Raw genomic sequence first — 133,843 nt, 5'->3', positions numbered from 1 at the left:
ATTGGCCCCCATCTTCACTCATATTTTCAATAAATCACTAGAGATGTGTTATGTTCCTTCTTGCTTCAAACGCTCTACCATCATCCCAGTGCCGAAGAAGCCCTCCATCAAGGAACTCAATGACTACAGACCAGTTGCTCTAACATCTGTAGTCATGAAAACCTTTGAAAGGCTAATGCTTTCCTACTTGAAAACCATCACGGATCCGCTGTTAGACCCCTTGCAATTTGCATATTGAGCAAACAGATCAACAGATGATGCTGTTAATATGGCTCTGCACTACATCCTACAACATCTTGAGTCTCCAAAGACCTATGCAAGGGTCCTTTTTGTAGACTTTAGTTCAGCATTCAATACCATCATTCCAGACATTCTTCTAACTAAGCTAAACCAGCTACAGGTACCGGAACAGACTTGTAAGTGGATCACAAGCTTCCTAACAAACAGGAAGCAGCAGGTGAAGCTAAGCAAGATCACATCAAATACCTGTACAATTAGCACAGGGGGCCCCCAAGGCTGTGTGCTCTCCCCAGTTCTCTTCTCTCTGTATACCAATGACTGCATCTCCAATGATCCATCCGTTAAGCTACTGAAGTTCGCAGATGACACAACAGTGATTGGTCTCATTCGAGACAATGACGAATCCGCATATAGACGAGAGGTCGAACGACTAGCCTTGTGGTGCAACCAAAACAATCTGGAACTGAACACACTCAAAACCGTAGAAATGGTGGTAGACTTTAGGAGAAACCCTTCCATACTTTCAACTCTCACAAAACTTGACAACACAGTATCAACAGTAGAAATCTTCAAATTTCTAGGTTCTATCATATCGCAAGATCTCAAATGGACAGCTAACATCAAAAACATCATTAAAAAAGGACAACAAAGAATGTTCTTTCTGCGCCAACTCAGTAAGCTCAAACTGCCCAAGGAGCTGCTGATTCAGTTCTACAGAGGAATTATTGAGTCTGTCATTTGCACCTCTATAACTGTCTGGTTCGGTTCTGCAACCCAACAAGAAAAACACAGACTTCAGAGGATAATTAGAACTGCAGAAAAAATAATTGCTACCAACCTGCCTTCCATTGAGGACCTGTATACTGCACGAATCAAGAAGAGGGCCGTGAAAATATTTGCAGATCCCTCGCATCCTGGACATAAACTGTTTCAACTCCTACCCTCAAAACGAAGCTATAGAACACTGCACACCAGAACAACGAGACACAAGAACAGTTTTTTCCCAAAGGCCATCACTCTGCTAAACAAATAATTCCATCAACACTGTCAGACTATTTACTGAATCTGCACTACTATTAATCGTCTCATAGTTCCCATCACCAATCTCTTTCCACTTATGACTGTATGACTATAACTTGTTGCTGGCAATCCTTATGATTTATATTGATATATTGACCATCAATTGTGTTGTATTATTTATTTATTTATTTATTTATTCGTATTTGTATACCGCCCTATCTCCCGAAGGACTCAGAGCGGTTCACAGGCAAATAAAAGACATTTATGTACAAATTAAGATAACCATTAAAAAACTTATTCTAAAAGCCAAATTATTAAAATAATATAAATATTAAAACCAGTTTAAAACCCCTATAAATTTAAAATCTAGTCCAGTCCTGCACAGATGAATAAATGTGTTTTAAGCTCGCGACGGAAGGTTCGGAGGTCCGGAAGTTGACGAAGTCCTGTAAATGTTGTACCTTGATGAACGTATCTTTTCTTTTATGTACACTGAGAGCATATGCACCAAGACAAATTCCTTGTGTGTCCAATCACACTTGGCCAATAAAATTCTATTCTATTCTATTCTATGTGCATGTTGGCATTGTTTTAAACTGCAATGAATCATGAAATAGCTGATATGTATCAGAATAGAGCTTGAAGGGACCTTGGAGGACTTCTAGTCCAGCCTCCTGCTCAAGTAGGAGATCCTATATCATTTCAGACAAATGACTATTCAATCTCTTCTTTAAAAACCTCCAATGATGAAGCACCCACAACTTCTAAAGACAAGCTTTTTCAATGTCCTCATTGTTAGGAAGTTTTTCCATAATTCCAGGTTGATTATCAGAAAAAATGTTGGATGTATAATATATTAATAATCATTATCTGAAGACATCCAACATGATCAATATCTGTGAGAACTGCAGAAGAAATAATTATTGAATGTTTCAGGCCATTTCCACTATAATTCCTTATTATAATTCTTTATAAAGAGATAAGGGAAATATTTTGCTCCAGATAAAATTAACCAAAGCTTTCATGGTAGGCTGAAGCAACAATTCTAGACTTTCACTATGGTTATTTGTCTTACATGAAATGTTGTTTTCTTTAATTTAAAGAGATCAATTTTATTTCCTGCCAAATAACGTATACCTTTCTCATAAAGACAGCCAATGCACAGCTCACCTATCTTGTTTTGTTCATACCTATATCTATCTTCCAGATATTTGTTTGTTATATTAAAAAAAACCCATTAAAAGAAAATCCGAGGCAGTTTATAACTAAAATGTGGAAATACCTTAATTTCCTTCAGGATTCACATGAACACTAAGCTGTGGCTGTAGACAAACTCATTTGGGCTCAAATCTGTAGATAGATTCAAAACTACCCCTATTAATTTAATCTAAAGCAGAATCTTTTAGAAAAAAAGAAAACTAATTTAAGATAGATTGGTCTGGAAATCATGAGTTCAAATAACCACTCAGCCACAAACTTCATTTGGTTGAAATCTGACTTGCAGCCATAATTGCCTTAAATCATTATGTGTTGATTAAATCATAATTGGTTGAATTTATATGATATTCTAATCCATAAAAGTGAAAAACAACAATGGGTGCACACCAAACCTACCTCAAAGGATTGTTGAGAGGATAAAGCTGAAGATGCAGATGGAGTTGGACTACTATATGTGTTTTCTTAAGCTTCTGGAGAAAATATAAAATGCAGATTAATAATATTAATTAAAGCATCTAAGGATGCTTTGCTGGATAGAGGAACAGTGAATATAGAGCTCTAAATGTGAATGGAAAGAAAGTAAAAAGAGCAACATTAGACATTACACAGTATAATAAATATCTAAATTGAGAAAATCTAAATTATAAACACAGGCAGAAATTCACTCAGCAAACACTAAAGACCAAATTCATCAGGAGGCTCCTAATATTTTTGCAGTTAAGGGCATTTGGTAATTTTATTAGATCTACCTATAGATTTACTAGGGACGAGGTGGCTTAGTGGGTAAGATGCTGAGCTCGTTGATTGAAAGGTCAGCAGTTCAGAGGTTCGGCTCCCGTTACTTGTTCCAGCTTCTGTCAACCTAGCAGTTTGAAGGCACATAAAAAATGCAAGTAGAAAAATAGGGACCACCTTTGGTGGGAAGGTAACAGCGTTCCGTGCACCTTTGGCGCTGAGTCATGCCGGCCACATGACCACGGAGATGTCTTGGGACACTGCTGGCTCTTCGGCTTTGAAACTGAGATGAGCACCGCTCCCTAGAGTCAGGAACGACTAGCACATATGTGCGAGGGGAACCTTTACCTTTACCTATAGATTTACTAGGCTTCCTAATACCTCTATAACTGATAGTTTCATCATGGTTTATTGGCTGAGTTTACACAACATGCTAAGGTGGCTTATAAACCGTGGCAGTATTCATACAGCATACTAAGCTATAAAGTTGGTTTGATTGGCTTAATATGAATTGCTACCCATTCGGAGACTACATTCACGGACCATACTAAGTCATGTTATGTTGAATAAATTGGAATTGGCTGGAATATACACCATTTTAGTCACAGCTTACAAACCAGAATAGCTAGATTCATGCAACTAATCCATAAATTATACTTTGTCTTGGAACAATGTATCAGCCCAGCAAATGGTATTTCAAATTCTTTTTTCTTCTTATGCTGTTTTTCTGCTATGTTGGATAAATAGCAACTGGAGACATACCTGCAGCCATAGCAACAACAGTAGCAAAGTGTCCTTTTTCGTATAAGAATTCTGAAGTTTTTACATTTAAATAAATCCAGTGTCTTACCTTGGCCTTTCCGGTATGATCAAGTATAAAGATGAAGGTCTGCCAAGTGTCCAGCTGATCTGTCTGCCACCCACTTAGAAATCTGGTGACCAGACTTCATTCTGGTTATTTTCACTCTCCTTGACTTTTTTCCCCGCTAAACAATTCTGTTGGCAAATAACATGCTTGCAAGATCCCAGTGACAGATACATGGGACAGGCAAACAATCTAGTCAGTTTCTATATTCTCGGCCATTAAAATACCAGGAATTTATTTTTATTTAAAAAGACATACCGAGGTAGTCCTCCACTTACAAAAACAATTGCGCCCGAAATTACTGTTGCTAAGCGAAACATTTGCTAAGTGAATTTTGCCCTATTTTATGACATTTCTTGTCCCAGTTGTTAAGTTAATCACTGTTAAGTGGTTACTAAGTGAATGGCTTCCCCATTGATTTTGTTTGTTGGAAGGTCTCAAAAGGTAAGCAAATTACCTCAGGACACTGCAATTATCATCACTGTCCTAATATTCCTTTTTTACTTACTCTTTTCATGTATCCAAATAATGTTTATAGTTTTACCTGTTATCTTATATATGATTGACAAATAAAATAAAAATGAAATAAATAAATATGAATCAGTTGCCAAGCATCCAAATTTGATCACATGACCATGAGGATACTGCAATGGTTGTAGGCATAAAAACATCCCTTTTTTCAGTGCAATCCTTCAGATCAAGGATTACCTGTATATGGTAATCTTATATATAATAGCCCTGGATAGCTCGCAAGGATGCAATAAAATGTGTATAACCCAAGGGTGTCAAACTCAAGGCCCAGGGACCGAATCTGGCCCATGAGGTACTTAGATCTGTCCTCTGGGTCACCCTGGAAACAGCAAAGGACTCGCCCGCGATGCCTCTGTCAGTGAAAACAGAGCTCAGGAGGGCCGCAGGCGGGTAGTCCTCCCAAGCTCTGTTTTTGCTGGCAGAGGGTTGCAGGAAACCGTCGCAGCTAAAAACGGAGTTCAAGAGCCCGTTTTCGCTGGCAGAGCGCTCGGGCCACCACAGGCGCTCCCAACACCAGTGACATTGAGCTGGCCAGCCCACCCTGGCCCTCCGAGGTCAAACACAACCCTGATGCGGCCTTCAGTGAAATCGAGTTTGACATCCCTGGTGTAACCATATGCAGGGGACCATAATAAAAGATCAACAGCCTCTTAATAAAACAGAAACGAGAGGGGTAAGGGGACAGAGCCATCACTACAGAGGCAGAATGATGCCTGACCAAGTTCAAGTGATAAATCAGAAATATTTGTAAAAAGTGAGACCAAGGAACTATTTTGGGCAGTATTTTGCCATCAAGATAAATAGTTAGGTCAAAGAGACAAAAGAAATTCACCTCACATATTTATGGACAGATTTTTGAGATTTACTACAATGAAATCTGCCACAGCAATGAATGGAGTCCATTAATTCTCTTCCTCAGAGTCTGACTGAATATTTACACCTCAAAAATCTGTAAAAGATGCAGCCTCACACTGAACCTAAGCAGAATGGACTGATTCAGAGACTGATGGATTCCAGGATTGTACCCCTTTAGGTTCTTGATGCAGTTGTGTTTCCCAGATACAGGAACTTGGGCAAAGAGCAAATGAAGACAGCAACTGTCCAGGTTTAGTCTGTGCACCGGTTGTGACCTTATCTGAAGAGGAATTCTTGGAGATGATCACTTATGCCCTAGTTATTGCTTCATTATTTTAAATTATTCTGCCCTCGAAGACCAGGGGCAAACTTCAGCTGGTCCAGAATTCAGCAATGTGCGTTTGTAATGTTGGCCAGGAAAACGCATGTTGCATTTTTGTTTCACAAGCCGCTCTGGTTTTCAGTGAGCCTCAAGATGCTAATTTCTACCTATAAACTCTTATATGTCTGAGGGTTTTTGTATCTTAGAGTTTGTCAGCCCTTCGAGATACACAAACCATGAATATTTACATTACCTTTATCATAGAGTTACAGTAACACAATCTTGGAAGTCTAAAAGCACTTCTCCCCTCCTTTACGTTTTGTTTGCTTGGATTTATTTATTTATTTTTTGTACTTTTGAGCCAGTGTTGCATACCTGGTGGGTATCTGGACTACCCTGTAGTTTTCTCGACAAGGTTTTTTTGGAAGTGGTTTGCCCTTGCCTGCTTCCTAGGGCTGAGGGATAGCGGCTGGCCTAAGGTCAACCAGCTGGCCTATTCTCCTCCAACTTTGCACTTTTGGCTGCCCTCCATCCTGTTTTGTGGGGTGGCAAGCAACCCCCCAATCTGTGAAGCTCTGGGGCTAATTGCCACATTGTGGCCCAGGGCAATTGGTGTGCCACAGCTCTGGAGCTGCATAAAGCTCAAAGCTGCAATGCAGTGGGAATCTACAATCACTCCTGACGATCTCAGCTGGCCCACTCATTTTGGCAAAGCAGGAGGTATGAAATCACAGCTGCCTAGGGGAAACCTCAGTCCACAGCATTGCACAAAGCCCCAGCTGCCTTGGGAAACCGCAGACACCCCGGCCTAGCCCAGCTCAGCCACAGCCATAACCCATCACCAGCCACACTGTGCGTGACTTGGGGAAGAAAGGCTTGTATGGCCAGCAGCTGTCTCATGAAGAGCCAGGCCTTGGTCAGCAGTGGGAAGAAAAAGACAATGGATGTCAACTACAGGTCCTCGACTTATAACAGTTCATTTAGTGACCGTTCAAAGTTATAACGGCACTGAAAAAAGTGACTTACGACTGTTTTTCACATTTATGACCCTTGCAGCAACCTCACGGTCACATGATCAAAATTCAAATGCTTGGCAACTGACTCATATTTATGACGATTAAAGCGTCCCGGGCTCATGTGATCAGCTTTTGCGACCTTCTGACAAGCAAACACAATGGGGAATGCAGATTCACTTAACAACCATGTTACTAACTTAACAAATGCAATGATTCACTTAAGAACTGTGGCAAAAAAGTTGTAAAATGGGGCAAACTCACTAACAAATGTTTCACTTAGCAACATAAATTTTGGGCTCAATCATTTATTTATTTATTTATTTATTATTTAAATTTTTATACCGCCCTTCTCCCGAAGGACTCAGGGCGGTTCACAGCCAGATAAAAAATACACAATAATACAATATAAATACGATTAAAATACAATTAAAAAACTTATTAAATTGGCCAAGATTAAAAATTTAAGATAAAAACCCATTAAAAACCCATAAATTTAAAAACTAACCCAGTCCAGCGCAGATAAATAAGTGAGTTTTAAGCTCGCGACGGAAGGTTCGGAGGTCCGGAAGTTGACGGAGTCCTGGTCGTAACTCGAGGACTACCTGTAGTGTACCAGGGGCTGCATACTGCAGGAGACCAAAAGATCAAAAATAGGGGAAGATAGGTAGATGGGGAGAGTTGGAGGGCCCCTGTGGTTGTATCTGTAGATAGGCCTGCCAAATTCACAGATTTTGATCATGTGACCACAGGAATGCTGCAACCATTGTAACTTTGGGGATTGGTTGTAAGTCCCTTTGTCCAGCACAGCCATAACTGCGAATGTTCATTGAGTATTACTTATATATAAGCAAACAACTCTATCTCTGCTCAGTTTTCTATGGCAACACATTCCATTCTGTAGCTTTTATGTTGAGTTACTGTAGGGGAGGAGAGCTTTGGCCTTTGAAGTTCATCATCCCAAATACTTGTAACAATATTCAATCAAATGATCCCTCCATTGTTCTGAGCATGTGACAGTTTGACAATTCAATAGATTAGCTATGTTTACTTACATCTTCGTTTGCATTTCCTTTTTTAAATAAGTTGCTCCGATTCACTTTCAGATGGATAGCTAGATAGATCGAACGATTAGCACAATCTCACCCTCCAGTGCCGAATGTTATTGTAATGCCATAGCAGAAATTTAAAATACACAAAAGTCAGAATATTTTAAAAATTATGACTCCCAGAGGGCCTGTAGCTTAGCCATGCAGTACATATGTTGAATATTAAAGCAGTGGTTCACAACTTGTTTTTGTTGGAAAGCCCTTTGGGATAGAGTAGCAGGTGGGCCTCCTCCTTCCCTCTCGTTTTGAGCTATCTTTCTGCAGTGAATTAAGGCAAACTGGAAGGCTCAAAAAGCAAAGAGCAGACATGGAGAGGCAAGCAGGCATTTGCATTTGCAAGTTTTTCTTCTCCACCAGGGAGAGCAAGTAGAAGTTCTGTCCCAAAGGTGCTTTTTTAACTGGACTTACTTTCTTTTTCTTTGAAGACATTTCGCTTCTCATCCAAGAAGCTTCTTCAGTTCTGTTAGTCAGCTTAATAGATGAGAAGCAAAGCTTCTTCAAAAAAAAAGAAGAAAGAAAGTCCTGTTGCCTTTTGAAAAAAACACCTTTGGGACAACCATGACCTGGATGACTGAGAGTCTCCATAGATAAGTAGAAGTTAGACAAAGTCAAGACGCTAGAACCAGGGTGTCAAACTGGCAGAGGATTGCAGGAGGCTGTCCCAGCCAAAAACGGAGCTTGGGAGTCTGTTTTCATTAGCAGAGCGCTCGGGTCGCCACAGGTGCCCCTGGCATGAGTGACGTGAAACTGGGCATGCCCACCTCAGCCCCCCGAGGCCAAACACAACCCTGATGTGGCCCTCAATGAAATCGAGTTTGACACCCCTGTGCTAGAGTGAAATAACCTTTGGTGTCTTTCTTATATTCTTATACTGTACATGCTCTAAAACCAGGGGTGAAATGCTACCGGTTTGCTCCGGTTCAGGCAAATCGGTAGTGATAAAAACTACCAGTTCGGGTGAACCGGTAATTAAAAAAAGCTACCGATTCAGGCGAAATGATAGTTTAAAAAGCTACTGGTTCCTCCAAACCAGTATTTCCAACGATCAGCTGTGCCATGGAGTTTAGCTTTGCTAGAAAGCAGGAAATCCTGCTTTCTAGCGAAGCTAAAACATGCAGCTCAGCTGATCCCCCTCTTCGTTGTTCTACTTACCTTCCTAAGTCTCCTGTTGGTGCGTAGTGTGCATGCGCGGCCAGCAAACTGGTAGCAAATCAGTTCAGATTTCACCACTGTCTAAAACCAGTGATATTTTTAGATTTTCAACAACCAGTGAGCACTTTCCCAGTACTGTTGCCTTGGTAATGTTTATCAGGGTTAAAATAATACAAAATCAACCTAAGGTAAGTTCTGACATATACTTAAATGATACTGAAAATATATATATATTAATGAAAACATTGTAATATAGTGTTTTGCACTATCACACTATTTTGTTTAAAAGTATATCCAAACTTTCCTATTAGCTACAGATTTTCTTCATTGATATTTAGCAAATAAACATCTTTCTGAAAACTCTATGCATCTTTAATTGAAAGTACCTGTATCAAATTTTAATCATGTCAACTCATTCCTCCTTATGTGAAATATAGAAAGTTTTTCATATCAAAGTATATCTGTAAGTATCGTCAGATTTCAGGGCTGATGGTTCACAGGTATCTGTGTGTGCCTCTGATTTATGAACCACCACCTCAGAAATGGAACTGAAAGAGATCCATACTTGATTCTAAAGACTAAGTTTGAGCACTGATGGTGAGATAATCGGTCCCAATTATTCCTGAGATTCTGCCTTGAACCAGAAAGTTAAATATCAACCCACAAAGACAGGTCCTGAATCTGGAATGCCAGAAGACAGAAAAAATAAATTAACTGGAAAAAAAATGAACAATTCAGAAGCAACCTGATAGAGTAGAACCTCTGATCACAAACCCTTCTGACCACAATTAAATCAGGTTCCAACCAAGAAATTCACAATTTTTTTTCCCTGAGGCCGATTTCCCCTTCTGCACCATTTTTTTTTTTTTGGTAAATGCCAAATTTCCAAAATTAGGTTTGGGTCACGACCAAATCGGGTTGTGACCGAAGTTATGGAACAAATTATGGTCATGACCAGAGGTTCTACTGTACTCTGAAGTAACATGGTTTCTATAGTCGGAGTTCAGCAGCACAGAATATATATAAGTCTGGAGCCTTCCAATATCTAAGGAGGCAAGCAGGAGGATAATGCTGTAATTTCTGTGACAACTCAATGTTACCTACTCCATGTCCTAAATCAGGGGTGTCAAGCTCGATTTCATTGAGGGCTGCATCAGAGTTGTGTTTGACCTCAGGGGCCACATAGGTGTGGCCAGGGTGGGCATGGCCAGCTTGGCGTCACTCATGCCGGGTGGCCCGAGTGCTCTGCCAACAAAAATGGGCTCCCGAGTTCTGTTTCCGACTGCGATGGCTTCCTACGGCCCTTCTGAGCTCTGTGGCACAAGCACTGGGGGCCGATCCTTCATTGTTTCCAGGGAGACCCCACGGGTCTTGAATTTGACCCCCCTGCCCTACATCAATCTGTATTGATTGCATTTGAGAAATTGTTATTACCTTGCCTTCTCAATCTCAACCATTAGTAAGAAAGTTTTGCTGCTTTTGGATTAGTTTGTTGCTTATTCAATTGAGCTATGAGTACTTCTACCAATTTATAATCCCAGCCAGAATATACTTCCCTATGTATGTTGAACATATTGTAGCCTCTTGAACACATGAAGGATCGGCCATCATGTGTTCATTGGATATCTAGAAAGCAGACTGGTGCTGCTTCAGTGGGTTCCACTAATTTATACACATTTTACCTAAAACTGAAAGGGATACTAAATTTAGAAAAAAAAAAGTTATAAAAAGCTAAATCAATGAATTACATTTAAGAAATGGAATAAGTGACATTAATGTATACTACTTTAGCTGTTAAAACCAAGAATTAAATTGTTGGAGGTCTTACGAGCTGTACTTGAGTCATTTATTTATTTTTTCAGTGAAAAATTGTATATAAAGTAGGCAAAAGATTGTAAAATGAGCCTATAGCGCAGATATTATTAGAAGTGTATATATTAGGAACTGTTGCTATGGCTTAAAAACAGGAAAAAAGTGTCTATTTTTTTAAAACATGGTTAAAAAATGAAGTTGCATACAAAGCAAGCTTGGACAATAGGAGTGTAATATGCCAGGGGTCCCCAATCCTCAGGCCATGACCCACTACCAGGCTTTGCCCATTTGGAACCCAGTGGGCAAATGCACAGCTCCATTTGCGCAAGTGGTGGATGCTCACTCTCGCTCATGAAGCGCCATTTGCATGAGCAGTGGATGCTCACCCTCGTGCATTCAACTCAATTTATGTGAACGCTGGTTAAGTATGCCCGCCGCTCTCACAAATGGTGCTTTGCACACACGCCACCACTTGCTCAGAACCATCCCCTCCCCCCTGTCAGTCTGCCAAGCTGGAAAAGTTGGGGACCACAGTAATATGGCACTCCTTCTTCCACTTAGTTATTCTCAGGATATATTTAGAATCTCCCAACAACTATTAGTTGATAATATCTATCTGTATGCAGTGCTTTTTTCACCTAAAAAGCACTGGACTTCCAGATGCTTCAGTGATGATATAGTGCATGGGACTATTCAGTTCCCATCAAAAACGTTCACTCACGTTTGTCAGCCAATATGATTACAGCAAAAATAAATATGTTCATGAATAAATGGTAGAAAGCCATGGTTTGGGTACTTCTCAGGTCTGTGTGGGAGCACATGGCCACGGACACTAGATTTAATAGGAACAACATCAGTTTTCAGTGGGAGCTGTCCAATGTCCTGAATTGCTTCAGATTGCCTTTGTCCTGCGCCACGCTTTTTACAATTGATTGCTCAATAATTATTCCATCTCAGTTCCCCTATCATCTCTCAAGCCTTTAGCTTAACATCATTATATTATAAACAACTTGTAAAATATTTTAATCTCCTTGCTTTGGTTAACAGTTATGGATTCTGGTGACTGCTATTAAAGTTTAGAGAAAACAATATTTCAGCCCCCATTGTATTGCCAACTACCCGTGTTTCCCTGAAAATAAGACCCTGTCTTATATTTTTTTGAACCCTGAAATAAGTGCTTGGCCTTATTTTCAGAGATGTCATATTATTTTGAGGCGTGTGGAGCAAGATGGGGCTCCTCTTGCCGTCTTACTTGATTTCCAGCTCTGTGTCCCTAACCCTAACCAGAGGAAATGGCGAGGACTGGCAGCGCATGCATTTAAATATTTTTGGGGAGCACTTATTTTTTTGGGGGGGTGTTATTTTAGTGCATGCACACAAAAGCTCGATTGGGATTATTATCAGGGGATGTCTTATTTTAGGGGAAACAGGGTATCAGCTACAGATATACCAGTCACTAATTCTTGATGTAGTAGTGGAAAGAAAAAAGGATTTAGCAGTAAAAAGTAAAATGCTTTTGAATCAAGCTTAACTTCTGGTGCCTTGTATGTTCACATTGATGCAGTTTCCTTGGCAACAATATGGAAGTGATTTTACATTGCCTTCTCCCGGATTTCTCTCCCCTCCCCCAATTTTATAGTTTAGAACCCTGAGATTTCCTAGTTGTCTTACCCAAGTACTAAGACAGGTCAAACCTATTTGATTTTGAAAACCAGCCATGGTCAGCTAGGTGCTGGACAAGGAATTCACAACCTTCTAACAATTACCAGATTCCTCCTTGGAGGTGCAAGAATGTCTATACTGTACTTTCAAAGCTTTCCAATGCTAGGCAATGTCAATCATGCAGAAAAGACTGTTGTCCCAAACATGGTTTTTCAAAAGGCAACTGGACTTTCTTTGTTTTGCTGGAAGACATTTCACTTCTCATCCAAGAAGCTTCTTCACTTCTGACTGAATGATAGAGAATGGAAGGATTTATATTCTTTGCAATATTTATCTGGTTGTTAGCACTCTTTCTGAGAATTGTTGAGAGCACTTAAGAGATTTACCTGTGCCCTCAGGATCATCTGAATCACAATGCATATGTGTTCTTCTTGGAACAGCTGAAAGAACTGTGTTGTAAACAGGAGACAGGTCGTATCCTTTCCCTTCTATAACAATCTAACAACTAAAAACACAAATGGCTAAATTAAAATTTAATTAAAAATTTAATAGAATTCAATCACATAAAGGGTTCAATAAATTAAATGCACAAGCATTTCCAAGTTTTCCACCCACTATTTCAAATATGCTGTACTGGATGTTAGACAAACCTCTCTAGCCAGTGTTTTCCCAAAGTAAGCATGGATCATAGCTTGTGTCTGTTCTTAAGGCATGTGAATCCAAAGAAAAATCTCACAGAATTATCTTAATGATATAGGTTTATATCAGGGGTGAAATCTAAAATTTTCCCCTACCGGTTCTGTGGGCGCGGCTTAATTGGTGGGCGTGGCTTGGTGGTCAGATGGCTTGGTGGGTGTGGCCAATAACAATAAATAATAAAAATAATAAACAAAGTATAAAAAACAATGAGGTACCAAAAACCAACTTTCACACTTTACACACACACAACACAACTGACTCACACACAATGTAAAAGCAGCTGCACTTCACACTTCACATAGCCACAAAAAGGTCAGAAACCAACTTTCACACTTTACACACACACAACACAACACAACTGATTCACACACAATGTAAAAGCAGCTGCACTTCACACTTCACATAGCCACAAAAAGGTCAAAAACCAACTTTCACACTTTATACACACACAACACAACACAACACAACTGACTCACACACAATGTAAAAGCAGCTGCACTTCACACAACACACACACACACACACACAATACGCCACATTTTTACCAGGCAAAATTTGAACTCATGGTCTCCCACTTTCTACCCACCCTCCTGTGTCTTAACCACTATACCAAACTGTACCGTATTGCTGAAATTCAGGTCAAATATTACCAGAATATGACCATTCATAGCTAAAGAAAGAAGTTATCATTATGTTTAATGTCACTAAAAACTGCGTAGTTTGGCCTTGAAATATTATCTATTATATACTGAATATTTCTAATATAATATTTATCAGTTACAAATAGTTTCTAATGTTGTTTCTAATAAGTTAGTTTCTAATATTGATTAGAAAATCAGGGGAAGTCTGACAGCACCTTTTCTGACTAATGAATTTTATCAAAAGACTGTAGCTCACAAAAATTTACGCCTTTTAATAAAATTTGTTATTTAGAAACAGGTCTACCAGACTCCTTTTGATTTTTGCTACCATGGTGCTCCTCCAACGATGTCTACAAGAAGCAGAAGTAATTATTACAATAAGAGGAATTGTAATAGGCTTTCCAGAATCTGGGGTCAGCAATGACATAGCCATAAATCATTATAACATCAAAACAGACAATCTTATTGGAACTTTCCTGTCTGATGTATAATATATGTGGGTTAAAATATTCCCATTGTGATTGTCTTTCACTCTGAGGCCTACAGAACCAAATTTCTGTCACAGGTAATTATTTATCTTCTCTTTTACCCTGCAGGGATGCCTTCCAAAGCGTATCACCATAGTGTTTGGAATAGAAGAAAGCTATGGGGAGGAAAGAGGCGACTTAACTATATAAAACGGAGCAGAAAAAACAGACACATAAAAACCTAATATAGAAAAGTAAAGAAAGAGAAAGATGGGGCTCTATGTAACATCTGTGTGCCACATGTACATGTATATATCAAGTGGGATTTTAAACATTTCTTCCTTCTCCTACATGTTACTCAGGTTTTATAGTACATGACTTTACCCAAAACATTCTTATTTGCCTTAGTTTTAAAGTGATATTTGATCAAGTCTAGAAAAGAACTGCTAGGAACCACTGACTTGAAATATGTGCCTTTCAAAATCAGAGTAGCAATCCATACAGTATTAAACAGAGGTGCTCAAAATGAAACACAACAGAAGTCTTGAGTGAATCCCGGGGCTTTCCAAATTGCAGGTGTTAATGTTGATATCTAGATAGATTCTCAGTCATCCAAGTCATGGCTTTCCCAAAGGTTCTTTTCCAAAAAGCAACTGGACTTTGTTTTTCCTTGAAGACATTTCGCTTCTCATCAAAGAAGCTTCTTCAGTGGAGGATGAAAGGATATTCCTTGTAGTCCTCTGGTCATTAGCCCTCTTTCTGAAGGTTGTTGAGGCCACTTGGATGTTTATCTATGCCCTCAGGGTCATCTGAATAATGCGAAGGAATCTTCTTCGAACTGCTGAAAGGACTGTATTGTAAACAGGAGATAGGTGGTGTTGTATCCCTCCCTCTCTGCTGACAGAGTCTGTTCAATCTTAATATAGATGGCTGTTTCAAGTAGTTTTAATCATAAGTAAAAGAACCCCCAACAAGCCATCATTACAGGTATATATCTACCTAAGAGCACCAGCGTGCCTACCGTTCCTGTCCAAATGTTCCCCTCGATTGTATCCAATTTGTATGGTTATTTCATGCTTATACATATATATACCGTTGTGTTTGACAAAATAACTAAATAAAATAAAAAATAAGACAGGAAACGGAAATACCTGACAGGAGCAGCTGAAGGCAGCTCCTCGAGAGTCAGGGAATACATCTCAAACTAATCCTGCCAAGACTGCAGACATATCCCTTGTAACATCTTCCCTTTTTCATTAATACAACTATCACATTTTAAAACATTACAAAACCCCACTATAAGCATTACATATATGCATTAAAACAATATAAAACATTGTATTACTAAAACACTACAAACACTACAAAACACCATGAAACATACAAAGTTCCAATGCAAGCAACTGTAACAATGGCCTCTTTAACCCCTCTTTCAAACCAGCAGTCCTCTATGTCCAGAATGTGGACTTTGTGTAGTGGCCTCAAAGACTTTCAGAAAAAATGCTAAAATGACTGCAAGATATATAAATCCTTCCATTTTTCACCATTCAGTCAGAACTGAAGAAGCTTCTTGGATGAGAAGCAAAACGTTCTCAAGGAGAAACAAAGTCCAGTTGCCTTTTGAAAAAGCACCTTTGGGACTTAATACGAATAACATATATGGCAAGAAATCATATAAACTTAAGCTTCAGTGGCAAATCAAGTTAGCCAAGCAATTTTGAAAGATGTCATCTTCTGGAGCAAGCCTCAATTACTATGCAGTAAAGATACTGGGACGCAGTGGCTAAGATGCTGAGTTTGTCGATCGAAAGATCAGTTCAGCAGTTCGAATCCCTAGTGCTGCATAACAGGGTGAGCTTCCATTACTTGTCCCAGCTTCTGCCAACCTAGCAGTTCGAAAGCACATTAAAAATGCAAGTAGAAAAATAGGGACCACCTTTGGTGGGAAGGTAACAGCATTCCGTGCGCCTTTGGCATTTAATCATGCTGGCCACATGACCACGGAGACGTCTTCGCACAGCGCTGGTTCTTCAGCTTTGAAACGGAGATGAGCACCGCCCCCTAGAGTCGGGAACGACTAGCACGTATGTGTGAGGAGAATTTTACCTTTTAAAGATACTGAGACTTTGAAACTGAAGATCAAATCAGAAACCAATTTCATGTTGTCTAACTCTGACCTGGACATGAACCTGCATGTCAAGGACCACACTCAGTGATGAAGGAATGGTGGTCATTCTTTCCTACGCACATAGTCTCATAGCTACAATTTTTAAAGGGCAAACAAGAATTAGGATTCTTTTTAAAATAGCGTTCGTGTCACAAACACTTACATGCAATTGTAGAAAAGAAACAAGATGTAAGCATTTAACAACAAATAAATTGCAGTAAATATTCTTTAAGAAACCACAATATATAGGGAGAACACTTTTGCCTGCCCCTCTCAGAACTGAGAGTGTTCTGTTTGTTGATTTATTTGAGGCTTGTTTGTTCGAAGTTTTTCCCTGAAACAATCGTACTTCAGAGAAGTCTGTAAATTTTAAACAGCAGAACTCAGATCTGCTTGCAGATTGTGATACAGTATTGTGCTTTAAATAAATTCTTTTTTAACCCAGAAAGCCAAAGTTCTGAGATTATTCAAAGGTAATATGGAATTTTAATATGGAAAAGAATCTTCCATACTATTGATGGATATTGTTATCTACTAGATTGCATGTAGTAGATTAGCAAAATAATTGTTTGAGTTTTGTTTCTTCTTTTCCCCGACAGTGATTTCTGTGCATCAATAAATTACAGTGTGCTGTGTCCATGGCAAATGGTTTAGGACCTTATTTCTCAACCCAAGCAATTTAATGATGTGTGGCCTTCAATTCCCAGAATTCATCAGCCAGCTATCTTAAAGTTGCCGAGATTGAGAAACACTGTTTGTCCATGTTAAACAAATTTTTTTGAGTGGGATTAAAAAAAAAAAGACCAATTTTCATCCCATTTTAAGAATTTATTTAATTGTAAAATTTATTATCTGCCCATCTTACTGCATGGTACCTCTGGGCGGCTTACAATATTAAAAGACAGACCTATGTAAAACCTAATAATATAGCAATAGCAATAGCACTTATTATATACCACTTCACAGTATTTTACAGCCCCCTCTAAGCGTTTTACAGAGTCAGCATATTGCTCCCAACAATTTGGATCATCATTTTACCTACCTCGGAAGATGGAAGGCTGAGTCAACCTTGAGCCTGGTGAGATTTGAACTGCCAAATTGCAGGCAGCAGAAGTAGCCTGCAGTACTACGGTCTAATCACTGTGCCACCTCGGCTCTTATAAATACAATACTATAAAAATCAACCGAAGAGGTTGTAGAAAAAATGCTTTTAAAAGGTTCTTGTGATCAGGCAACTCAGCTGGGATTGTCAGAACCCTTTAAAAGCTTTTTTTCCTCTGGCAATCCCAGCTAAGTTGCCTGATCATCACAGGCTTTTAAAAGGATTTTTTTACAACCTCTTCAGCAGAAGAGGTTGTAGAAAAAATGCTTTTAAAAGTTAAAAAAAAAGTTCACCACTCCCACCCAGTCACATTACCCCCACCACCACTAAGCCACACTCACAGAACCGGTAGTAACAAATTTTACATTTCAACCCTATTTATTTCCAAGAGCACTGTATGTCAACTCTGAAGCTGACCTGGCCAAAGCCATCTTGGAGCTTCAGTGCTGCCAACCTGGAGCAAGGGATAGGGAGGGGGAGATTAGAGATAGCTGGGGTTGTGTAGTCAAAATAAAATACTTTCCCTTGGGAAACAAGGACTTCTCACACCTGGCTGGAGGAAGGAGGAGTGATGTCACCAGACCAGTGAATGCTGCCTTGATTGTGACTGATAGTTTGGGGTTGAGGGAAAAACTTTCACTTTTAATAAGGTGAAAACCAAGGGGCCCTTCAGAGCTGGTTTTCACCAGATATGTGCCAATTTGATATTTCCAATAAAGTTATTATTTGAGGAATCCACCTGCCTTGGAGTTTTTGCTCGCGATGGATCCATTACTTGGAATCCTGACACCCTACAGTTCTCTCTAATGATCTGAATAAAGATGGAGTGGAGACAGTTGGAGTAGAATTCCTGCGTCCACTTGTGGAGAAGTTGAAAAGCCATGAAACTGTAGCATGACCAATGTACACCCAGAAAGCATGCTTGTCACATAAAGTAGGTATCGGGTCTGAAATCCCACCTGCAAGAGCTGAAAGGCCAAACAACAGCAACAACAAAGTTCAGCAATTTAGACTGTGCCTAGACCTTCACGCAGGAATGGAAACCGAAAGACCTATCAAGTCCCAAATAAAAGCCAGACCTTTATTTTTTTCAGTAATGGAAAACAGCATTTGGCTCCTATGCTGGAATTTAGGGTTATTCACTCTAGTCCAAACCGGAAAAAAGGAATTTCCCTGAAAAAAATAGAAGTGAGAATTAGCTATGTAGCCAGAGTAACTGCAACAACTGAAGAAACTTATCTCAAAATGAATGTGAATTTCAGCATAAGCCCATAGAAGTAAATGGATGCTTCCTATATATATTTCAAATGAACATATAGATCTGTTTTCCCAGATCATCTGTGACATACACACATATATGTATCATATAAAACAATGAATTGTCTTAATCCTAATCCCAGTTTTTAAACATTCAGTAAAAAATTTGTGCATCCATATCTCTAATTTCTTTCTTTCTCTTTCCCCTTTTCTTTAAATGAAGGGAAACATTCTTCAATAAAAGCAAAAACTTTTTTCTCACAATATAAATACAAATCCCAGTAGTATTAAGGTTTGGACCAGATCATAAATTCTTACAAGTCCTGTAAAATACCAGGACTATTCAAACTTTCTAATTTAGAAGAAATATTTAGAGAAATACCAGAGATCATTGGAATAAATCCAAGATGCTCAAGATGAAAAAAAGTTGAGGAAATCAGGAAAGCTTTCCATAGCCTTAAGATTTCTGCTGAATCTAATATACAGAAAAATAACATTCAGATCCTAATTTTATTTATTTCTGCACAGATGTAATTTGGATAACACCTCAGCATTAGTAGAATTAAGTCACCAATTTCAAGGAAACTTTAATATATGCCACCTTTCTCACAAATAAACATCTGATCTCAGTTAGTTTAAGCCCAGTTTCTCCTAGAGACCATGCTTTTGTTTGAAAACCTGTCCGGCTCATATCCATTTTAAAGGTCAAGAACTACAGGTAGACAGAAAGTCATTAACAGTTAGCATCTGGATAGCAAATAAGTTTCATTTATATTTAAATTAGAGCAATGGCCAAATATGTATTAATAAAAACTGTACTTTGTATACAAATTACACTCTCTTTTATTCTCAACTGTTTAAGTCATTGGTATTACAGGGATCAGTGAGTACTTTTTTGTGCGAAGAAAGGCAGCCCTTGTCATCATCATCATCATCATCAGTTCCTTTCATGCAAAATGCATAGGGCAGCAAGCGTCTCCCGATGAATCTATCCACAGCAGCATCTTCAGCATCTTCCCATTTGATGTCTACTGTCCCTAGGTCATATTTTAATGTCTGAAGCCAAGTGTTGTGTGTTCTACCTTGCCTCTGTTTTCTCTCTAGCGGCTCCCGTTGTGCAGCATTTTTGGGGTATCATTATTTTGGCAAGTGAAGAATATGGCCAGCTAGACACATTCAATGTTCCGTCACAATAGTCTGCAACTTCCTGGAACCACTCTCCCTCAAAATTTCCTCATTGGTGGTGACACGGTCGTCCCAAGTGACACCCAGAATTCTCCACAGACAATGTAGGTGGAACCCATTGAGCTTTTGTGCTGTTCATGCTGTTATTACCCTTGTTCCACAGCATATAAGAATAATAATCCACGTGTGCCAATCAGCCAACTTTTTTTTTTACAGACTATGATATGCAAGGCAATCTTGGGTGCCCAAAGGATAGTGCATGTAATGCTTCTGCTGCACAAGCTACATCGCATGCCGATTTGCTTTCAAGTCCAATTCGAAGTGTTGTTATGACCTCTAAACTCTACATGGCATGTGATCTGGTTACCTGTGGAACCTTCTTCATTACATCAGTCTGTCCCACCTTTCAGGCAGGAAGGGTATGCTGTGGATCACGTTACATCATTCCAACTGCTGGGGTCCAGGAAGACAGCCTTCTCTATCTACCATTGGCCTTGCTGCTTAGAACATTCTCTTCCCTATGCACAGTCACTCATGCCCTCGTCACTTCTCGCCTGGATTACTGCAATGCTCTCTACATGGGGCTTCCCTTGAGGAGCACCTGGAGGCTCCAGTTGGTCCAGAATGCAGCTGTGCGGGTGATAGAGGGAGCCACTCGTAGCTCTCATATAACACCTCTCCTGCGCAAGCTGCACTGGCTTCCAGGTGCACTTCAAGGTGCTGGTTACCACCTTTAAAGCGCTCTATGGCTTAGGACCGGGATATTTACGGGACCGCCTTCTGTTACCATTTGCCTCCCACCAACCGGTGCGCTCCCATAGAGAGGGTCTCCTCAGGGTGCCGTCAGCCAAACAGTGTTGGCTGGCGACCCCCAGGGGGAGAGCCTTCTCTGTGGGGGCACCTACCCTCTGGAATGAGCTTCCTCCTGGACTTCGTCAACTTCCTGACCTCCGGACCTTTTGCCGTGAGCTGAAGACGTATTTATTCTTCCGTGCAGGACGGGCATAAAACGGGTTTTAAATTGGGTTTTAAATGGAGTTTTATAATGTATTTTATTTTTTAAATTATTGGCTATATTGAATAAGTTTTTTAATTTTGGTTTTATTGTATTGTATTGTATTGTTATTTTATCTGGCTGTTAACCGCCCTGAGTCCTTCAGGAGAAGGGCAGTATAAAAATTAAATTATTATTATTATTATTATTATTATTATTATTATTATTATTATTATTATTATTATTATTATTATTATTATTATTCCCTCCCCAGAGGTAAGGCAGGCACCCACTCTCGTGGCCTTTCAGAAATGTCTAAAAATCTGCCTCTGCTATTTTGCTTGGGGCTCACAGAAGAGCACCCAGCCATGGTGCTGATTAGTGCCCTGAAGGCCCTTCCTCTGCCTTATAATTAACTTCTAATGTTGAATTTTAACTACCTTTGCCTCTTTTATAAATTTCACATATGGTTTTTAGGTTGTAATATTTTACCTGCGCACAGCTCTGAGTCCCTCTGTGAAGGAGTCGGGCTGTTTCTAATTTGATAAGTGAATAAATTTTGCTACATAAGTAGAAGGGCCTTCTCACACCCATTTTATCCATAGGGTGATTGTTCCAACCTTTATCCTTCTCCCAAAGGACCATAACTAAACATGGAGCTACATGTGTAGTAGAAAAGAAAGGAATGGGATCTTAGGTGATAGGATAAACTGTATCATGTGCTTCAAACTGGAAAAATGAATGCCAACATTTAAATCAAGAACACCTTGCATCAAGGGAGGCGTCAAGGACGTTTCTCCTGATGTACTATTTTGGTATATAATTTCATTCTGCTGCATGAACGGATTTTGCTAAACTCTTATTGCTTACTGAAAAACAGCTGTCACCATTTCACTATCGAGAAGCAATCTTTCAGAATGAGAAGCAGAGTTAGGAGGACCTCATGGTCCTTTCATGAATATATTGTTTACAGTATTACTAAACAGTTGTTTCAATCTAATTTCCAAGATGGCATTCAATCTAACATTAGTTTATCTTTTTTGGGATGGGGAGGGAACTTAGCTTTGGAGAATATACAGCAATGATGATGTACTATGTATATGTATGTATGTATGTATGTATGTATGTATGTATGTATGTATATATATACACACACACACAATAAAAGTTTAACTAAATTTAAGGAAAAAAGATTGCCCCTCTCCCCAAATTCATCATCCTTCAAGAGAGAGAAAAAAAGATTTCAACAGAGACCCCATGACTTTTTTCTTTCTGTAGCTGAAATCTGTTTTAAGTCTGGCAGAACTATCTACTCTTCTCCAAAATTGCAAACATCTTTTTTTTTCTAATGACCCCAGCCATTTGTCTCATCAAGAGGTCACAGTCTTCTGTAGCTCCTGTCTTGAAGCCAAAAGAAATTTAAAATGGGTTCTTTCATCTGACCTTCACCTACACAGGACTGATTAAAGTTGGCTCGGTTATGTTGGGAGTCATAGTTTTGTTCCCGAGAGTCTTTCATTTACAACAAAGCTGTCAATTTGCTAGCTGCAACCAATCCCCTGCTCAGTCCCTTTAGTGAATCACCCAGAACCTGTAACATTTTCACAGGAGGCAAACAATTAACTTTAGACAATTTTCTGTATTTTAAGAAAAGAAATTAGAAAAGAAAAAAGTGAGATAAACTACTAAGTTTGTTTTTTTCATAAAACTTCTGCTTCCATATGAAAATATATTTCAAAAGGAGAGGGAAAAATTCCATCCCCGAGCCCTATCTTTAAAGTACTTATAATAAAAAAAAAATGACTACAGTGGAAAAATGTGTGCCTCCCATCTCCCTGATTTATAGAATGAGTGCACACACTAGGTGTATCCCTCAAAAGCTATTTTGGTGGATATTTTTCCAACTGGCTAGCTAATCATACTGTGATGCAAAACAGATCTCTCCTTTCAGTAGCAACAGGAGGTAGTGAATTAGTTCTCATTGGCCAGTAGATCCATCTCATCCCGACTTGCACTGAACACATAGTTCTCTTCCAGCTACTGTATAATAGCAATCTTTTCAGATTTGCAAGTAAATCATTGAGAAAGGTAGGGTTGGACTAGAAGACCTCCAAGATCCTTTCCAGCTCTATTCTGATTCTGATTCTTAGACCCTTCTGACAACCCTGCTCAAGACAGTTGTAAGGAAGTGTGGGAAGTTTAATATCAAAATATATTTTATTCTTTATACTGCCGAGAATCAGAGCCTCCACTAGGTAATTGACAGTCAAGCTGAAACTAAGCTAATCAAGTTAAAAAAAAACCCAAAGGGGAGATCTTTTGCTCAAACTTCCTCAAAACCCCAGCCCTAATCCACATATCGAAAGAGAAAGTCTGCAAACACAAATAGAGTTCATTAAATTGGTCTCCCAGCAGAACTGCATGTTCACAAGAATACACACCATTCACTCACGCCCCCCCCAAGTGTCGCCCTAGAATCAGCCCGTACATGCTGCCACACCCAGGACAAGCTCCCCTATAAAAGCATCCTGCTGTACCCCACTTCTCTGCAGCTGCTCCCAAAGCAAACCCCTTTGCTTTTATATTAAATAAATATTTCTCCTTTCCTCAGAACTGTCTGGATTTCCTGTTTATTCTTGCGCAACCTCATCTCGAGATGGAACCCCAAATATAAGGGGACGTATATATGGGTATAATTTGTGTTACTGTATTTATGTAAAAGAACAGGCAACTGTTGTGCTTATGTCCACTTCCTCCTGGCTTCAATCCGCATGTGGTTCCCACACCTCCCACAATGACTATGGCCCTTGACCCCCAAAATAGATTATGCCCCATGATTTATGGTGCATAGCAATTGCATGTAGATTCCATGCAGAGTTGGCATTCTGCCCTCCTAGGTCTTGTCGAAAATGATCCGAGGTTGCACAGCAGCCGCCTTGATAAATCATCTCCAGTGATCCTTCCTCCATCATTAAAAGGGATATCAAATGAGCTCAGTGTCTTGAAAAAGAGCAGGCACAACCTGCTACCTGTTATGTATGTTTGTTGCCCAGCATGCAGCATTCTTATATCCTTGAGGATTAGCTTTAATAATTTCCAACTCCAAAAGGACAGCTATAAATAACTTGAAATGAAACACATTATTTGTGCTGCTGCCATCGCATGCACTTGTTTAGGTCTCTTATTGCTAACTAGAAACATATGTTCCTTTAGAAGCTGACTGTTTCATGGCAGCAAGTAGGGTTCCCAGGGTGACTCAAGTGTAGAATGGCAACATTTGACAAGTTTCAGCAGTTGGTTTCTGGGCTTGGGGGAAAGGTACAGTGAAATGGAAAAATTTGGTATCGTGCTTGTTTTTTTTAAAAAGCAGCCATCTGTCTCTAATGAAGTTTATATAATAACACACCACAAGCTACAGCATCATATGGTAATGGGGGATCTTTAATCTCCATTTCCTCTATCTCCAAATCTGATCCAGATCATAGTCACTATGAGGAATTCTAACAGAAGTTAAGTCATTTTGGTGGAGACAAGTGCATCCTAAATCAGCATCAGATCATATGAATAGATGAACAAACACCCAATTCCTTTTCCTGAAATATTTAAAATCAGGTTCATTTAAGCTAACAAGACATGGATCGAGACTGAACTGGAGTCACGTTAACTGGTCAAGAATCACAGAGAAAGGGTGTGCGCATGAGTCACAACTCTTCTTCCTATTTCTTCTGAATTTCTCAAGTACTGAAATGAAACGAGGTACCAGAAATTAATTTTGGAATCATACCGTATATTCCACTGATGGGCATCTGTGGGCTCCAATAAGTCCTCACTACCTTTGGGCTGCTGGGATTTGGATGTGCTTCAGTGGTGCGTTTCAATTTTTTTTACTACCGGTTCTGTGGGTGTGGCTTGGTGGGCGTGGCATGGCTTGGTGGGCGTGGCAGGGAAGGATACTGCAAAATCCCCATTTCCTCCCAATCAGCTGGGATTCAGGAGGCAGAGAATAGATGGGAGCGGGGCCAGTCAGAGGTGGTATTTACCGGTTCTCCAAACTATTTATAATTTACGCTACCAGTTCTCTAGAACTGGTCAGAACCTGCTGAAACCCACCTCTGATGTGCTTCTTCATTCAACTGTAACTTCATTGGCAGGACAACTTTTCTGCCTATTTTAGGATTCATACATTTTTATCTTGAACTGATAACAGTAACTTAGCCTTTCTGCCACTCCTATGGCTAGCTAAAAAGAGAGGAAAGAGTGTGAGGATCTTTGTATTCTGACAATTCATGCAGGTGCAGATTTATAAATGACTAGTGCAGTTAAAATAAAAACACATCTCACAGTATTTGAAATATTGAATATACAGTATTCATGAATATCTGATCCATTTACCTTCCAAGTGTAAATGTGCAACTTCAAGGGTTCTATTACTTTCCTTGATGATGATGTCAACCCTAAAATGAGCCTGGACGAAACCATCTTAGAGGCTCCAGGGTTGCCACACACCATAGTTAGACAGGGTTTTGTAGTCAAAGCAATAAAGTTTTCCTGTGGGAATCAAGGACATTTGCACAGGTGGCTGCCAGAGGAGGAGACATTAACCAAGTGACCAGCCAGCACTTGGATTGGAAAAGGTGACCATTGACTGGGGGGAGGGGGAACCTTTACTTTTAATCAGGTGAAACCCAAGGAAAACTCAGAGTCTGCTTTCACCAGTTTGTGCCAATATGATGTATCCTAAAAATTGTTCTTTGAGGAACTTGCCTCAGAGTTTTGTTTCCTATGGATGCACTACTTGGAACACTGACAGATGATTCTTTATCGCTAAGGGACACAAGCTCTTTATAATGTATGATACATGGCCACTGTATACGAGATAACTTTCCTCCAGAGCATAAGGGATCATACATGCCCTCCTTCTCTCTTCTAATTTCATAACAACACTATGAAATAGGTTCTGGAGAGAGAGAGAGAGAGAGGGAGTGTTGTGTATGCTCCCATTGGTGGGAATTCCGGTGAGAAAACATTCAAATCCTATTGGTTGTCACCTGGCCCCAGGAGTGTATAAAAGAAGAGCATCCTGCCTGTATCTTTGCTGAAGTCTCACTCTAAATAAAAGAGCTGTGGTCACCGGTCTGGTCTCGAGTCTCCTCCATTGCCCAATCTAACGGGGAGGGAGGGAGTGGGAAAGGGAGAGAGGAGAGAGGAGAAAGAGAGAGAAGGTCACTCTAAATCAAGTAGATTCTATGGCTGAATAAAAATTTGAGCCTAGTCTAACATCTTAACCACTACATCGGAACTGCAAAGCACATCCTCTGACAATATTAGACAGACAACGCTTCTCTTCCTAGAATTCACAGAGGAATCTTTCGGTCACACTCTACATTTTTGCGAGAACAGACTCCTATTCCTTATTCAAGAGTCTTAAAACCTCTACTAAACTTTGACAAGTAGACACACTTCCATATTTAGCAATAACCATAGCACTAAGACTTATATACCGCTTTACAGTACTTTACAGCCTTCTCTAAGCGGTTTACAGAGTCAGCATATTGCCCCCAATTTGGGTCCTCATTTTACCCACCTTGGAAGGATGGAAGGCTGAGTCAACCTTGAGCCTGGTGAGATTTGAACTTCTAAATTGCAGTCAGCCAGCAGTTAGCAGAAGTAGCTTGCAGTACTGCACTCTAACCACTGAGCCACCGTGGCTCATTTAACAGTCTGAATCCCTCCTGTCACTAGCAGTTAGTGTTCACCCACTTAAAATTATAGTAAAAGCAAGCCATGCATGCCAATACTGTTGGTCAACTTGCTGTCAAAACAAGAAAGCTGATGCCCTACCAACTCATTGGGTGTTGTTTCTTTTGCTGTCTGAGTCCTCTGGTGGCTAAGAGCTTGGCAGATGCATTTAACAGCTGTTCTGGAGTTTGTTATAGTCAGAACTATATGTTAGATCTGGCAGGGTTGTTTATTGGAAGCTGAAAGAGTGGAAAAAGTTGATCTTGAGGGACTGGTGGATGGGAATAGAATTAATGATGAGCTTGACACTCGGAAAAGAAACCATCAGGGCCAAAAGGCCAGCTAAGCAAACACTACGTGGTTCTCCTGCGATGGCCGGTGTTTTGTATTTAGAACGGGTCTGGATAATGAAAAGAAAGAAAGAAAGGGAAAGAGAAAAAAGGTTGTATGGATAGAAGCATGCCTTGAAAGATAGATGTGGGGAAATATATCACAGTTGATCTGATGTCACTGAATTACTTATCTGTGAAATTGCAGTCCATTTGGTGTCCTATTCATTCCATAATGTCTATCAGTTCTCTATCTAAAATACATCTACATGATGTATGAAGATGTAGTTAAGGTAGAGCAAAGATAAAAGCAAAACCACTGGAAAATACAGGAATTAGAACAGATTTATAAAACTAAATCTCACTGGAAGAGTTAAGTACAGTTAAACAACAATTAGGTTTATTGGCAATGGCTGAATTTCCCAAAAAGATAAAATATGTCAAACAAAATCATTTTGAAAATGCAAACAAACCAGGAAATTTCTGGCATCTCAGATTAGAAAAAAGAAAGAAACAGCAATAGAGAACGAAGACAAACTGTCACAAACTAAATGGGAAATTACAGAGGAGCTTGCAAAAATATTTAAAGACTTATTATCCAGGCACAAAATCGACAAAGGAAATTTGAAAACATATATTAAAAACTCAAGAGTGTAAAGAATTGATAGAAAAAACATAACCAAATATTAAGCAAATTTGTAACAGCTAAAGAAGTAATAAAGAAAATTAAAATTGGTAAGGCACCAAGCCTAAACGGCCTAATGGTCCTATCTTACAAAATGAGCTACAAGAAGAACTAACAGAACCACTATTGAAGACAATGAATGACATTCAGACAACAAATCAATACCCCCAAAACCCAGAAAGAGGTATATATAACTTTTTTTTTTCATTACTCTAAGTAGCTATTATACTAACTATTTACATTACCATAGTAGTAGAGGAAATGCATTTCCAAAATCACACAAACAGATCAGACAAATTACATTTAAAAAAAGATGAGCGGTAATAGCAGATATATCATAAATGCATTTGAACTCTCCAACAATAAGAAAAAAGAAGAGATATATTTCTAGATATGGAAAAAGCCTTTTAAGAATTTGGAAGGAAATTTCACTAGCGGACAGACAAAATGAATTTCAGATAACAGCAGGTACTAGCAAAGATCAGAGTGAATGGATCATTCTCCATAAACTTTTCAGTTAGCAAAGGATCACAGTAACTCTCCCCTGTAGCATTTGTAATTGTAATTGAGTTTTGGTCACCAAGATCTGAAAATATAAATCAGTGGGATCAAAATTTAGGGGGGGGAATACACAATGAAATGTTATACAGATGATTCTAACAATTACGAAACACCAAGCTCAATACAATAATTTGATGGAAATAGCCTCCTTTTAATACACCAGTTGCTACTATATAATATTATGAGCTTTCCATTTTTGTTTTTATCAGTCCACAAATATTTGAACAAATTCTCTGTAAATCCCGCTCCCTCAGTTGCGGTAACCTAACCTCAATAACAATGATACAATACAAACTGTGATTCATATTTAAAAAAGTTTGATTATTAAGTTTGAAATTCAGAGCTGCCAGACCAAATCCTGTAATATATATATTCATTTTTTTATTATAATGTACATATTTTTAACTTGACACACACTTAATATACTATTTTTAATTTTTAACCTCCCAGAGAGGTTGAGAGTTGAGCCAGCACATAAATTTAATAAATATTTTTTGTTATTATTATTATGGTTCAGTGATAATCATGATGATAATGATTGGAATGATTTGGTCAGAAAATTAAGACTTGACCAAATATTCATTTTAACTGCTTCAGTTCTTCCTAACCAAGACAATTTTAAAGTTTTCTGTATTGCAATATTTGAGCTTATATGTTTTTTTCCCAGATATGTGAAGAATTATTTTTAAAGTTCTCATTATTTTATAGTTGTTGCGCAGACAGCCTCATGCTTAAGGTGAATTTTGCATTTTATCTACCTATTAAGTTCTTGCCAAGGACCTAGGATCCACAATGCCTATTACCAATGATACTATCTTTGCTTCCTTTTGACACAATCATTCTACTTCTATTTGCAGGTCTTTGTATTATCTTCTCCAGTTCTTTCTCTCCTGTTCTGCTGTTCTTATTGACAATTGTTAAGCCTAAAGTGTTATGTGGTCTATCTAGGTGCCTATCTGTTTGAATTCTAAAGTCAAAGAGCACTTTAGCGTCTTCATTTTCTATGATTTTCTCTTTTTTTATGGCCCCACCAGTTCTTGCATGCTAGTATTTCTTGCAGATGTTGCAATTATTATGTTTTGTTGCAGTCAGCCAGATGTTCACTGGATTTGACATTTTTATCCATTTATCGAGTCCTACCCACAGACCAGGGAGAGGCAGATATTGATATTATCATAGTTGATGGATGATGGTGATGGTGATGATTACCTTATGACAAAATGAAGGCTTTGGCCAATATATCTGGCAATGTGTTTATTTTCAAAGTTATCAGCAGCATCTTTTTCTCTGCGATATGGCTCCAGTTGACAAGCCCAATGGGTTTTTTTGATGTATTGATTTTTCTGTATCTGCTGCTATATTTTGAACATAGATTTTAATAGATTATTATTTTGAGAGTTTTATAAAAATAATAATTGTGATTATGGTATATTATAACCCTCTAAGGGAAATCTCTGCTTCTAAGGGAAGACTATTTAAAATAAATGCATCCATGATAATATAAAAACAATCTTATGTGCCATGAATTCTTGCATTCTGCCTGTTAAAAACTGTCAACAGAGGTAGCCAATCTTACAGTAATAAATTCCATGGGATAATTATTATGGTTTGTGAAGGAGTCATTCCTTTTATTTATTTTGCAGCTGATACCACTCATCTTCCATAAAAGATCATGGGTTCTATTTTTATAAAGGGTGTTTCTCTCCATCCATCTTCTTAGGCTGTGTAACTTCACAAATGCTTTATTATAAAAGAAGTACATAAATCCTTAGCTTCACAAGATCAATTATTTGTCTTTTACATATTGCCTCTTAGAAATCAGATGTGAAATTGAAGCTAAATAGGCAATTTTATTACCAACTATATTACTATTCCAGAATCAATAATACATATATATTATAAAATGGAAAATTCAGGATTTTATAATTTTCTGCTTAAAATAACATTATACTTTGTACATGAAATATATAAAGTTCTGCCCTGAGACTTCAGTTTTCTTCAATTGGAAACTGGTAGAGTTTAACTTGGAGAAACAACAGTCAATTACAGATTGGGTGGTCCATGTCCTACCGGACACCCAAATATTACATGGTTTCCAGAAAGGCTGTGGTTTAATTGTGGCTATTTCATTTTGGTTCTGAACACTAAACTGTTATTACAGAATATGTATTTACTGGAGAGATAATTGCAACTCTATTAACCACAGCTTGATAGGATTATAATCAATATCATACAGACCACCACTGTAATTGAAAAGATTTTGACATTTGCAATTATCCTTTGCACACTTGTAACTATGCACCTTTATTCCTTTATGGATAAACACCCACATTTAGCCCTCTTTATTAATCATGCCTCACACATTTTCATTATAAGATAAGATTACATGTTAATCTCCTTCCCTACCTAAAAATACTTTTCCGATTACAGCCTAGTCTTTCACTTTCCCAAACAAATCTTTTTCTTTTTAATTATAGGTAGATCTTCTGAACATTTTTAGTTGTCTGATTTATTTTGTTTTTATCGCCATTAAATTTATTAAATTAATAAATTTCTGTTATGAAATATAAATAGATTGCATTTATTCGTTTATTTGGCTTGTTATGCCACTTTCTAAACATGGAGGTCATGGACAAGTGAGTTATGCAAACACAGGCTCTGGGAAATTTATTAGTGGTAGTATAATATGGTACTACAGAAAACACAGTTACATTAAGACGGAAACTCTGGATCTGTAACAAATATTAAAAATGAATTACTGTTGTAAGCGTGTTCAAGGACTCAGAGAAATATTCCTAGTGTGCATATTTCAGAACCTAATTCTGGACCGCAAGCCACACCAATTGTTAATGACTTTCTAGTAACAAATTCAAATATTTTTCCTTGATCCAGTAAAATAATTCAGGCAAATCTAATTGTTGAGAAAATACATCTTACTAACTATCAGGACATTAGCTGTGTAAAAGATCCTTCTTTGTTTCACATTGGTGCCAATAAACGTTGTTTTCCCATCATAATCACTCCACTTTTAAAAAAAAGAAGAAGAGAAGGAAAAAAGTACTATTCATATTTAATATAATCTTGACTTCATGATGTCCTATGAAAAATGTGGTATTTTATTCCTTTAAAAAAAATCTTCAGTTCCAATTCTCTATTTAAGTAGCTCTTAAATATCTTGTAGAGGTTTCGGATATTACTTCATAACATCCACGGCCTCGATTTGGGACCCAAGCATTTCTTGAACTTTTGGTTTTTCCCATGAAAACATTGAAGCTGGGCTCAAGTCAATTTAATTAAAAGGATAGAGAATACAGATCACAAAATTACCAGTTTATCCCATCTGCAGGAATTGTCCATGAAAGGGCAGGGGGGGGGGGAGGAAGCTCTGTTGAAAGGAAAAAAGATGAGGCCCAGAGAGGTAATTAAGCAGAAGCTTGCCAGATCATTAAAAAAAAGGAGAAAAAAAGGGGATCCTGCTGATTGGTGGGTTTTCTCCCATTTTTTCTCTCTCCCCCCCCCCCAAAGCCTCAATTGAGCCTGATTACTTCTATTTCTGAATATTCGGCATCTTGTTTCCAGGAGAAATATTCCTGCAGAAAGCAAGGTCATGTCAGTCGGTCAGCATCTCAAAAGAACAGAGGGCACATTTGTTGTTGTTAGTTGTGAAGTCATGTCCGACCCATCATGATCCCATGGACAATGTTCCTCCAGGCCTTCCTGTCCTCTACCATCCTCTGGAGTCCATTTAAGCTCATGCCTACTGATTCAGTGACTCCATCCAGTCACCTTGTTCTCTGTCATCCCGTTCTTCTTTTACCCTCAATCTTTCCCAGCATTAGCTCTTCTCCAGTGAGTCCTTCCTTCTCATTAGGTGGCCAAAATATTTTAGTTTCATCTTCAGGATCTGGCCTTCTAAAGCAGGGGTCTCCAACCTTGGTCCCTTTAAGACTTGTGGACTTCAATTCCCAGAGTTCCTCAGCCAGCTTTGCTGGCTGAGGAACTCTGGGAGTTGAAGTCCACAAGTCTTAAAGGGACCAAGGTTGGAGACCCCTGTTCTAAAGAGCAGTCAGGGTTGATCTCCTCTAGGACTGACTGGTTTGATCGCCTTGCAGTCCAAGGGACTCGCAGGAGTCTTCTCCAGCACCATATTGAGCAGGGGTGGGTTCTACTTACCTTTACTACCGGTTTGCAGTGGGATCACGCGTGCTTACTTCTGCGTACGCACAGAAGCTTCCTGATGACTTGGGGGTGGGTGGGCGGAGCTTCCCTCCAGTTTTACTACCAGTTCGCAAGAACCGGTCCGAACCGGGGGCAACCCACCACTGATATTGAGATGTTAATAGAACTTCCCATTTAAGCCAGTTAAATATCTGTTTTCACTGAACCATGTGGTTCCAAATGACAAAACCAGGCACATCCCTAAAGAAACTGAAAAAGACTCTAAAACACCAGGCAGAAGAATTTTTTAAAAAAGATTAGGGAGCCTTTCTGTCAAAGGACATTGTCCAGAAAGACAGAGAACAGTGGATATTATGAGCTGGTCCTTTTATGGTATCCAAGATAAGAGAGTTTGGATGTATTTCCAAGATGAGGGACTCCTGGCAAAAGATGAGCTACACTTCCCAAGCACTGGAAAGAACAAGACAGAAATTGGTCTGGCAAATGTGATCCAAGAGAGTCTGAACCTTGTGTCTGACAATTTGGGTTTCTAATGAATCTCAGTGTAGTTTAATTTTTTGTTTTGTTTTAGGGTAATCCTTCATTTTTGTTTGTTTGCCGCAGAGAGATTATTGGATAAATATAGGTAGCAATGCAAATTAAATGAATGAATAATTAAAATCCTTTGAGGGAAGGAGAAGAGTTCAGAACATATTGTGTGAGATGGAAGACAGCGACTGGCATGGGGTCGGATATGTAGGATGAAGAAGGCAATGGAGAGAACTTACTTGGCAAATATTGCTGACTTGTGTTTTACCGCTGACCATTATGAAGATAAAATATGCTTTCCTGGCTTGAAAGCAATGTCACAATATACAATTTGCAGTGTGTATCTTTATGCCTGTATTAAAAGAGACAAGAAAAGAGATCAGACCTCAGATTGCAACTGAAGTGTGATTATTTTCATTTGGGGGGGGTTGTTTCGGTTTTATTTGCAGATTGCCCAATAAATTAACAAAATTTTGTTTATGGGTAAAACATCTTCTACTAAGGCCACTTGCTCAAAATAATGTCTTTAAAGAATTATTCCAAATGCAACAGCTTTTTGAGGTATAATATTGTTGCCAAAGGGCCTAGTTAAATATGTTACTGGAACTTGTGCTGGATACTTCCAGATGATGCCAGTGGTTCCTGCCACTTCTAATATACATGACAACTCTGAACTAAGCGTTCTCAGCTGTTGGTGACATAAACACGTACAGCATTTGGATTTCAACTAAAGATTCCACGATCCCCAGAATCATATATATTATAATCCTAACAATGGTTTATTCGTTGCATATTAGGCAACCGAGAAAGATAATATTGCTATTCTGGATTTTGAGTATGTGTGTGGTCTGTAGTTTTGTTATTTTGCAGTATTTTCTATAGTATTGCCTTAAAATCATTCAAGAAAACATCTGTATCATTCGGGGCTGAATTATTTGAGTCTACATCTGTTGTTTTCCAGACACAGCCTCCTTTCCTTGGAGATGCTAGACTTTGTTCTATGCCTATTTAAATAAGCCTTGATATCTTAAGCACACCAGGCATGTCTCTGTTAAAAATAATGACATATTTCTCAAGACAAAATAAGAATGCTCATAACTAGCCCGAAACATGGTTTTCAACAATCTCTTTTCTGTTTTTAATTTGCAGCCTAAATAAAATAGCATTCTGCTTGCAATTAAACATGCCAGCAGAAATCAGAACCGGAGTTTTATCAACACTAGGATCCAATCCAGAAACAGTCAATTGAGCCAAATTTCACTTGAGTTTATGAGCTGAGTTCTTCTTCTTTTTTTAAGGAAATATAAAGAGTATTATGACTTCATCTTTATAACGTTCCTATAAGATTGTAGAATAACAATTTTGCAGGACCCTACAGTTTCACAAAAGATCATGATTGAAAAAGACATCATTTTTTTTGCAAATGTGAGCATTTGCAATGGAGGGAATTTTTATTGTGATTCAGTTGATTGTGAATTCAGTTGACAGCCTACCCCCATTTCTGTTGCTGTAAAATATGGATTGTGTAGGTTAGAAGTGAATGGTGATGTGAAGTTTTCATATTTTTTGCTATTTTTATGCAGAGCATAATTGAAAAAAAATGCAATTACCATGATATCTGGTAATTTTCCGAAGAGTTCCTTCATTGTGAAGGCTGCTGTAGGTAATAATATAGATATAAGGGGAGATATAAAATTTCTATTAAAATTTGCATTGATCTTAGATTCCTGGAAGTCAAATAGGATATAAATTTAAGTAATAACAATAAGAAGGATCACATGATAGACAGACACCATTATGAGTAATAATGGTCATTTAGTACAGGTGGTCTTCAAGTTATAACAGTTCATTTAGTGAGCATTCAAAGTTACAACGGCGCTAAAAAAAGTGACATGCTTATCTTCCCAAACTGGTGAATGCCATTTTTAGGAAGCTTTGCTCATAATCTTCCTTTTCAGCTAGGCCTTCCTCTTTGAATTGATTAATAATGATTAAATATTTTAATCAACTATGTATATTTGACCTTTTATTTTTAGCTCCTTGGAAGTCGCTTACTACAAAATACATTTCATTATAAAAAGTAACAAACCTTGCTCGTTAATATAAACATTGTTTATATTAATAATACTATTACTTATACTAATAAATATTAATATTTGTTGATCAACAAAACTGTCCAACAACATGTCTCTGTAAGGCATCCACATCCCAGATTAATGATGTTATTTCATCATGGATTTATTCAAATGTTGTAGTTTATTTATTTTCTGTGGACATGTTTATAAACATCTGCTCTAGATCACTGGCTTTTTTTCTCCACAACTGATAAATGCAACACACATTTGGGGGGAAAAATCACACTACTAAGGAGTAACAGTTACTGCACATTATAAAACAAAGATATTTTTTTTTACAGAAAAATTACTAGCAAATTCATTAATAGGAATTAATAGGATTTTCATATATTGTCTCTATGATCTAGGAGCTTCCTTGAAATATACAATTGTAAATGTCTGAGGATTTCCTTTGATTTTTGGACAAATTTTAGTCACTCAGCAGAATCCAACTAAAATCAATCTCTGTTGCCTCACTAGGCTTTATGTAAGCAAGGGAAAAGAGGGACTTTAATTATGATGGAAGCAGCCAATATACAAGAGGTCACAAGTTGATTATCTCTTTAAACTATGATTTGAGTTAGGGAGGTATATGTGTGTATATTTTAAAATACACAGAAGAAGCACAAAATGGCTGTGATTCCAGGTTTTAAAAAACCCACATTAAGCCCATAAAACAAAACAATGACCAGTTTTATATTGGCATGCTGCCACTACGGTTAGTAAGAGGTTGGGTATATCTAAACACAAATCTAGGCAATTGTGGCTAATTAAAATAGCTAAACAAAGTATGACTTAGGAAATAAAGTCATCTAGTAGATAAATCAAATTATGATTTCACACATCTTTTCCTTTCTCTCCTTGCTACTAGTTTGTAGCTGAATAATGCAAAAATATCAATGATCCAATACTTAACTGTGCTCAACTGTGACTTTAGTATTACTGAAAAGAATGCAGAGTTTTGAGAGTTATGAATTCTATGGTTTCATTTGGATTCTCTGAAATAAAAAGGAAATGAAAACTAGTTAGTTCAGTTATAACCCAGTTCCTTTCCCTATTAAAGTAGCAATTTTTGAATTGCTCAGAATCTGATAATTCCAATGACCCTCTAAACACGAGGCCATTGATCATCAGCTTTTATTTCTGACCAGAAAGCAAAAAACTGGGCAACCCTTTTTAGTCTCCCACCTTAACAGCCGGCAGAGAGAAAAGCAGGTGCGTGCAAAAAAAACCCTTTTTCCAAACTTCTTATAGTCTTACACAGCTTGCATGACCGTGATTGCTACAGAAACATAATTTCGTATCACGCAAACTTTGTAATTTTTCTCAGCACTCTGAAAACAACAGACCTTAGAAGAGGAAAGAAATACGTTTTCTGGCATATAACTCTGTTAGCATTATTATCTCTTATATTAGGTTGCTGAGAATGTGCATTTTAAGTTACAAGCAAGGCTACTTGGCAGAATCCACATTTTACTTTTACTTTTAATTGGTAGACCAATTCTTGAATACAGCTCATCTGTCTGGAACCCACACTGCATATCAGACATAAATACAATCAAGAGAGTCCAGAGATATTTCACAAGAAGAGTCCTCCACTCCTCTGCTCGCAATAAAATACCTTATGCCACCAGACTCCAAATTTTGGCCTTAGACAACTTAGAACTATGCAGACTTCAGTCTGACCTAAGCATAGTACATAAAATTATCTCCCACAATGTCCTACCTGTCAATGACTACTTCAGCTTCAACCACAACAATACACAAGCAAATGATAGATACAAACTAGAGATAAACCGCTCCAAACTCGATTGCAGAAAATATGACTTCAGTAACAGAGTGGTCAATGCCTGGAATGCACTACCTAACTCTGTAGTTTCTTCCCCAAACATCCAAAACTTTAAGCTTAAACTGTCTACTGTTGACCTCACCCCATTCCTAAGAGGTCTGTAAGGGGCGAAAATGCACCTGCATGCCTACCATCCCTGTCCTAATATTCCTTTTTACTCTTTTCATGTATCCAAATTATGTTTATACTTTTATCTGTTATCTTATATATGATTGACAGATAAATAAAATAAATAAAAACAAGAAGTTACTTTAGCTACTTGACAATTCATCTAGAGGCCTTATCTACACAGTTGGCACGTTAGGTTACAATGGAGCTTCTCTCAACAGCAATTAACAAAAGCTGAATTAGGTTACACTCTGCATATGCTCTAAACCAGGAGTCACCAACCTTTCAGACCTCAGGGACCACTAAATTCATAATTTTAAAACCCTTGGATCACTAATATGATCTGCCTAATGACCAGCTGAGTGGATGTGGCTAGGTGGTCATGTGACTGGGTGGACGTGGCCAACTCAATGTCACTCACATTGAGAGGTACCTTGTTAGCCTCTATTCGCCCCTCCCCTCCCCATCCGGGCTGCTTAGGGCCCCAACAGGAAGCAGGAGCTAAGAGAAAGAGTTGGCAAAACAGCTCAGTTCCAATTGGATCTGACCGAGAAGGAGGCTCAGTAGAAACACCTCACTGAGGACTAGGAGCATAGGCTTCCCAAGCAGAGGGAAGACCTGCAGGAGTGCAAAGCCAGGTACAACGGGCTGGAGATGGTCAGCCAGATGGAGGCTCAGCGGGCTGAGATGGTCAGCCAGTTCCAGGCCATGATGCAGAAGGTCCTCCATCTCTTCGCCACCAGCAGCGCTTCCCTTCAGCCTTCGCCCAAAGCCCCACACCAGGAAGCCAAAGCAGACCCCAAGTCGGAATTTCTGCCCCCCTCTGACCCACACAAAAAGACCCCAAAGGGGAGCCTCTCTGCAGCAACACAAACATTTATTGCATATATCCGCCCCAGGGGCCATAGTTTGAGGACCCCTGATTTAGTGCAATATAAAAAATGCAAATAATTTTTCTGTGGACCATACCATCAAAATTTTCTCGCGGACTACCAGTGGTCCACGGACCACCAGTTGGTGACCACTGCTCTAAGCCAGAGGTCTTCAAACTTGGCAGCTTTAAGACTTGTGGACTTCAACTCAAGCTGTGCTGGCTGGAGAATTCTGGGAGTTGAAGTCCACAAGTCTTAAAGCTGCCAAGTTTGAAGACATTTGCATCAAAGCCTTTCTCTGCCTTTTTAATATTAGCTAAAAATCTCTTGCGGGGGGTGGGGGAAGGGCTTCCCAGTTCCCACGGATGCAATGCCAACTCAAGCAGGTGAGCATCACCAACATAGCCCTGTCTTCCTTCTCAATGAGCACCTCCAGGCGGAGCCCAGCTATAGCCACTGATTGGTTAGCAACACCAGCCAATCGCCTCCCGCCTCTCCTCGACTCACTGAGTGAGCGAGTCCTCCAGGCCATTTCGCAACGCCTAATCTCCTTCTTTCCCGCCCTCCGCGCTCCCAGCCAATCAAAATCGCGTTCGCAAGCCTGCCGGCAAGGGTAGAAGACTGAGGGCGGGGCTCTAGCGGGATCACGTGAGCCGGTCGCTCGGCGAAGGGAGGGGGGGAGGCCGGCAAGATGGCGAAAGTCTCGGAGATGTACGACGTGACTTGGGAAGGTAAACCGGCGACTGGGGAGCGGATGGGAGGGCGGGGTAGACGTAAAGGGCTGGGGTGCTTACGACGTTTCTTTGATTGCGTGAGGGAATTGTTCGCATCTCCGGGAGGTGCGATTGGGGGCTTGTAATTCGCCTCTCGGAAGCCTCGCTCGTCTCCGTCGCTTTCCTCCTCTCGAGGGGAAAAAAAAGTGCGTTGGAAAGCAATTCTCAAAGCTAATTTACGCATAATCCGGAGTAATTAACCCTGTAATCGCCATCGCATCTGGTCATTTGCGTAGTGTATTCAAAGGTGTTCTATATAATAACCCTTCACAGTTCTGTTTAGAGGAGAAAGGAGGAGGAGGATGGTGGAGTCTGATCCACTGGGAAGTTATGAATATAAAATAACAATCCCTAATTTGATCCTCTCCGGAGACACTTGACGACTTCCATCCCAAGAATTCATATCCAGGGAGAAGGAATTATATACTGGAACCTGGAGTGTGAAGGTGAAGTATGTCACGTTTGCCTATGTTGATTCCCACCCCCCTCCAGGTTTCTTTTCAAAGCTGTCAATCTTCTAGAAAGCTTTTGTCAGGTTTTTCATGGTTCCTCGAATGACGGACACTTGCTTGGGTTGGGTTCAAGCTACGCTGTTGCTCAGCATGATGTGTAAACCAAGCATTTTTTATGAATCAAAATTCATTGTAAAAATGTAATACATAATCAAAAGTGTGTTGCATGATCCGTCGTCCCTTATAATCTGTAGTGGAGACTTTTTTTGGCAACAAAAAAATGTCTGGTTTGCTTTCAGTGATGGGATAAGCAGTAGTAAGATAATATAAAAGTAGTGAGATCTTGAGTGTGTAAATTTAGAGTGCCGGGAATGGATGTTAAATGGAATGGTCTGCCTGCCTTTTTTCTTTTTTATATATTAACATGCATACTGAAGCTCAGGAAAAATGATGGAAATGTGGGTATCCTTTCATTTATCAAGCTTTCAGAACAAATACTTTGTGAAATATGAACATAGGTGGGTTATTCAAGTAATGTTCAAACATAAGACTTGAATCTTACATGGAATGCAACTTTGGGATACAAACAATGCTGATATTTATTCAGAAGCCTGGGTATATAGAGAACTGGGCATAGGCCTGCAGACTTGATGTGGGTTGATGTTTTGGTACTTCTGAATTCAGGATAGTTAATAGGTGAATTTATTTATTACCGATGTATTGATTTTAAGCTACTAGTCTCTTAAGATTGAAAAAAAAATAGTTTCAAGTTTAGTTCCTACTCTTTAAAAAATTTCTACAATACTTACAATGGAAATGCCATAGCACTTCCAAAGGAAACACTTGACTTCCGTATTTCTCCAAAGAGCCCATGGTAGCACCTATTATGTTCGCAACAGCCCTTTGAGGTCAATTAAATAAAAATGACTAAATACAATTTGCATAACTGCCCTGTCAGACAGTGGAAGACATTGATAGCAAAATACTTTTGTCTATTTAACTGGAGGTAAACAATGTTTATCCTCTAAAAATATGTGACGATGTAGCTTTAGAGAATTTATTTTGTCTTTTTATTGTGATTTTTGGGCTTGCTTTGGCTTAGGATCATGAATTATGTGAGTTTGTTCTTGGATAATATAGGTGCAGCAGATAGGTGTTTTAACTGTAATTATTAAGTTAAATTTCATTATTATATTGAACCAGATTGGTCTGTTCATCAAAGCACCATGCTGGAAGCCAGGATACTGAATTCTAGGCCTTCCTTTATCATGAAAATTGGTTGGGTGACTTGGGGCCAGTCGCTGTCTCTCAGCCCCACTCGATTCACAGGTTTGCTGTTGTGAGGAAAATAGAAAGAGGAAGGAATATTAGGTATGTTTATTTATTTATTTATTTTATTTATTAATTAGATTTCTAGACCGCCCTTCTCCCGAAGGACTCAGCCTTATTAAAACACATAGGTACACAATAAATTTAAAATACATTTAAAATGAAATATTTAACCGGCCAATTTAAAACTAAAAACGGTCAAACGACCGATATAAAACCCTAAACTATAAAATCACCATTAAAAACCCATAACTTAAAAAACTAACCCAGTCCAGCGCAGATAAATAAGTAAGTTTTGAGCTCGCGGCGAAAGGTTCGGAGGTCCGGAAGTTGACGAAGTCCTGGGGGGAGCTCGTTCCAGAGGGCGGGAGCCCCCACAGAGAAGGCCCTTCCCCTGGGTGTCGCCAGACGACACTGTCGCGCCGACGGCACCCTGAGGAGTCCCTCTCTGTGAGAGCGCACGGGTCGGTGAGAGGTATTCGGTAGCAGCAGGCGGTCCCGTAAGTTTATTGCCTTGAGTTATATTTAAATAATACAGACAGGATAAAAAAAAATGATGTGAAGTAGTAACTTTGAGCTGACCACAAATTAACAAGATTCTTCTACAAATAATTCCCTCAACACTGTCAGACTATTTACTGAATCTGCACTACTATTAATCGTTTCATAGTTCCCATCACCAATCTCTTTCCACTTATGACTGTATGACTGTAACTTGTTGCTGGCAATCCTTATGATTTATATTGATATATTGATCATCAATTGTGTTGTAAATGTTGTACCTTGATGAACGTATCTTTTCTTTTATGTACACTGAGAGCATATGCACCAAGACAAATTCCTTGTGTGTCCAATCACACTTGGCCAATAAAAATTCTATTCTATTCTATTCTACTTTATATTTGTAATGGTATGTGGGAATGACCTTGAGAGATGCTGCTCTGGGAGTGATCATATAAAGAGCAATTGGAGCCTTCAATTTGAATAATCTGCAAAGAAAGAAAATAATACTAATAATCTGCCCTAATTTATCAGGAGGTAAAAAGAGATAGTGTGAGATTTGTATTTTCAGACTTGCAAGATTGCGCTAATGTAGCCTTACAGTAATTTAGAATTAGCTCATGTGGTTGTGTTTCTTGTCAGGTCTACTTAAGGTATATTCTATTCCGCTTACTCAATTTCTTACCATGTTTTCTTAAAGAAATAAAGCAAATTGGAATATTTTGTTTTCCATTCATTTGAGTTAGTAATGTATAAATATTATTTTAAGATTTCTATACATTTTATGTATTGTATTATGTATTTTATGTATTATATATTCCTCTAATTATATATCTGTATATATTAGAACAAGTTGATGTAGTGGTTAAGGCATCAGGCTAGAAACTAGGAGACTGTTTCTAGCCCCGCCTTAGAAATGGAAGCCAGCTGGGTGATTTTAGGCCACCCTAACCCTAACCCAAGCCCAAGCCCCAGGAAGGAGGTAAAGGTAAATCCTTTCTGATGAATCTTGCCAAGTAAACCTCAGAGACTTATCCAAGCGGTCTCCAAGAATCAAACACAATTGAATGGGAAAAAAAGTGTGTGTATGCACATATGCATACATGCATACATGTGTGTGTGCAAGTATAGGTATTGTGAAGCTTGGAAAAATCAGGACATCCAGGCAATTCAAACTCAATATATAGCAAACTCATGCTCTCTACAAGAATCTGAACTACTAACAGTTCAGATAAGAGAGATAGATAAGAGATAATGAAATTCAAAGTAGACTAGACTTAAATCTCTTGTGGGCATGAAGGGACACAAGACTGTTGATGTGTTTGATCTCTTCCTTGCACTCAGCCTGGTCATCTCTTACAAGTATTTATTATTGTTCTACATGTAAATTATACATCAAAAACTATAAAAACGTAGAAGATAGGAAAGGCTAACTAAATCTTTGCTACTAAGATAAATTAACCAACAATTCTGTGTAGATAAACAGAACACCAACTTATATGATCCTTGAACTTTATTAGAATGTTACATATGTAAATGTTTGACCCTATCTTGTGTATGAAGGATAATCCTTCACCTATCCACTTCTGCCTAAATTTAATGGGAGATCAGAGTTTATAGGACACTGTTTAACAGAAAATAGGGGAAGCGGTTTCCATTAAAGATTAAATTCAAGCAGGATTTTAGGCAAGCATATTTTTCACATATGTAAAATGGCAGATAAGATTTTATGCATGTACAGAAGGATATAGGATGTAGATTTTATATTTTGTATCTGAAATCCATTAAATTAAGGTTTATTACAGTCTTATAAAATCACTATATTTACCCCTTCTCCTATTCCAAAAACAAAATGCTTTGATAGAATTGACCTATTTTCAAATTTAGCGCTGTATTTAGTAAGAATTATATCGGGTATATTCAGAACTAGAAACATTTTTGAACTTACTATGACTGACACTGCTTAATATTAATCCAGCTTCCCATTTATTTTTAGCTAAAATATGCCATTCATATATGTGCACAACAAAATGTCATTAAATTAATGAAGGACATGGGATTAATGAATACACATAAGCGGGAGATGCGAGTAAGTGAGTGATTTCATTCGATTGTTGTGTAAGGGCTGCTGCTGCTGCTGTTGTATAAGGGCTGTTGTGTAAGGGCTGAGAAATATCAGTTCTTACCTCACTTCAAATAATCTTAGGAAATCTGGTCCTTCTCAGCCTTGAACTATTTGGATGCCTTAAAATTAACAATTTGCTAAATTCATATATCATGCTAAACCATAAACCATGTTTTACAATTAAAGTGGGTGGATTTATAAACCATATTATGATTTGATGCAATATATGAATCAGCTCTGTAATATTGGGAATAATAATACAGAGTTACGGAACTATAAGAACTGTTGAAGTAAGGTAGCTCATTTGGCTATATTTAGCATGTCTGAACCCAGCTGAACCCAGCATGTCTGAACCCAGCTTCAGAAACCTTAATTAAAACGCAATATAGCAGAGTATAATGTGTTAATCCAACTGAGTTAACTGAGAGAAACCAAAACCACTCTTGCTTATGGGTTATGTCACGACTAATTTCAATTCATGAATGGGGACATAGGAGTAGAATGTCACATTATTTTAAAATTTGAGAGAAAGCTTATACTTTTCTATCCTCATAAAAAAGGTAAGAGAAAATCCAAAAACTGTGCAGCTTTTTCTGATGAACTATGTCATGGTTCAAATTATTACCTGAAGTGAATCCTATTATATAAAGAACAAGTCTTAAACTGTTACACTCATACATCATAAATAAAATACATCATAAGTAAATAAAAATTAAGAAACATTAGATTATCCCAATCTTTAAGATCAGAAAAAAAAGTGAAAGTAATTTTCAAACACACATATATTGTTTTTAGGATTAGGACCTTTCTGAGTGGTGCAGGGAACTTGAAGACAAAAGGAGGCGCTTTTCATAAATGAAATTTACAGAAGGTGTCCCTTTATCTATTTGTAATGACAATGTCCACTTTTTTCAATGACCCTTGAGGGAATATCCAGTATTCATTTGTAGCTGGGTATAAAAGAATATTTAGCTTTCCTTAGCCTTCATTTTTCTGGAATTTCACGGGTTTTTTTCAGTGTTCATACTTCATATATTTAAAAGAGAGGTATAATCCAAATATAGATGTAAATGAGAACTTGTATAAGGAAGGTACAATTATCAGCTTGAATTTGGTTGTTGGTTGCTATCCTAACATGAATGTTTATTGTGCATTGCTGAATAAGGAGTGAACCATAGTGGAAATGTTAGAATAAAGCTCTGAGAATCTTTCTTTTTAAAAACTTATTTAAATGTGCAGTGAATACAAAAATATAAGAACTAAAAATACTCAGAAATAATGTGTACAGAAAACTATACAGATGGTCTTGAATTCACAACCACACTTGAGCTGAGAATTTTGGTTATAAGGCACTGTGGATATTAAGTGGGTCACCATGTGCTCTGTCTTGATTTTATAATTGTTTTACAATGGCCATAATCATAACTCAAGCCACCATGGTATTTCTGTTCTATCAGGTTATTATAAATTTAAGAGATGCATCAATAGGTGTAATTTTTACAATCAGGTGCTATAACTCTCCTTGTTTCCATTTTTGAGAGAATTAAATGTATTAAACCAATTCTAGCTGTGAAAAAACTGTAACTTTTATCCTGATGGCTTTTTGCATAAATGTAATTAGCTATATGAATTATTCGAAGTATATTGTAATCTGTCTTTTAAAAGCAATTCTTAATATGTTCAATAATTTTGAAAGACTCAGAACAATAATGAGCATTGAATCTAATTTGGTAATAGAGAGCCATCTACAGTGGAAAACATTTCTTCCTCTTCTCCTTCTCTATATATCTTAAAAGCTGGTCCTTTAGCTTATCTGTCATGCTGCTGAGAATAATGCTTTTTGAAGAATGTAGTTTTCTTTTATGGGAAGAATTCAGTGGGCAGACACTTCAAGTTACTTGTGTTCTTTAAAAAAATAATTATCAGATGACAAAACTTTTTTTAGTATTTGAAATCCTGTAGCATACTCTGATATAGAATCTTTTTTTTTTTTGTATTGGAATTAGTCTTACATAGATGTTCTACCAGTGGTGAAGTAAATTCACAGTAAAAACACAGTTTTTAATATTTTAATCTCTTAGTCTCGGTATTAGATATAATATTCACTCAGGTTGCTTATGTCCATATTTTAATTTCCAGGGATCGTCTTGAGTCAGGAACCATTTAGCTCTACTCAGGCATATGAAACATTAATATACAGTGGTTTTGTTGACTTTTAGAATAAAATGCAGTATGTTTCCAACATACTGAGATTTTTTTTTATGTGGGGGTGGAATAGGAACAGATTGTAGAAAGAAGTTTATTGAATCCAAAACTGACAATTTTGTTGAATTTGCACATCTTGTAATAAAAGAAAAGCTAACTAATGCAGAGGTATATATTTCATATTAAATATCAGGTAAAAGTGTTCTGCAACGCTTTTTCTTTTATTAATAATAATAATAGCACCAGTAACAAAGAAAACTCATGAATATCTGATGTTTTCTTTGGTAAATGCTGATTTTTTTTTAACCATATAAAATTGCTAGACTTAAAACAAATCTTCAGAGGACTCTGCAGTGCACTGTGATTTTAAAAACCTGTGGAAAGATTTCATGATCTAATATGAGGTTTTTAAGCTTTAAAGTTTTATATTACTTAGCTGTATATTTGACATCCATGATATTATTCTTGACATTTACTTTTTATTATAGCCACATCTATGATAACCGTAATACTTTCAAAAAATAAGTGAATTGTAGAAAGAAGTACTGTTGTTCCTTTTCATGTATTGGTGGATACTTTATTAATTAATAAAATTAATATTTTAAATATATAAAGTGTACACATATATATTGCTGCATTAATTTTATTAGTAATATTTTTCTCCTTTACTTCTATTTTGATTTAGGAAATAATAAGAAATATATCTGTGTGAGTTAACTTTTATAAGTTTTATTAAAATAAGAAAATTATATGAGAACCATTTAATAATGTATGCTTTAGAGACTGCTAAAAACAACCTGAGAATTCTCAGAGGAAGTTATAAATGGGATGTGTGATAGTATTATCTTTTATCTATAAGTGGATATTGTCATTTTAAAATAAAACCAACGTTCAAAATAAGCTCATTTTACATTTGCAGTAAGAAATGATTCCCAGAATAATTATAAATTGCAACAAATATTCCTTGGAGAATTCAAAGAACAATAGTCTTAAAATACCAATCAGATGGTTTCTAAACAGTAAGATAATATTTAGAAATTTACAGTTTCAGTTCTATAAGATGTTTTTGTAGTACTATGTATTTTTGGCACCAAGAGGGGTAGTAATTCAAAATCAGTTCGGAGTTTTATACTCTGTATAAGATTAGTCATTCCCAAAAAATAGAAGTATGCTGAACTACAGCAGTAAGTTTCCAATTTTAAATTTTGTTGAAAGGCTATATGAGCATAATACGAGAAATAGAATTATACACATATGACAGCCGTGATCTCAGCAAGGATTATTTGTTTAAATTGGATATCATTAGAAATGTTGGACACTCTTGTTATTCTATTCTAATTGTCATTTTGTTTCTTTCAGAGATGCGAGACAAAATGAGAAAATGGAGGGAAGAGAACTATCGGAACAGTGAGCAAATAGTTGAAGTTGGAGAAGAGTTAATTAATGAATATGCAGCTAAGCTTGGTGATGACAGTAGGTTAAAACTGTTTTACTTCTCTTTATTAGCTAGCCCTTCTGATGTGCTGGTTTTAGGTTTTATTAGTATCCAGTTAAAATTTGCATATTTTGTAATAAAGGCCAACAAAGCCAGACATATGTATTTATATTAATATCAGATAAAATAATTAGTATACAGGATCCAATGGTTACAATTAGAATACAATTTATATCTCCATCATGCCATCTATTTTAGTTAATTTTTTGGTGCCATGTTGATGCACAATATATCCATAAACTTTGTATGCTTAAAATCAACCAGTATTCCTAGACTTCTGATTTTTACAAGTATAGCATGTGGCTAGGGAGCTTGTAGCTACAACAGATTAAGTTACTCTCTATTCATAGAGATACTTTGGGAAGTATCTTCCCCTACCGCTCCCAGAAAACTTTAAACAAATTTCAACTAGTCAAATGTTTAGGGATTGAAATAGGGAAGTTTATTCCTGAAAAATTAAAGAAAAGTCAGTGATGTGAAATCAGTATGAAGGTTACTTTTATGATACAGTTGGGCAGGAGAGTGTAGGGTATGTCTGGATTTTCATTAGATGCAGTATCATTTGGGGAGAAAGGATTCATAGGTTCACAATACAAATTCTTCCCAGAAAGAAACTTGCCATTCCGTATTTTATATCAAAAGGGAATAGTTGAAGAAAAAGTTTTAAAGGAGCAATGAATGCATTGCAGGGTAAAGCATCTGAATGTACAGGATTTATTAAGATTCCTATGTAGGCAGGAAGGGAGTGAAAAAAGATTTGATTTTAATTAGTTTATTTTATCTTCATTTTTATAACTCAGTTAGCCTAATTCATACAGTATGAGCATTTTATTTTTGGCAGAGGTCTCAAAGATCTGAACTAGAATGTTCTTTATTTAATTTTAGGAAGTTTTGATCTTAGTAATACTTAAATTCAACAAGATACAGTTTTTCTGAAACGGATTTATTAAATGCTAGGATATTGCCAGAAGTAACCATGAGTAGTGAAATCCACTTTTGTTTCAGAAGAATAAATGAATAGTAAACTTGTGTGGAACTGATTTCTATTTTGAACCAAAATAAATTATGTTGGAAAGAGTGACTGTCTTATCAGAACAGTTGGATATAATCATTGACCATTTTGGGGTGAATTACTCTATGAATTTATAGTAACAACTTAATAACATCCATGAATTTAGATAACACATTACTTTGATTGTTTGTTGATGTACAAACAACAATATTTTGTTCCAGTTCATTTGTGGTAAATGTCATTGTTCCAGAGAGTTGCAGTAAATGAACTGTCATTTCCTGCTGTCATGTCTTTTACTCGTCTTTACTGGTCTGCATTAACCATGTAGCTTATACTTTAGTACTCAGAAAGCATTTTTATTTTGCTTAAGAAGTTCATCTATTCTCAGAATCCTTTCAGATTTTACACAAGACAAATCTAAAAGCTATTGCAGATATGTACACACTTGCCTATGATTATTTTTATCTTAATGGAAGCTGAACACCCTAGATTTGCATGGGAGTTGAAAGAAGTTCAGTTTATCAGACTGGGTTATTTTAATCAAGGGTATAATCTGAATAGTAAATATATGAAAAAGAATGCAGTATTAAGATGGATTTAAATTAGCTTTGTGCCTAAGGTTGAATAATTATATGACTGATAGCATTTTTAAATTCTTTAGACTAAGATTTCTCCTTGGAACTTCTTCCATGAATTCTATTTTAGAATTTAATAAATACAGCAATTTAGGGATTTTACAAAAACATTATTTAAAGGGAAAGAAAAGGAGAACACTGCACCTATATCATCAAAGGTTTTTCTGAAAACTATTATTTGCCAAAACCACAGTTTTTTAAAAATTTGGTGACCTCTGAATCATTCCATAGTTGATTTGATATCCTATGTTGTTTTCCAATTCAGCTTTTAAGATGAACCACTGTATAAAAATATATGAGCAATGAAGTTAAAATATGTTTAGCAAAATGCTTATACTTTATTTATTTATTATACTTTATTTATTTGAGCAAGTGTGGTTAAATACACAAGGAATTTGTCTAAATATTCAAGTTTAGCATTAGTGTGATGGGTTTCCGTAAGATTAAGTATATGCATGTTATAAAAGGCAACATTTCCTACAATTTGCTATGAGCTAATTAGCAGGTTTGTGGGGGGGGAAGTCTGTGTTTCATGATATTTTGTATTATCTAGTTTGGATAATATTTGAGCAAGTGATGATCGCCGCGTTGGATTGCAACCGAGATGACTTGGCATCAGTAAGTATTCCAACATACTTCTTATGCAAATCCAGTAAATCTAATCTTTGCTAACACAATAGGTAGACATTCTCCTTATTTTCCTCTGCAGTCCATTACTAGAGTATATTTCTGCAGTCTACTTTTAGGGCTATGTAAATCTTGTGAAATACACTAGTTTTCCTTTTAAATCTTTGAAACATCCATGTCTTTTCTGAGACTCACATGCCTGATTTGGAAAGTTTCTGTACAACGACATATTTCCTAGGTGTCCAAGAGCAACATTCAAAAGTTTTAAATGTATTCGCTATGGCTTCCTGAAACTCCCTATGGAAGAAGGAATCCTGTGAAATAGCATATTATATCAAATAAGAAACTGCACTGGGAAAGAGAAGTGATTAAAAACTATGAACTTTTCAATTTTTAAGATACTATTTTGAAATGTTACCCAATTTATTCTGGACAGTTAATAAAACAATGTGATTTTGTAGGATAGCCAGGCATCCATTTTTGATGAAGGACTTTATATTGAAATATTTGGAATTTAAAATAGAATATATTTATTACAAGATTACAATTGCATTTTTATTTTTTTGACTTTCCAGGTTGCAAGTTTTTTAAAAATTGAGGGGACCTCTTAATGCTCTAGGCATATTAGTTCAATAGCTTAAATTTTCACAGTGTTTTCAACCCATAATTTTGAATAGCTTAATAGTGGACTCATTTTTGTCTTTTATGTATTCTTGGGCTTGTTCTTGGGCACTGCATTAAAAGTTATGTATTTTTTATTGTTTCATTATAAAATAATGAATAGTGCTTATACTGTCATAGTTTATGTTTAAGTGAAGCCTAATATCTTTAAAATAAACCTACCACTGTAATTAGAGAAATTAAGCATATTTTACACAGTGAAAGTAAGGAAGATTATACATACTGCTCATTGTTTCATTTGCTGAATCACATTGTATTGGCCTTCAGTGGTAATTCTTTCAAAGTTCTTTTTAAATAAACTAGAATTCTATATATATTTGTAAGATGAATTCAGGATGGCTTGTGGTGGTAATTAAAATAGTATTTTTCACTGAAACCCCCAATTAGCTAAAATAAAACAGCTGTATAAACTAGGTTTCCAAAGTTCAAAGCAAACTTTGTATAATTAGAAACAAGGAATAAAATCATGCTAAATGATCTCTGATTATATTAGGCCAAAACCACCAGGCACAAGGCCAGGTATAATAGTATTCCCAAAGTGTAAACCTTAACTTTTCAACACCACTTGTTCATTATTGAGAACCTCTGTATATTGACTGAATTTTACCACATTTAGCCCTGTCCAATCCATACTCATTGCAGGCAATGATTTAAACTAGATAAAAATCGGAACCAAATATTCTTTCTCTCCTCTCCCTCCAAGATATACATTATGATTTAAGTATGTACAGCATCAGTTTGTTTTTTACAGGAATGGTCAAACAACTACATTTTAAAATAGTCAGCATTTGCACTGTAATATACTTACAGTTTCTAGAATCGTAAAGAAAACTTTAGGTTTTTACTGAATGACACCCTTAAAATTCAACAACAGAGATCCAAATTGGGAAAAAATGTTTGCCATCATTTCCAGATGAAATATGTTGCGCTTGTATTTTGACCTTCTAACATTGTTTCTTCCAAATTGTAACATCTCCCATAACTAGGGGTCTTTGCGTTCTTTTCCCTTATGTCTCTCAGGTGACCCTATTGCCCATATTTGCATGTACCATCACAGATATAGTGAGACCACCTATTTTTTAAAAGCCACCAATCATATATTTGCATTCTGGATTTTATTTATTTATTTTATTTAATTAATTAATTTCTATCGCTGACATCTCAAACAAGTGAATCTGGGCTGCAAATAATCATAAAATTAATCTAGGTATCAATAAAGGAGAATATTCGTAGTTAGGGGTTGAAATGAGGGACCGTTGGTGCTCTCTGGGCTTGGTTGTTTTCTTGCAGATGTTTCATTACCCAAACTACCACTGACGATCTTACCTACGGTAGTTTGAATAATGAAATGTCTGCAAGAAAACAACCAAGCTCAGAGAGCACCAAGGACCCTTCAAATCTAGGTATTCCTTGAATTGGCTATTAGAAACATGGGGAACAGAAAAAAATCTAGTGATCGATCAAGTCTCACCATTGAGATGTTTTTTGTTTCCTTTTTAATTTATGTATTATTTTTAATTATTTTTATATTTTATCAATTTTTATTTATTTTTAGTTTTTGTCAGATAATGGACAAGTGTTTATCCCAAGAATATTTAAACTCAGTTACTGATGCTTCACCCACTACCTCCACTGGAAGTTGGTTCCAAGCTTCCACTATTTCTGTGAAGTAATACTTTCTAACATGACTTTTGAATTTCCCTCCTGTCAGTATGAATTTATACCCCCGGGATTGTGACTTCAATGTGCTTTTTAGATGTGGGCCTTTTGTTAAAGAGCGGAATTTAACTGTTCTTTTCACCTTCCTTTGTGTCTGTAAACCCTCATTCAGTCTTTCAAAGTCAGTTCTAGTCTTAATTAACACTTGTGTGAGGTCTTACCTTTACTATCACTTTTATTCCTTATGATCACTTGTCTTGTCAAATATCTTTTCTGTGGTAGTTTCTAGATTTAGACCCTCCAGCTACAAAACGTTTAATCTCTTTAGTCTATAAAGTTTAGTTCATGTTTTATTATTTTTGATAGCTTCTAATCATGTCTCCAAGCACTGATTCCCTGAAGTAGTTGAATTTGGAATTCGTTTCTGTCTAACAGGGTATATTAGATTTGCATTTAATAGCTGTTAATGATTTAGGTGAAATAGTAATAGTTGTTTTCATTTTAAATAATAGATTTATTACAGTAAATACAAATTAAATATGATTTATCTTTTATGTAAAATTGTGCACAAAGAGATTTTTGCATGCACTTCCCATTATTGAATTCTGCTAGCAGTGCAAGTTGCATTGTATGTTTGAAAAGGAAAAAAAACCTGATCTTACTAATCAGTTATATGTTCCTTTAGGTTTTTTTAAAAACTGTGTTTTGAATATGCTTGAAGTCTTGGATCTATCTATATACTGGTTTCTTTCAAATATTGTTGAAGTGTTAATTTGATATTTTGGTTGTGCTGGGATGGGTTGCCAGATGAATCTTTTAGTTACTGCATTCAAATAAACATTACTGAAGCATTTGAAAATTATTTTCCTTACCTACTCATTTTTCTTCATGTTTTGAATTTATAGTATTGCCTTCAAGAACTAAGACGGCAATTCCCTGGGAGCCATAGAGTTAAACGGTTAACTGGTATGAAATTTGAAGCCATGGAGAGGTAACTGAATTCTAAAGAATATTTTCCAGATGCAGCTTTAAAAGACATCTCCCAGAATATATAAATAAAAAAGCTATGAAGGAATAAATTATGTAGTTGAGAGTAAGGTATGAAAATTATAATTAAAGATGAATTAGAATGGAAACATATTAAGAAAATGTAATAGAAATATATATTAAAAATTAAGGTTATGCAACTTCTTAAATTTAACAATCTTTTAGAGACAGTAGCATGGTCCAATTGATTTGACATTGTTCTGTATTATAGAATGCTTTGTTCAAGAGTTCTGTGCTTAACTCATAATCAACTATATAAACTAGAATGTTCACAGTTTGTTTCCTTAAAGAAAAATAAATACTACTAGTTCTGAAGGAACTTAATTCTTTTCCTGACATCTTTCAAATTTGAAACAAATGGAACAATGGTCTAATTCATATTCTGTTTCTAATTATTTAAGGAACCTTTTTGAATATAAATTGATTAGATGTGAGCCTATTAAGTATTAAATTAAGTATTTAACATTTCTGGTGAAAAGAATGACATGGGATAGATAATCTTACATTTCTGACCATCATAGTGGTCATGTGATCATTAGAATTGGAATTCTTTATTTGCCAAGTGTGATTGAACACACAAGGAATTTGTCTCCAGTGCATAAGCTATACAAGCAACAAATGATAAATGATATTATAATCATAAAATACATTCATCATAAATCATAAGATACAACCCTCAGTGATAGTCATAGGATACTAAATAAACAATCAACATAAATCATCCAAGGATACTAAATAAAACAATTAATATAAATTGTAAGATACAACCACAAAGTTATAGTTATAAGAAGATGAGATAGATAATAGAAAAGATGAGAAGGATAATAGTAATATAGCTTTACTAGGTAGTTTTTGGCAGTGTTGTTGGAATTAGATATTTAGAAGAGTGATGGCATTCAGGAAAAACTGTCCTTGTGTCTAGTTGTTTTGGTGTACAATGCCCTATTGCGTCATCTTGTGGGAAGAAGTTGAAACAGTTTATGTCCAGAATGTGCGATATTTTCACAGCCCTCTTTTCTGCTGGTGCAGTATACAAGTCCTCAATGGAAGGCTGGGTGGTAGCAGTCGTTTTTTTTCTGCAGTTCTAATTATCCTCTGAAGTCTGTGTCTGTCTTGTTTGGTTGCAGTGCCAACCCAGACAGTTATAGAGATGCAAATGACAGACTCAATAATTCCCTTGTAGAACTGTAACAGCAGCTCCTTCGGCAGTCTGAGCTTTCTGAGTTGGCGTAAGAAGAACACTTTGTTGTACTTTTTCAATGACATTTTTTATATTATATCTCGCATATCTTTCTCTGTGTGGGGGGAGGGGCAGAGGGATGGGGTCAGTTGTAGAAGGCTTGGCTGCTGTTAGTATATCTGAGATGGAGATGGTGGCGATAGTTGACTGTGGTTTCCTCTCAAGCCTACGTTGTTCATGCATTTATGACTGTTGCAGCATCTTGCAGAGATACATTTGCAATTTGCATTTCTCAACTGGCTTCTGACTAGCATAGTCAATGGAGAAGTCAACAGTAAAAGCTCAAATTTGGTTACTTGATGTCACGCTAGCAACCCTGGTGACTCAAGCAATGTCTAAATGGAAAGTAATATTGTAAGTCTGTTGCAGTTATGTGATGTTTCACTTAGAGATGGCGTTGCTTGTCCCAATTAAGATTGCCAAGCAAGAACTACCTGTAACAGAATATGTCTTACATGGCTTGCTTTCTTGAGAGTGAGAAGCCATTGTCTTGAGATGTCACTATAAGTTGAAATAAACAGCTGAAAATGTTTTAATCTGTTTCTGAAAAAGCTATGTGAAGTGAGAAGAGCCTACAGTAGGTATGAAGAAAATTAGATTAATATAAAAAATACCATATTTCAGTATTAACATAAATTCTATGTTGACAACTTTAGCTTAGAGTCTTAGCATCTCCATGAGTAAATCTGCTGAAATCCAATACAGGTAGTTCTCGACTTACAACAGTTCACTTAGTGACTTAGTGACAATGGCACTGAAAAAAAGTGATTTATGAACATTGCAGCATTCCCATGATCACGTGATTTACATTTGGATGCTTGACAACTGACTCACATTTATGACAGTTGCAATGTCCTGGGGTCAGCGGTGAAATGTAAAATTTGTTATTACCAGTTCTATGGGCATGGCTTGGTGGTGGTGGTGGTGGGTAATGTGACTGGGTGGGCATGGCCTACTTTTTTTTCTACTTTTAAAAGCATTTTTTCTACAACCTCTTCGGCCAAAGAGGTTGTAAAAAAATGCTTTTAAAAGCCTCTGATGATCAGGCAACTCAGCTGGGATTGCCAAAGAAGCCTTTTAAAAGCACTTTTTCTACAACCTCTTTGGCCAGAGAAGAAATGCTTTTAAAGGGTTCTGACGATCCCAGCTGAGCCACGCGATCATCAGAGGCTTTTTTTTTTTTTACTTTTAAAAGCATTTTTTCGGCCAAATAAAAAATGCTTTTAAAAGTAAAAAAAAAATCCTCTGATGATTGCTCAGCTGGGCATGGACGGGGGGGGGGGGAGGGATTTTTGCTATCGGTTCTCCGAACCACTTGGCCGCCATCGCTACCTGATCGGGAAATCCGTTCCGAACCGAGAGCATTTCACCCCTGCCTGGGGTCATGTGTTCACCTTTTGCAACCTTCTGATAAGCAAAATCATTGGGGAAACCAGATTCACTTAACAACCATGTTGCTAATTTAACAACTGCAGTAATTTACTTAAGTGTGGCAAGAAAAATGGGGCAAAAAGTAACAAATTTCTCACTTAGCAACATACATTTTGGGCTCAATTGCAGTCGTAAGTTGAGGACTACCTGTAATGCAATAAAATGTATAAACTTTTTACTAAATGATCCTCCAGGCAAATGATCCTCCAGGCAAATTACAACAATTTATTAATCAAGATAAAAAGTCTGCCTACACATGGTAACAAAAATGTTGAGTCCGGTTAAAATTGTACTTAAGTGCTGTAGTGTCTGCACTGCAGATAATGGCTTCAAATGCACCTAAAAACAATTCAACAGCTACTTCAATGACATCAGAAGAACAACATTATGCATATTCATGTCCATATCCAGATGTTATTTTCCAGCAGGTTTGCACATCTTACTGGGTTAGGATGAATGGCTTTAAGTTTATAGAGATGTTAGAACACTGTTAAATTTACCTGCAGGTGTTTTCTGTTCATATTTGCAGCTATGATGATGCAATACAGTTATATGACAGGATTTTACAAGAGGACTCAACAAACACTGTAAGTTAAATAGAAAACTAAGCATTCCCTTTTTTTTTCTTTGTCTTTATATTGTAATACTTTCCCTCTGGTTAATAGTTTGTGTTAAAATTCCAGCATAAAAAATCACCAAATTTAATAAATTTAATAGCCTGGTATATTTAGAAACTTTAATGAAATTTGTAAAAGTCAGTCCATACTTTTAAATAGTTGTGAGAGACAAGTACCTGCAAGTTTGAATATTATTGCTATACTGACAATTTAAAATGATAAATGCTGCACATATGGTGAAGGTTAAAATCTGGAAAATCTTGAACTGGTTCCAGTGAATTAATTGAAGTGAATTGGGAATAAGGGAGGCCAAGGTCACACCCACATACTCCCTTTTCCTTGCAATATATTAATACTGACTGGGAAATTGGTTTGCAAATATTAACATATATAGCTAATGTTGCAGCTCACCCACACGTCTACTCCTGATCATGGGAGATTGCATATTCTAAACAGTTTTTGACACCAGAATTTAGTGTCTAAATCAGCCTGATACTTATATCAATTCCCAAAATCAGGAGAAACTTATCTTTAGTTTGATTTAATGCTTTCTCCATAATTGTCCTGGAAGGAAAATATAGGAAAACCGAGATGAAACCTGATATTGCCATGGAACACAGGTGCCATAGAAACTATGGCTTTCACTATTGTCAGCTTTACAGGGATATTTGTCATCAGTTGATTATTCCTCTTGGATTTAAATTTCCAGGGCATTCTTGTAATTTTTATTTGCATTATCCATTAAACAACCAAGATAATTTTTATTTCTCTAAAAGTAGAAAAATTCTGCTACATTATGTATAAGCTTTGCCTGCAAATGGTTGCTGATAATTGTTACTGTGAGGGAATATTTTGTTTTATTTCTTCTCTTGAATGTATTTTTATTGGTCAATGACCGAATAATAAGTAACATTTCTGGAACCAAGATTGGCATGGACAAGAACAAATAAACAGAAATGTAATATTGCTTGGATTCTTTTGGGTTGGGAAAATCATTCACCTAATAAAAGTGTGTGTCAGTTTTCAAGTTACTCTTCCTCTGAAGAATCAAGTAAGCAAGTTGGATTTGCTTCAGCACTTTTAAAGGAGCAGCAACTAAATAGAATAGAATAGAATAGAATTTTATTGGCCAAGTGTGATTGGACACACAAGGAATTTGTCTTGGTGCATATGCTCTCAGTGTACATAAAAGAAAAGATACGTTCATCAAGGTACAACATTTACAACACAATTGATGATCAATATATCAATATAAATCATAAGGATTGCCAGCAACAAGTTATAGTCATACAGTCATAAGTGGAAAGAGATTGGTGATGGGAACTATGAAACGATTAATAGTAGTGCAGATTCAGTAAATAGTCTGACAGTGTTGAGGGAATTATTTGTTTAGCAGAGTGATGGCCTTCGGGAAAAAACTGTTCTTGTGTCTAGTTGTTCTGGTGTGCAGTGCTCTATAGCGTCGTTTTGAGGGTAGGAGTTGAAACAGTTTATGTCCAGGATGCGAGGGATCTGCAATATTTTCACGGCTCTCTTCTTGATTCGTGCAGTATACAGGTCCTCAATGGAAGGCAAGTTGGTAGCAATTATTTTTTCTGCAGTTCTAATTATCCTCTGAAGTCTGTGTTTTTCTTGTTGGGTTGCAGAACCGAACCAGACAGTTATAGAGGTGCAAATGACAGACTCAATAATTCCTCTGTAGAACTGGATCAGCAGCTCCTTGGGCAGTTTGAGCTTACTGAGTTGGCGCAGAAAGAACATTCTTTGTTGTCCTTTTTTAATGATGTTTTTGATGTTAGCTGTCCATTTGAGATCTTGCGATATGATAGAACCCAGAAATTTGAAGGTTTCTACTGTTGATACTGTGTTGTCAAGTTCAGGAGTTGTGTTAACAACTTAGTTGTCTCTGTTGTCCAACTGAAGAAAAGTTAACCTCCCCACAATACCACCAGAGTGAGTTACTGCAATGTATTTTTTTTATGGGCCAAATTTAAGAACCGTTCATAAATTTCACTCAGTGTGTAATATAGTTGTAGGAACAGTGGGAGAGGCTAAGGCTTTGTGTCATGTTACATCAGTTCAGAGAGCAGCCTACATTTTTGGTTGTGGTTTTCAAGTCCTGAACAGTTTTAACATGATATTATGTAAGGAATAATCTATAGCAATATAAATCTGTGCAAGTGTACACTCAGTGTGGAATTCCTGCTTGTTGGTCTAACAGTAAGAGAATATTGCACTAATATGTAGTACAACAAATCGGGCTTCACATCTTTGGAACTCTTTACCTCAGATATGCACGCGCCCTTTTCATTTTAATTTGCTGGTGCTTATTATTTTCATTTCATGCAAGAAAAATGATTATTGGTATGGTGTTTTTTAAAATATTTGATTCAAAAAGCTTTACTGATTAGAGTGAGAATGATACGCAAGTAATTCTGAGAATTGAAAATAAGGAATTATTCTGCAATATTTTGGTAATCATATTTTTTAAAAATAATCTTGAAAATTGTGAGAATCAAAAGTATTAATTTGTTTTTCCTTTTAGATAAATAGCTATTGTGTTAGATACAAGAATAAACTGGTCAGATAATTTATTAAAAAGTGGATATAACTTAGTTGCTTTGAAGCGACTGCTTTTAAAATTAATATGAAATATAAGAAATATTCAGTTGGAGACACTGAAGTTCCATAAACTGTTTGGATTTACAGTTAAACCTGAATGAAATAATGAGAGATTAAATTAACTGGAAGACATTTTCAAAATTGCAATATTGGTGCTGTTAACATTTCTGCTTGCTTTTGTGCAGGAATCGAGTTTCTGTTATTTCCAATTCAGAACATTGTAGCAAAGCTTCTTAAAATTGCCAGATCATTAATCTGAAAAGTATACTATTATTTTTCTTACATTACTATAATATTGTAAATATTAGTCCCGAGTACCTTGTCTTACTTAAATGTATTAATCTTGACTATTGAACAAATGCTCTTTTTTTTTTTTTTTGATCATGTATGGGTACTTTGATTTTGTGTGCAGAAGAATGAAGGTTAAGTAAAAAGTTTTGATAAATTTTCAGGTATTGGAGTTGTTTATATGTCATCTACCTGTTAATTATTTCCATGTGCACATATGGCTGCTGTAGGAAAAGAAATGCTTCATGGTTTTAAACTGAAACTATTCCTGAGTTTGTCTTGGCACTAACCTGAGCTTAAAGCAGTCTCTTATGGTGTGCTGACACATGGAGTTGCTTAGATATATTAAACATTTTCTGTTGTTTGGCAAGTGATTCATCAGCTTTCGTTCACATAAGTCATGTAAAGATCACGCATTGCAGGAGCTGACAGTTTGAGACAGGAAAGATAGGGGCTGCATAAGGATAAAAAACAATTTTACTACCCTACAGTTTTTTCCATTAGAGTACAGAGGGTTGTAAACTTTTCCTTATATAATGGAAAAGTACCTCTTAAAGCCAGTCATTGTTGTATTGCAGTTATGAAATGAGAATAGGAATAAATATGTAACTATTTCAAAAGACGTGTTAAAATAAAATTTCTGTACTAATATATTATATAATATAATTATTATATTATATTATATTATATTATATTTAGTACTATATTAATACTAAAAATGAAAGTCTTAACCCATGGCACTTTCTTGATGGGAGTTGAAAAAGCACTTTAAGCACTTTCTTGATGGGAGTTGAAAAACAGTTCTGAGCAATATAATTTACGTAAGGCCAAGTTTTGTTACAGTCCATTAGCTTCAACTAAGGAATCCTTGGGTAGGAATTAATCTCTCTGTCCAACTTCTGATGTGTCTGATACGTTTCCACTCTGGAACTTTACTGCTTTTAGAGCATTCCTAAAAAACATTTCTGTATTTGTGGAAGGAAGCAGAGAGATTTGGGGTATGAACGTAAATCATTCATGGGAAAGTAAGTGAGAATGTATGATTTATTGCATTTGTTCACAAATGACAGTGTTGTACCATTGTGAGTTTCTGTCCCGTCATCTTAAATATTCTACCTGTAATTCTGGACTTAAAGCACAGTTAGACTGGAATTTTTATGGCTGATCAATATGGTCATTAAGCGAATCATCACATGACCAAAACAATTTTATGACCTTTTTAAAACCATAGTTGTAAAGCAAATCACACGATAGTTACGCGAATCATGTGGTTGTTAAGCAAATCCAGCTTTCCCCATCGCTTACCGTAAACCTGGGAAAGTTGCAAATTGCAAGCACATGACTGCAGCACGCTGCAACTGTTGTAAATGAGAGATGGTTACCAAGCACCCAAATTGCAGTCATGTGATCAGGGATGGTGCAGTGGTTGTAACTTCAAGGTCAAGCCATTAGTCACAGTTTCAGTGCAACTGTAACCATTGTTAAACAAATGGTCATAAGTCAAGGACTACCTATATGGTCAATGGACAGGATATGGAATTTTCAGGAAGCCTTTTGATGCTTTCACAAAACTGGAAGGTATAGGCAAGCCAGAGGAAATTGCAAAATCCCAGGCTGCCCAGTGAATAAGTGGCTGCTAAGTATTGGAGAAGGTGCAAAGGGGTCCACAAGAAACACAGGGTGCACAGGACAATTGGAGGGTGTGTAAGGACGTGGCGACAGTCAGGCAGGGTGTGGATGGATGAGGGAGGTCAGGAAGGATGTCTGAAAGTGTGGCATAGATAAAGGAAGTTGTGAGGGAAGTACAGAGAGGGGTGGGGAGGGTGGGGAGGAAAGCATGGGTGGCAATATTGTATGAGTCCAGAAGGGCTGAGGGGAAATGCGCAGGTAGGGGAGACCTACCTAGAGACTTGTGACTTTTCCTGCTGGTTTCCCCACTGACTTTCTTGAGACATTGGCAAATTGCAATCATGTAATTGCTGGATGCTGCAGGCTGGTCATAATTCTGAGCCAGTTTCCAGGTACCAAGATCATGATCATGTGACCACAGAGGTGGTGGGATGGCTGGAACTCTGAGGAACCAGACATAACCATCATCTGCTCAGTGCTATCATAACACAAAGTGAATCAACTTGCAAACAGTGCTTTGATCAGAACATGAAACATTTTGAATGAAAAGGAGGGGGGAAATTATCTCAAGATAGTTCTTGGAATTTTTTTCTAATTTCAAATACTTATACAAATACATTCTAGAATAATGTCCGTGCATATCAATATACAGACCCAAAATTGGTAAATTTATTAATGAGTATCCTATATTTATTATTTTTATAAGCAATTCAAGGTGGAAAACATACCTAATATTCCTCCTTCCTATTTTCCCCATAACAATAACAATGTGAGGTGGATTGGGATAAGAGAGACTAGACTGCCTTGACATGACAGCTGGTTTTCATTCCTAAAGTGGGACTAGAACTCACAGTCTCCCAGTTTCTAAGTCAGCATCCTAATCCCTATACCGTATTGCAGGGGTGAAATGCTCCCGGTTCGGACTGACTCGCCTGATCGGGTAGCGATGGCGGTGGGTGGTTTGGAGAACCGGTAGCAAAAATCCCTGGCCCGGCCCCCTGCCTCTGCTGAGCAGCACCATCATCAGAGGGTTTTTTTACTTTTAAAAGCAGTTTTGCTACAGCCGAAAAAATGCCTTTAAAAGTAAAAAAAAAAGCCTTTGACGATTCCGCGGCTCAGCTGGGATCGTCAGAACCCTTTAAATTCTTTTTTTTAACAACCTCTTCGGCCGAAGAGGTTGTTAAAAATAAGGTTATAAAAGGCTCCTCTGGCTGAGTTCCTCATCATCAGAACCTTAAAAAACATGCTTTCTACAAGCTTTTCAGCCGAAGAGTTTGTAGAAAACCTCCTTTTAAGAGGTTCTGGGCTGCGATGAGGCACTTATCTAATTACTGCTCCTTTCCGGCTGGCAAAGCCATGCTTTTTACATCAGTTGCAGCAGCTAGCAACTGAATCTGCCTGCCTGCAATCCATTTCCTCAGTGAGCAACTCAATCTGCCGCTTTGCTGGCTGAGAAACTCTGGGAATTGAAGTCCACAAACCTTAAAGTTACTAAGGTTGGAGACTCCTGATCTAAAAAATATAAATAAAATAAAATAATAAAATAAAATATTTGTGCAGCTTTCTGAGATTTGGTGTGTTTCTGTAGTGTTTCACTCTAACTACAAACAAAATCTCACAAAGCTGTATGTGGCATTTTGTGTATGTGTGTGAATCAGTTGTGTTGTGTGTGTGTGTAAAGTGTGAAAGTTGGGTTTTGAGCTTTTTGTGGCTGTGTGAGGTTCCTGCTTGTTGCAGGGGCCATTTTGGATGAAGTGCAGCTGCTTTTACATTGTGTGTGTGTCAGTTGTGTTGTGTTGTGTGTGTGTAAAGTGTGAAAGTTGGTTTTTGAGCTTTTTGTGGCTGTGTGAGGTTCCTGCTTGTTGCAGGGGCCATTTTGGGTGAAGTGCAGCTGCTTTTACATTGTGTGTGAGTCAATCGTGTTGTGTGTGTATAAAGTGTGAAAGTTGGTTTTGGTACCTCTTATTGTTTTGTATACTTTATTATTTTTATTATATATTGTTATTGGCCGCGCCCACCCAGTCATCTGATCACCAAGCCACACCCACCAATTAAGCTACGCCCCAGAACCGGTAGGGAAAATTTTTAGATTTCACCCCTGCCATATTGGCTCTCTTGGTTGCTAGCTGAAGAGAGATAGATCTTTTTCTGATTTCTCTAATGTATTCCTTGCTTTGTGTTTAATATGGCAAGTATGGAAAAATTGTGTGGTGGGACCAAAAGAACACGTGTAGGTTTAACTCCAGAAGTGTCTCTGAAGTCTATATAGTCAGTGCAATGCAGCATTCACTTGGTTTGAAAAATGTCCTGCCAGTAAAAAATTATTTTTATTATTAAATGTACTGTGTATGCTTCCCATCTCACTATCCAAAGCAACTTTGATAAATGAACATATTGCAGTGAATGAATGGATTTGAAGGGTTAAAGTTGCCAATTCCTGTTTATACCAGTGCTTCTTCAACTATAAGAGCCCAATCAATTTTTACATCTGTTGGGATTTGGGGAGTAGTGACTTCTATAGGGTTGAAATAATGGGTTCTATAGGCTGAAATAATGATGCCATATATTTGGAAAACATAGGATTTATAAGTGTGTTGCTCTTATAGTTCTAGATTTTTTTAAAGCTGACAGTTGAAACATTGTACGGGAGAAAAGATTGGTTAGAATTTGGCCAGAGTGCTAATGGGATGTCAGTTTATTAAGTACAGATACACAGTTATTAATTTTCCAAGTTTAAGATTCCAATTTCACATTAAATAGTCGTCATCGTAAAATTTGCCAGATTATTGCTTTCTTTTAAGATTATACTACTCGGGAGAACTTGAAAGTCTGCAACTGAAGAAAGTTGTTTGGCTACTTGTAGTACAAGGAATTTCATGCCCTGTTTAATGCAGGCGATCTTAGAACAAGATATCACACACACTTCACCAACTCCGTCGTCTTCTGATGTGATCAAATGTCCTTTAGTAGTGCAAGATAAAGATCAGTTTCTACGCGCATGCTAGAAAAGAATATAATGTTTCCACTGGTAGGAAGCTTAGGAGTCTGAATAGCTTCTCTTGTGTGGGAATACCGGGGCTAACAAATACAGCAGGAGTGACTAGAAAGTCTTAATTCCAGATCATTTGAGGAGGCCCTGCCTTTTTGAAGGAAGATCATTTAGAGGTAAAAATAAAGAACCTGTTGTGTCTTGCCCGCCCTCAGAGCAGCCGGGGCCTTCTTATCTGCTCCCGAACACGGAGGAATGTATGCCTCCCGGCCCCAGTCCTGGCTCCATGCCCAGACAAACTGCAGAAGAAGGAGCACCTCCCGGCCCCAGCCCTGACTCCATGCCCAGGCAAACGGAGCAGTTAGACCCCTCCCCCTCCTCCACAGCATGTGAGCCTGAGGAGGGTTTATTACCAACAGCTGATTGGAGTGACCCTCGCATCAGAAGATTGGATAGGCGGAGGCAACAGAAGGAAGGGAGGGGCAGGCCTTAATGAGTGCTGAGTCATGGAGCCACACCCCATGGCCTATATAAAGGATCAGCTTTCTGGCAGTCTCTGAGTCAGGCAAAAGTCGAACTTATCTTGCTGAAGTCACTTACTGGTCTGCCTGCCTGCTCTGAGGACTTTGCTAGGACTTTGGGCAGAGCTGCAGAGGCAAGCCTGATTCAGATTTCCCTGACCCGACCGTCAGCGGAGGAGTGGGACACGACATCTTGCCTGACTCCTCACACATCTACAAGATGGATCAGCAACAGCTGGCGCTGATTGTGCAGCAGCTACAAGCAGATAACCAGCAACTGCAACAGCAAGTCGCCCAGCTGACGGCTCAACTGGCTGCTGGGAATGCCCCAGCAGTCCAACCTCCTCCTCCTCCTCAGCGCCACAGCCTGGTACCGGTGCCGGAGAAGTTCTCAGGACGGATGGAGATGTTCCCGGCCTTCATGGCCCAGTGCCAGACCTATATGGCAATGCAGCCGGGGGACTTTCCAGATGACCGGGCCAGGGTGGCCTTCATGATGAACCTGTTGTCTGGCCAGGCTGTGCAGTGGGCCACGCCCTTGGTGCTCAGGGACAGCCCCTTGCTGGCGGACTACCAGGGGTTCTGGGGGCAACTGCGCCTGATGTATGAAGACCCTGTGCGGGCCCAGACGGCTGCCTGGCGCCTCGGAGAGATCCAACAAGGGCCCCGCCCCCTCCGGGAGTACATCGCGGAATTCCGGTTGCTGTGCCATGATTCGGACTGGAACGACACGGCACTAGCGGACGCGTTCAAGAGGGGCCTTTCGGAAGAGCTCCAGGACGAGCTGGCTCGGGTGGAGGCGCCGCGGACCCTCGTTGACCTGGTGCCCCTCTGCCTGCGCCTCGACACCCGTCTCCAGCAACGCCCGTCCTGTCGCCGCCAGCAACCGTCAAAGACCGTCGCCCTCCCTCGACCCATGCCGACCCCGTCCCGGGCCACCTCGCGCTTCGTGGCCGCCGCCGTAAAAAAGAAGACGGGGGATTTGTGCCTGTGTTGCGACTACCGCCGGCTGAACGCCATCACGGTGCGGAATCGCTAACCCCTGCCGCTCATCCCGGAGCTGATGGACCGGCTGCGGGAGGCCTCCATCTTTACCAAGCTCGACCTCCGGGGGGCCTACAACCTGGTGCGGATGCGTGAAGGGGACGAGTGGAAGACGGCGTTCAGCACCCGGTAAGGACACTACGAGTACACGGTCATGCCGTTCGGGCTGACCAACGCCCCCGCCGTCTTCCAACATTTTATGAACGATGTGTTCCGGGACATGTTGGATCGGTTCGTGGTGATCTACCTGGACGACATCCTGGTCTACTCCCGGTCCAGGGAAAGTCACCTCCAGCACCTCCGCCTGGTCCTGCAGCGCCTGCGGGAGCACCAGCTCTACGCCAAGCTGGAGAAGTGCTTTTTCCTCCGGTCGTCCATCGAGTTCCTCGGGCACATCCTCTCACCCGAGGGGATCGCCATGGACCCGCGCAAGGTGGAGGCCCTGAGCAGCTGGGAAGCCCCGCGTCGGGTGAAGGATGTCCAGCGGCTGCTGGGCTTCGCCAATTACTATCGGACCTTCATCCCGGGCTTCGCCATGCGATGGCTCCGCTCCTCCAGAAGAAGGTCCCGTTCCGGTGGGGTCCCCCGCAGGAGGAAGCCTTCACGGCTCTCAAGAAGGCTTTCGTCACGGAGCCCATCCTGCGACATCCCGACCCGCACCGGCCTTTCGTGGTGGAGACGGACGCCTCCAACGTCGCCCTCGGAGCGGTGCTGCTACAGGCCCCGGCGGATGGCGGCACTCTTTTTCCCTGCGCGTACTACTCGCGGAAGCTCAACCCTTCCGAGCGCAACTATACCATCTGGGAAAAGGAGTTGCTGGCTATCAAGGCCGCGTTCGAGGCGTGGCGGCACCACCTGGAGGGGGCCCGGCATCAGGTGGAGGTCCGAACGGACCATCGGAACCTCGAACATCTCACCACAGCTCGGAAGTTGAACCAGCGGCAGATCCGGTGGTCGCTGTTCTTCACCCGGTTCAACTTCCGTGTCACCTATATCCCCAGCGGCCACAACCGGAGGGCGGACGCCCTGTCCCGTAAGCTGAAGTACCTGAGCGCCCAAGACCCTCTTCCTCCATGGACCGTACTGCCGGCGGAAGCCTTGGCCGCTGCCCGGGAACCGGTAGACTTACGGGCCCGGGTGCGAGAGGCGCAGCGCCAAGACACCTGGTCTCAGCAGCGGCGAGCAGAGGCGGGCCCCACGTCTCCGTGGACATTGGAAGACAACGTACTCAAGTTCCGGGGGCGGTTGTATGTGCCCACGGGGCCGCTCCGGTCCCTCGTCCTGACCCAGTGCCACGACAACCCTGCCGCGGGCCATTTCGGGTTTTTCAAGACTCTCAACCTGGTAACGCGGACCTTCTGGTGGCCCCGGGTGCGGCATGATGTCCATGCCTATGTGACGTCCTGTGTGCCGTGCCGGCAAGCCAAGGCCGCCACGGGGGTCCCTCCCGGTCTCCTCCAGCCCTTGCCGACTCCTGACAGACCCTGGGGGGCGATTTCCATGGACTTCCTGACGGACCTGCCGCCGTCCTCGGGGTTCACCACGGTGCTGGTGGTGGTGGACATGCTCACCAAGATGGCACACTTCATCCCGTGCCGCGGGCTGCCCACCGCCACCAAGACGGCCCGTCTCTTCTTGCAGCACGTCTTCCGCCTCCACGGTCTGCCGGACAGGGTGGTGTCGGACCGTGGGGTGCAGTTCACGGCTCGCTTTTGGAAGAGCCTGATGGCCGCATTGGAGGTGCAGGTGTGCCTGTCGTCAGCGCACCATCCGGAGACCGACGGCGGGACGGAGAAGGTCATCGGCGTCCTGGAACAGTACCTCCGGTGCTTCGTGAACCAACAGCAGGACAACTGGGCCGATTACCTGTCCCTGGCGGAGTTCGCATTCAACAACTCCCAACACACCTCCACCCAGACCACCCCGTTCCAGGCCAACTTAGGGTACCATCCGCGGCTCTTCCCTCTGGCGCCCCCGGACTCCCCGGTTCCCGAGACACAGTCCTTTCTCTCCAAGTTGCACGCGGTCCAGCAGATGGTGCGTCGGCAGCTGAATCGGGCGAAGGAGGACTACAAGCGGGTCGCCGATCGTTCCCGACGGGCAACACCCCCGCTGGTGGTCGGAGACCGCGTGTGGCTCTCCACAAAGCATCTCCCGTCCGACCGGCCAGCGAAGAAACTGGACCACCGGTTCATCGGTCCGTTCCCCGTCGAGGCGGTCATCAATCCGGTGGCCTACCGGCTGACCCTGCCGCGTTCCATGCGGATCCATCCCGTCTTCCATCGGTCCTTGCTGGTCCCTGAGGCCCCGCCGTCTCCCCTCCGGCGCCCGGCGCCACCCGTCGCTGTCGACGAGGACGGGGTGGAGGAGTACGAGGTGCACAGCATACGCGACTCCCGCTGGCTGAAGGGGCGCTTCCAATACCTGGTTGCGTGGCAAGGGTACGGGACCGAGTTCACCTGGGTCAACGCCTCCGACATCCACGCCCCGGACCTGGTGCGGGCCTTCCACGAGCAGAACCCGGCCTGACCGCATCCCGATCGTCAGCCCCGGGGGAAGGGCCCTGCGGTGAGGGATAGTGTTGTGTCTTGCCCGCCCTCAGAGCAGCCGGGGCCTTCTTATCTGCTCCCGAATACGGAGGAATGTATGCCTCCCCCAGTCCTGGCTCCATGCCCAGACAAACTGCAGAAGAAGGAGCACCTCCCAGCCCCAGCCCTGACTCCATGCCCAGGCAAACGGAGCAGCTAGACCCCTCCCCCTCCTCCACAGCATGTGAGCCTGAGGAGGGTTTATTACCAACAGCTGATTGGAGTGACCCTTGCATCAGAAGATTGGATAGGCGGAGGCAACAGAAGGAAGGGAGGGGCAGGCCTTAATGAGTGCTGAGTCATGGAGCCACACCCCATGGCCTATATAAAGGATCTGCTTTCTGGCAGTCTCTGAGTCAGGCAAAAGTCGAACTTATCTTGCTGAAGTCACTTACTGGTCTGCCTGCCTGCTCTGAGGACTTTGCTAAGACTTTGGGCAGAGCTGCAGAGGCAAGCCTGATTCGGATTTCCCTGACCTGGCCGTCAGCGGAGGAGTGGGACACGACAGAACCTTTCTCATGGCAGTAAACAGTCTTCTCAGCTGCTACAGATGAAGTTTGTTTTAGAAGAAGGTATAGGGTAGGGGTAGAGAATCAGCAATGGCATGTGCCCCAGATTGCTAAGACATGCCTTTTGTTTACCTGTTATGAAGCTGTTAATTCAATGGAACAGCTGCCAGATAACTTAGAATTTAAGTAGCTGTGATAACAGTTGAAATGTTCTTAGAGTTGTTACATTTCCAGGAATGGTGTGCGTAATATTGGCTACCTTTTTCCTGCGCTTATTGCAATAACTGGAGGCTGCTTCAGCAAATCCAGATTTCTGCTTTGAGATTTATGGAACGTTGCTTCCAAAAGGTTCTTTAGCACAGAAAGACAAGGAGAAATCTTGGAAACCTGAAAGTATAGCTTAGTCATCTCCAGTGACTCAGTGTGAGGCAAAACGCATAAATAGTCGGCTGAACAACTTTGGGGTTCTTCAATGGTTGTAATTATCAGAACCTGGACCATCACTTGTACAATGCATATAGTTTGAGCATATAAATCAAAACATAACGCCAAAGCAAGAAAAGCTATTTAAATCTCTCTGCAGGATGTCATCGTGTATGAATCTGTGTGAAAACTCCTGTCATGCACTTGCTCAGCGATGTAGTTTTTTGGCTATCAAAATAATAATTTGCAGAGCCAAATTACCTGTTTCTCAAAAACCCAAGCACATAATCCTTTGTCAACTTTAACCTACAGGCAGCCCGAAAACGTAAGATTGCCATTCGGAAAGCTCAGGGGAAAAACATTGAAGCCATCCGAGAGCTGAATGAGTATTTGGAACAGTGAGTGTTTTATAAGAATATGCCTTGTGTTTTGTTAATCCTAATCTCTTTTTTAATTAAAAAGGCATTTACATTTGATTTCTTCCTTTGCCTCCTTGCTGTTCATCTTATAGAATCTAATTTTAGCTCTTTTTTCCACTTTCCTTTGTTCAGATTTGTTGGGGACCAGGAAGCCTGGCATGAGTTGGCAGAGCTCTACATCAATGAACATGAGTAAGTTGCTTGCAAAGCCTAATTCATAAAGGGCCGAGAAGGGTTTGTGGGCTGTTGGGTTTTGTTTTGTTTTTTGGCATACAAAAAAGGATTGCTTTCTTAAAGTGATTATTAATTTAATTTTAATTTTATTCCAATAAAATAAATAGCACACATATTATTTTTCCCAGGGGCCATTCTTCCCCCTGTTTTATAAATAGGAAGAAAAGGTTTAAGTTTTTTATTAGAATGCATTTTTATGGACTTGTCAAGCACATTTTATTTAAGCTGATATATTTTTGGTAGCTTGGCTACAGGCATTTAATTAATTTTACCTGATGTAATTACTGATCTGCTAAATTCAGGAAATGGCATTCATGAACTGCATTTAAAATTTTATCACTCTTTGAGACTAGATACAATTTGCAACAGAGACAAATGTTTTCTAAACAATAAATAAATTGACATTAAAATAAGATTGTTGTCTTTTGGATAAATAACAGCTTGCACTCAAGAATGTTGGCACTCTTCTATTGGATCTTGAATGTTGTTGTTCACTTTTTATTGCTTTAGTGACGAGGGAAATCCCAGCATGAGCGGATTAGTGTACAGCTGTAGTTCAGTTTTTTAAAATATATGTCATTAACTCTAACCTTCATTCCAAAAGTAAATTATTGTGTTTCTTTTTTCTCTCTAGTTTTGCTTTTTTAGTCCAAATCTTATGGTGGTGTTGCTTTCCATGCATACTTCAAGGAATAAGAAAGTAATGAGAAAAGCAACTATTTTTATTGAGCTACCAAAAATAACCTTATTTTTTTAAGAACATAGCTTTTGTTGAGTAATCCATAGACCTCAATGGGTAATTTTAGTTTACATTGATTGATTGATTGATCTATTTGTTTATTTATTTATTTTTATTTATTTATTTAAATTTATACTCTGCCCATCTCACTATCAAAGCAACTTATACATTGCTCTCAGTGTATTAACAATATAAGTGCAATATATGTATAATAATTTATAATTAAGGGATTCAGAAACAAAATATTATTGTCCTATTATTAGCATCTTGCGGCGTATTTCATTAACACCTTTATTATGACATACTCTGATATGGAATATATCCTACTTTATCAGAAGCATGGATGAAACTGGCAGGTGACAATTAAAAATACACATTTATATAAATTTAATAGAAGGCATAAACTGGTATATTGATAAAATTAGAGATTAAAAGTATCCAAAAATTTGAAAAAGAAGTCAAATATTTTCACAAAATTCACAAAGAATGCAACTTCTGTGTATTTCCTTTTTGATAAAAACGTTAAAATCAGGTTTAATAAAAGAGATGATAAAAGTTACAGTTACATAAAAACATGATGGTTACATGTATTAAATTACAGATAAAGTGAACAAAAAAGGTAGCGGAAAAGGGATGCATGTGGAATTTTATGGAGGAAATGGGTTGTCAGAATAATTGGTATTCGATAGAGGGAGAATATTTGGAGCTTGGTTGAAATGAGGGGTCTTTGGTGCTTTCTGAACTTGGCTGTTTTGTAGACATTTCACTACTCAAACTAGGGAACATCAGTAGTGCACTGCTGATGTTATCTAATTTGGGTGGTGAAACGTCTGCAAGAAAGCAGCCAAGCTCAGCGAGTACCAAAGATCCCTGGAATCAGTATTTCCCATTTTTCATTGACTCCTCCCCAAACCAGATTACAATAAGTAACACAGAGAAACTTGTGAATTTTTAGGGTTCAGTAAATGCAGCACAAGGGGTTAAGGATGTGTTAAGGTATACAAATGAAATTCAGTTCTGATTACTGTAGATTATAGTTATCAAGTTGCCTTAAACAAGCAAAGGAGGCTTTTTGGTGGGTTTGTTATATTATTACGGCAGTTCCTTTGTTTGCATTTGTTTTTTAGGTGTGGTTTTATGGGATAGACTAAAGTCTGATTTTGTAATAAAAGTTGTGGATTTTGTTCTGTTTCCCCCCATCCCAAAATGTGGGTTTGGAATACATGTTTGGTAGTAAATCTGAAGCAACTAAGCATGGACTCTCTCTTGCTATCATATGTTGGAAGTCAATTGCCACAGATCTTGAAAGCTTGTAGAAGTTGGATCTTTTTTATAAAAAGCATGTGTTTGAAAGATGTCTATTTAAATCTTCAAAATACATGAGTTTACTGACATTATTGATCATATTTAGTTTACATGAATAAAGTACTATAATGAAGCATCACTTAAAACCACATTGTATATGAAAGTACTATATACCAAACAGTACTTTTCATTTTTTTTATAACTTTGAGAATTGAGAAATTTGGTACTTACAAATCTGAAAAATTACTCTTCCTTTTGCTAAACAGAACTTCCAATTGAAATCTACAGTAATATTCTGAACTGCAGATGCTCCAAGAAATAATATTTCTTTTGTGGATAAGATTTAGCGAATCCAATCCAATCTAATCTTATCCAGTTTGCAAAATCTTCCTCACAGAAATTTCTTTGTCATTTAAATTGCATTTAATACTTTCTTCTTTTGCCTGTTCTATAAAAAAATGATCTATTTTTGTTCAAATAATTTTAACATTGTTTTCATCCTGATTCTCTAATAAATACCCAAATCTTTACTTCTCTTTTGTCTTCAGTTATGCAAAGGCTGCCTTTTGTCTGGAGGAACTCATGATGACTAATCCTCACAACCACTTGTATTGCCAACAGTTTGCAGAAGTGAGTATTTTAGAATATTGGGAGCAGTTTATATTTGTCCCAAAGGAATGGTCAGTTGGCACTATCTTCATAACCTGTTTGTTTGTCCTCTCCTGTTTTAATGAGGATATATTTATAAAGTTTTTTTAAAAATAATACATTTAAATTATTTTTTTCAATCTTAAATTTTAATTAAGATTTTAATCTGTTACAATCTGTAAAAGAAAAGCCCATGAAAACATATCTTTCTTGTATATTAAACCAAACTAATATTATATATTTGTATGCAGTACAATAAAACTATTAATAACTGGAGTGAGTTTAATTAATTAAACGTAAAAATAAGAGGCAAAATGAAAACTGGTAAATACAGGTCAAAATTACTAGCTAGGTCTTCAAATGGATCCCCAACAATGCCTGAATTAAATATCTAGCATCAAATGTCTCAACTATCTCACCTGGTAAAAATTTCTTTTTAGGGAGGAAAATTGTGTAACTTTTCCATGTATGTAATAAGTGATAATTACATTGTTTTATCTTTAAAAAGATAAAGGACATCTTTAAAAAGTCTATTAAAAGAAACATTTAATTTACAGGTTAAATATACTCAAGGAGGGCTTGAGAACCTTGAGCTTTCCCGAAAATATTTTGCACAGGCATTGAAACTGAATAACCGAAACATGAGAGCATTGTTTGGTCTTTACATGGTAAGTCCAGAAAGCACTGCATTTTTGTTCAAAAAACAATTTGCCTTGTTATTTAAATTTGGAAAGGGAAGGTAGAAAAGTTGATCTTTCCCAAAGTTACTAATAGAAAAGAAGAAAGATTTTTAAGATCTATTGTGAAAAAGCCTGGATTGGCTCAGTTCTTCTCTACTAATATGTAGATTTACTTAGCATTAGCAGCATTTATATTTTATATGCATTTTGTTATTATTTGGCCAGTATCAGCATTGAACTGTGGTGATGCCGTAATCACACTATAAAATTGTTAATTTATTCTACAATACAGTATATGCAGATTTTCTGATAAATTATCGTATTTTTCGGAGTATAAGACGCACCAGAGTATAAGAGGCACCTTAGTTTTTGGGGAGGAAAATAAGAAAAAAGCTGATTGGCAGGTGGATTGGCCCCCAATCAGCTGTTCCCAGAGGTGGATTTTAGCAACAGGTTCCTTGATTGTGAGCTCTGTGCCTTGCTTTTTTTTTTTTTTTTTTGCTTTTTTTCCCCTGCCTCTGAAACTCCATTTCAGAAAAAACTATTTTCTGCCTCTGAAAACCTCCAAAACAGAACTTCAGAAAAAAAGCCTCTGAATGTCTGTCTGGGAGCTTCTTTTCTGAAGCTCTGTTTGGGGCTTTTTTTCTGAAGCTCTGTCTGGGAGCTTCTTTTCTGAAGCTCTGTTTGGAGGCTTCTTTTCTGAAGCTTCTTTCAGCCTCTGAAACCTCCATTGGAGAAGCTGCATGGTGCTACATTCGGAGTATAAGACGCACCAGATTTTCACCCTCTTTTTTGGGGGGAAAAAGGTGCGTCTTACACTCCAAAAAATACAGTAGTTTGCCTTAAACCAGTGGTAGTCAACCTGGTCCCTACCGCCCACTGATGGGCATTCCAGCTTTCATGGTGGGTGGTAGGGGTTTGGTCAATACTGAAGCACTTTCCTTTTTTTTTAATTTAATTGACTTTTTAAAAAAAAATTCATAGCATTATTTAAAAATATTTTCATTAGGTTTTCATAAAATTCCCCATGACAATTTAAATTTCTGAAAATATACTATTTGTATCGCCTGCGCGTAAGTTTAGTTCACGTTACATAAGTGAAACTAAATGGCGCTATAGTGCGACTGCAAACAAAAAAGCCTCGTCCCGTAATAGCTTCCGCATCTCCCCTCACACTACCCAGCTGTAACAGACAAGCAGAGCTGGTAGCCGCCCGCCCCCAACCCAATCCATAATGCGTGAGAGGCATGCACGGACGACGATACACGACGCATTACTGTGGAACCGGTGGGCAGTTAGAAAATTTTACTACTAACAGAGATACAAAAGTGGGCAGTAGGTATAAAAAGGTAGACTACCCCTGCCTTAAACCAATCTGTTGGAAAGATGACTTTGAATAGCTTTGACTTCCAAATGTCTTTTCAGCTATGAAACAGCTGAAATATTGCATGAATATATCTTTTCTTTAAAAAAAAACCATAAATCCTGTTGCATTGTAGTAATACAGTGGGTATAAACAGTGAAAGAGACGTATACTTGTGAAATAGATGTATAATTGTTTACAGGTTCTCCTTGACTTATCACCATAATTGGGACCGGAAATCAATCATAAATCATGTCGGTCATAAGTCAAAGCACCGATGTGATGCAAAGTAATTCAGTTGATGCTTTTAGCTCTTGTGAACCATTGTGAGTCACTTGGCAAATGAGCAACCATATAATAAATAAATACCTTTGTTTCAGAAGTTGTTCCATGATATGGGAGCTTTTCAAACTACACTGTTTTCAAAATACAAATTCAAAGAAATTCAGAAGCTATTTTTTTGTATTTTGGTCGACAAATGTACCATATCTCTGATTTTTGTCCCAACAGAATCAAAATACTTATTTATTGATTCTGAATTCTGATTTAAAAAGTATTAGTTTTTCAGCATAGATGATAGGACAAGATACCTTTCAATCCATTTGGTTACATAGTTTCACTGTAATGTTTTAACCATTTTCCATTTTAATTGTCAAAAATTGCTTCCTGATTTGTTTCTTGTTGTGCTTCTAGTCTGCCAGCCATATTGCCTCCAATACCAAGGCTAGTGCAAAAGTTAAAAAGGATAATATGAAATATGCTAGTTGGGCTGCAAACCAAATCAATAGAGCTTACCAGGTGAGTGTTTTTGTTAAACTCAATAATTTTTTTAATAATATATTAGTTTTTAAAGCTTGATGGAACAGAAAAGGAAATGATCATAAAAAAAACATTGACATGCATATTTGGGTGATGATCTATATATAATGCAGAGTTTTTAAAAACCATTCTTGCGTAATCATGAATACACAATAGAAATTATTTAATTTCTGAATATGTGAATGTTATTTTGTTACCACAGGACATACTGAAGAGGTACAAAATATCCATCCTACCTGTTTTTTAATTTTTTTCCCCTAGCATTGCATCATTAGAAATTATTTTTCCACATTTCATGAGATACAAAGCTATTTGCTAACTTTTAATGTCCTTTACTAAATGTATCCAATAGGCTTTATTAGTTTATTTGTTACATTATTGTATTTACTGTATTTATCTTTGGTCTTTTGTCTTGGGAGTGTATCCTAATCTTATCTACATCAACTCTGCAGGCAGAGAGACAATGAACTGCTCCAAATTTCACCCAGTGAGCTCCCAGTTCAGTCCATTGCCCTGATGTATTTTTGTCTTAAAGCCCTGACTAGAATCTTTGATTAACTAGATTTGTATATTTGTAAATGGAAAATAATAATTTTCATTATTATTGTGAACAAATACCTAACACTATATTGTGAACAAATACCTAACACTGTGTCCAAGCAATCAAAATAACATTTATGTATATGGAAATCACCAGATGGAGAATATAAAAATCAAATTGCCTTTATTATTGTTAAAAGGAGACAAAGGAGCACAGTTATACTATCAAAGGCATGGCCAGGTGCTGACTGTGGAAAAGATTACAAACTGTTTAGATGCAGTTTCCAAGTTAAGCTAAAGAAGAAAGCCAGTCAGTTTCCACAATATGATCTTGAACATATGCCCACCATTTTCAAGAAGAACATTGGGAATTGCTTTGAAGTCCTGAAGCTCACTAATAGAAAATTGGAGGAATGGTGGAATGAGCTTAAAGAAGCTGTGTGGGATAAACGTGAAAAGAATCTGCCAGTAGGGAAGAAGGAAAAAAAAAAGATGTAAGAACAAACTGTGGAAAATTGCAAAGAAGAGTAGACAAGAAAGACAAAAACCTCAAAAAAGGACTTAAAGAATTTAAAACAGTTCTTAGAAGAGACAAGATCCATTATGATAACAACATCTGTAAAGGCATTGATGATACCGATAAAAGAAAATATTTGAAGATGGAAACAGACCTAGAAAAATAAGGAAAGGCTTTATAAAGAACTCTGAACTCAGAAGGGGGTTGCAACTTGAATTGGTAGGGTAAAGCACACTAATAGATACCGTATTTTTCATAGTATAAGATGCACCTCCCCCCCCCCAAAAAAAAGTGGGTGAACATTTAGGTGTGTCTTATAGACCGAAATTGGGCATTTTTGGCCTCCCAAACCCTCCATGCGTTGCGTTTTTGACCTCCCCAGCACCTGCAGTGCTCCGCATGGCCCGTTTTCGCCAAAAATGTCCCCAATTTTGGGCTCCCAAGACCTCTGTGCATCACATTTTTACCCTCCGAGGCCCCCAGAAGCACTCTACAGTGCTCCACATAGCCTGTTTTTGCCAAAAACGAACTCATTTTTGGGCTCCCAAGCTCTCCCTGTGTTACGTTTTCGCCCTTCCTGGTCCCTAGAAATACTTTGCAGGTCAAAATTGGGCATGTTTTTGGTGAAATCAGGCCCGTTTGGGGTGAAAACGCACCATGTGGAGCACTGCAGGGTGTTTCTGGGGGCCTGGGAGGGCGAAAATCTGATGTGCGGAAGCCAAAAACTATTTTTTTCCTCCTGTGCATCTTATAGTCCAGTGTGTCTTATAGTCTGAAAAATACGGTAGATAGTAACCAATTCAAAGGAGCTCAAATAAAGGTGAAAGCAGTGTACTGTAATACTGTACAGTAGATATGTCAACATCCCAAATATATTAGAAGATGTTCCCTTCTTATAAGAATCTTTGCTACTAGCAGTTAAAGTTAGATCAGCACTGCAGTCATCACCACTACCTTCAGAAATATGGCAAGCAACAGAAGAACCAGTGAAATTTCTAAGCAAGCTATGTTAGCTTATCTGGAGAACAACAAAGTGGCCAATAAATTGAAGAAAGTCAATTTACATTCAAATACCAAAAAACAGAAGACTTAATGGGGTGTGCAAACTATTGTACAATATTTGTAACTTCACAGGCTGGCTAAATAGTGCTTAGTATCATCCAACACAGATTACAGCCTTACATAGAAAAAGATACTAGATATTCAAGCTGATTTTAGAAAAGGTGGAGGAAAACATTGCTGATGCATGTTAGATTGAGAAAGCCAAATGATACCAAAAAGAAGTCATTATGTGTGCTTCATTGATTATCGAAAGGCATTCAACTGTGTAAATCACATCAGTCTATAAAAAGTGATCACAAAAAATGGGAATTCTAGAATATCTCATTGTTCTCATGAGCAATTTATATATAGGCCAGTAAGCCATAGTAAGGACAGAACATGGCAAAACAGCCTGGCTTCAGGTTAGCAAAGGAATATAACAAACCTGTGTACTTTCCCCCTATTTATTCAACCTTTTTTCTGAAAGTATATTAAACAAAACTGGATTGGAAGAAGATGTGGAAATTGGAAAAAGAAACAATAATCTACATCAAGTTCAGTCAGAACGGAAGAAACTTCTAGGATGAGAAGTAAAACACCCAAACAGGCAAAAACAAAGGAAATCCTGTTGCGTTTTAAAAAAGAACCCTTGGAACCACAGACTAGCACTTGATAGAACAGCCATGAGTCATTGGAAAAGATATTTCCAGTGATGTGATGTGTCTACATCTACCAAGATCAGAATTGTTCAAGCTGTGGTATTTTCTGTAACACTCAGTGGAAGTGACGGTTGGACTTTAAAGAAGCAAGATAGGAAGAGTATTGACGCCTTTGAATTTTCATGTTGGAGAGGACTTCTAAGAATTCTGTGAACAGACAAAAATAAATAAATAAAATAAATGGATCATCAAACAAATCAATCCAGAGGTCTCACTCCGGACTCAAATGATCAGGCTCAAATTATCCTACTTTGAAGGCATTATGTGAAGACAAAGTTCTCTGGAGAAGACTCCAATTCTGAGAAAGGGAAAAGAAAGAGAAGAAGAGGACAAACAACAAAATAAATGGATGCAGGTACAGTTTGTCATTGAGAAAATCTTTATAGTAATTGGGAATTGACAACAACTTAATAGCACATAATAAATTGTGAATAATGCATGGAATGCTTGTTTGGTTGATTTGTAATGCCGCCTAGTTGTTGAGTATGTGAAGATGATTACAGTCCAGCATTCTTGGTTTTGAGCATCTTAGTATCAATATTTTGCACCCTGTACACAGTATTTCTTCATATTGAAAAAATATGTGCCGCGGTGGCACAGTGGTTAGAGTCCAGTATTGCAGGCTACTTCTGCTGACTGCCAGCTGCCTGCAATTTGGCAGTTCAAATCTCACCAAGCTCAAGGTTGACTCAACTCAGCTTTCCATCCTTCCGAGGTGGGTAAAATGAGGACCCAAATTGTTGGGGGCAATATGCTGACTCTGTAAACCTTAGAGAGGGCTGTAAAGCACTATAAAGGGGTATATAAGTCTTAGTGCTATTGCTATATTGCTACAAATATCTTCAATGGTTGGCATTAGTTGGAAAGGTAAGAAGATTATCATCGTTTATAAAATAGCCTACTGCTTTGGGCTAATTGGTCCATTCTTAATCATTGACAATGGATGCTCTGATTTTATGTTAATAAAGGTTAAATGCTAAGCACATAATTTCATAAAATGAAAATCAGTTTCCTTAGTGATAAAAGGTATCTTTATGAAACTGACATTAAAATAATATCAGCAATTTGTAAACCTGCTGCTAAAATTCAGTTCTGTAGATACTAAGAGTTCCTTATACTTTTAGTTTATTTCTAAATTAAGCAGTATAAATTATAAAATGCAGTTTATGTTTTCTAACTTTATGGTTCAGTTCCAAAGCTATTGGGAAGTTACGTTGGAAGTGAATCAAAATTATCATTAACTGGCTCCTCTTTCAGTTGATACTTAACAGAACAGTTGCATTGTTACTCAACTAAAACATATTTAAAACAAATGTCAGCATTTCTTTGTGACTTCATGTATTTATGATATATTGCATACTTCAGCTGTATTTTAACTGAAAAGTGACAGATACCATATCTAGCTAAAAACTGCAAGGGGAATTTAAATACGTGGGATAAAATTACATAAATGAGAGATTGGCCTGAATATCAAGTTTACACCCTACCCTTATAAAAGATGCCATAAAAAAAAACCTGCTGAACAAATACCAAACTCTGCTTGACCTGAGTGCACCATGTGATTTGCCTTGTCCATATGTATTTAAAGCTACTAAAAACCTAAAAACCCAGCAAATGGACTGAGAATGTAGGTATTGTTTCTTTGAAACTTCTCTGTTGCTAAAGGTTGCCACCTTGTGAGCAGAACAAAGAAGTGTTCCTGTTTTCCCCCTTTTTTAAGTAAGGAGGATTGAACAAGAACTGAAATTTTAAGGAAGTAAATAAATCTACCGATAATAGGTTAGATTTGAATCATTCATGTATGCACAGAAAAATGGGTGCAGGGATTTTTCCATGCAGCTGCTGCCAGGATTCAAAAATTGACTTGATGACACAAAAAATTGTAAAAGACGAGTCTCGTCATTACATTACAGCAAAAGTTTTATATAATTAAGTGATATTAACATAGCTCAGCGGTTCGAATCCCTAGTGCTGCCGTGTAATGGGGTGAGCTTCTGCCAACCTAGCAGTTTCGAAAGCACGTAAAAATGCAAGTAGAAAAAATAGGGACCATCTTGGTGGGAAGGTAACAGCGTTCCATGCGCCTTTGGCGTTGAGTCATGCTGGCCACATGACCACGGAGACGTCTTCAGACAGTGCTGGCTCTTCGGCTTTGAAACAGAGATGAGCACCGCCCCCTAGAGACGGGAACGACTAGCACATATGTGCGAGAGGAACCTTTCTTTACCTTTACCTTTAACATGGTCATAGCACCACTAAAATAGGATGAGATGTTGAAATATGTAAATCTACAGTGGATTTTTTTGTTTTTATTTTGCTTTCTATAACTACTCTGTGACTTGGTTAACTATACATTTAAATTCCAAGTACATTTTTTATCCTTCACTGTATTAATTTATTAATACATACATTAAAATTTATGTTTAAAAATTTGCATTGCCTTTTTCTGTTGAGCTGGAACCAATTACCGTATTTTTCCATAGAAATATCATTTTGAACAGTGCATGTTTGAATAATCCAATCATTTCATAGGATTCGTTAATTGCACTAATCGGGACCTACCTGTACATTATAAAATATAGGTAGTCTTCAGCTTACAACCAGAATAGGGACTGGAAAATTCACCAGTAAGTAGTACAGACGTTAGGCGAGACATCATGGGACCATATCCAATTTTACTATCCTTTTTCAATTGGCCATGAAGTGAGACCTGCAACCTGAGACCTCCTTCCAGCTTCCTTATTGACTTTACTTGTTGGAAGCTTGCTGGGAAAATCAGAAATGATGTTCCTATTACCACCGGATACTGCAGTTGGCAGAAATCCAGGCTGGTGGCTAAGCACTGGGCTCATGATGTGACCACAGGGACACTGCAATAGTCACAAGTGTGGGGGCCACTTTTAAGTTGCTTCTTTCCAGCACCATCATAACTTCAAACAGTCACTAGACCAGGGGTGTCAAACTCGAGGCTTGGGGGCGGATCCAGCTTGTGGGGTGCTTAGATCTGGCCTGTGGGGCCTCCCTGGAAAAAGTGAAGGATTGGCCCACACCACAACACACGGTGTCTCTGCCAGCAAAAATGGAGCAGTCCTCCCGAGCTCCGTTTTTGCTGTCAGAGGCTTGCAGGAGGCTGTTGCAGCTGAAAATGGAGCCTGGGAGCCCCTTTTCTCCGTATTGGTGAAGACAGCGGCCAGGATGGGTGATGCTCTCCGTTCAGATTGGTGGACTGAGCCTGACAAAGTTGTTAAGTCCCGCCTCTGTTGCCGGGGAACCCAGCTTTTGGCTCAGTCCGTCAGTCTGGACTGACACGTCAAGAGTTTCTCTTCATTCTAACTAATATTTTCACCAATATTCCGGTTTGACTTTGGACTGTATTCGATCTATTCTCTGGACTTGTGATTGTATCTTTGGACTTGTGAGTTTTATTTTTATTTTATTTTTATTTTTTGGTTTGTCAAAGTCCCCGCAGGTGACAATATTTGTTGCCCTGGGCTGGGGCCCCGCAGCTGACAGGAAGGTTCTTTTACTAAAGAACCTTTTCCCATTGTTTTCCCCCTGACAGAAACTGGTGGGAAGCTTAACGATCCAAGGATTAAAGCCGCGGGGGGGCGGTGGAGTTTTCACGCTCCCACGGCCGGAGGGAAGCTGCTTGCCTTTCTTTTAAGTTTTGACAGTTGTGTATTGGCAGCGCAGAGCGGCTAGCACGGTTTCTGCTCGGAGGAGTTTAGCAGAGCTATTTTAGGCTTCCTCGTCTTTTCTAGTGTTGCCTTTCACTGGCAACACTTTCCTCCTTTTTCTGGCCGTGATCGCCGGAATTGGCCAGCAAGCCGGCGCTATTTTCCTTGCAGCTCGCGCTCTTTTCCTTTTCATGGCGCCATTTTCAAACGGCTGCAATTTTCGCGCCTATTTTTTTCACATCGGCTGAGCCAATTTCACAGGAACGCTGAGTTCCGACCTTAGCAGGCATTTTTACTTCACAAGTTGGCTACGTTGTTTATAGCCTGCAATTGCACTCCCCATTATTGTGGCAACAGCCTTTCAGTACTTAGCTGCAATTTACAAATACTTTCAGCTAATTAATTGCCTGGAGTGGGCTGCCTGCTAATAGGAGCGCTGAGCTCCAACCTTTCAAGCATAAGGAGAGGAAAACTTGCCTACTTGCCATTCAAGACTAACCATATATTAAGCTCTTCCTGCCTTAATTACATTGTCCCTTTATTTGGCCATCCTGCTTTATAGTTCAAGCATGCCCAAAGCCTTAAGTAAATCTAGGAGAGCTAATGACTCTGACTCTCCCAGCAGGGAGATACCATCTATGCAGGAGCGTGACCCAGCACTGCCAGCTGACCGCATATACAGCGCCCACTATTAAGCCAAGACCAAGTAAATCTGGTTCGAGGGCTGTCAGTAGACATGAAAACAGCGATCTTGCCCTGCGCAAAATCTGTGATAAGGCAGCATCTAAATCCTCTGCTCAGGTTCGTTCCTCCAATCAGGGTCACGCCCAACTGGTTCCCCCAGCACCGTATCTATTGATCAGGTGTCGTTGCAAGGTGATCTTTTACCAATATCTATTGCTAATCTCTGGGGTGGAGCCTCTAATTTGCCTGCTGAACAGCCAATTAGTGGCGACAATTTACTGGAACCAGAGGCAGTAAGAAGGGAGCTCGATCCAGTGGCTCTTACCACTAACCAAACTGTGGGCATTTCTGCTCCCTCCTCTGGCGACATACAAGCCATGATTGCCCAAGCTATTCAACAAGGCATTCAAGCGGGCCTTCGCCACTCCTCCAGAGTTACCTCAGACCGCTCTGCAGCTTCTAACCGACATCTTGATCAGGGGGAGGATGACTCTCACTCCTATGATGACCCGGATTCCCCCAATGATTCTATTCTTACTGAGCCTTCTGCATTGGAGGAAACTGACCGCCGTGCGATGGACCTCTCTGACGATGAGGGTATGGCCCCTGACCAGCCGGCATTTACAGGCCTTTTTCCGCCTAATTTATTTAAATCTCTGCTCTTCAAGGCCATAAAGGTGACTCAACTTCATGCACCAGCGGCGAGGTATCATCCATTCCATCGCAGGGGCCCGCTGCTTCTCTATTTTCCGAACCTGATCGAGCCTTGGACACTATTCCGCCCCTCGCCTTTTGTGGACGTTGTTAAGAGACAGTGGTCGCTCCAACCTCACCCCCACTCCCTTCGTCAACAGACCGACGTCACTTCAACGTGGCATCTGACTTGGCTTCTTTGATGCAACCACCTACGGTTGACGCCCCAATAGTGGCCTCTTTCGCAGTTTCTGCTATACCTGGACACCCTGAAGAGGCCTTGCGTCCTGATGACCGGCGCACGGATCAAGTGTTACAACGAGCTCACCAAGGGGCCGCTTGGGCCATTCGGTCTGCGGCCACTGCATCCTTTTTCAATAGGGCCACTTTGCTCTGGCTCAAGGAGCTACAAGAGAAATTGCCACCGGACGATATCAGAATCCAACAGGACCTCAACAAGGTCGTGGCAGCCATACAATTCTCAGCGGATGCCACTTTACATTCCGCCAGGTTTGCCTCTCGAACCATGTCGCCTGCAGTTGCTGCTCGCCGCATGATCTGGCTACGAATTGGCAAGCGGACACCCGCCATAAGTGGCGCTGGCATCCACCCCTTTGGGGAAAAGTTGTTCGGGATGGTTTGGAGCCACTGCTAATAGAAACCAAAGACAAAAGAAAGATTTTGCCATCGGTCCAGCGCCGAGGGAGTCTCGATTCACTCCACTTTCTAATCGCCTTCCGCTCGGGATCCGACTGGGGCTGGATATTCCGCTTTCAGGGATCATATGTTTCTAGGCAACGGGGTCACACGACAGGTCCTTTCGCGGTAGACCGATATGAATAGACGGCCCTTTCGAGGGGGAGGAAGCCGTCCTATCCGACGCCGACGTTAACTGCCATAGTAGTTCGCCCATTGGCGGCAGATTAACTCTTTATGCCGACCATTGGGACGAGACTACATCTGACTGCTGGGTCAGGGATACGGTCAGATCTGGTTTATCATTGGAATTTCTTTCTTCTCCCCCACAATTCTTCATTCGCTGCCCGGTTTCTAGAGACGTAACAAAAAAGATCCTCATGGAGGCTGCTATTCAACACCTTCTACTCATAAACGCTATTCAGAAGGTACCACAGGACCAACATGGCCTAGGATTCTATTCTCTTCTGTTTCTTGTTCCCAAATCATCTGGTGGGTGGAGACCTATCCTCGACCTTAAACGCTTTGAACCAATACATAGTCTATAGAAGGTTCAAAATGCAGTCTTTACAATCTATTCTAGACGGCGCCAGGAAGGGCGACTTCCTCACTTCAATAGATATTACTGAGGCGCATTTGCATGTCCCTATTCGCCCGCTCATAGACAGTTTTTACGGTTTTGTTATGCAGGGGTGCATTACCAGTATTCGGCCTTGCCTTTCGGGCTGTCTTCAGCTCCGAGGTGTTTCACTAAACTGCTGGCTGCGTTGGCGGCCTCCCTCCGATCCCAAGCAATTCGTCTTCAGTGTTACCTGGACGACATTCTTATTTTGTCAACCTCGGTTCAGGGGGCCCTTAGGGATTTGCGTATAACACTGCACTGTTTGGCAGATCACGGGTTTACTGTCAATAGAGAAAAGAGTCAGTTGACTCCGGTAACCCGTATACTTCATTTGGGGGCGGTGATTGATTCTATTGAGGGCAGGGTATATCTCTCCCAGGAGCGTCAGAATAGTTTGTGGGAGCTTGCCTGCAAGGTACAACGGGAGCGTAAGGTTTCTCTCTTTCTACTCTCCCAACTCCTAGGGAAGATGATTTCTTCCATTTCTATCACCCCTTGGGCCAGGCTGCACGCTAGGGACCTTCAGTGGTTTCTTTTGCCATTCCAGAAGGCAGACAGAGGGTCATCTTCGACCAAGGTCTGGGTTCCACAGGATGTCCTCAGATCTCTCAACTGGTGGCGGTCGCCGGCTCTGACCAAGAGGGTTCTTTCATGCTCCACAACGCTTGGTGGTAATGACAGATGCCAGTCTCTCTGGCTGGGGAGCCCACTTCGAGTCGGACTTGGCGCAGGGCACGTGGATGGCCCATGATCTACGGCACAACATCAATTGGCTAGAACTTCGAGCCGTGTACCTAGCCCTCCGTCGATTTCAACAAACAGTATCGGGCGAGCATGTGCTCAGAGACAACATTGCCACAAAGGCGCACATAAATCGCCAAGGGGGCACCAAGTCCCGATCCTTAATGAGGGAAGCCATGAGATTGGGTCTTTGGGCAGAACGCCACCTTCAGTCACTAATGGCGGAACACATATCCGAAACTGCCAATGTGCAGGCGGACTGGTTGAGTCGCCAGACCATCGACCCCTCGGAATGGCGTCTACACCCAGCGCTTTTCCGGACCCTGACGGCACGCTTTGGCATTCCGACAGTGGATCTCTTTGCGACTCACTTAAACGCTCAACTCCCGCGCTTTTACACACGGTTTCCATCTCCCCGAGCAGAAGGCGTCGATGCCATTCGCAGCCCGTGGCCGACGGGTCTGCTCTACGCCTTCCCACCCATCCCTCTCCTAGCGAAGGTGGTACGCAAGGTGGTGGACGAACGGGCGGAGATCATCCTTCTAGCACCTCATTGGCCACGGAGGTCATGGTTCGCCGATCTGGTGTCTCTGTCGATAGCTCCTCCCTGGCGGATACCTCCAACCGTCGATTCTCTCAGCCAGGGGGCAGTGGTTCATCCGGATCCACACTGGATACAACTGACCGCTTGGCGATTGAGCGGCGCACTTTGAGACGGGACAACATCTCACTAGGCGCAATCCGAACTATTCAGGCTTCTCATAGACCTTCCACTCAACGGATTTATTCTGCCACTTGGCGGGCTTTCTGCTCTTGGAGTAGCCGTGTTGGAATCCTACCTCTTCGGGCCTCGGTGTCGCATGTTGTGAACTTCTTACAGGATGGTTTGGAATGGGGGCTTTCCCCTAATACTCTACGGAGACAGGTGGCGGCACTCGCTACTGTGTTGACTCCTAAGAATCTCTCTTCCTTGACACAGGAGCGAATCATTCAGCGCTTCTTGAGGGGAGCCACTAACCTGTGCCCTCCTGTATTGCATAGGTATCCCACCTGGGACCTGGCTGTTGTTTTGAATTCGCCACAGGACCACCTTATGAGCCGCTATGGAGACCAGTTTACGCTTGTTGTCTTGTAAAGTTGCCTTCTTGGTTGCGATCACGTCCGCGCAGAATTTCGGAACTGGCGGCTCTTTCTGTCCGGAGCGACCTTTGCGTGTTTCACGTGGACCGTGTTGTCCTGCCTAGATCCGCCTTTGTACCTAAGCTAAACACATCTTTTCACAGAATGCAGGAGGTGGTGTTGCCTGATTTTGTCCACATCCTCGCACCCATCTGAGCGCCGCTGGCATTCGCTGGACGCTCGCCGGGCACTACGTATCTATCTGAAACGGACAGCTGACATTCGTGAGGACGGAGTCTTTGTTTGTCTCCTTTAATCCTCTTTCCTTAGGTACTAAGGTGACGTCTTCGACCATTGGCAGGTGGATACGGCAGACAATCGCTAAGGCCTATGATTTACAATCCCACTCAAGGCCCGACCATGTGACGGCTCATTCAACCCGTAGTGCGGCGACTTGGGCTTGGGCTACGAGGCGCCATTGCAGGAGATCTGCAGGGCGGCTACATGGACTAATCCTTCGTCCTTTGTCAAGCATTACAAGCTGGATAAGTTTGCTTCTTCGGAGGCGGCCTTTGGCCGTAGGGTCCTGCAGCAAGTGGTTATCAGGGGAGAGCCATCAGATCAGCCAGAGACCCACCCGTAGTGGGGACATGGGGACTTTGGTATGTCCCATCTGGCCGCTGTCTTCACCAATACGGAGAAGGGCATTGGTTCTTACCTGAGATGCACCTTCTCGCTCGGTGAAGACGCCGGCCAGTCCCACCCTTTTCCTTGTCTGATCTGTCTCTTGCCTTTCTCCTACTTACCTTTTTTTCTCGACGTGTCGAGTCTGATTCATCGTCTTCGCCAAAAGCTGGGTTCCCCGGCAACAGAGGCGGGACTTAACAACTTTGTCAGGCTCAGTCCACCAATCTGAACGGAGAGCATCACCCATCCTGGCCGCTGTCTTCACCGAACGAGAAGGTGCATCTCAGGTAAGAACCAATGCCCCTTCTCTGGCAGAGTGCTTGGGCCACCATAGGCATCCTCAACATGAATGATGGTGAGCTGGCCAGGCCCACCCTGGCCACGCCTCTCCTCCAAGGTCAAACACAACCCTGATGTGGCCCTCAGTGAAATCGAGTTTGACACCCCTGCCCTAGACGAATGGTTGAACTGAACATACTACCTTTGGTAAGGCAGTATAATCTATTTTACAGTACCAATTGCTGTAAAATGAGCAGGGTGTATCTTTTTACCCTCAAATCTTGCTTCTTGGCCTCTTAAAAATACTTTATTAGCTATTGCATAGTAGAATGTTGGATTCTATAACCCTTGATCAGATTGTACAGGATTACTCTTACACTCATGAAAAGTTGATAATAATGGGCTGTTTTGCCAATGTTTCCTGTAATTTAATGAGATGTCGGAGCATTCTCAGATGTGTCTTTGTAGCCATATGGTATAGATTTAAAGCACACACAAACATCTCACCTAAAGAGCATGCCAAATTACAGAATTTATATAATTTAGAGGCATGTCTTCACCAGCCGTATATACTATTGGTATAGCTGTATGAGAGAAAAAGTATAGTTACAGTGGTGTAATTAAACATAATGTAATAAACTAAAATACAGCTGGGTAAATTATATCGAAGATTTCTGTGTCTGTTTGTGTAGCACCAGAATAAAATGTAGCATATTATTATTTCAATCATGCCAATGCCATTCAATGGACCTTTTTAATACCTTATATTTCTTTTAATGTATTTAAAGATAGAATAAATTAAAGATTTCTGAATGCATTTTGGCAGTCAGCTTTATTTTCCCTTAAACTGATCTAGGATCTAGTCAATTTCTGAAGCGAGTAGAGAGGGCTATTGCAATGTAACCTTTTGGTTTCCTCTTATTTTCTTTGAAATCTTAGGCTATAGAATCAAGATTCCTCAAGTTTAAAAAATATTCAGAAGGTCAAAAGCGGATTAATAGTTTAATTTTGTTTCAAATGTAATATTACCTTTTGTCAATGGTTAATGAGATGTTTAATAAATTAATTACGAGAAAACAAACATACCAATCAGAAAGTCTATTATTCAGGGCAACTTTAATTAAAGAAATACACACACACACACACACACACACACACACACTTATTAACATATGAGAATATATTATATTACACACGCACTTATTAACATATGAGAATATATTACAGTTACATAGATAAAATAAAATTCATCCATTCTCAGAAAATTGGGAGAGTAAAGTATGAATGCTATGATCACAGTCAATTTCTTGCCTGTTTTTTTACTGCCCCACTCCTCACTCTGGTAATCATTTTAAAATGTTTAAACAGTTTTAAATGTAAGTAAAAGGTAAATGTTCCCCTCGCACATATGTGCTAGTCGTTCCCAACTCTAGCAGGCGGTGCTCATCTCCCGTTTCAAAGCCAAAGAGCCAGCGCTGTCCAAAGACATCTCTGTGGTCAAGTGGCCTCCATAACTAAACGCCAAAGGCGCACAAATGCTGTTACCTTCCCACCAAAGGTGGTCCCTATTTTTCAATTTGCATTTTTTATGTGATTTCGAACTGCTTGGTGGGCAGAAGCTGGGACAAGTAATGGGAGCTCACCGTTACAGCACTAGGGATTTGAACCGCTAAACTGCCGACCTTTCGACTGACAAGCTCAGTGTCTTAGCCACTGAGCCACCACATCCCTTTTTAAATGTAGAGCTTAACATTTATTCCTTTATAATCAAATTTTGCTGAAGTATATTTCAAATGAATTTTAAATAAATAACTAAGCTTTTTGTAATTATTGAAACCTGTTGAAACTTTGACTATTGTACTTTATTTGCACGTGTTTTTTAAAATCTACTTTCTTGCTTTTGTTTTGCATAGTATGCTGGCCGTAGTAAGAAAGAGACCAAGTATTCACTGAAAGCTGTAGAAGACATGTTGGAGGCCCTACAGATCACTCAGTCATAAAGCTTAAGAAGGATAATCGATGATGATAGATCTTTTTCTCCAGCTCCATAACTGAAATTTTGTCCTCACAGACTTAAAAGTTAATTTTAAATGCCTCAATTATGTTAACAGTGGTTTCATGTCAGTAAAAGCTGCTACCTTGAATGATATGTTTTATAAAAAATATAAGATTTCTATTTATTGCTTCTATGATGAAAAGTCACTGCAGCTAATAAAGAGTAAATTCAATTGAACATTAGTCTCTTCAGACCTGGTAGAGCAAATGTTTAAGCCATAACTTTATGTAAAAAACAAGTGATAATGCAGGATTATTTATTGCACTTGTGGAAATCTACAAGACTTGTGCAAAACAGGAATCGCCTATGGAACATGAACTATGGATCAGACTTAAAAGTTCACCACAATGATCAAGTAATATTCAGCTGGATATGTTGTATTGCACAATAATATTAATATGACTGCAGCACTGATTCATAAAATAGTAGAAAAATAGTAAGTGAACTTTATGGATTAAGTACCACCTTTAAGTGAAGCCTTATTGGTAGAATTACTTTCATGCTGCTTGATTCTAACCTGTACTTGAAATGGCTCCTCCATTTGTTTAGATAAATGAAGACAATTTTTTTAAAAATATAAAGCTCATTTATTAAGCTTGCATGCCACCCAATTCACAGCAATCAAAAGAAATTACAATAAAATTAATTAAAGATAAAAGATGGCAAGAGGCGAGAACAAAATGGAATTCATGCCAAACTGGCTTTAGTAGGCACTTTGCCTACTTGGGTTCTCTTCAAAATTGACCGGTTCTAGAGATTTTATTATGCTCCTATCTGAAAATATATAGAAAAATATACTCAAGGGGATGGTCAGACATTGAATTTCTTTCATGCCCTTACTAATGGATTCCCACTTTACAGCAAATTGTGTTTATTATTGATTCTGTTGCTGGCCTTTCAGTGTAGAAGGGCTTTAGGGAGAATAAGTAATGCTTTCTTTTCATTTGGAACTTTTCAAATATTGTGAAAAAGCATTTGTTTCCTTTCAGATTTTCTGAATTTGTGCATAACTTAAATATGCTTTCTATGGAGGGAGAAAAAGGGAGTTGTATGCAACGTGCTGGTGTGGAAAAGTAATTACTGCCTTAAATTCATAACTATTTAGCTGCAATAACTACAACCACCCTTTTCCTATAACTTGCTTGCTGCGTAGGAATTTTTGCCCATTCCTCCACAGCAAACAGCTTTACTTCATTTTTTAAAAAATGCCTTTGTGCTTTCTCCACATTCTTTGTCCAAATGCCAATTTCCATGCAATAGGAACGTAGTTCAAAAGAATGACTATCTGAGAATGTCTCAAAATTGAGTTATCTCAAAATTGAGTTAATACACATAATAAGTTCCAAAATGGATCTGTTGTAGGACACTGCAAGCAGCTGTTTAAATGGAATAGTCTCATTGCATCTCTTAACTTGACGATTCTGTCACTCAAGTCTTTCCTGTGTAAATCCAGTGAATATGAAATGCTATTTTTGATTGAATAAATCTAAGATGTATTGAAGTGTTTGATATTGAATACCATCAATCCAGGCAAAGTAGGGATCTCTTAAGTCTTTATTCCATTCAGTCAGTGTGCATATCACATGTATGAACATAATTGATCAAAAGTAATTATGGGATGCTTGATTGTAAAATTCAATAATTACTTGTAGCAAGCTAGGTATTTTCCAAGGATGGAACTGGAACTCAGTTCAAAATACAGTTTTTTAAAAAAGGATTATTGTTTCATAGGGCCATTCAGTCATAAAAAATACTACATTGAACATATCCCAGGGTCTGGGGGTGAATTCTTGTCAAGGTTCAAAAACACACATTTCCAAGTATGTTAAAGGACAACAGTTTTTTTCATCTGTGTCAGATAAAGTTCATTTGCCAAGTTGCATTCAGATTGAAGAGTCAAACTAGTGTTTAAATTACAGTATATTTTATTTTTTTCCCCACCTTTATTTTAGATGTAAACAATTTGGATTAATAATAGATATTAGAGTATGTGTTTTAAACTGTTACGGTATCCATATTTATTTGACTGACAACATTTGATAGGGATCTTTTTTAAATAAAATGGATTAGAAATTAATTTGATATTTAAATTAACACATTAATTTTAATTATTACAAGTATGAAATATAAATTTAAAAAAGTACGACCTCCACAGGTCTAGAGCAAAGGAAAACTGAAATTGTGGCTTCACTTAGAGACCACTTCCCTTAGTTGACGGTCCCAATTGTACTTGCTAAATGAGGATTACCTATTTGTTCTTCAAATGTACTTTTCCAGGATTAATTGATACAGTATAAGTGATGTGCTATTAATAGCTGATTTTAACTGCAAAAATGCATTAAGGCTGTTCCTGTTAACTTAATTTTCTCATAACACCCTTTCTAAATTCTCTTATGTTGAGCTGAGGTTGTTATCACATCAGAACTTGGTACTTGTAGAGGGTAGGGGGGACAGGAAAATTGTTTCAGTAAATTAATCACCAATTAAATGAGTGCATTCTGTATTCCACACCCCATCTCTTTTCCTGTTTAAATCACATAGTTTGGGCATTTTGCTTTTTGAAACATGTTTCACTTGGCCCTGACTTCATGATGAGGGCTAGCTAAGGAAGGGAGAGGACTGTAATGATGCATTGGCAAGATTTTAAGCTATGACATAAATCATTAAAAAGGTATTTTCTGGCACTATAAGGGGCAGGCCAGATTTTCTTGCCTGCAGAGAGAAAGGCTGGGTAGAGGTCTACAGGGTTAATTTTATCCGAGGGATTTGTCCTGCACATAATCAGCGTGCAGCTTGCATGAAGATATATATCAATCAATAAAAATGATTGTTTCTCAGTGTGGAATGGGCATTGTCATTCAGTATGATCTGCCTTTTATACTCTGAAGGTTTTTGAGAAATCTCTCATTGGTTAAGCATTCATTAGTTTGCTTCAACTGCATAAATAAAATATTTTGTTTAGAAAAATTGTAGAAACATAAATTACATAACATAAACATTAATTAGCCAATTAGTGACCAGGTTTTAAAAATTATTTGTGTATTATTGATTCATCAGACCTGATTCTTAATGCAAAGGAAACTGAACTGAACTGAAGAAAACCAATGAGATTAAAAAAAACAAACCCAGACTTGTTTCCCCTTCAATAAACTTCTGCCCATTTTAAAAATGTGGACAAATGCCTCACAAGCAATAGTCCAATTCCCTGCATACATCAAAATAAAAAGGTTCTAGTTCATTAATGTACTTTATAACTAGGCTAATTGTATAAAAGTCTACAAAAGTAGACTTTTATACAATAAAGAAGTTTTACTTATCATTAAATAAAACTCTTGAAATATTTTCTATCTTCCTAGAAATACTTAGTTGAGGTTTTGGGTTCTGATAAAGATATAACGAAGGAAGAATTCACTTAAATAGTGTTCCATCATTTGCACAATCTATCTTTTGGGTGGTAAGCATGGGTGGGCTGCTGGGGGTTTGCAGGGGTTTGGGAGAACCTCTAGCTAGGATTCTGTGCAGTTCTGAGAACTCCCAAATCCCATTCCTGGTTGGCCCCGCCCATCCCGTCCCTCCCAGGAGTCCCCACATGGCCCATTTTGGATGCAGGTAAGTGCAGGGCACGTGCGGAGGTTCGGGGAGGGTGAAAAATGGGCCACCTGGAAGTTCAGCCCATTTCCAGCCTCCAGAGGGCCTCTGAAACCTCCAGAGGCCATTTTTGCCCTCCCGGAGACTTGAGGAAAACATTTAGAGCCCGGGGAAGGCAAAAACGTCCCGTCCCCCCCTGTGATGCAAGAGGCTGACTAGGCCACGCCACCATGGCCATGCCCACCCAGCAACCAGACAGAGAATCCCTTGCTAAAATTTTTGAAGCCCACCTCTGGTGGTAAATTAATTCGATTTTGCTTTTGTTATCTCATATTGCTACAGAGCTTTAAGACATATCATTTTATTTCTCCCTTGGCACAATTGTCTTTGTGACCGCATTCATGTTTGCTGCGCGTTATATTATAAAGTTACATGGGCTTCAGACATTTTACAACGGAAGGACCAAAACCCCTAACTAATTTTCTTTTCTACCGAGAATTCCATTGCTTGCATTTTCCATCCACCCAAGAATATCACTGTGTCCTTTGCCATAAAGTGGTTTATACTGTAAGAGAAGATTTCATAGTAATAAACTGTGTTAGAAATATGGGCTCTACTTCTATTAATGAACCCCTAAAGAACAATTGAATGTTTACCAGCTGCATTGCACTGTTGGCACATGTTTGCCTTGTGCTCAACAGAAACATCCTGAATATTTAACACATCTTACTCTCAAGCCAGGTCTCCCCAGTTCTGTAGTCTCTGAGGTCATGGAACTCGGCAGCAAGTCATCCAATTATTTAAATCCATCTCCTATCAGTCCTGGCCTTTTAATAGTTCCTTCCCAAATAAAATAACACAGAGTGCTGAATGCACTCATTAACCACAGAACGTAGAGTGGGCAATAAATGAATATCCAGGTAATATTGAAGTCCAACTGCCATAATTTATAAGAATATTACTTTTATGAAGAAGCTATTTATTGCAGGGTCCATGTCTGTGTGGTGGTGAATTTTTTTGCCACTTACTCAGGCAAATGTGTGCAAATTTGTAACAGATTCAATAGTAACTATTACAGCTAAAGTACTTTACAACTGCATCTGTTTTCCCATTGTGCTGAGCTAAAGCATGGTTTGGTTGGTTGATCAGCCAGCTGGCTGGCTGTGATGGTTTTGATCAAGCAACAGTATATCTTGTAAATAAAGTGGCATATATCCAGGGGAGGATTGCAAAGAATGGCATACCTTGCAGTTGTCTTCAGATAAGTGAGCATCCTCAGTATCTCACCGTCACTGAAATTCTACAGCTTATATTATTTTAGATTTATCACACTTCCATGGACTTCTTCCTTGCTATTACTCATGTAATGAACAGAGCAATTCACCAAGCAAGGAAATCTCAAGGAAATCTACAAAATATAAATCTACCAGAAAGAAAATTTTAATGCAGGAACACTTGAAAAGCTTTAAAAATTGTTTATGACTTTGGTTAAACTTTAGCATCTCTCTCTCTCTCTCTGTCTCTCTCTTTCTCCTTTTCCCTTTTCCTCTTTGGAGGGGCTGAAATCTCATCGTGGGGTTAAATTTGGATTCATATATTAAACTGGTTTTCAAGTTTTCAAGTCACAAAAGGGCAGTGTCCAATATACTATGATATATTTATGGTAGGAGCTGCCTGCAGCAGAGATGAAATTAGAAACTTCAAAATTTTCTCTCTTACAGTGCTTTTTTTTTTTTAATGTTTTTCCAAGTCTGGAAAGCAAGAGCCATGATTTTTTTTTTAAATTATCATTAAGGCCGCTCTTCCATAATTTATGCTAAGAGGTTTTGGCCTGTTTACATATTTTTGAATTTGGCAAAATTAGTAACGTGATAGTCCATTTTTAGTGAACATATCAAGCAATAAATAATGACACATGCTGTTTAAGGAGAGATCTGTTCTTCAGGGGAGGGCTTGGTGGCCCTGAAATGGCCAGGTTCTTCCAGTCCAAATTTTGTAGCATTCGGCAGTATGTTTTAACTCTGAACTAAAACAGATGCTGATCAGTTCTGTTCTTATTATCAACTTGATGTTGAGATGGTAACCAGACCCTTATTTGCAATCTTAACATTTGGAACAAATTAACAGCAGTTAGGCTGAAATGAGAAACCCCACTTTACTAAAGAGGTTCAGTACATGTAATGCTGTAAAATCAGAAAGCCTGAAGTGTGTTAACTAGAAATAAATAAGTTAACTGTCTGTCATGCGTTCCTCACAAGGGATATGTTGTTTCCACTTTCAATGCCCATTTTTAAAAGGATTTTTTTAAAGCTCTCTTATGAGTGATCAGCCACTATCATCTGGAGGAGTCTGACTCTTCAGTCAATTTCTGTCTCATATTCCCACCATATAGGAAAATGGGGGAAAAGCAACAACATAACCACAGGGTTAGATTACTGTTAGTTTTAACGTAACCACCAAGAGCAACAACAATATATATATCCATAAAACAAGACATTAAAGGTTCTGTCTCTTGCTGGGGGCAAACATCTCCTTTTTATTTTTCTATCTAGAAACGTTTGCAGTGAAGGAATAAAAACGGTTTTGCAAAGTTATTTCCTGGGTTCTGTTGCCTCCCTTGGCATTTTATATTTTCTGAGAATATTTCACCCTTTTGCAGCCTTTAAAAGTTCAAATTAATTTCAGCAATCAGTAAAATTTCTTCCTTCGAAGACAGGAGTGGGCAATCAAAGTCATAGAAATCTATATGGTATGGTTACTATGTATGACCTGGTCACTGAAATAAAGACTAGAGATTAAAAGCCATCAAGACCTGGCAATTTTCACAGGCATTAGGGATCAGAATATTGTGCTTAACAGCACTCACACTCAAATGATCGATGAACAACTCCACTAAACAATGCCTATCACCACTGGCATGTTGCATCCCACTTCTGTGCACTGGTTACATTAGAAGACAACAAGCTCTCATCCAGCTATGGTCAAGGATGCTAAACAACAAGGCCCATCCTATTCAGCAGGATAATGTACAGTCTATCACAAGATTGAAATCCTGTAGGCCAGGATAGAAAACAGCTATTGATTTAACATCTACAGTACTAACTTTAACCCAAGAATGCCTGGAGAGAGGAATGGTCCAAGGTACATTCTTGTCGCCTAACCATTAACAAACCCTCCACCAAATCATCTGGTTTTATTAAATGGCCTTTCTTGGTATGGTCAAAATTGAACAGAATTAGGTGTGATACTGGAAGAAGTGCCTATACTCTATCACAGTGATGGCTAACCCTTTTTTGCCATCGTGTACCAAAAGCGGGGGGAGCGCGGGGGGGTCACACGCATGCATGCCATACCCATAATTCTATGTGCCCAGCTGCCCACGCATGTACACACAACCCCCCCTCGCTTCCCCCGCTTTTGGCACCCGATGGCAGGGTGGGCCCAGTAGGCCCATTTTTTGTTCTCCCAGCAAATGGCAAATGGGCCATTTCTGCCCTCCGGAGGGCCTCCGGGGGGGGGGAAGGCCGTTTTCACCCTCCCCAGGCTCCTAGAAAGGCTCTGGAGCCTGGGGAGAGCGAAAAACGGGCTTCCCCACCCACTCCCCAGGCCGTCTGTTGGCAGGAAACAGCCTGTTTCCCTACTTCCGGAGGGCCCAGAAGGCCCGAAAATCAGCTGGTGGAGCTGAGCTCACGTGCCCACTGATATGGCTCCACATGTCAGCTGTGGCATGCGTGCCATAGGTTTGCCATAACGGCTCTATCAGTTGGGATGGAAAGATTCCTCTTCTGATTGTGATTCTGATATGCAAACTATTACACATATTGTGCAAGATTGCCCACAATTCTCTGGTTCCCTAGAAGATCTGAATGAAGCAATGCCAGAGGCAATTGCTTGGATAGCTGAATTGGCCATCCGGTTATGAGGCCACTGCTGCAACCTGTAAAACCTTTGTATAAAATTATGTGGATTGTGTGTATATGTTTGCTTCTCTTCTATCATGTTGTCATCATACGCTAATAATAGGGATCAGATGAGTGGAGTCACCTTCTGGTTGTTATGTTATGGTGCTTCTTCATTTTATATTTTGGATTTTAATATATTCAATATGTTTTAATGTTACATAGTTTAAAGTATTTTTGCTCATATGTTGTTTGTTTTCATGCTGTACTTTATATTGCACAAATTACATCACTTTGCTTAATCTAGTTAATTAATTATTTATCTAAAATAACAGCTCTGTTTCCATAATTAATTTTAAAATTAATTTTAAAAAATCAATTGGGTGAGAAGAGGAAATTGGGATATCATGGAAACATCAAATATATTTATATATATATATATCAATTGACCTAGTGAATCAAATGCAATGGGGTTAATTTATTCCCAGATAAACTCAACCTTGCTCAGTGTCAGTTTAACTCTGCTTAATCAACTCTATTCCCTACATACTCCTTAATTAAGCATTAAGGATTAAGCATTCTTTTTTATACCAGTGATTATGAAAAAGTGGATTAAAATGGATTTTTAAAAAAGAACAACCTGAAGGACTCTATTTATTCAGGGACATATACAAGTAAAAATCATGGAATTTTACAGGTAAAGAACTAAAAACTTAGTTATAAAAATGATAACAAAATTGAGAGGTTAGTGGTTTTTATGAACTTCCATCAATTCAGTTTCATGAATGTTTGGCCCAATATTCCATCATCAGCCTTTCATTCCAGAGTTTTAGATCAGGCATCTGTTTTGTTCTCCATTGTTTGTTGATATTTTACTTATTCCCCAGTTTTAATCTCTATCCCCTCCCAATCTACTTAATATCCTTCAAATTGGGAAGTTCTCTATTATTAAATTATAGTTTCTTCTAGTCAAGTTCTTATTAAACTGTGGTCACAAAAGAATCCAAAACTATGATGAGTTTTATGATCCCATATTTATTTGCCACTGAAGAGAGCAGAGAATTGTACAATGTAAGATCTAATACTAATAAAAATCAATGCAAGTGGACAAAGCTTGATGGCTGGCAGATCTGAGAAACTACTATCCAAATTTACATCTCTGTAAATTCAGTGCTGTTGAACGTATAAAAGAAATTATTGTAAGTGCAGCCAAGAGCCTTGAACAATTTCCAGACAGGCTTTTTCTACATCTGATATAAAGTCCCTGTCTATTCAATTAATATGGAGTTAACTTTCTGCTAATGCTTACCATGACCCTTGGTCAGATACGTATCATTTTCATTTCAAAGTTATCAAGACACATTTCCAATCAGGCTTCTTTCTCAAAAAGTCTCACTGATCAAGTATGATCCCCTTTGGCTCACTGTTAATCTTCTTGCAGATGTGGCCTTTAAAATCCTACTTTGAGATGCAATACTAAACCAAACTCAGCTACCATCTTGTCTGCTGAGTCTTCTCACAGTTCTGTTGAATGGTTTGAAATTTTACCTCATAAATAGGGTAATCAGGGGAAAAAAATGATTTCACCTTAACTACTTCCCTGTCACATTTTTCTAATTTAGGGTAGGTTTTAGATTACTACTTCTAAAATTGATGTAAACTTCCAATCAGTGATTAACGTTACAAGCTAAAGATTGTTCTATAAAGGCACATCAATAAGAGGATGGAAGGAGTCCATGAACAAGAGTTCTCTTAGTCTGGTTGTGACTTGGGTGATTCAAAACATAACCTTTGGGCAAATTTCCCACAAAAGGCCATGACCTTTGTAACCTTGCTGGAAAGAACTGTATCTTTGTTTGATGGAGAAGAGTGAAGGAAAGCAAGTTAACCAATCTTAAAAAATGGGGGGGATGCTATTTCATAATTTAATGAAGCCAGTGATTGCTATGATTCCTGAACTGAGGGGAATGGAATGGAATAGAATAGAATAGTATAGAATAGAATAGAATAGAATAGAATAGAATAGAATAGAATAGAATAGAATAGAATAGAATAGAATAGAATAGAATAGAATAGAACAGAATAGAATAGAATAGAATTCTTTATTGGTAAAGTGCTATTGGAGACACAAGGAATTTGTCTTCAGTGCATAAGCTCCCAGTGTACATACAGTGTTAAATCATGGTCATAATCATCATCAAATACATTCATCATAAAATATAAGATACAACACTCAGTGATAGCCATAGGATACTAAATAAGCAATCAACATAAATCATACTAGGATACTAAATAAAACAATAAATCGTAAGATACAAGCAACAAAATTATAGTCATAGGAAGATAAGGAAATAGGTAATAGGAAAGGTGAGAAGGATAATAGTAATACAGCCCTATTAAGTAGTTTGACAGTGTTGTGGGAATTAGATGTTTAGCAAAACTAAATGAAAAATAACTGTAAGAGGAGAAGGTTGAAATAATTGGTAGTGAAAGTTACTGAACTTCTGCAAATCATCATTTGAGACTGATGTATTGAGATGCATTTCAGATAGTTTGTATGACAGCATTCATAATCTCTTCCTTTGGGGCCTTTTAAAATCCCAAGAAATCTGGATATCATCAGGTTGTCTGCCCTTTATTAGATAGTGCTTATGGGATGAGACTCTAAAGAATGTACACACTTTCTTGACATACATTTTCAGTCTGTGTAAAGACAGATATAGTCCTCTTCCCCATAGAAATGTTCACATCAAGTAAAACTTAGATATTTGCATATTTCTTTGAGAATTTTGGCTAGTTTAGTCAAAATACTTTTGGCTTCCCTAGAAATGCCTTGGGTATTTTGACAAAGTAGGAACTGTCAAGTTTGCCTGAAATATTGTTTTTGGTGGGATTTAGTGATAGCCACAACTCTTAAAATGAACAAATTTTGTAAGTTTGCCTAAAGCCAATGGAGCTTCAGAGCTTATTGTAAACAAAGCTCCAGTGTGAATACATTTCTTCTCTCTTTCTCCAATAAATGCATAACAGGTTATGAGAACTGTTCCATGAATAATTGGGAATGATCTAAGGTATTTTCTTATAAGGAAATTCAAGAGATAGAAATCTATTCAAGGATATAGTACTGAACTCTGGAAGAAATGAAGCAATAATGGACATTACTCACAGACTGAGGTAGAAGAGCATGGTGGAATCTTGAGTCTTACTAAAGATTTAATGGTGATATTGGAATAGAGTATCTGGGAGAAGTGGCTGGCTGCAATTCTACAAAGAGTTATTTGTTGTTTGCTGCTTAGAAATGGAGATGAGCACTACCCCAGAGCCGGAAATGACTAGCACGCATGTGTGGGGGAATCCCTACCTTACCTTACTGACAACTACTACATGGAATATCCATATACAGAATTGTCTCCCCGACAAATGGAACTGTAAGCTCTTATTTGTCTCATATTGAATTTAAAATTGGTTGCCTGGTTTATGCTTCACTAAGTTGTACAAGAGAGTCAATTTAGTCTTGTTGTTAAGGGATCAAGCTAGGAACTGTGAGACTGAATTATCGACTTTCCCATAAAGCTGGGTGACCTTGGGCCAATCACTTTTTCTCAGTCCTAGGAAACAGATATTGTCAAAACAGTTTTGAACAATCTCAACAAGAAAAAGAACTAATCCAGGCAATCCCCAAGAGTCAAAAACTGACTCAAAGGCTTTAAAAAAGTGTAGCCTGGGTAATTAGTGTATGGTTCAGAATATTGTATGAATCTAAGCAATGGGTTAATTGAATAAACCCTATTAATTATGAATAAACAGCATGCAAACTTTCACATATGTACTGACACACTTTAAATGCACACTAGGACAAAGATGTGTTGGTTTCTAGGTGAAGCTAGTCACTCTCTCTCAGTCCAACCCATCTAATATGGTTGTTGTGGAGAAACAAGAACAGAAAGGAGTATTAGGTATGTTCTTTGCCTTGAGTTATTTGTGTATATAAAAATAGGATATTTATTTATTTAATAGGTATTTATTTATACAGGATATAAATAAAATAAATAAATAAATAAATAAATAAATAAATAAATAAATAAATAAATATGAACAATCCTTTTTGTAATTTATTTACTTCCAACTTCCAAAGTCCTTGTACCCTACTTCAACAAACACAGAAAGAAAATGCATATATTTTAAAAGAAAAAAAATAGTTAATATTCTGATTTTATTCATTTCAGGATGTTTAGGATTATATCTCAGAACCACTGAACTATATCTTTCAAAGATCCTGGAGCACAGAGGAACTGCCAGAGGACTGGAAAAGAGCTGATGTAGTTCCCATCTTCAAAAAAGGGAAAAAAACAGATCCAGGAAACTATAGACCTATCAGCCTGACCTCAATACCAGGGAAGATAATCAAGCAACTAATTACTGAACACCTAGAAGCAAACAAAGTAATAACCAAAAGCCAACATGGGTTTGTCAAAAACAAATCATGCCAGACTAATCTTATTGCATTCTTTGACAAAGTGACAAAATTAATGAATGCTGTCAATATAATTTACTTGGACTTCAGTAAAGCATTTGATAAAGTAGACCATAACCTACTACTAGATAAAGTAGAAAAATGTGGGTTAGACAGCACCACCACCAGATGGATTCATAACTGGCTGAACAACCGCACTCAACGTGTAATTCTCAACGGAACTACATCCACATGGAGGGAAGTATGCAGTGGAATACCCCAAGGCTCTGTTTTAGGCCCAGTACTCTTCAACATCTTCATCAATGACTTGGACGAGGGGATAGATGGGGAACTCATCAAATCTGCAGACGACACCAAGCTGGCAGGAACAGCCAACACTCCAGAAGATAGGCTCAAGATGCAGAAAGATCTTGACAGACTTGAACATTGGGCACTATCTAACAAAATGAAATTCAACAGTGAAAAAAGTAAGGTTGTACATTTAGGCCAAAAAAATAAAATGCAAAGATACCGTTTATGTGGTACCTTGCTCAATAGTAATAACTGTGAGAGGGATCTTGGAGTCCTAGTGGACAACCATTTAGATATGAGCCAGCAGTGTGCAGCAGCTGCCAAAAAAGCCAACACAGTTCTGGGCTGCATAAACAGAGGGATAGAATCAAGATCATGTGAAGTGTTAATACCACTTTATAATGCCTTGGTAAGGCCACACTTGAAATATTGCATTCAGTTTTGGTCGCCACGATGTAAAAAAGATGTTGAGACTCTAGAAAGAGCGCAGAGAAGAGCAACAAAGATGATTAAGGGACTGGAGGCTAAAACATATGAAGAACGGTTGCAGGAACTGGGTATGTCTAGTTTAACGAAAAGAAGGACTAGGGGAGACATGATAGCAGTGTTCCAATATCTCAGGGGTTGTCATAAAGAAGAGGGAGTCAAACTATTCTCCAAAGCACCTGAGGGTAGAACAAGAAGCAATGGGTGGAAACTAATCAAGAAGAGCAGCAACTTAGAACTAAGGAGAAATTTCCTGACAGTTAGAACAATTAATAAGTGGAACGACTTGCCTGTAGAAGTTGTGAATGCTCCAACACTGGAAATTTTTAAGAAAATGTTGGATAACCATTTGTCTGAAATGGTGTAGGGTTTCCTGCCTGGCCAGGAGGTTGGATTAGAAGACCTCCAAGGTCCCTTCCAACCCTGTTGTTGTTGTTGTTGTTGTTGTTGTTGTTGTTGTTGTTATTATTATTATTATTATTATTATTATTATTATTGGCTTTTTTATCCAAAGTTATCTTTCCGCAGCTTTATATAGTTGGCTAAACTGAAAGATGTTAATTTTGGCCTGACTGGTGTCTTGAACCCAAGTCTTTGTCTTGTCACCACTGCTCAGTAAGGAATTGTTATAGGATTGTAAAGCACCAGGATCTTTGTTTTATTTTTGTTTTGAAACTTGAAAACCTTCTGTCAGGTTGGTTGGGTCAAGACTCCTTAGAAAATCCCGCTCTGATTGAAAGCTATTTGGAATTTGATCACTGCTGTTGAGCCAATTTCTCCTTCACTAGAAAGGAAGGAAGGAAGGAAGGAAGGAAGGAAGGAAGGAAGGAAGGAAGGAAGGAAGGAAGGAAGGAAGGAAGGAAGGAAGGAAGGAAGAAAGAAAGAAAGAAAGAAAGAAAGAGACACGTTTGCTTCATATCACATCCCCAAATGGGGTATAAAAATGAGATGTAAAGTGTATGTAATGTGGCTCGTATTTAAGATCAGTAACTCGAGAGCTTGCTTGTTAGATCTGCCAAAATGATAAAGAAGAAAATCTCTTTGTGAAAAGGTAAATGGTGGAAGGAACTGACAGTGATATGTGCTAGCTGGAAAAGGCCCAGCTTTTTTTTTTTAAGCCTTTAAAACCTTGGCATAATTGTATACTTTGGATTTATGCCTCCTGATAACGATACTTTTTGACCCTTATTTTTGGTGTGATTCCAATCTGAAACAAGTTAAAATGCCTTTCCTTGATACAAATATGAGTTCAGCAGGATGTCTGAATTTACAGTACATGGGATGGTGCAATGTGCAATGGGGAGAAACATTTTCACTCGGATAGTAGATGAAATTTCAACATTTGTGTGGCTGGCTGAAATCTCTAAACTTTTTTTTTTTTTAAATCTAATTCTACACATTCTATGGAATGAGATGATGGGAAACTTCACTAGTTTTTATTCAACCTGTCGGTCTCCAAGAAGATTTAAAATATATTTACCAGAATTCCCCGTCAGTCCTAATCCTTCAAATGGATACTATGTGTCAGGCCCCAAGAACCAAGAATGTTATGTAGAGTTACTTCTGAATTGTTTTATGTTATTTGCCAGCAGACAGAATCTTGCCAGACTAAAGCAACTATCTGCATAACTATAGATATACTCTGTGAGCTGCTGGGGTGGGGGGAGAGGCATCTTAATCCTCTTCCTGCCCACAAAATATTCCAAGCTCCATTGTCTCTTTGCCCTCTGGGAAGCTGACCCTTCCTCCTGGAATTCCAGACTACATTTCACCCAGTGGTGGGTTGCTACCAGTTTGCCCCAGATTGGGCAAACCGGTAGCGGCAGTGGCGGGAGGCTCCACCCACCTGCCCAGACATCTCTGTGCGTGTGCAGAAGTGTCACATGCAAGCGTGCCCGCACCCGCGAGCACACCAGTAGCGGCAAAAATTGAAACCCACTACTGATTCCACCACATTAGTTTACACAAGCATCTGCCTTGATTCTTGTATATATTACCAAACCATGTTTTAGGAACAGACTCTCCTGCTTCATGTTTTCCTCTATCAGAGGTAAATCTCAGCACATCATATAAGATAAGATATAATTCATCATATAAGAATGAATGTAGAACAGGGGTGATATGCTCCCAATTTGGACCGGATCAACTGATCTGGTAGCAATGGTGGCGGGTGGTTCAGAGAACCAGTAACAAAAATCCCTGCCCCTCCCCCATGCCCAGCTGAGCCACACAATCATCAGAGCCTTTTTTTTTTACTTTTAAAAGCATTTTTTTAACAATCTATTCGGCCGAAGAGGTTGTAAAAATGCTTTTAAAGGGTTAAAACAAGGCTCTGATGATCCCAGTTGGGGTGCCTGATCGTCAGAGGCTTTTTAAAAAAAATTTAAAAGCATTTTTTAAAAGGTAAAAAAGCTGAAGCCTGCTAGGCAAAAAATGGGGGGTGGGAGGTTCATTAGAGAGAGAGAGAGAAAGGAAGGAAGGAAGGAAGGAGGGAGGGAGGGAGGGAAGGAGGGAAGGAGGAAAAAGGAGAGGAAGGAAGCACTACAAACCTGACACTAGACACAGCTTTAGAGGATAATCCAGGGCTGGAAGGGACCTGCTCCAGCAGGACATTGTTAATGAGTTTCTGTCTTTTGATCCCCAGTCACATAGCCACGCCCACAAGCCAGTAGGAAAGAAATTTAGATTTCACCACTGATGTTGTTGTGGCTCTGCCCCCTGGGCCTGGCCTCCTGGAGCCGGATGACTCGGAGTGTGACGAGGAGGAGCTGACCAAGCCTCCTTCCCCCCCCCCGGAGCTTCCTCCTCCCTGGCACCATCCCAGGTTCCAGCTGCAGGCCAGGAGGAGGAGGAGGAGAAGCTGACAAGGCCTCTTTCCCCTGACCCCTCCTCCTCCCTGGCAACACTCCAAGAACCAGCTGCTGAGGATCAATCTTGGCTAGATGCGAAACAGCGACGCCGAGATAAGTGTGCGCAGCAGAGGAAAAGGTGGGGCAGGCCCAGGGAGTGCTGAGTCATGGAGCCATACCCCACAGGGGATAAAAGCAGGGAGAGTGCTTTGTAGGCCCTTGTGTCGGACAAAATTACGGACTACTGGCTCTTTGACTGCTTTGAACTGAAGGCTGGGATTTCTTGTGAGTACTTTAGATCATCCTGCAGACTCCTGGTTGCCCTGGCAATGGTCTGTCGGCACACTGCTACTTGATAAAGACTTGGCTGGCACATGAAGGAACATTGCCAGAACTTTTCATTGCCAGAAGAAACCCGGCCAAGTGTAAATAAATTGCTGGCAGACGGCCTTGGCTGGCGTATTGTTTTGGGGAGGAAGGGAGGGGACAGAACAGATGTAGAATCATGTATTTCAAACATATTTGGAGAATGTGTGGGGCGGCGCATGGAGAGAACACCAGCCAAAGTATATTTCTGCATTTGAAGATGTCAGATGTTTCAATACTTTTCATTAAAGATAGTATAATGAATAATCTCAAGAAGGAGTTCAATATTTTGAGTTTTCTGACAAAGTTCTGCTCAGTCTCTGATTTAAGCCCATCAGTTTCTGACAAATGCAATTTCATTTGTCCTAAGGAGATATATTTGTATGGTAGCAATTCTCAATGGAAATCTGGACTTGTTAGACGATTTCAATATATTGAAAATGATTTGTAGATAGCAAAATCACCATGTTCTCCGAGTCTTACAAGCCTTTCTTCTGACGTATTCAGTTCACCTGTGCTTATTGGAGTGTTACTCCTTCTGAAACATATTAAATAGGAGAGTTCTTATATGATGGAGAAGCAAATTAAATTTCATTACTTTCTAGTCTAGCAATCTACATCATAAATTCTGGTGCATTCTGAATAATAAACCACCTATCAAGATTCATTCCCTCCTTATGTATGAATTCCAGTTGTGCCAAACATCTATCACCAAGGACTAGTTTAAGGAACCCATTTATTGCATCATGTGACAGATGTTAATATATACTGAGCTATTGCTACATAGGAATGTCCCATGAAACCTAACCCATTTTTTTATTGCTAGTATTGTTTTTTTTTCATTCTAAACATTTATAGTGAGATGGAATCGGGGTGAAATCCAGCAGGTTCTGGTAAACCAGTAGCAAATTTTGAGTAGTTTGGAGAACCAGCAAATACCACCTCTGGATGGCCAAGAGTGGGGTGGGAATGGCAATTTTGCAGTATCCTTCCCCTGCCACCAAGCCATACCACACCCACCAAACCATGCCCACAGAACCGGTAGTAAAAAAAATTGGATTTCACCACTGGTTGGATCCAATGATGGTTTACATTTAAGGAATGAACTTTTCTATAGACAGGATATATCCAGAAGAACTTCAACCAATGAAAATGAAGAAAAGTCTTTATAGCGACCTACAGTTTTCTTTTGGCATCATTAGAGGTTCAAATGAATTGTATCTAAAACTAAGCCAGCAAACACTATAGATCTTTCTATCATGATCTAATATCACATGTTGGTTAGCAACCTTATTGCCACATTTTATGCTAACTATAGCTTCTGTAATTAACACAATCCTCTCATATTGATTGTATTTTTGTAAAAACTCCAAGTTTTCTTGAACCCTTTACAATTAAAAGGACAGATTTTGATTTGTGTTCCTGGTTTTTGTGGTGGTTTCTTATTCGGGTTCTCTTTGTATTTAATCTGATGACAATTTCTGTTTATGCTTATGAACGTTTGGAGCTTTCATTGCAGCAACAGTTGTCAAAAATAATTAAGTCTTCAAAGTCTGGATATTTTGGCTGGACATTCCTTTGTTCCTGGAACTATTTTTCCCCCCTTTTTCTTTCCCTGAATTAGGATTTGTTGCAACAGCTTGTTTGATCTTTCTTTTCTTAAGGAATCTCTATATTTTTTCAAAAGAAAACAGCCTAAGCATTCTAAACTGACTTTCAGTTGTTTTCCTTTAGTCAACAAAGCATTTTGAAAGAGAAAATTGCATGCTCATTGCATTTTGCTTCTTCGGTGATGAAAGGTGAATTTTTAATATTGAAAATTTTCATTGAACAATAGCATTTTTATCTTGCTTATTAGATATGTGAGATGTGTTTGTGCATGAGTATGCATGTAAAAGAACTATTTATTTTTCTTTTTTAAGAGATGATTGACTGATTTAATCAACTTGGTTTGCTAAACACAAGTTCACATTTTGTGCCAGACGATCACGATTTGTTTGGCTTTGATGTAATGCTGCATAATCCCAGCTACTGTGGGTTGTAAACGTTGCCTTATAGTTAAGCTAATTCTACAAGCTCAGCTACTGGTAATTGTGGGTTATTCAATACATAATCATTAAGCAAACAATGACTCACTATAATTGTTGCTGGTGTTGTCATATCACTCATATTTCTAAAAATGTCTGGCATCATACCTAAAACAATAAAAATGAAAAAAATGTAGAAATATCACAGAAAGTAATAGGACTTAACTGTAGAACAGTTAAAACCCATTCTATCATCTCTTTTCACACATATAAAGTCAACTTTAATTTTATCCTAAAGAAGAATCTTGAAAATATAATTTAAGTTGCCATTACAACAAAAAAGGGAAGAAGGAAGGAAGGGAGGAAGAACGGGAGGAAGGAAGGAAGGAAGGAAGGAAGGAAGGAAGGAAGGAAGGAAGGAAGGAAGGAAGGAAGGAGAGGAGGAGGAGGAGGAGGAGGAGGAGGAAGTAGTTAGACTGAGGTACTCAATTTAGACCTCTAAGGCCACACTTAAGTGCTCTTTGGGTTGCATCCACAAGAAATTCTCAGCATAGGTTGATATTTGGGTCAATACTCTTTGAAGTATTCAATACCTTGACAATTTATGGTGAATCAATGTACATGGCATTTTCCCATTTCCCAAACTGGCAATCACACTTTTTACTAGCTGCAGTTTCTGCACTGTCTTTGAATGCAAATTTGGAAATAACAACTATGGCCTAAATAGAAATCCAGCACGTCTCACTGAGATGGTAAAGATTACAGTGCTTCACTGTGCTCTTCTTTTCTTCCATTAACCATCCATTGTTGATTCACAGGACCTCCAGTCCTTTGCCTGCCAACAATATTGCTCTTGAGCTTAACAATACAAACATCAAAAGAGAAGAGTCCTTCAAACCAAGGTTTGACTCAGTGGTGGAATTCAAACTTTTTGTATTACCGCTTCTGTGGGTGTGGCTTGGTGGGAGTGGCATGGCTTGGTGGGCGTGGCAAGGTGGGCGTGGCAGGGGAAGGATACTGTAAAATCTCCATTCCCTCCCCACTCCAGGGGAAGGTTAAAATCCCCATTTCCTCCCAATCAGCTGGGACTCGGGAGGCAGAGAATAGATCGGGGCAGGGCCAGTCAGAGGTGGTATTTACTGGTTCTCCGAACTACTCAAAATTTCCACTACCGGTTCTTCAGAACTGGTCAGAACCTGTTGAATACCATCTCTGGTTTGATTTCTCCAAAGGTGTATACAAAGTTACCTTAGCAATGCAATACGAGACCACATTTTCCTAGGGGGGAAAATTGATACTTCCCATGTTAAATATTAGATCTCTCAATAGATCTGCTATATGAGAGGGCAGATTTAAGTGTTACACATGATCTTAGAACAATGAATACTTCAGCTTCAACCAAAACTATACAAGAGCACATGATAGATACAAACTCATGGTAAACCAATCCAAACTAGATTGCAGAAACTACGACTTCAGTAACAGAGCTGTCAATGCCTGGAATGCACTACCTGACTCTGTGATTTCTTCCCCAAATCCCCAAAACTTTAACCTTAGACTGTCTACTGTAGACCTCACCCCATTCCTAAGAGGTCTGTAAGGGGTGTGCATAAGTTCACCAGTGTGCCTACCGTCCCTGTCCTAATGTTTTCTTCTATTCGTATCCTTTACATGTATTTATAATTATGTTTAGACTTGTATCTGTCATAAAATACATGCTTGTTTAAATAAATAAATAAATATAAATATAAATATAAATAAACAGTCAGACTTGCTACATTTCCTAATGTGGCTCTTTTTATTTGCACCTTAAACTTTTGTGTGGGAAAAGGAGTTTATGTTAACTTCTGTTCACCACAGTTTCAATGATGGTGCTTTTTCTCATTTGTCCTTGTTCCTTAAGTAGAATTCTTATAAAATGTAATAGTTTTTTAATTAGATCATCAGATAGCTGGATATTTTTTCTTTCTTTCATAGTCTTCCTTAATGAGGAGACTGTTTAATAAAAAAACGTTTAGTCACATTTCTAAATTCTTCTGTCTTGATTCTGATCTTTAAAATTTTGAATCTAATTCTGCATTTGCACAATACAATTATTTTTTTCATTCTAGTTACACTTTTGGAGAAGTCAGAGATTGGTTAGATTATGTTTCAGGGTGTTGTGGTTGGGTTCATTCAGCAAACCAAGATTAAAATAATCTATAATTGCATATGAAAGCAACTACAATTGTAGAGACCATGTCCTTCTCTTTGCTATCTCAGATGTCCCAGAAATGCTTTGGTGGTGGTACTTCCGAAAACCACCATTTTTCCCTGGATATTTAAGTTGCTTTCTGTTATATTTCTTTTAAAGTGCAAAACTCTTCTGCCTTAGGTATTACTGCACTTGCCACTCAATAAAACACTGTGTTTGTGTGTGTTTCTGCCATTGTTAATTGTATTTAATTCTGTTGGATTGCCATTCTCTTAGATTGCTTTTATGTGTTTCTTTTACGGGCTGCTATGCCATGAATATACATTTTTTACACTTTGTGCTCATACTGGAGTAAAAGTGTTTTAATAAAGATGCACACTTATATACATACGTGACATGTACATGATTTATAAATAAAGAAGTCAGGACTGTGCCAAAATTCATTCAAATATGACATGTTTGGCTTGGCCATCCCTTGAATTGGACTCAATTAAAAACTAGAGTTGAAATGTTTTATTTATAAAATGACAAACCATCACCTCTTAAAGATAAGAATCTTTTCAAGGCTTCACAATTGCTTCTCTAGGCCTTCTGAAGAACTCTCAACATTCCTGCAAAATCATTAGCACCAGAAATGCCAAATTGATGGCAGCCGTAACATATATAAAAAATGAAGTGAACCTGATTTATAAGCTTCATAATTCCATATTTTTAAAAAGGGCTTTGATCTCAAAATCTGTGAAAACAAAGCACACACCTTTAAGATTATCAATGCAGATAAAACCCTTTCAACTTTATTTCTTGTTTCAAGTTAGGTATTTAGAAAGAAAACAATATCAGGGCAACAGAGAGACCCAAAACTACCCATCTCACCAATTCTCTCATTTTTAAAAAAGGAAAAACATCAACAAAGCAAAAAAAAAAAAATTAAGTATCCAAAATATTAAATATCCAAATGAAAATTCAACTTTGCTGTTTATTAAAATCCAGTCACGCACAAACGTGCCTACCGTTCCTGTCCTATTGTTTCCTTTCATTATATCCAATTAATATAGTTATTACATACTTACGCTTATATATATGCTTATATATTATATAGTTACTTTCATGCTTATGCTTATATATACTGTTGTGACAATAAATAAATAAAATAAAATGTTGTTTGGCTTGTTTTGAAAGAGTAAAAAAGAAGGTAGATGAGGATAAACCCACAGGAGGTAGGAAGGGTAGAAAGTTGAGATATCCTTTATTAAAGTAGGCATGTCAACTGAAAGCCTTTTCAAGCAATTAACAATAAGCAGAATTCCTAAATGAATGAAGTTTTTATATATTTTTTTTGTTATTGTCATCAGAAAACCAGCAGTAATGGTTTGAAAAACATTTGGCCCTGAGCCTGGATGCTATTGTAGGAAACATCTTTTCTTTTATATTATCCATGTTTTAATTCTCTTGGAAACAGGAACACTGAGAAAGAAACATTAGATAATGATAATGATGAAATTTCTTCTTCTTCTGAGCATGCGCGAAATGGCGGCGACCTGATTTCGTGGAGAGGGCAAGCGGGGCATTCCCTGGCCGAGGCGTTGCTTCTGCCGACCGCCGGGCTGCTTGGAACGCTGGCTCCGGGAGAATAGCATGTCGGCAACCGAGGGAGAGGTCTTTGGGCTTTGGAAGCCCCTCGGTTGCTGAGAACGGAGCCGCGGACGAGCAGCGGATGGCGGCGGCCATTTTCAGGCGATGGGGGGGTGTTCCGGCCTGGTTCCGGCTCCGGGAGAGCAGCTGGCTCCGGGAGAGCAGCATGTCGGCAACCGAGGGAGAGGCCTTCGGGCTTTGGAAGACCCCCGGTTGCCGAGAACGGAGCCGTGGACAGGCAGCGGATACGGCGGCCAGTTTCGGCGATGGGCGATGGGGGGTGGGGCTTGCCGGCCTGGTGTGGCCTGAGGCCCACCCATTTGTGGCGTTCGTGCCGCGACTACCATCAGTTGATTCCGGACTTCCTATCGGCCTTGGACATCGGCCGACCCCTCAGCCTGCGCCTGAGGCCCACCCATCGGCGGCGTCCATGCCGCGATCACCATCAGCTGATTCCGGACTTCCTATCGGCCTTGGACATCGGCCGACCCCCAGCCTGCGCCGCGGCTACCATCAGCGGCGGTATGAGTTCGGACTTCTAATCCACCTGGACATCGGTCGGCCCCCCCAGCCTGTTCCTGGCCGCGGCCTGCGAACTTTAATTGCAGTGGAGGTATGGTAGTGGCCCGCTATCGGCCACGATTTCCATCGACGACATCGATGACGGCCTTGGTTTTGGCCGCGCTAACCCTCTTCTGCTGCGTCATCTTCGGCCGCGTTAAGCACGCTGGTGGCTTTTTGGGCCACATTTTTATCACCATTAACAGCTTGGCGAGAGTGACCTTTCTAAATTTTTAACAACTTACAGCGTGTCTTGACCGGGTCATTTGAAGGATTGTGATGCCTATATCGGTTAGGGATGGACCCCCTTTTTTGCCTTTTATTATTTCTTCTCCATGAGATACTCGCCTATTGACCTCCTTCGACTGCGAGGTTCCCCCGCCTCGCAGGAATGGCCCTCCAAGTTATCGAGGGCCTACCTCAACGAAGGGTTTTGGGACCCAGAGAGGTGGCATGCTGCTAAGAAGAATGTATGGGGTTTTTTAAATAGATTTTTAAATAAGGGTTTTTTAAAGGGGGGGAGGGATAAGACGGGTGTGGGGGAGAACCCGTCGGGGAGGGATCCAGCCCCGGTACCAGTTCGCGGCACTATTACATCTGGTCTGAAGGCAGGGGGGGAGGGGTTTGTTCCAGGACTAGAGGATGGTTCAATCTGTATGGTAAGTGGGAGAGGCAGATATGGCGGAGGGGGGGGCCATATCGAGTGTGGGGAGCACGTGCTCGATGTCTGAAAGTGATCACGTGCTCCGGCCCCTTAGTCCCTACCCGTTCCTCAGGCGGCCATGATCCTCAGAGCCTGGATCTTCGGTTGATGTTATGTAATGCCCGGTCCGTGGCAAATAAAGCCCCCTTGATTTGTGATCTTATTCAGGGGGAGTCCGCGGACCTTATGGGCATTACGGAGACCTGGTTGGGGCCAGAGGGGGGGGTTCCCCTCGTTGAACTGTGCCCCCCAGGTTTCCGAGCATTCCATCAGCCGAGGGTCCAGGGTAGGGGTGGAGGGGTGGCGGTTGTCATTAGGGAAGATCTAGAGCCGAGGGAGGCCACTGTTCCTCAGATTGCCGGCTGTGAATCCCTCTATGTGAGGTGGGGCCATAGGAATCAGTTGGGCTTGTTGATCAAGTACCTGGCTCCTTGCTGCGTGACCACAGCCCTGCCCGAGTTGTTGGAGTTATTTGCCACTGTGGCAGTTGAGACCCCCAGACTGATAGTTATGGGGATTTCAACTGCCATCAGCTGGCTTATCATCGACTGCAGCTCGGGAGTTCCAGGCTTCCATGACGGCCTTGGACCTGATTCGAGTAAATGATGGCCCTACGCACATGGGGGGAGGCACGCTGGATCTGATTTATATCTCTGGTCAGTGGTTAAATGATCTGATACTAGACGATTTAGTAACAGAACCAATGTCATGGTCCGATCATTTTCTCCTTCGCCTAGACTTCCGAACCGCCACCCACCATCGCAGGGAGACGGAACCTACATGGTGGTTCCGTCCCAGGCGCCTGATGGACCCTGAGAGGTTCCTGACGGAGCTTGGGCCATTCCCTGAGGATCTGGCCCACGGCACGACTGAGGAACTAGTTGCAGCCTGGGAACAGGCCGCGGCTGGGGCCTTGGACCGTGTCGTGCCTTTGCGGCCTCTGACCCGGTGCAGATCTCGTCTGGCCCCTTGGTTCTCCGAGGGGCTGAGAGAGATGAAACGCCGGAGAAGACGCCTAGAGAGCACTTGAGGTCCAGTCATTCCGGTTGATCGGACACTAGTTAGGTCCTATTCTAGGACCTACCTAGTGGCAATGAGGGAGGCGAGGCGCCCACGCCCACCCTCATTGCGCCGGCAGATAACCGCCCGGCCGCCCTGTTTCGGTGACCTGCCTCCTTCATCAGGAGGTGCGGATGACCCGTTACAGGGACGTGCCGAGGAGTTTAATGGTTATCTATATGACAAAATCGCCAGCTCCGGGATGGTCTGGACCGAAATTGGGATGATCCAAGCGAGGGAGAGGAGGCACGCCTTGTTGAGTCTGTTTGGGATGAATTTGACCCTGTGGCTCCGAGGACGTGGACAGGTTGTTGGGAGGCTCCGCGCCACTACATGTTTATTGGATCCGTGTCCTTCCTGGCTGGTGCTGGCCACTCAGGAGGTGACACGAGGCTGGCTCCAGAGGATTATAAATGCTTCTTTGTTGGAAGGGTTTTCCTGCCGCCTTGAAAGAGGCGGTGGTGAGACCCTCCTTAAGAAGCCCTCTTTGGACCCGCTATTTTGGGAAATTATCGTTAGTCTCCAACCTTCGCTGTTGCGAAGGTTGTAGAGAGTGCTGTGGCGCGTCAGCTACCCCAATACCTGGAAGAATCCGTCTATCTAGACCTGCTCCAGTCCGGCTTCCGACCCGTTACAGCACGGAGACAGCTTTGGTCGCATTGGTGGATGATCTCTGGAGGGCCAGGGACAGGGTTATTCCTCTGCCCTGGTCCTATTAGACCTCTCAGCGGCTTTTGATACCATCGACCATGGTATCTTGCTGCGCCGGCTGGGGGGATTGGGAGTGGGAGGCACCGTTTATCGGTGGTTCTCCTCCTATCTCTCCGACCGGTCGCAGACGGTGTTGACAGGAGGGCAGAGGTCGACCGCGAGGGCCCTCACTTGTGGGGTGCCGCAGGGGTCGATTCTCTCGCCCCTTCTGTTCAACATCTACATGAAGCCGTTGGGTGAGATCATTAGTGGCTTTGGGGTGAAGTACCATCAGTACGCTGATGACACTCAGCTGTACTTCTCCACCCCAGGTCACCCCAATGAAGTTGTTGAAGTGCTGTCCCGGTGTTTGGAAGCCGTACGGGTCTGGATGGGGAGAACCAGGCCCAAGCCCAACCCCCCCAAGACGGAGTGGCTGTGGATGCCGGCATCTCGATTCAGTCAGCTGCAGCTGCAGCTGACTGTTGGAGGCGAGTTATTGGCCCCAAAGGATAGGGTGCGCAACTTAGGGGTCCTCCTGGATGAGCGGCTGTCGTTTGAAGATCATCTGACGGCCGCCTCCAGGGGGCCTTCCACCAGGTTCGCCTGGTTCGCAGTTGCGCCTTCCTTGATCGGGATGCCTTGTGCACAGTCACTCACGCACTGCTACCTCTCGCTGGATTATTGTAATGCTCTCTACATGGGGCTCCCTTGAGGTGCACTCAAGGCTTCAGCTAGTCCAGAATGCAGCTGCGCGGGTGATAGAGGGAGTGTCGCACTCCCATGTAACACCTCTCCTGCGCAGACTGCACTGGCTTCCTGTGGCTTTTCGGGTGCACTTTAAGGTTTTGGTTATGACCTTTAAAGCGCCCATGGCTTAGGGCCTGGGTACTTACGGGACCGCCTACTGTTACCATATGCCTCCCACCGACCCGCACGCCTCACAGAGAGGGACTTCTCAGGGTGCCGTCCGCCAAGCAATGTCGGCTGGCGGCCCCAGGAAGGTCCTTCTCTGTGGGGCTCCTACACTCTGGAACGAGCTTCCCGGTTTACGCCAAATACCTGACCTTCGACCTTTCGCGAACTGAAGACACATCTTTTTATTCGCGCGGGGCTGGGTTAATTTTTTATGGATTTTATAGTTTTTATTAATTTTAAATGGGGTTTTAGTTTTTATAGATTTTTAAATTTTTAGGCAAATTATAATAAGTTTTTTAATTTTATATTTTATATATAGTGTCTTGTTTGTTTTTATTTGCCTGTACACCGCCCTGAGTCCTTCGGGAGAAGGGCGGTATAAAAATTTAATAAATGAAAATGAAATGAATGAAATGAGGCTGAAGTTCTTGTGGGAACAGGATGCCCTTGATGACTTCTTCCCCCACCTGGGGTCAAGTATCGAGGCATGTCCTCGGTCACCCCATTTGCCTGTTTATTATTTTAGTTATTACATATTTGCATCTCTCCTTTTGGTTATAATCCTCATGGAGTGCCTTACAACAATAATCGAAGACAATATGCACAGAACAAAAATGTTAAAAATGAACAATGAGTTGAACTGTACGAAAGCAACATGAAAACTTTCCTTCCTTCCTTCCTTTTTTTAAACAGCAATGCTGAATAATGAATGTCCAGTATTTTATTTTACAACTATTTTATATACAATCTGTCCATGAGTCACTTAATCCATTTTTTGTCACCTCGTCCTTCTTTTTCCTTTGACCTCTGAGGAATTCTTAAACCCATTAGTATCAATCAACACTTGAACAAACCCATAAATGGTTGCTTAATGGTCATTGAACAAACTCGGCACAATTATTTTTTTTTCCTGATTGTTTTAATTTTTAACCAATGATGTGCCCATTTCTTTATTGTCTTTCTGCATTTTATAATAGAGATTTTTCTTTCAAAAAAATCAGGTCGCGAAGTAAATATATAGAATTATAAGCAGTAAAAGCTGATAGAATAGAATAGAATAACAGAGTTGGCAGGAACCTTGGACGTCTTCTAGTCCAATCCCCTGCTGAGGCAGGAAACTCCATACCCTTTCAGACAAATGATTGTCCAACCTCTTTTTAAAAACTTCTAGTGTTGGAGCATTCACAACTTCTGGAGGCAAGTTTTTCCACTGATTAATTATTCTAACTGTCAGGAAATTTCTCCTCAGTTCCAGGTTGCTTCTCTCCTTGATTAGTGTCCATCCATTGCTGCTGCTGCTGCTGCTGCTGCTGCTGCTGCTGCTGCTTCTTCTTCTTCTTCTTCTTCTTCTTCTTCTTCTTCTTCTTCTTCTTCTTCTTCTTCTTCTTCTTCTTCTTCTTCTTATTATTATTATTATTATTTATTATTATTATTTCGATTTTTATACCGCCCTTCTCCCGAAGGACTCAGGGCTGTTTACAGCCAAAATAAAAACAGACAATACAATATACAATTAAAATACAAATTAAAAAACTTATTTTATAATTGGCCTAAAAAACTTTAAAATATATAAAACTAAAACCCCTTAAAATTAATAATAGAAAATTTAAAATCAATAAAATTTAAGCCAGCCCCGCGCGAATGAAAAGATGTGTCTTCAGTTCGCGGCGGAAGGTCCGAAGGTCAGGTATTTGGCGTAAACCCGGGGGAAGCTTGTTCCAGAGTGTGGGAGCCCCCACAGAGAAGGACCTTCCCCTGGGGGCCGCCAGCCGACATTGCTTGGCGGACGGCACCCTGAGAAGTCCCTCTCTGTGAGAGCGTACGGGTCGGTGGGAGGCATGCGGTAACAGCAGGCGGTCCTGTAAGTACCCAGGCTTCTTGTCTTGCCTTCAGTTGTTTTGGAGAATAGCTTGACTCCCTCTTCTTTGTGGCAACCCCTGAGACACTGGAACACTGCTATCATGTTACCCCAGTCCTTTTTTTCATTAAACTAGTTATACCCAATTCCACAAATTGTTCTTCATTTGTTTTAGCGTCCAGTCCCCTAATTATCTTTTTTCTTCTCTGCACTCTTTCTAGAGTCTCAACGTCTTTTTTACATCATGGCAACCAAAATTGGATGCAGTATTCCAAGTGAGGTCTTTCTATAGCATTATGAAGTGCTAAGAGCTGTGGTGCTTAGAATGCAGTACTGCGGGCTACTTCTGCTGACTGCTGGCTTTCAACAGTTCATCACTTCAATTCTCATTGGCTCAAGGTTGACTCAGCCTTCCATCCTTCCAATGTTGGTAAAATGAGGACCCAGATTGGTACAGGCAATATGCTGACTCTGTAAACTGCTTGGAGAGGTCTGCAAAGCACTGAAGAAGCGGTATATAATCTAAGTGCTATTGCTAAACTGTAGTTGTTATCATGCCATTTTGAGGGACAACACAGAGAAAAACTGTCCCATATGGTCTGAAATAAATCCAGTGCAAAATGAAGTAACTTCAGTAAAGAAAAAATGCCACTTATTCCCCCCCCACACAAAAAAAAGGATGGGGAAAAATAACCTTTAAAAAGTCTCAATCCCACATGCTTTGCATGAATGTGTGGGCTTCAGACAGTGAGAGATTGTGAGTAAATAAGACTAAAACATGACTAAAACCAGATGTGAATAAAACCTATCAGTTAAAACGTTCCTCACCCATTGCTCTGTCACTTAATAAGGAAACCAACATTAGATAGCTATCAAGGATAAGGATCACTCTCATGTGGCTGCAGCCGATTTATTCTGTCTTGGTCATACCATCCATCAGCATCCAGCAAGAGTAAATTCAGGAACCCTCTGCCAGTACGAATTATCAAATCACTACATCATACAGCCCGCATGATTAAGGCCTATAAAGCTATGGTAGTTAGTTTCTCCGTTTTTATCGCTTTTTCCCATCGACCCCTAAAATGCAAATAAAAATGTCAACAGGAAAATCCAACACTCATATTAATCAAAATGTATTTCAGCAACACTTCAAAGAATCTAAGTCTGGAGAAATTCCACAATTTGGATGCTATTTGGATGCTCTATTTCAATAGAGATGAGTTAGGTTTTTGTGTGTGTGTGCATAGCATTGATCTGCTTTATCATGTGTTCATTAACCATACTGAGCACATATGAATCCAATTCGAAGACTGACTTGGAATTTGGGAAGTTGTAGGTGAACACATCTGGATTGGCATAGGCTGAAGAAACCTGACATACCATGTACTGGTTTTAGGAAAGTAGATGGGTCTACTTGATGGAATTCTGAAAATTCCAGTCAACTACAATACTTGCTTTTTTGGATTTAAGCCATACTTTTTTTACAGCAGGATACTCTGAAATCTATTCTAATTTTGAACACAACATCCTTGTGTGGCAGATTAGGCTGAGAAATATAGCTGAGAAATGGTGACTATTCATGCAATAGATTCTAGTTTTGTTCCAACACCAATACATCATACTAGCCTCTTTCAGTTTCAAATACTTGAAATCAGCATATGGCTGTTAACATGGGTGTGAAGATTAGAATTACAATGAATAAACATCTCCCATACTGATCTACAAAATTAAAAAAAGAGAGCAATTTGCCAAACTTAAGGAAACCAGTTTTCTTCTTGATGGCATTTCCTCAGGATGTGATGTTAGTTTTAAGGTTAACTTATTGAAAATGGGATATGATGGCTCAGTGGTGATGCTGAGCTTGTCAGCTAGAGAGCTGATTATAGTGATCCACCAGTGGCCTGCGGAGCTGGCAGCAGAGTCAAACAGTGAGGAGGTTGGGGAGGAACATGAGCCAGTCCTGGAGTCTGGGGAAGTCTCGGGTGAAGGCTCTGTGTTGGAGGCAGAGATGGGGCCAGGGCCATCCAGGAGTTATGTGCTGCCTCCAGAGCCTCCAGAGTCAGACATCAGTGAGGCAGAGGAACAGGGGGAGCCTGTTCCCGGTGTGTGCATGCGCAGAGTTGCCAGAAGGCAAGAACAGTTAAGACAAAAGGGATAACTCAGGAGTAGGGCTTGGAGATGAGACTCCCATAAGACATAAAAGGTGGAGCAAAGGTACATGAGCCTTTGCAGGAAGCCACTTTGTTCGTTCTGATCGGTTTAAATTCTGAAGTTCCATTTTGACTCTGTGTCAAGGGAGATAAAGGTGGATGCTTATCAGCCTTATTCCGAAGGACTGTGGAAGACTTCTGTCGGACTCTTTACAAATTATTTGTGACTCATTACAGGCTGTGAATGAACACAATTCACAGCCATTGAAATAAAAAGAGGGTTTTTGGGACTAATCGTGTGCTTTTTACTGTCTCAGGAAGTCTAGGTCAGAACACTGATAGCCTGGGTTCGAGACCTGAGCTCTGTACAATGCGGTGAGCTCCCATTACTTACTCCATCTCCTGCCCACCTACCGTAGCAATTCAAAAACATGCAAATGCAAGTAGATTAATAGGTACCACTTTGGTGGGAAGGTTAACAGCTTTCTGTGCTCCTTTGGGGTATAGCCATGCTGGCTACATGATCATGGAAAATGGTCTTTGGACAACATCGGCTCCCTCAGCCAAAAAAGAAAAAAAGAAAAGAAATGGACACAGTACCCTAAAGTCAGACATGACTGATAGGAAACCTTTATTGTTTTTTTAAATTGCAAATCCAATGTTCAACAGGGATAAACACTGAAGAAACAATATGGAAGAAATTCAGCAATGGTCAAGATGATGCAAAGAGACAAAAATAATATTGTCACAGGTAGCCCTTTCCCCAGATGGACAATGCAATTTTGCTTTACTTTATTAAATCTCTTCTGTGAAATGTTTCCATCAAATCTGAAAATAAAACTGAAAAATAAGATGGAAAATTACTTACTATCTGGCTATTATAATATTTTAACTTGGAAACCGAATGGTATGTTTTTGGAACAGTATAAGAAGTTTAGGGCACAAGATATGGTAATATTTTTTCAGCAAATAGTAGGACAGAATTATTCTTTCCATGCCAGCTGGTAGAATACTCCTATACAGCTAGTTGATTAATGTGGAAAACAATTCAATTGATTCAGGACATTTCTTATTTAAAATGAGAGAGGATTTTTTTTTCTTGTGATAGAGAAATGTTTCAATATCACCCTCTTCTGGATAGTTTTAGAAAAAACAGCTTATGTTCTAAGCAACCTACATGACTCAGTTGGTTTCCAAAGTATGCATGAGAAAATTTTTTTTTTTTTAGTAAAAACAAATGTTCACTAAAATTTAATAAAAAGACAGGAACGATTGGCTTGGCTACTCTGAGTTTCTGATTTAGGTTCCTCTGGCAATTTCTAGGATTCCTAATCAAGGAATAAAAAATAAATAAATAAGAATTTATAAGGCAACAACATATAGTTATTAAAATTGTGATCCAGAAATTAAGTAATCCAAAAAATAATCTTGTTCTTTGCATAGCCTGTAACATTTAATCACTAACCAAATCAAATGATAATTAAAAATATAGAATACAAAATTACAGTTGTGTAATTTTTTTGAGCACAATAGCCCTCCTTAAAAAATCCTAATTTATAAACCAAAAAAATCATTTTAGGCGCATGAAATTTCATAGGTAGCAAAACAGCCAATCAAACACTTCAAATAACAGACTGCTACAGTAGTCAACACATGACAAAACTGGAAAGCTTATTGATACAATCAATCTATCATACTAAATCATAAACTAATCACACTGATTGTGTTCACACAATATAGTCATAGAGAAATCGAACATATTTTACTCTAGCTATTGAAATCCAGTTCCCATTCTCATATACAATATGCAATGCAATCTAAGATGCGTATCTGTTTGGAATCAGAAGTTATTCAGATACCATCGTTCTAACCCACTCTGTTGATTGCATGGTCATTCGGATCACCCAAGTTGTCTTTTCACTTTTCTTTTCGTTTCTTCCTCAGTTTCTTCTGTAGAGTTTGGCTACCAAACTCCTTCTTTATTCCTTGGGTTAAGTGAGAAAGGATTTAAAATAATAACACTTATTCAATAATCCAGTGCTTTACAAAAGTGCATAATATTGTCTTCCATTGAGCTTTGTGCGCAATTCTGGATCAAATATGTAGGCTGGGTTCATATGTGATTCACCAGTATTCTATTTATAGTTCCAGAAATTCACAAGAATGGACAAAGATTTCATTTTGGGAGCTTATTGAAGGAGGTAAGGGACAATTGGGAACCTTAAGTGACTGAATGTAGCCCCCAAAAACCAAAACCACTTCCAAAAATCAAAAGTGGCACCTTCTATTTTTGGAACACAAAGTTTGGCTTCATGTTCGAAGCCCTCAGGGTGATAGAAATGGCCCATTTTTGAGTTTGCTATTTGATTGAGGGAAATTTGTGTGTCTAGTCTAATAAAAAAGAAGGGCTGATATGATAGCAGACTTGTAGCACTCAAGGAGCTGTCACAGAGAAGAAGGAGTTGACCTGTTCTCCAAAATGCCTGTGGGCAGGACAAGAAGTAACAGGTCAAAGATCATTAAAGAGAGATTCAGCCTAGAACCAAGGAGAAATTTCCTGACAATGAAAACAATTAATCAGTGGACCAGCTTACTTCTGGAAGTTGTGGGTGCTCCATCACTGGAAATTTTCAAGAAGAGACTGGACAGCCATTTGTCCAGAATTGTTTAGGATCTCCTGCCTGATTGGGATTGGACTGTAAAATCTCCAAGGTCCCTTCCAACCATATTATTCTGTGTTCTCTTTTCTACATTGTTGACTCTGATGTAATGATTAACACATTGAAATCCTTATGCTTACAGTAGATGTCTTACTGGTATAATGGCAATTGCCATCCCATTCAACTGCAAGGCAACGGCTTGAAAAACATTATTCTAAGGTATTGAAGTCTTCCCTTCTCCTTCCTATATTAATCTTCTTAACATTTATAACAATTGACCAAACCTAGAACTTGCACTAGAATTTCACAAGAGGGTGCTGTTACATTAGAGTGCCCATAAAAAGGATCTTTCAGCATCTTTTATGAATCTCTTTAACCTCTTATAAATTTTTAAATCTGGAATAATATTGAATTATCATGCAATACAGAATATTACAAGGATATATAAAAAGAAGGAAAATTGAATTTTAAGTTACAGTAGTTGTCCCAAATAATCCTTTGGATGATGCTTTTATTGTACCATCCCAAATGACTACTAGCCTATGCTACAAAGACATAGATTTTTCTGTATCTTTTTGCTGTTATCTAGTGGATATCTAGATTTATGCAGTAGAAAAAAAAGAAATAGTTTGATACAGCCATTCATTTTCAGAGGAGAAACAAAAGCGATAAGACAATAAAACAACATATTTAATTAAAAATTTTCTGCAATTGCGTAACTTGATGAAGATATTTGGCCACCTGGTGCGTGAGGGTAGAGTTAGCATCTCTTAAAAAGTAATAAACATTAAAAGTTTATCACGACTATCACAGTTTCTTTTAAACTATATACAATTTGATAGGCCCAAGACACCAAAGAGCTAACAACAAGACAGGTCCCTAAACAATACACACACTCACAAACACTCATATACTATTACTCACTCTTCACTATTCTCCACTCTTCAACAGTGATGTACGATATTCAAATTTATAGATGATTAGGGAGACCAAAGCACATCTTGGGGCATCATAAAAAGGATATTGGAGAAGAATTTCTATCTCTCTGGATCAGGGGTAAAATCTACTTACCTTCCCTACCGGTTCGGAAGTACACGTGCTGTGTGCGCGCACATCACATGCACTCTTGGACCCCCTGCACATGCGCAAACCCTTCTGCTCATGTGCAAAGGGTAAAAAATAGGATACTTCCTGGTTTAAACCAGGAAATAATGATGACCGGGCGGGTGGGCAGAGCCTTGCACCGCCATTGCCGAACCAGTCCAAACCGGTAGCATTTCACCCCTGCTCTGGATCCACAGTTTCTGCAAGTAAAGAGGTCAATGAAATCATCCCACCAACAGAGCAAATGGGAAGGCATGAAAGTGGGCTCTGGAAAAGGCCTATGTATATTTGCTTAAGAGTGTATAGATATCTTGCAGTGAAAGGTTTGCAGCTGTTTAATATTTGGCAATGGAATTCAGGATGATTGGCGATATCATTTTGGTGATCAATGACCAGCATCTGGCCAGGATATTTATGGGACCGCCTACTGCCACCATTAGCCTCTCACCGACCAGTGCGCTCTCACAGAGAGGGCCTCCTCCGGATACCGTCAGCTAAACAATGTCGGCTGGCGACCTCCAGGGGGAGGGCCTTCTCTGTGGGGGCCCCTACCCTCTGGAACGAGCTCCCTCTGGGACTTCGTCAACTCCCCAATCTCAGATCCTTCCGCCGTGAGCTGAAGACGTTGTTGTTTCGAAGAGCAGGACTAGCTTGAACGTAGTTTTAAATTGGGGTTTTTAAATCAGGGGTTTTAAATGGGGTTTTAAATTTGTATTTAAAAGTTTTAGGGCATCAACTGAATTTAATTTTCTATTCTTTTTGCTGTTTTATATGTATTATATGTTTTTCTGTTGTTTTATTGGCTGTGAACCGCCCTGAGTCCTTCGGGAGATGGGCGGTATACAAATATAATAAATAATAATAATAATAATAATAATAATAATAATCTGGTATTTTCTCTCTCCTTTGTTACCTTTGACTTTTCATTCCCTGATGGACTTCATGTCACTGCATTTTTGAGTTCCTATAAGCTTTCATTAATATCATTAATCAAACTGATTTCTCTAAACCTCTAATTTGATTGAATTTAATTTCTTCAATCACTTATCCACTGACTTTTGCCTTTGTATTAGGTGTCTAAAATATTTGAGCTTTAGCTTTGTTATGAATGCCTTCAATGACCAGTCTGTTTTTATATCCTCCAGCATTAAATAATTTGCTCAGAGTATCCCAACAGCGTTTTCCAGTGCAAACTTCAGATTTTATTTTATTCAGTTTTTTACAGTCATATTGCAACTGAAAAAATCATGGTTTTGACAATATATATATTTTTTTGGTCGTGCAATATCTTTGTACTTAATATGTACTTGGAAAAAAAATTTGTTGCTGTTTGTAATGATGAATACATACCTTCAGGTAAAGTTCAGGCATTGCATGAATAATTTCTGAGTTTGATTTCTAATATGTCCAGATAAAACAAGATTAGCGTAAGTAATTTAAAAGGTGTCTGCCAATATTTGGACAATTGTTAAGAGTAGACAATGATCTACATATCATTTACATCAGGGGTCCCAACCCCTGGGCCACATAATGGTAATTGTATGTGATCTGTTAGGAAGTGGGCCACACAGCTGGAGTTAATGGCTGGAGACCAAAAGACCGAAACCATCCCCCATAGCTGGTCCTTGGAGAAAATGTCTTCCATGAAATCGTCTGTGGTGCCAAAAAGATCGGGGATCACTGATTTACAGTATTCTTCCAATATACTATTTCTTATTTACACTCTTTTTCTTCCTTCCTTTTAGTCAGGGCTGTCAAACTCCTGGCCTGTGGGCCGGATGCATCACACGCTGGCCACGTCCACGCCTGGTTTAATGAGGGGGGGGAAGTCCTGATACATCACATGACACTGCTGTGATGATGTGAGTTTGACACCCCTGCTTTTAGTGACCGGGCTGAGCGCAAGGGAGGGGAGGGGTCAAACAAGTTCAGATTGATGTCAAATGCATGAGAAGCAAAAAGTCCAGGCAGTTTAAAATGAATACAAAGATTTATTGCAAACTCATGCTCTCTACAAGAATCTGAACTATTAACGGTCAAAGCAATTAGGAGTAGATAAGAGGCAGAGGAATTCAAGATAACTGTTATGATTGAGGCCCAAGTAGTGATTACCAAACACAATTCAGTCCTGAACAAACTTATTTTATTAGAACAGCTGAGAATTAATTCATTCTCAGCTTAATCCAAAACAAATTCTTCATAAACAGTCCTTTGGCCTTATCACCAACCTTTGTTGTCTTTGGCAACCTGCCAAAGGCTTTTCTTGGCAAGAACCCCCATAAAGTTCAAGAGATACTGACAAGAAGCAATGGAATCAATACTGCTTTTCTACAAAGAACCAGACGGCTTGTTGCTGCTCTTTTAAGCCTTATGGGAGTGGCCAATCATCCTCTGGCCTTACTCCCGAGTCGTCTTTTTTCCTTCAGCTGCTCTTGCCTTCTGGCAGCTCTTCACATGCGTGCATTAGGAACAGGCTCTTTCTGTTCCTCTGCCTCTCTGCTGTCCGCCTCTGGAGGCTCTGGAGTCTGCGCATCGCTCCCAGATGGCCCTGGCCCCATCTCTGCCTCCGACGCAGACTCCTGGTCTGGGCCTTCCCCTGACTTCAGGACTGGCTCATTGTCCTACCCAGTCTCCTAACTGTCTGATTCTGCTGCCAGGTCCTCAGGCTGCTGGCGGACCACAATGATGAGCTGGACTTATATCTCTTGGGGACGCAAAGGGATTCGAGACTGATGACATGTTTGACTTCTCCATCTGGCTCACTTGTGATCTCCAACATATGTTAACCAAATACAGGTAGTCTTCAACTTACATCAGCTCATTTAGTGACTGTTTGAAGTTACAACAGCACTGAAAAAAGTGAGTTATGACAGTTTTTCACACTCATGACCATTGCAGCATCCCCATGTGATTTACATCAGATGCTTGACAACTGGCTCATATTGATCATAATTGCAGTGTCCCGGGGTCATGTGATCCCTTTTGTGACCTTCTGACAAGCAAAGTCAATGGGGAAGCCAGATTCACTGTGCTACTAACTTAACAACTGCAGTGATTCACTTAACAAATGTGGCAAGAAAAGCTATAAAATGGGGCAAAACTCACTTAACAAATTTCTTGCTTAGCAAAGGGATTCGAGCTATAAATTTTGGGCTCAATTATGGTCGTACGTCGAGGACTACTTATATGTTTAAGAAAACATGTTTTGAACATTAGCTATTTGAGTATTAAATGCCTTATACGTATTATTTTAAGCTCTGAATTAATATATAAAGTATATATCTTAGATTTTTTTGGTTCTAAATATTCATTGGCTACCTGCCTGAAAGTTACTGGTGTGCCGTATTATCTTTATAGTGTTCAAATTTGTAGTTGAAAGAGAGAGAGGGAGGGAGGGAGGGAGGGAGTGGGAGAGAGAGGGAGGGAAGGAGAGAGGGAGGGAGGGAGAGAGAGAGAGAGAGAGAATAGTTAGGTTGCCAAATTACAAGTTCGGAAGTCAAGAAAATAGTCAAGTTTTCTTGAACAAAGAAAAACAGTCCTTTTAACACATCACCTTAAAATATGAAGCATTCTATACAAATCATAGCTGATTTCATATGGTAGGTCCAAACCAAGCTAAAAACATTATTTCCCTGGTACTGAGATTGTTGAATTAGTTGTCTGCTTGATGTAAAGCAGTCTCCAGTGATTCATGAATGATCTCATTTTAGTCCCATAAAACCCTGCAGGATTTCTTTATAAAACCATTTTTCCGTGGAGACAAGATTATCAACTGATATATCAAAATCAATACATTAAAGCTTTTTCCTCTTTATTCTTGTCAAGGAAAAAAAATCACCTAATAAATTTCTAGGTGCTAAATTGCTATTAAAGATGCAGTAATGTTTGAAAAATGGGTATAGTTATATATTTTCCAAAGTTGTTATGACTTTGGTAAAATCTCCCTCCCTCCCTCCCTTCTCTCTCTCTCTCTCTCTCTCTCTTTCTCCTCCTTGCTTTTATTCATCAACTAATATGACACATCCTTCCATGTTTTACCCAAGGCAGATGTTCAGTTGTGACCATGACAACAAAGTAGGAAGCAGTGTCAGTTCTACAGTCCAAGGGCATCAGACAACTATGTGCTTAATGCAATTTAGCATAATATTATTCTTGCATTTTAGTCTTTCAGACTACTGTTTCTGTCTTTATGAACAGAAATATGCTTTTCCCCCCCTTTGAGCCTCTGACTACCTAGCTAACAACCTTAATTTCAGTGTGGTCCTTTGAAAAAAAAGTTATAAATCCACAGTGAATTCTAAGGTACAACACTTAATAATAGTCATAGGGTACAAATAAGCAATCAGGAAACAATCAATATCAATATAAATCATATGAATACAAGCAACAAAGTTACAGACATACAGTCATAAGTGGAAAGAGATTGGTGATGGGAACGATGAGAAGATCAATAGTAGTGCAGATTTAGTAAATAGTTTGACAGTGTTGAGGGAATTATTTGCTTAGCAGAGTGATAGTGTTCGGGAAGAAACTGTTCTTGTGTCTAGTTGTTCTGGTGTGCAGTGCTCTGTAGCGTCGTTTTGAGGGTAGGAGTTGAAACAGTTTATGTCAGGATGTGAGAGGTCTGTAAATATTTTCACAACCCTCTTTTTGACTCATGCAGTATACAGGTCCTCAATGGAAGGCAGGTTAGTAGCCATTGCTTTTTCTGCAGTTCTAATTGTCCTCTGAAGTCTGTGTCTGTCTTGTTGGGTTACAGAACCAAACCAGACAGTTATAGAGGTGCAGATGACAGACTCAATAATTTCTCTGTAGAACTGGATCAGCAGACAGTATGGCCACTGATCAGGGATGATGCCAGTTGAAACCCAACAATTTCTGAAGGGCCCATCTGACCATCCTTGTCCTTATCGAGAGTTCCTGCTCATTCATACAACTAATATTCAAAAGGTAATTGGTCTCAACCCTCAGGGCTCTATTTAATAAAAAACAAAGCCCCTGGGGAGGTCTACCACTCCCCCGCAGCTCTTATCTTTCCTTTCATCCAGGGAGAGAGATTAAAGGCGGCTTTTTCCTGGCTTTTACGATGTTCAGTACGGAGCCCCTTAATTAGGAACTCAGCGAAGAAGGTGGCGCCACCGGAAATCACCCTGCCAAGCTCCGACCTTCAGTGCACTCCTGCAAAAGCAGGAAAAGAAGAAAGTGTCCATTTCTGCCAATTGTCTTATCTTTATGGATTTCTATAAGCAAACGGAATAAGCACGAGTGAACAACTACTGGATTGCAAGTATTTTTGATTTCCTGACTTCTACCCTTTTAAAAAGAGAAACTTTTTTTTCTTTGTTTTAACTGACTGTTTAAGATGGCGACGGAAAGGAAGTGAAAGTGAAAAATGGAATTGTAAACAGGCTGTGTAACTAAGAAGCTAAGAAACATTATGTGTGGATTCTAATGAAGTGAAGTGAGCTCTCCTATACTTAAAGGGGAAAAGAGAAGTTTCTAGACTTATATTTTGTGAATTTTAAAAACTGAAATGGCTACTAAACCACCTAAGACTGGGGGTAGAAGGGGTTCTGAACCAGCTTTAGAAGATTTGATTAAAGAGCAAGGGAAAGTGTTTGAACAAAGATTTAAGGAGATAGAATAGAATAGAATAGAATAGAATTTTTTATTGGCCAAGTGTGATTGGACACACAAGGAATTTGTCTTGGTGCATATGCTCTCAGTGTACATAAAAGAAAATATACTTTCATCAAGGTACAACACTTACAACACAATTGATGATCAATATATCAATATAAATCATAAGGATTGCCAGCAACAAGTTATAGTCATACAGTCATAAGTGGAAAGAGATTGGCGATGGGAACTATGAAACGATTAATAGTAGTGCAGATTCAGTAAATAGTCTGACAGTGTTGAGGGAATTATTTGTTTAGCAGAGTGATGGCCTTTGGGAAAAAACTGTTCTTGTGTCTAGTTGTTCTGGTGTGCAGTGCTCTATAGCGTCGTTTTGAGGGTAGGAGTTGAAACAGTTTATGTCCAGGATGCGAGTGATCTGCAAATATTTTCACGGCCCTCTTCTTGATTCGTGCAGTATACAGGTCCTCAATGGAAGGTGATGGATAATAATGAGAAAATAAGAGAAGAAATAAAAGAGAATAATAAAAAAATAAGAGAAGATATTTTGATGGCTTTCCAAGGTTTGACAAAAAGACTGGAGGTGGTGGAGGAGGAGTGCAAGATATTGTTCAGTCAAATCAGTAAATAGAAAATAGAATGGGGGGAATGCAAATCAAATTGGACAAAAATGAAGATCAAGTGGTGGTGATGCAGTATAGAATGATGGAAGGAGCTCTGAGAATTAGGGGCTTGAATGAGGAGAAAGGGGAAGATTTTAAAAAAAAATTATCAGAAGCTCTGGCTGAACTTATTGAACTTGATCCACAAGAGGTTGCTTATCAAATTGACAAAATTTATAGAGTTAATTCCTGGATTGCTAGGCAGAAGAAACTTCCTAGAGACATTGTGGTTTATTTTTTGAAAAGAACAGTGAGAAATCAAATTTTGCAAGTTGCATTTCAGAAAAACTTGAAAATAGGAGAACAGGAGCTGAAGGTTTTGAAAGAGATTCCTCCCAAGATGTTAAGGGATAGAAAGGATTTTACATTTTTTACACAAGAACTTAAGAAATACCAGATTCAATTTAGATGGGAGGTTCCAGTTGGTTTGACAGTGTATTATCAAGGAAGGAGATATCGTATTGATACAGTGCTTAAGGCTTAAGGCTTACAGTGCTTAAGAAAGATTTTCTTTCTACCGTGCTGAAACTTGAAGTAGAAATAATAGAAAAAAGAATTCAAGAAACTCAAATGGGTGTGGAAGCTGAGGTGATTCCAGTGATGTTACCATCTGAGGAACAACCACAAGAACAAAGACTGACGAGGGGAGCCCTTAAGCGCAAAGAAAAGGAGCAACAAACTCAAAGTAAAGTTCAGGATTCCAAGCGGTGGGAGGAGCACGGCCGAAGATACGGGAGGACGATCTTCAGCTGATCGCTCAAAAGCTTCAGCAGGCCAGTAATGGCAAATAAAATCTTGACCTGGAATGTCAATGGTTTGAATTCAGCTCAGAAGAGAAGAAAAATATTTCATTATTTGAAACAATTTAGAAATGATGTGATTTGCTTATAAGAAACGCATATTAAACTATCAGATCAAAAGTACTTAATAAACTCAAAGTTAGGTAAACATTTTGTTGCCTCAGCTTTGGACAAAAAACATGGCATAGTGGTTTATTTGAGAAAAGATATACCAGCCAAGTTAATAGAGGCAGATATTCACGGAAGATATATTGCTATTGAACTTACAATAGAAACAAAAAAGACCCTTTTGTTTGGTATATATGCACCCAATCAGCAACAAGAAAATTTTTATAGAATGTTATATGATAAGTTGATTCTATGGGACTATAAATCGTGTATTATATTGGGAGATTGGAATGGAGTAATAGATACATGAAAGGACAAGAGAATTTTTTCTAAGAAGATACCTGCACATGCAAAGCTGCCTAAATCCTTTTTTGACATGATAGAAGATTTTGAGTTGAGAGATGTATGAAATTTGGAGGAAAGAGACTATACTTTTTTCTCTGATAGGCATCAATCCTTCTCACGTATTGATTTTATTTTAATTTCTAATGATTTGCTTTTTAGGGTGAAGAAAACTAAGATATTTCCAAGATGTTTGTCTGATCATAGTCCTGTTTGGATGGAATTGCAATATGGAAAAGAAGGTAGAAGAACTTGGAGATTAAATGAAAATTTGTTTAGATATCAGGATAATGTAAATCAATGTAAAAAGCAGATGAAAGAATTTTTTGATTATAATTTGAATAACGAAACATCGATAGAAATGGTTTGGGACACCAGTAAAGCTTTTATGAGAGGTGTATTAATATATATTAATAATAGACAGAGAAATAAGCAACAAAGACAGCGTAGGTATCTAGAAGAGGAAATTTATAAGAAACAACAATTATTAATACATAACCCGCATGATCAAAAACTTAAAGATGCAATAAAGTTATTACAGAATCAATTTAATATGATAATGGCTGATCAGGTGGCAACAAATATACAATATGCCAAACATAATACTTTTTGTAATGCAAATAGACCTGGTAGGTGGTTAGCATACACCTTAAGGAAAAGACAAAAACAACGTACTATAGAAAAAATAGAATATAAAGGTAAAGAGAGATATCAACAGGATAAAATTAAAAAAGCTTTTTTAGAATATTATACAAATTTATATCTTAAAGATAATATATTGATAATTATTTGAAGGAATATAAGGTTAAAAATTTAACTTTAGAACAAAAGGATGAACTGAATCGGCCTATAACCTCTGAAGAAATTATTTTGGTAATTAAACAATTAAAAATGGGGAAACTCCTGGTACGGATGGGCTCACAGTTAGTTATTATAGGAATTTACAGGATGAGATGTTAGGTCCACTTAAGGAATTATTTAATCAGATACAATTAGGAGGGGGAATTCCCCCCTCATGGAGAACCTCTTTTATTTCATTGATACCAAAAGAGGAACAGGATTGTTCTAAACCTGGGAACTATAGGCCAATCTCACTTTTAAATAATGATTATAAGATTTTTGTTAAAATAATAGCTAATAGATTAATGTTGATTTTGCAGCGAAGAATTCATAATGATCAATCTGGATTTATAAAAGGGAGACAGATGAGGAATAATGTTAGGCAGATTGTTAATTTACTGGAGTATTTAGAAAAGAAAAATTTTATTCCAGCAGCATTTATTTTTCTCGATGCAGAGAAAGCTTTTGATCGATTGCATTGGGATTTTTTATTTAAATTAATAGAAAAGATGCAATTTGGAGATGGTTTTACAAGAATAATTAGGGCAATTTATGGAGAGCAAACAGCACAGATTATAATCAATGGTAGCTTAACAGAACCTTTTAAGATTGCGAAAGGAACAAGACAGGGATGTCCTTTATCACCATTATTGTTTATTTTAACTCTAGAACCATTATTGGATAAAATACGAAGTAAAGGAGATAGAGGGAATTAAAGTTAGACAACATGAATATAAGCTGAGAGCTTTTGCAGATGACCTGGTGATTACTTTAACAAACCCTATAAATTCTAGTAAATCTTTGCTGGAAATAATTGATCAATATGGGAAGGTTTCAGGGTTTAAGGTAAATCAGAAAAAGACAAAAGTGATAATAAAAAATATGGCCAGACAACAGAAAGAAAAACTAGAGGAAATAACAGGATTTGAAATTGTAAAGAAGGTTAAATACTTAGGGGTCTATATTACATCATCAGATGTGAAATTGTATAAGAATAACTATGAGGTTTTATGGCAAAAAGTTCAGAAGGAGTTGATTGTTTGGAAAAAATTGCAATTATCTTTGCTGGGGAGAATTGCTGCTATTAAAATGAATGTTTTACCTAGATTTTTATTCCTCTTTCAGATGATACCAATAATTAAGAAAGATAAGAATCTTGAGGAATGGCAGAAGGGAATTAACAAATTTATATGGGAAGGTAAAAAAGCTAGGGTTAAAATGAAAATAATTCAAGATTCTCGGGAAAGGGGAGGTTTAAAAATGCCCAATTTTAAATTATACTATGAAGCAGCTGCTCTCTCTGCAATAAGTGATTGGTTTAATTTAACAGAGGAAAGAATTTTGAATATAGAAGGTTATGATTTGCTATATGGATGGCATGCATATTTAATTTATGACAAAAAAGTGGATAAGGCCTTTAAAAATCATGTGTTAAGAACTGCTCTTCTGCGTGTTTGGAAAAAATACTCTTATAAACTAAATTATAAGGTTCCTATATGGGCAAGTCCTAGACATACAATAGAGAATATAAATATAGAACAGAATCAGGAAATGATTACATATAAAGATCTTTTGTATACTGAAAGAGGTAATTTGCAATTAAAATCTCTGCACGTATTAAAAGAGGAAGGGAAAAATTATACTTGGTTTCAATATGAGCAATTACGTGCTAGATGGAAGGAAGATCAGAAAATTGGTATAGAGCAGAACGAGGGAAATTTGGTAAAGCAAATTAGAAATCAGTCTCAGGAGCATATAAAGAGATTGTATAATGTGTTACTTGAAATAGATTCTGAAAGGGACTTGGTAAAGGACTGTATGATAAAGTGGGCACAAAATTTTCAGGAGCCAATATTATTGGAAACTTGGGAAAAATTTGGGTTAGAAATGTTAAATTCACGCAGGCACAGAATCTGAGGAAAATTTTATAAAATGTTTTATAGATGGCATCTAGATCCTAAAAATTATCGTATGTATCCAGAAATGCAAGCAAAATGTTGGAGATGTAATTGTGATGACGCTACATATTTTCACATTTGGTGGACTTGTAAGGACATAAAGGCCTTTTGGATAAAAATTTGGTGGATTTTACAAAATGTTTTGAAAAGAAGATAAAGTTCCTGCCGCAATTTTTCTTGTTGGGAATTATTACGGATTGTACAGTAATTGAGACTAAATTGATTTTAAATCTAATAACAGCAGCAAGATTACTAATAGGACAATACTGGAAGAAAAAGAAGTACCAACAATAGAAGAATGGATATTGAAAGTTGCCAATTTGGCTGAGATGGCGAAGATATCAGCCTTTTGAAAGACAATACGCAAGAAAGATACTTAAAGGAATGGAAAAATGGATTGACTATATTCAATGTAGATATCAGACTAAGAGTTATCAGACTGTTTTGAATGATTATGATGTATTATTTTGATTGTTTTCGGGGGAAGTTAGGAATTGATGATTGTAGGGGTATAATTAAGTTGGGATGAAAATTTTTTAGCATATGTTTGTTTTATTTTTAACTATACCTTGTGCTCGTTCCGGGATGTCGGGGGGGGGGTTGTGAAGGGAGGGGAGGAGGGGGGAAAGGGGGGGAATTTTCTGTAAAACTTTTTGAATAATAAAAAAAAAAGGTAATTGGTGAGTTTTGCCAGTAAAGGGATTTCTTTTATTTTATGAATTGGCATACATAGTGCCTTTCATCTTACTTTCCTCTTTATGTAATTGTCTTATTATCCTTGAGGAGAAGTAGCTAGCCCTCTTTAATCAATAACTTTCCAGCAACCAAGTTCTCGTAATATATCATTGTTGTACATATTTAATTTCCTTGAAATGTCCAGCTGCTCTTTGGGGATCTACAGAGCTTCAACTAAGACCATGAAGCTTTTGGCATGAGGTCGCTATTATAGCCTGAGACGCCTGATAATGTTGCTCTCAGTATATCCATATGGTACTTTGGGAGTTGTTAATTGTGCAAAAGGATAAATTTGCTTGCCTTTATTGACATTTCCATAGTTACTCTAAGATATTAATATCATATGACTGCTGGAAATAACTGCATGGGTGTCATTGTAGGACTGGGAGCTAAATTATACGTATTCCCTTTCTCCGTTTTGAATGTATGCTATCGCTTTCTAACAGACGTTTTGTTCAGTGTAAACAATGACAATTGAAGAGGGGAAAACATCTGACTTAAACTATTGGCTACAAGGAC

General features: G+C 39.2%; 1 protein-coding gene and 1 long non-coding RNA gene across 8 annotated transcripts; one reads left to right on the top strand and one right to left on the bottom strand.

Moving 5' to 3' along the window:
• Positions 1-12,938: 12,938 nt before the first annotated feature.
• On the bottom strand, positions 12,939-38,931 carry LOC131194412 (uncharacterized). 5 transcript variants are annotated; one of them, XR_009154166.1, is made up of 7 exons: positions 38,805-38,931; positions 36,098-36,179; positions 34,678-34,724; positions 33,307-33,419; positions 26,095-26,210; positions 18,690-18,783; positions 12,939-13,039 (listed from the first exon to the last, which is right to left on the bottom strand). It is a non-coding gene; the product is annotated as an uncharacterized LOC131194412 (long non-coding RNA). The 5 variants fall into 5 exon arrangements; XR_009154168.1 differs by lacking the exon at positions 26,095-26,210; XR_009154165.1 differs by lacking the exon at positions 12,939-13,039 and having other exon boundaries at positions 16,447-18,783.
• On the top strand, positions 38,665-90,231 carry EMC2 (ER membrane protein complex subunit 2). 3 transcript variants are annotated; one of them, XM_058175367.1, is made up of 12 exons: positions 38,709-38,741; positions 40,439-40,606; positions 46,755-46,868; positions 49,091-49,155; positions 52,410-52,495; positions 55,752-55,809; positions 68,765-68,850; positions 69,004-69,063; positions 71,698-71,779; positions 72,355-72,465; positions 74,534-74,638; positions 88,588-90,231. In XM_058175367.1, the coding sequence occupies exons 3-12, from the start codon at positions 46,757-46,759 to the stop codon at positions 88,672-88,674; spliced, it is 852 nt and encodes a 283-aa protein (XP_058031350.1). In that variant the 5' UTR covers positions 38,709-38,741; positions 40,439-40,606; positions 46,755-46,756; the 3' UTR covers positions 88,675-90,231. The 3 variants fall into 3 exon arrangements, with proteins under 3 accessions (XP_058031349.1, XP_058031350.1, XP_058031352.1); XM_058175366.1 differs by lacking the exon at positions 40,439-40,606 and having other exon boundaries at positions 38,665-38,741; XM_058175369.1 differs by lacking the exons at positions 38,709-38,741; positions 40,439-40,606 and adding an exon at positions 39,088-39,229.
• Positions 90,232-133,843: the final 43,612 nt, after the last annotated feature.

This window comes from Ahaetulla prasina, chromosome 3 (assembly GCF_028640845.1).
Source record: "Ahaetulla prasina isolate Xishuangbanna chromosome 3, ASM2864084v1, whole genome shotgun sequence".
Classification (NCBI taxonomy): domain Eukaryota; kingdom Metazoa; phylum Chordata; class Lepidosauria; order Squamata; family Colubridae; genus Ahaetulla; species Ahaetulla prasina.
Note: the sequence above shows the minus strand (reverse complement) of the source record. Positions and strands in the feature narration are given on the sequence as shown.

Excerpts from the sequence above, each read along its gene's own strand:
- EMC2 (XM_058175366.1), top strand. The coding sequence starts at position 38,702 with ATGGCGAAAGTCTCGGAGATGTACGACGTGACTTGGGAAG. Across the intron at positions 49,156-52,409 it reads ACCGAGATGACTTGGCATCA|TATTGCCTTCAAGAACTAAG; the intron begins GTAAGTATTCCA and ends TTGAATTTATAG. Across the intron at positions 69,064-71,697 it reads CTCTACATCAATGAACATGA|TTATGCAAAGGCTGCCTTTT; the intron begins GTAAGTTGCTTG and ends TTTTGTCTTCAG.